Source organism: Scyliorhinus canicula, chromosome 6 (genome assembly GCF_902713615.1).
Source record: "Scyliorhinus canicula chromosome 6, sScyCan1.1, whole genome shotgun sequence".
NCBI classification, from domain to species: domain Eukaryota; kingdom Metazoa; phylum Chordata; class Chondrichthyes; order Carcharhiniformes; family Scyliorhinidae; genus Scyliorhinus; species Scyliorhinus canicula.
In genome coordinates, this window is record NC_052151.1 from 132,855,373 (window position 1) to 132,990,940 (window position 135,568).

Here is a 135,568-nt window from a genome sequence, read left to right on the forward strand (position 1 = left end):
GATGGTGTGGGGGTGAGGATGGTGTGGGGGTGAGGATGGTGTGGGGGTGAGGAAAACAATAGCGTTAGACAGTGTGATGCATGCACCCAAGGTTTGGGTAGCTGGTGGCCTAAGTGGCCAGGGGACCCGGCCGTGGCAGACGGTACGGGTGACGAAATATGGTGCAGGGTGGGGGTTTACCTGTCTTCAGGCTTGGGGGGAACATTTACGGGTGTGAGGGACGGGGGTTGGTGCCAGCGGTACAGTGCTGCCTACTCACCCTGGCCGCCCTGCGGAGGTAGTCCAGTTTTTTACGGCACTACAGGCCGGTCTTGCCGATGTTGCTGATGCCGTTGACCACGTCTGCCACCAGGCACAGCGAACGGAGGAGGCCGGAAGCCTCCTTCCTGGGCCGAGGTACAGGGTGACCTGCCTCTCCTTCACAGCGTGCAGAAGGGTCTCAAGCTCAGCATGCGTGAAAGTGGGTGCCACTGTCCTCGCTGCCATCTTGTTGGCTGGGACGGTGCGTGTGGGGCGTGCAGCGTGTATTTGTAGCTGCAGCTTGTCAGCCTCCTGAGTGTCTATCGCGAATGCGGTGAACCCAGCACCATTTCCCATTGGAATTGATTATGTTCCACATGGTGCCGGTGCTAGCCCCTCCAGGTCAGTGCCAGTGTTGCTGTCGTGCAACTCCACAAATCCTGCCCCAGCGTCAACACTTAGGGCTGAATTCTCCGATTCCCGACGCCAAAATCGCGAAACGCTTCCGACACCAAAATAGTGGTCAGCGCCGGTTTGACACCAAATCGGTATGTTCTGGCACCCCGAAAATGGCATAAATGCATCGCTCGCCCTGTGGGGCTAAAGTACAGTCGGCATATCATTAGCGGACCTGACACCCTGGGATGCCAAAATCGAGTTTGCCAATCGGCCAGAGGATCCCCATTCACGACCAATTCTCAATGCTCCACCCCCTCCAAAGCGGCGTATTCGGAGAGTACACCGCGCAACGTATCAACGTCAGGACATTGTCTGAGGCCCAGCCCCCGATGCTCTGCCTCTGACCGTCCGAGTTCCCGACGGTGTGGGTCTCTCATGCTCTCACCCGTCGGGAACTTGGTGTGGCGGCTGCGGACTGAGACCAGCGCCGCCAGTCAGGAGAGGGCAGATCCGCGGGTACGGAGGACTTAACCAGGGGCTGGGGGCACTGTTGGGGGCTGGTCCGGGGCTCGCAAGCAGGTCAAAGGGGGGCACTATTTCAAAGGCCGGGTCCGCAACAACACACTCCCTACTTAAACTAGAATACCACACCTGAAAAGCAACCACAATATTCTCACCCCTCACTGTCTTTAAGGTCACTAAGCCAATCCCATAGATAGAGTAGTTTTATCCCCCTCGAGCCCCCAATTTGTTATGGGCCAGGGTTTAGAGAACCCCAAAGTGTATCATGGAGTTCACCTGACCCACGACTTTTAATAGATTGTGATATAAGGGAGAACACCGCACACTCTCCAGGGGTGGTACAGCCGAAATGGAAAAGTAAATTTTCGCAAAACAATGTTTATTCTATGAACTCATCTTAACCTTTCTAAAACATACAGTGAACATCTTAATTCAAATACAACCCCCAAAGAATACAACACTAAGTAGTCCTTCAGCTGTTCTTTTAACATCCATAAGACTTTAAAAACAAGTTTCACAGAAGCACATCAGGTTAAAGTCACCACTGAGAGCAGTTATTAGTTTTAAATCACCAAAGGATCAATTTCAATCTTTAGATTACAGAGAGAGAGAGACTAATACCCCTTCTGGCTGTGACTCCAGCTATCCAGCTCTGAAAACGAAACTAAAACACACCCTGCAGAAAGCAGCCTAAAACAAAAGTAAAAAAGCTGACAGACAGCCCAGCTCCACCCACTCTCTGACATCACTGCAGTAGTAAACACCCATTTCTTAAAGGTACTCTCACTGCAGATATTTATATACACACCCATTTATAAACACCCATTCTTAAAGGTACTCTCAAATGACACCATGGACAGTCTGATCCAGATCTGGCAGTGTCAGCCTAGGTGGCACGCATGACCTGCTCCTGCACGTGGATGGACTCCTGCAGGATTTGGATGCCTGCCATCATGCCCGGATCTCTGAGTGTACCTGCACTGTGGCTAGGACTGGATGTTTTGGAAGTCCAGGACCTGTCTGGAAGGCAGCTGGTTCCTGGGGCTGACCTGCCCTCCGACCATCAGGCCCTTCGGCTGCTCCTACCTCCACCTGCTGTACCAAATGCGATGTGTGGTGCGCATCAGATAGTATCCCAGGAACCTCTTCACTAATGTGCCCAACCGAAGTGAGAGTCTCTGAGATGGTGGAGGGTGTAGGAGACAGCTGTGATGGACAGTCCGTGTCCTCCTCCGACCCGAGATCAGGGGTGGGGGGGCTAGTGTTGGGGTAGCTCTCCCCATCAGTGCTCGGCTGTCTGGGGGGCACCGGCTTTGGCACTGGCTGGGGGTGGGGGGCTCTGGTTGGACCAGCTCCATCTACGACAGGTCCTGTAAGACACAAGGCAACATGTATGATTAGACAGCGGGCTGGGTGAGAGGGGTTGGGAGTGTCCACAGTTGTCACGGGGATCCACAACTAAGCAGGGTCTCACTTCCACGCCCGCCCCGAACCGTGGGGGGGCGGGGCGAAGGCCGGGTTACAGGTCTATAAGGTTGGCGGGGTTAGTGTCAGGGGCACAGCACAGCCTACTCACCCTGGCTGCCTGGAGGTCATGGAGTTTCGTCTTGCACTGGATGCCAGTCTGGGTGGCATTGCGTACGGCACTGACCGGGTCTGCCACCTGTGCCCAGGCACGGCAAAGAACAGAGCCTGGCAGCCTTCCTCCCGGGCCAGGGTACAGGATCATCTGCCTCTCCTCCACGGCGTCCATGAGAGTGTCCAGCTCAGCGTCCCTGAACCGTGGCGCTGTCTCCTTGCAGCCATCTTGTTGAATGGGACGGTGTGCGCAGGGGAAGGACCGTTTAAGTGCGGCTGCGGCGTGTGAGCCTCATGTGCGCCAATCATTGACCCGGCAGAACCGGCACCATTTTCCATGGAATTGATTGTGTTCCACGTGGCGATGGTGCGAGCCCATTTAAAGTAGCTGAATTGGTGCAGCTATTGTGCCGTTTTCTCTGTCATAAAACGCCACGGTTCCCACGCTGTCATCAGCACTTAGTCTCACAATCAGAGAATCCAGCCGTCTTTGTTTCATGCACAGGTTGACAATTAGATCCAACATCTATGTATTCACTGAATAAGTTAGAAAACGGTGATCTGAAATGAGTTCCTGGAATAGAATGATGACATATGAAAAGGAGAAAAATAAGAGTCTTTAACTTTATGGCACTGTTGTTCAATCTGTCACATGACATTACATGACCAGTGTTTTGTAACGACAAATTCGCCTTTCTGGCTATGACTTTAAATGCCCTATGGTACCAACAGGCCCTGTCAGGATCCCTTTCAAAGGCCCCATTTAGGTTTTGCACCATTAAGCTTCGAGAAGACAAGCTTTTATTTACTTTTGAATGTTGCCAGAGAAAAATCATAATCCGTGAAATTACTCTTACTCAACCAATCACCCCACAAAACTGAGAATGGCTCACCTGGGATTTCTGCAAAGGCTGAATTGCTTTTAGATCACTTCCAAAACAACATTGGCATGTACAAAAAAAAAAGGATTATGATAAAATTACCCTCAATAAATGAAAATGATTCTCAAACAAAATGCATTTTACATTGACTTGCAAACTTCTTTTTTTAATTCTTAAAATTAGCAGTAACTGGAAGTTCCACATATAACATCCTTCTGCCTTAACTGTTAATGTGAACAAAATCTTCTGCTTTTGCAGAATTGGTGTGCAGAATTGCACCTCCGAAGCCGTCTATTCTACCAGTCTTTAGATCGTTTAACTTATTCAGAATTGCAATAGAATGCATAACACACTGACAAGCCATTCGGCTCAACTGCTTCAAACCAGTGTTTATGCTGCTCATGACTACCATCCACTCCTACTTCAATTCACTCGATCAACTGCACCTACCCCGACCTGTTGCACCGGATGTGATGTGTAGTGCGCAACAGATAGTGTCCTAGGAGCCTACTCACTAATGTACCCAACCAAAGTGATAGTCTCTGAGATGGTGAAGGTGTTGGAGACAGCTGTGACAGAAAGTCAGTGTCCTCCGATCCGAGCTCCGGGGTGACCCGGGTCTGGGGCGGAGGGCTGGTGTCCGGGCAGCTCTCCCAGTCAGTGCTCGGCTGTCTGGGGGGTACCGGCTCTGGCACGGACTGGGGGCGGGGGACACCGGATGGACCGGCCCCATCTCCGGCAGGTCCTGTAAGACACAAGACGACATGTATGATAAGTCAGCGGGCCGGGAGGGGTGGGTTGCGGGGGGCGCCCACGCATGTGTCATGGGCAATAGCAACTCAGCAGGGTGTCACTTGTATGCCCATTACCACACTCCACCTTGTCCACATCCCTTTCCTCTGAGCCACCGGCCACGTTCAGGGCCCTCTTCATGGTCATGGTGAGAGGCCGCAGTTCTGCTGGTCCCCTCGGTCGTCTCCCTCTCACGGAGGTTATGCACGGCCTTCTCGGGGGTGGGGGCAAACACAAACAACAACACCATTAGACGGTCCGACGCATGCAGCCCAGGGGTTGGGTAGATGGCGGCCTCAGTGGCCAAGGCACACGGCCATGGAGGCTGGCATGGGTGCTGGCATGTGGGGCAGGGTGGAGGTTCGGCCATCCCCCGGGGGAGAGGGGGGGGCAGGGGCCAGGTTACGGGTGTGTGGGAGGAGGTGGGTTTAGTGCCTGGGGCCCAGCACAGCCTACTCACCCTGGCTGGCCTGAGGAGGTCACCCTGGCACAGCGCTGACCGTGTCTGTCACCACCAGTGCCCAGGTACGGCAAATGGCGGTCTTCCTCCAAGGGCCGTGGTACAGGGTCGAGGAGGGTGTCCATCTCAGCGTCCCAGAACCGTGGCACTGTTCTCCTTCAGCCACTTTGTTGTGACGGTGTGTGTGTGGGGGAGTGGATCGTTTAAGTGCGGCTGCAGCGTGTGAGCCTCATGTGCGCCAAACACCGACCCGATGAATCCGCCACCGTTTTGCATGGAATTGGTTGTGTTCCACGTGGTGATGGTGCTAGCCCATCTAGAGTAGCTGAATCAGTGCAGCTGTTGCTCCATTATTTCTGTCGGAAAATGCCACAGTTCCCATGCCGGTGTCAACACTCAGCCTCAGAAATAGGGGTGCCCCCCCCCCCCCCCGGGCCGGGTCGGAGAATCCCTGGAGGGGGAGGTGGGGGCGGCGTGAATCCGGCCCCACCACTCCAATGCCAGCTGCCATATTCTCCGGCGGCGGTTATCAGGCGGGGGCAGGGTTTACCCCATGCCAGTCAGGGACCGTTGGCATCGGCCCCCCCCCACCCCCGACAATTCACCGGGCCCCGATGGGTCGAGCGGCCATCAGTTCCTGGCCAGTCCCGCTGGCGTGAAATGGACATGGTCCCATATGGCGGGACCTGGCTGGTAGGCTGTCTAGTGGAGTCCTCGGAGGGGGTGCGGGTGGATCTGGTCCCGGGGGTGGTCCCCACGGTGTCCTGGCCCACGATCGGGGCCCACGATCTGCGGGCGAGCCTGTACTGTGTGGGCCCTCCTTCATTCCGCGCCGGCCTATGTAGGGCTCCTCCATGGTCAGCGCGGAGAAGAACGCCCCTGCGCTTGCACTGGAACACACCGGCGGTTCTGCACATGCACCAACCCGTGCTGGCCCTTCGGCGCAGGTTGGCGCGGCACCAACCCCTCTGGTGCCAGCCTAGCCCCTGGAAGTGCGGAGGATTCCGCAACTTCCGGTTGGCCTGACGCCGGAGTGGTTAGCGCCGTTCTTGGCGCTGGCGTCGGGCCATCCCGCCCAGAGAATCAACCCCATTTGTCTAGTTAGTCTCTTGCTGGATGTTATAATTTTCCTTCACATGTCATGCTGTCTCACAGTGCCAGTGGCAGGCAAAGATGTAATTTAAAACAGAAATATATGCATTTGGAAGAGATCCAAATTAATTTGTATTTCTTGATTTGAAACTTGAATGCAAAGAATATTAACATTTTAATGTGAGTTCTGAATTTTTTTCAACATTCATGGTAAATATTTAAAGAATCTACAAAGTATCCCTCCATTCGTACAATATAAATTTTTGAACAATAAATGTGAATTTATGAAGTAGAAACCCTAAATGAATAGTTTCCTCTGACACAAAAATGAGGTTGAGAGTTCAGGTGGCCTTTTTCAAGACAGCACTTGAAACTGTAAGAGCACTGAGCTCTTACACCTGGGCCAGTCTTGGTGACGTTAGTAAAATGCAAATGATCCTTCCTGTCATAATTGTTGCACATCTCCAATTAATGGCAAAGACTGGGTTCACAATCATGTTGCAAATTCTGTGACTCCAAACTTGAAATCCAGAAACTATGGGCGAGAAAAACGGAGTGAATCCCACTGACAGTGAATGGGATTTCTCACAGAATTTTATGCCTCTTAAAGAAAAGATTTCTCCCCAGGAGAATCACGCCACGTTCTTGGCACCTTCCCTCTGATTCACTCGCCCCGGGAAAACTTAATCACTGCAGCACTGGCAGTGATCTGTCTCTCCCAACTGATGACTCAGTAAGGACGTGCTGCTGCTGGCTGGTCCACCCTCAGCATCAACGCTCAGACCTATCATTGCAACCAGGCTACTCAAATGATGAGGATGCATAGGCTGACAAAGTGTAGAGAGGCAGACCCATCCTAGATGTTAGTCGGAGAGGCCCCAGACCTCGAAGGGGGCTGTTGCAGATGAAAGCTCATCCAGCTTCTCTAAACCCCATGGTAAGCCCTTTTCTTGTCAGGATGAATTCAGCTCTGTCAGGCAGGGGTCAGACATATCGCTGAGGATGAGAGGAGCATCGATCGGTCCTCAATGCAAGTCATCATCGTTCTCCTGCAGTGTCCATCCAATAGCCTTAGAGCCTTGCCCATGGTATCAGGAACCATCACTGAAACGACTGCAGGTTCCACAGATAGCAGTCCCCATGGTTAGATATATCCTCACCCCTATTCCTGTTCATGCCCAAACCTAGAGGCTATGTGGGCGCCCCTACGTTGATGGCCCAAGGGAGTCCTGGCCATTACATAAGGTCCTTCCATCTACTCTACAGGTTGGTGCTCATTGGCCTCCTCAACCTCTTCCTCATCTGAGGAGTTGTGGTGCTCCTCCATCGCCTCTAGGTTCAGGTGGTCTCATCTCTGCAGCGCCAAGTTGTGGAGAGTGCATCAGACCACAATAATGTGGCGCACTCTCTGGGGTGTACTGGTTAGCACTCCCGCCAGACCGGTCCAGCGGTCAGAACCGTATGTTCAGCAGTCCTATCGCCTGCTCGACCAGCATGTACGTTGATGAGACTCTGCCTCAGTTTGTGGCCCCTGTACTGGCATCATCAGCCACCTCCTTATTAAGTACCCCTGGGGCTGGATTCTCCATTATTGGGACTATGTCCCCACGCTGGCATCAAACTGTGGAGCATCATGCCAAAGGGCCACATATTCCTAGCCCTGCAGGAGGCTAATAGGAATCCGGCGTAGATCTAGCAGCTTCCGGGTCAGAGGCTGCACATGCACACGGCGGGGGGCCTCCAGCGGCCGTGCCGTGCTCCATGGTGAACACCCCCCCCAGATCGGCCACGCGCCTGGCCCTCAATGCCCACACAAACATTTCCCGCCCGCTATAAGGCCCCCCTGCCCTCCGATCAGCCCGTGCCCGACTGAATCCGCAGCCGCCTTGCGAGTATTCAGACTGGCTGGACCACATTAGATCCATGCCGTCGGGACTTTGGCTGGTCGGGTGTAGAGAATGGCAGAGCGGGCCTCTGGCAATGGCCCCAGGTAGCTGCTAGACAGGGGCCCGCAGAATCGGGGAGCTGGCGCCAGTCCCGATTCAGTGCGGGGAAAATAGATTCTCCGCCCCCGCGATAGCTGTGATTTCAACGTCGGGTTGCGGAGTGTCCAGACCCTTGTCTCCAAGGAGCCATTTCTCCTGATACTGCTCTGCCTCAAAGATGTCTGGGATCTGCGAGCGCCCCAAGATGTAACTGGCACGGACACTCCCCGGGAAATGGGAACACATCTTCATGATTCTCATGGTGTGGTCACGGGCAATCTGCACGTTGATATAATGGAATCCCTTGTGATTTATAAATGCAGCCTTATGATGCCATGGACATCGCAGGGTGATGTGGGTGCAGATATCAAATCCTGCACTTGGGACATACCTGTTAAACGAACGAAGTCCATGGCCAATACCATCTTGGCTCTTCTAGTCCCAGTCCAAGTTTTTTTTTTTTAAATAATTTTTATTGAATTTTTCAAAATACAAACATTTTAACCCCCCCTACATTTACATTTAAATTATAACAAAACAAAGTCAAACCCCCCTACTTAACAAGAAAAATAAAAAAAAAAAAAAAAAAAAAAAAAATCCCCCCCCCCCCCCCCCCCCCCCCCCCCCCCCCCCCCCCCCCCCCCCCCCGCCGGCGAACCGACAGTCAGACCAACTTATCATTTCTAGCAGCGTCCTCGGGCAGGCCTTGCCCGTGCCACCGCCGCTACCGTACTTCCTTCGTCGTTGTCCCCCCTCCCCCCCCCCCCTCCCCCCCCCCCCCCCCCCCCCCCCCCTCCCGGGTTGCTGCTGTCATGGCCTCAGTTTCTATCTCTGATCCAAGAGGTCTAGGAAGGGTTGCCATCGCCTGGAAAACCCCTGCACCGACCCTCTCAGGGCGAATTTGATCCTTTCCAATTGGATGTAGTTTGCCATGTCGTTTAACCAGGTGTTAACACTCGGAGGCCTTTCGTCCCTCCACTGAATCAGGATCCTCCTCCGAGCCACCAAGGACGCAAAGGCTAATATTCCAGCCTCCCTCGCCTCCTGTACCCCCGGTTCCACCCCAACCCCGAAGATCGCAAGTCCCCATCCTGGCTTGACCCTGGACCCCACCACTCTCGACACCGTCCCTGCCACCCCCTTCCAGAACTCCTCCAGTGCCGGACATGCCCAAAACATATGTGCATGATTCGCAGGGCTTCCCGAACATCTAATACACCTGTCTTCACCCCCGAAAAACCGACTCATCCTTGTCCCCGTCATGTGGGCTCTATGCAGTACCTTAAATTGAATGAGACTTAGTCTCGCACATGACGACGACGAGTTAACCCTCTCCAGGGCGTCTGCCCATGTCCCGTCCTCTATCTGTTCCCCCAGCTCTAACTCCCACTTATCTTTCAGCTCCTCTACTGGTACCTCCTCCACCTCCTGCATAATCTTATAGATGTCCGAGATCTTCCCCTCCCCGACCCAGACCCCTGATAGCACCCTATCACTCACCCCCCTGTCGGGGAGCGCGGGGAACCCCGCTACCTGTCGTCTGGCAAATGCCTTCACTTGGAGGTACCTGAACGTGTTCCCCGGGGGGAGCCCAAATTTCTCCTCCAGCTCTCCCAGGCTCGCAAACCTCCCCTCTATAAACAAGTCCCTCAGTTGTCTAATACCCGCCCTCTGCCAGCTCTGGAATCCCCCTCCTGTGTTTCCCGGCGCAAATCTGTGGTTCCCTCTTAGTGGTGCCCCTATCAGACCTCCCACTTCCCCCCTGTGTCGCCTCCACTGCCCCCAGATCTTGAGGGTGGCCGCCACCACCGGGCTCGTGGTATACCTCGTGGGAGGGAGCGGCCATGGTGCCGTTACCAGTGCCCCTAAGCTTATGTTGCCGCAGGACGCCCTCTCCATGCGCTTCCAGGCTGCCCCCTCCCCTTCCATCATCCACTTTCGTACCATCGATGTATTTGCCGCCCAGTAATATCCTGAAAGGTTGGGTAACGCCAGCCCTCCACTATCCCTACTCCGCTCCAAAAAGACCCTTCTAACTCTCGGGGTGCCATGTGCCCACACATACCCCATGATACTACTCGTTACCTTCTTGAAAAAGGCCCTGGGGAGGAAGATGGGCAGACACTGGAACAAAAACAAGAACCTCGGGAGGACCGTCATTTTAACTGACTGCACCCTCCCTGCTAGCGACAGCGGCACCATGTCCCACCTCTTAAACTCCTCCTCCATCTGCTCCACCAGTCTGGAAAAGTTCAACTTGTGTAGGGTCCCCCAGTTCTTTGCCACCTGCACCCCCAAATACCTAAAACTTTTAACTGCTCTTTTGAAGGGGAGCCTCCCAATTCCCTCCCCTTGGTCTCCCGGGTGTATTACAAAGACCTCACTTTTCCCCAGATTTAATTTATATCCCGAAAAGTCCCCGAACTCCGCTAGTATCCCCATTACCTCCGGCATTCCCCCTCCGGGTCTGCCACATACAACAACAAATCATCCGCATAGAGCGAGACCCGATGTTCCTCCCCTCCCCTTGTCAGTCCTCTCCACCCCCCTGAACCCCTCAGTGCCATCGCCAACGGCTCAATCGCTAATGCAAAGAGTAAGGGAGATAGGGGACATCCCTGCCTAGTACCTCGATGGAGCCCAAAATATTCTGACCTCCTCCCGTTTGTTACCACACTTGCCATCGGAGCTGAATAGAGCAGTTTTACCCCACTTGATAAATCCCTCCCCAAACCCAAACCTTTCCAACGTCTCCCACAAGTATTCCCACTCCACCCTGTCAAATGCCTTCTCCGCGTCCAGCGCTACCACTATCTCCGCCTCCCCTTCCACTGCTGGCATCATAATCACATTTAACAATCTCCGGACATTTGTGTTAAGTTGGCGTCCCTTCACGAACCCCGTCTGGTCTTCATGGACTACCCCTGGCACACAGTCCTCTATCCTGGTTGCCAGGACCTTTGCTAACAGCTTGGCATCTACATTTAAGAGGGAGATAGGCCTGTAGGACCCGCACTGGACCGGGTCCTTGTCCCGCTTCAAAATCAAGGAGATCAGGGCCTGCGACATTGTTGGAGGCAGAACCCCCCCCTCGCGCGCCTCATTGAAGGCTCGCACCAGCACTGGACCCACCAAGTCCACAAATTTCCTGTAAAACTCCACCGGGAACCCATCCGGCCCCGGCGCCTTCCCCGCCTGCATCTGGCCTATCCCTTTAATTAGCTCCTGCAGCTCTATCGGCGCCCCCAACCCTTCCACCAGCTCCTCCTGTACCTTTGGGAACCCCAATTTGTCGAGAAAGTTCTTCATTCCCCCTCTCCTCTTCGGCGGTTCAGACCTATACAATTCCCTATAGAAGTCCCTAAAGACCCTATTCACCTCTTGCCCCTTCTGCACTACATCCCCACCCCTCTCTCTCACTCCCCCAATCTCTCTGGCTGCATCTCGCTTACGAAGCTGGTGTGCCAGCATCCTGCTCGCCTTTTCTCCGTACTCATACGCCGCACCCTGCGCCCTTCTCCACTGCATTTCCGCCTTCCTAGTGGTCAGTAGGTCGAACCTGGCCTGCAAGCTACGCCGCTCCCTTAATAGCCCCTCCTCTGGCGCCGCCGCATATTTCCTATCTACTTCTAGGAGCTCCCCCACCAGCCTCTCCCTTTCCTGCCTCTCCTTCCTCTCTCTGTGTGCCCTTATGGAGATCAGCTCTCCTCTAATCACTGCTTTCAAGGCCTCCCAGACCGTCCCCACCTGCACCTCACCTGTGTCATTCGTACCCAGATAGTTCTCAATGCCCGTTCTCACCCTTCTGCACACCTCTTCGTCCGCCAACAGCCCTACATCCAAGCGCCACAACGGGCGTTGGTCCCGCGCCTCCCCCATGTCCACGTCCACCCAATGTGGTGCATGGTCCGATATCGCAATGGCCGAGTACTCCGTGTCCTGCACTCTCGGTATCAGCCCCCTGTTCAATACGAAAAAATCGATCCTAGAGTACACTCTGTGGACGTGGGAGAAAAAAGAATACGCCCTCGCCCTAGGCCTACCAAATCTCCATGGGTCTACCCCTCCCATCTGCTCCATGAACCCCCTTAACACCTCTGCCGCTGCCGGCCTCCTATTCGTCCTGGAACTCGATCTATCCAGCCCAGGGTCTAACACCGTATTAAAGTCCCCTCCCATGATCAGGCCCCCTGCCTCCAGTCCCGGGATGAGGCCCAGCAGGCGCCTCATAAAACCCGCGTCGTCCCAGTTCGGGGCATACACATTTACCAGTACCACACTCTCTCCCTGCAGCCTACCCCTCACCATCACGTACCTGCCCTCCTTGTCTGCCACCACCTCTGCCGCCACAAACGACACTCTCTTTCCCACCAAAATCGCCACCCCCCGGTTCTTGATATCCAAGCCTGAGTGGAACACCTGTCCCACCCACCCCCTTCTCAGGCGGACCTGATCTGCTACCCTCAAATGAGTCTCCTGCAGCATTGCTACATCAGCCTTCAGTCCCTTCAGGTGTGAGAAGACCCTTGATCTTTTGACCGGCCCATTCAGCCCCCTTACGTTCCACGTGATCAATCGGGTCGCAGAGCGACCCGTCCCTACTCCCTGTCGATTAGCCATGTCTTGTCCCTTGCTCGCCCCGGGTCATCCCTTCTTTTCTGACCCGCTTCCCATAGCGATGGCCTCCCCCCCCCCCCCCCCCCCCCCCCCCCCGGCTCTCCCCTTCTCGTCCCTGGTCTTTCTAGCAGCAACCCGGTGTCCCCCCCCAGTCCCCCCCCCCCCTTCCCCCCCCCCCCCCCCCCCCCCCTGGCTAGGACCCCTCCTAGCCGCGATGTACCCCACATCGTACTCCCGAGAGTCAGCTGGTCTCCGCTGACCCGGCTGCTCCTGCCACATTCCGACTCCTCCCGGTTCACCCCATCTGCGCCCGTGAAAGATCCCCTTAAAACCCCCGAGAAAGACCCGCATAATCAACCCGCTCCCCCCCGTCCCGTCTCCCCAACTTAACGATATAAATACAAATACCCAATGGCAACTAAATACATAAATACTTAACTACATACTTAAATAACAAAATAATTAACTAACTATCAACTAACAGTGTGCCCAACCATCACCCTCCATCAAACAGTATAAATAACCGCAGATAACCATAACCCGAAAAGAAAAAAAAGAACAAAAAACCCCCCCAAGCACCCAAAGAAAAAGGGTAAGAGGGGTAAATACCTAAGGGAAATTGGAAACGGGAAAAAACACCCCATAAGAAGCCAACGACCCACAATAGAGATTTCAACAGTACAAATATACAGAAACACCCAACAACTCGAAACCTTCAAAGTATTCAGAAAAGTCAACCGTTCGAGAAAAAACACCCCAAACACTCCACGAAACTGTTACCCAGTTCCGACCTGGCCTGAAAAAGAAAAGGGCCACTTGCACTATCAAGAGTCCCCCGGCGGCTACGACCGCCGGTGCTCCCAGGTTTTAGTTCGTGTCCAACTTTTCCTCTTGTACAAAGGTCCAGGCCTCCTCTGGGGACTCGAAATAATGATGTTGGTCCTTGTAGGTGACCCACAAGCGCGCCGGTTGCAACATTCCAAATTTGATCTTTTTCGCGTGTAGCACCGCCTTTGTCCGGTTGTACCGGGCCCGCCGCTTTGCCACCTCCGCACTCCAGTCCTGGTACACCCTTACCGTCGAGTTCTGCCACTTGCTGCTTTTCTCCCTTTTAGCCCACCTCAGGACTTTCTCTCGATCACTTAGCCGCTGGAACCGCACCAGCACCGCCCTCGGGGGCTCGTTTGCCCTGGGCCTCCTGGCCATGACCCGGTACGCCTCTTCCAATTCCAGGGGCGCCGGACCGGCCCCTTCCCCCATCAGGGAGCTCAACATCTCCGCCACATATCCCGGGAGATCCGACCCCTCCAGGCCTTCTTCCAGGCCCAGGATCCTCAAATTTTTCCTCCTCATCCGAGTGTCCAGCTCCTCGAAGCGGCTCTGCCACTTCATGTGGAGTGCCTCGTGCACCTCCACCTTTGCCCCGATGACTGTGGCCTCCTCCTCCCTCGCGGCCATCTCCTGCTGCAGATCTTTAATCGACGCCTCTTGGATCGCCTGGGCTCCCACCAACCTGGTGGCCGTCGCGTTCATGGACTCTAAGAGTTCCACTTTCATCTCCGTGAAAAAACGGAGGAGAGCGGCCTGCTGCTCCTCCGCCCATTTCTTCCACTCCTCCGGTGCACCGCCGGCCGCCATTTTGATTTTCTTCCCCCGCTTTTTTTGGGGAGCTGCTGCCGTTTTTCTTGCCGCTCCACTCCGGGTACCGACCATAAAATCGGTCTAGTTCTCCTCAGGGGACCTTCCCCCACCGGGATTCGTTTTTTCAGCGCCGTTGGGGCCCTCCAATTGGCCCAAAAACACCTTTGTTGCAGGAGCTTCCAAATGTGCGGCTTAGCTAGTCATAGCCGCAACCGGAAGTCGTCCCAGTCCAAGTTGATGAAGGTGTGGGCCCTCATATGAAAGGCATCTGTCACCCCCCTAATGAATTTGTGTGCAGTGGACTACTAGATGCCACACAGATCATCGGTGCTGCCCTGAAACAAGCTACTCACAAAGAAGTTCCGAACAGCGACGGCTTTAAGAGCCATGGTAAATTGGTGTCCTCCCATTCCATGTGGTGTCAGCTCTTGCAGGACACGGCAAAGATGGTCCACCATCCTCCAGGACAGACAATGAATACAAATTTCACCATCTGTGGGGTTCAAACCGGGTCCTCAGAGCATTATCCTGGATTAGTACAGTGGTTAGCACTGCCAGGGACCCCGGTTCGATTCCCAGCTTGGGCCTCTGACCGTGCGGAGTCTGCAGTTTCTCCTTGTCTGCGTGGGTTTCCTCCGGGTGCTCTGGTTTCCTCCCACAGTCCAAAAGACATGCCTGTTAGGTGAATTGGACATTCTGAATTCTCCCTCTGTGTACAGGAACATGCGCCGTAGTGTGAAGACGAGGGGATTTTCACAGTAACTTCATTGCAATGTTGTAAGCCTATTGTGACAATAGTAAAGATTATTATTATTACAAGTCTTTTTCGGTACTGTGACACAGATATCTGGATTCTCCACACCCCAACCCCGAAATCGAGGCCGCCACGGTGGCAGAGAATTCACTCATGTGCATGGAATCGGGACTGGCGCCCGTTCCTCCATTCTCCGGACACCGAAAAGCAGCATATCCCCTCCTGCAGCTGTTGCTGAAGGCCCGCCCAGCCATTCTCCGCCCCTGGCCAGCCGACATTCTGACGGTGTATTTCTAATATGATGCTAGCTGAGTTGCGGACTCAGTCTGCGGCCGCCATGGTTGCGGGCGGCGGTCCGGGCCGGGTGCTCGGCCGATCGGGGGCAACTATTTACGAGTTCCAGCTCCGGGGGTCTGAGTCCACCATAGAGCACGCGCGGCCGGAAGTGCGGGAGCCCATATCTGCAGCTGGAGCTGCGAGCTTCATGACGGGTCCCTGCTAGCCCCCTGCAGGGCTGTGAATATGTGGCCTTTTGATGGCAGTTTTTCTGGCGTGAAAGACCACAGTTTTTACGACGGCATGGGGACATAGTCCCTGAAACTGAGAATTCATCCCCGGTTGTCCGACGTCGGGAGACCCTTGGCCGGTATAGTCTCAAACATCGTATGGCACCATTTATGAATCACAACGGATTCCATTCTATCAACGTGCAGATCGCCCGTGACCACACAATGCGAATCGTCCAGGTGTCTGCCCATTTCCTGGGGAGCGTCCATGTTAGGAACTTGTGATGCTTCTCCCTGTACATCTAAGGGCCAAGGCTTCCCCTGCCCATCAGGGTGCTGGACCTGACCACATGCTGCGCCACGTCTCCCTCTCTGCTGCTGCTCTATTGCTAGGAGTAGAAACGACAAATCAACAGGCTCCATGACTCTCCAGAATCATGCACTGAAAAGAGAAGGAAACCAAAGTGAGCAATGAGGGTTCCTGAGCAGGACCTGCCCTCTACTCTGGGATCTCCTCTATGCTCTTCCCACTTAGTGAGTGCCTCTTCACTGAGCCTCACACCCTCCCCTCTAACAACTGGGAAATTCCCACTCCTGTCCCTTTCAGGTCCACCAGGATTATGCACCTGGGCTCTCAAGAGTCTCACTAGAACATTTCTCATGGCCAATCCCCAATCCAACAATTTAGGTGCTGCCTTCTCTGGCACTGTGGTTCTGACATCTGTAGACAGGAAGTCCAACGTCAGAAGACCCTTGGCCGGTACAGCCAAGGTGACAATGGTATTGAGAGGATGTATGGGACCCGAATCTGCATCCTCACAGGTCACCTCAAAGAAACCACCTGTCATGACATGTAATGGGGTGAGTGATGAAACATTTGGAGGGCACTCTCATTCTCCCATTCCACAGCCCTCCACACTCATTCCTGAGAGACAAACTTCTTTCAAGAGAAATTCAATAGAGCTGAACCCCTTGGTACTCAAGAGTTGTGCCTGAATGCGGGGTTCTATGCACAATTCAGTTATGCTTCCCCAAGTGAGAGCGTCTTCATTACTCATGCAAATCATTCCAGAGGCGCACACTCTCCCCTCACAGCCTCGCTTCTCATGGGACCCATCCAGTTACCTCACAGTCCCCACCAGTTATAGTCCCCCCAATGCTGACGCTCATCTCCTCCCACCACAGTCCCCCCCCAATGCTGACGCTCATCTCCTCCCACTACAGCCCCCCCAATGCTGACGCTCATCTCCTCCCACCACAGTCCCCCCCCCAATGCTGATGCTCATCTCCTCCCACCACAGTCCCCCCCCCCATGCTGACGCTCATCTCCTCCCACCACAGTCCCCCCCCCCCATGCTGACGCTCATCTCCTCCCACCTCAGTCCCCCCCAATGCTAACGCTCATCTCCTCCCACCACAGTCCCCCCCCAATGCTGACGCTCATCTCCTCCCACCACAGTCCCCCCCAATGCTGACGCTCATCTCCTCCCACCACAGTCCCCCCCCCCAATGCTAACGCTCATCTCCTCCCACCACAGTCCCCCCCCCAATGCTGACGCAGATCTCCTCCCACCACAGTCCCCCCCCCCCCCCAATGCTGATGCTCATCTCCTCCCACCCACTTTCAAGCTCCCAGTAAGGATGGGCACTCCCTCAACTGAGATTTAGCCAGAAGCTCAAAAAGGAGGACCAAGGAAGTAATGCCTGCATGTCAGCCTGTAGACCCCCTAAAAGCAAGTAGCGCCCCAAAGTGAATGGAAGGCAAGGCCTGCGAGTGACCCTCTCTCCCCGAGAATAAGTGACTGACTCCCAGCCACATCTTGAACTTAGCTGCGCCCCCACATCCTCGCTGGTACATACTGAGCAGTAAAGAACCTGGTGAATCAAGGCTGCCTGAGCGCTCACCCCCGATATCCCCCTTGGAGGTGAGGCCGCCAGGTTCATTCTTTTGCAGACTTGTTGTAAATGACCCCGGTGTACGTCACACCGGCGCCCGGTGAATATTCCGTGAGGGGTCAAGATCTGGAGATATTGCTCGCGAATGACATGCTAATGTATTAAAATGAGGTTCCCGGGCTCCTACGGCGTGATTCACGGGGGCGGTGGGGGGAGAGAAAGAAAGATTCTAAAAGCCTATCATGTCAGAGAGAATCATGTTTTTCCCTTCTCTCTGGATTTTGAGCCTGTGCTCACGGAGAGAGAGCGAGGGCTCAGAATCACCCCGAAAAGGTGTGAAAATCTCTATGTTATCAAGATAGTATGCGGATGAGTGATTCCAGGATGTTGCCCCAGCGACGGTGAAGGAACAGCGATATATTTCCAAGTCAGGGTAGTGAGTGACTTGGAGGGGAACCTCCAGATGGTGGGGTTCCCATGTATCTGCTGTTCTTGTCCTTCTAGATGTAGTGGGTCGTAGGTTTGGACGGTGCTGTCTAAGGAACCTTCTAAGTTACTGCAGTGCATCTTGTGGATGGTACACACGGCTGCCACTGATCGTCGGTGGCGGAGGGTTTGGATGTTGTGGAAGGGGGAGCAATCAAGCGGGCTGGTTTGTTCTGGGTGGTGTTGATCACTAGCTTTCGGAGCACTGCTCCTTCCTCAGGTGAATTAAGAGGTGGGTTCCAGAAACATATATGAAGACAAATTCAAAGATGCAATACGATACTTTGAATGTGAGTCTTTGCAGGTAATTAGGTCTTTACAGGTCTAAATGGAGAAACTGGAAAGAGGGGTAATCCCAGGTTAAAGAGGTGTGAATTGTCTCAAGCCAGGACAGTTGGTATGATTTTGCAAGCCCAGGCCAGATGGTGGGGGTGAATGTAATGCAACATGAATCCCAGATCCCAGTTGAGGCTGCACTCATGTGTGAAGAACTTGGCTATAAGTTGCTGCTCAGTGATTCTGCGTTGTCGCGTGTCCTGAAGGCCGCCTTGGAGAACGCTTACCCGGAGATCAGAGGCTGAATGCCCTTGACTGCTGAAGTGTTCCCAACTGGAAGGGAACATTCCTGCCTGGTGATTGTCGCGTGATGTCCGTTCATCCGTTGTCGCAGCGTCTGCATGATCTCGCCAATTATAGCACTATATACCGTATACTTCACCTGCTGTCTATATTTATGTATTTTCATTATGTATCCTGATGTATTTATCATATGTTCTATGTTTTCTTGTATGGAGTGATCTGCCTGGACTGAACGCAGAACAATACTTTTCACTGTACCTCAGTACACGTGACAATAATAATAACTGTCACAAGTAGGCTTACATTAACACAGCAATGATGTTACTGTGAAATCCCCTGGTTGCCACACTCCAGCGCCTGTTGGGGTACACAGAGGGAGAAATTCAGAATGTCCAAATTACCTAACAGCACGTCTTTCAGGACTTGTGAGAGGAAACAGGTGCACCCGGAGGAAACCCACACAGACACGGGGAGAACGTGCAGACTCCGCCACAGACAGTGACACAAGCCGGGAATCGAACCTGTGAAGCAACAGTGCTAACCACTGTGCTAACGTGCGGCCCATAAACATTTTGAATCACAGCCGCTGCGAGCAGGGTAGAATCTAAATCTAATCTAAGTCTTCAGGACAGTTGCTGGAATATTGTCAGCGCCTTTTCAGTATCTATGACCATCAGAAACTAGTTATGAGGACAACGGGAAAAGATGCTCTGATCACATGACAGAAAATTTCTGATAAAATTTTAAGATATATTCTGGCCAGAGAGGCTGAAACATCTGTGCCAACAATGGGAAAAGTTCTGCCTACAAACACCTGCTTTTAAGCCACATGTAGACAAGGATTCGATTCAGCCTTGAACACCCGACCTGAGGAACTGTACTTGGGTTCCACTATTGCATATTGACTGGCGTCTAATAAGAGAAATCTGCTACTGTGAACATAAAACACATCAAACCTGTCCTTATAAACTCACAGACCTTTTATTGGTGGACAAAAAGGATTACAGGCCTGCATTAGTTCAAGTCTTCAAAGACTCTTGAAATGATGCAACAGGTACGTATGTTAGCTTTATAATCGCAATCTCTTCCTGAGTGTGTATGTGTGTATCTGTGTGAGGGTGAGCCTGGGTTTAGTTGTGTATATGTTTCTACAAATATATAAAAGTTCTACAAATATATAAAACAAAAAAGAGTGGCTAAGGTAAATATTGGTCCTTTAGAGGATGAGAAGGGAGTTTTAATAATGGGAGATGAGGAAATAGCTGAGGAACTGAACAGGTTTTTTGGGTCGGTCTTCACAGTGGCAGACACAAATAACATGCCAGTGACTGATAGAAATGAGGCTATGACAGGTGAGGACCTTGAGAGGATTGTTATCACTAAGGAGGCAGTGATGGGCAAGCTAATGGGGCTAAAGGTAGACAAGTCTCCTGGCCCTGATGGAATGCATCCCAGAGTGCTAAAAGAGATGGCTAGGGAAATTGTAGATGCACTAGTGATAATTTACCAAAATTCACTAGACTCTGGGGTGGTCCCGGTGGATTGGAAATTAGCAAACGTGACACCACTGTTTAAAAAAGGAAGTAGGCAGAGAGCGGGAAATTATAGGCCAGTGAGCTTAACTTCGGTAGTAGGGAAGTGCTGGAATCTATCATCAAGGAAGAAATAGCGAGGCATCTGGATAAAAATTGTCCCATTGGGCAGACGCAGCATGGGTTCATAAAGGGCAGGTCATGCCTAACTAATTTAGCGGAATTTTTTGAGGACATTACCAGTGCAGTAGATAACGGGGAGCCGATGGATGTGGTATATCTGGATTTCCAGAAAGCCTTTGACAAGGTGCCACACAAAAGGTTGCTGCATAAGATAAAGATGTATGGCATTAAGGGTAAAGTAGTAGCATGGATAGAGGATTGGTTAATTAATAGAAAGCAAAGAGTGAGGATTAATGGGTGTTTCTCTGGTTGGCAATCAGTAGCTAGTGGTGTCCCTCAGGGATCCGTGTTGGGCCCACAATTATTCACAATTTACATAGACGATTTGGAGTTGGGAAAAAAGGGCAATGTGTCCAAGTTTGCAGATGACACTAAGATGAGTGGTAAAGTGAAAAGTGCAGAGGATACTGGAAGTCTGCAGAGGGATTTGGATAGGTTAAGTGAATGGGCTAGGGTCTGGCAGATGGAATACAATGTTGACAAATGTGAGGTTATCCATTTTGGTAGGAATAACAGCAAAGGGATTATTATTTAAATGATAAAATATTAAAGCATGTTGCTGTGCAGAGAGACCCGGGTGTGCTAGTGCATGAGTCACAGAAAGTTGGTTTACAGATGCAACAGATGATTAAGAAGGCAAATGGAATTTTGTCCTTCATTGCTAGAGGGATGGAGTTTAAGACTAGGGAGGTTATGCTGCAATTGTATAAGGTGTTAGTGAGGTCACACCTGGAGTATTGTGTTCAGTTTTGGTCTCCTTACTTGAGAAAGGACGTACTGGCACTGGAGGGTGTGCAGAGGAGATTCACTAGATTAATCCCAGAGTTGAAGGGGTTGGATTACGAGGAGAGGTTGAGTAGACTGGGACTGTACTCGTTGGAATTTAGAAGGATGAGGGGGGATCTTATAGAAACATATAAAATTATGAAGGGAATAGATAGGATAGATGCGGGCAGGTTGTTTCCACTGGCGGGTGAAAGCAGAACTAGGGGGCATAGCCTCAAAATAAGGGGAAGTAGATTTAGGACTGAGTTTAGGAGGAACTTCTTCACTCAAAGGGTTGTGAATCTATGGAATTCCTTGCCCAGTGAAGCAGTTGAGGCTCCTTCGTTAAATGTTTTTAAGGTAAAGATGGATAGTTTTTTGAAGAATAAAGAGATTAAGGGTTGTGGTGTTCGGGCCGGAAAGTGGAGCTGAGTCCACAAAAGATCAGCCATGATCTCATTGAATGGTGGAGCAGGCTCGAGGGGCCAGATGGCCTACTCCTGCTCCTAGTTCTTATGTTCTTATGTTCTTATATTCAGCTGGTGAACAATGAACATTTATGTTTATTAGCTAAACCTATCACATACCCGTTCCTGTCAAAGCACCTCAGGAATTAAAACACTATTTTTTCAGATATGCTGTGTTTAGTTACTGGATAGGTGAGAAAGGAAAGCCTTGAGCTGGATTCTCCGGTTGGGTTCGGTGATCGGCCGGAGAATCAAAGTTCCCGACCAATTCGGGGGTGGCGCCACTTTCGCGGATGCTCCGACCCCTCCAAAGCAGCATACAGTGCCATGTATCGACGGCCTCAGGACATTGCCTGAGGCCTGCCCCCCAATGCTCCGCCCCGGCGGGCGAGTTCCCGACGGCGTGGGTCGCGTGTGGTCACATCCGGCAGGAACTCGGCGTGGCGGCTGTGGACTCAGTACAGTGCCGCCACAGTCGGGGGAGAGCTGATCCGTGGGCAGAGGGGACATCACCAGCAGCTGGGGGCACTGTGGGGGCGGGGGGGGGGGGGCTCCGTGGCGCACAAGCCAGCCGAAGGAGGGCACTATTTCGCGGGCCGGGTCCATGAAGCCTCAGGTACCTCGGGAATCTGCACATTAGAGTGATGCTTAGCGCCTGGCTCTAATATGAAGATTTGCCAAAAAGTCATCCCGCCCATTGTGGGCGAGATTCTCCTTGCAACATCTCACGAGATTGCGTTGAATCTCACGAGACATTGTGAGTCGGGTGGATCTCGGGAGCGGGGTATCCCAGCTTGCACCGGCCTTACTGCACTGCAGCGAGATGCTTTTCCAGCACAGCATGGCCGAAACATCGCACCCTACGCTCACCCGCCGGAGGAGAATTGCTACCAATTGACATTACCCCTGGAAATTTATGCATGGCAAGGAATAGAAGGGAATCCCGCTTTCAGGCTGGCATTTTGAGCAGGCGATTTAATGGCAAAGTCCCACAGCTGGCCAGCTCCCTGTCTCACCACGCCGCAAATCAGCCCCCACATTGCAAATCAGACGCCCAACCCCTCCTCCCCACATCGCAAAGCAGCCCTCCACCCCCCATATTTTCTGGGTGCCCCCCCCCCAAGTATGGGGGTGACCCACCTCCCCATCGCCCTGGGACTCCCTAACTAGGGGGAGACACACAGAGACCCCATAACTAGAGGGACTCCCCACAGAGACCTCCTATATAGAGGGATCCCCCTAGGGACCTCCTATATAGAGGGATCCCCCCAGGGACCTCCTTAATCGGAAGAGAGATAAGCGTTACAACAGTAATTTCTGTCACTACACCGTCTGGACTGCTCTCTAGCTTCCAGACAGGGGTCTCGTTTCTGAGGATAAGGGTGGCCCTTGGGTAGATTTTGGGACAACCCCCTTAAGGAGTTTCCCCCTGGCCCACTGCAGGGACCACCACATCAGGTACACGTTTGGTGACAGCTGTGGTGATCCGCGTCCACATGATTCCCAGCGCGGAGCACCAGAGAATCGCAAGGGCCCAGAGAATCTGGTACTGGGCCCACTAAGTGGATGTAAATCCTCCCGCTGGCACGTGGACTCGATCCCACCACCAGTGGAGGGCTGGTGCATCACGGTCGGTTCGGCGCTTGGCATGAACCTTGATTTCGGCTGGAAACCCGTTTCTCAGCCCAATTGCAATCCGCATTGCCGGCATTGCGGGGCAGAGAATCAAGCCCAATATTCCCTTGTATGACCCACAAGTGCATCTGACAATGAAATCTCGCTTTCACTGTGAGTTGACAATAGTGCGAAACAAGATCATTGATCACTAATGCCAGATCAATACATCCGTAACAGCGAGACAACGGTTTGGCTAATTGGAGAACAGGTTTGCGAGTGTAAGCAGGTCTTATCTTAAAATCAGTGTACAACTATGTGACTTTAATCAATGTGTTCTTGCATTAGTTAAACATTTCTCAGTGGAGCTCACGGTGAATAGAATATTGTTAATACACTCAGCAATTATATTAGAAAGCCCAACAATGAAGGCACACACCTTAATTTGGTTTTGAACTTTGCTCACCATTGAGCTATTACACCTTTAGGAATAAGATAAATTTGGATTGGATTTGTTTATTGTTACATGTACCAAGGCACAGTGAAAAGTATTTTTCTGCAAGCAGCTCAACAGATCATTAAGTACATGGGAAGAAAAGGGAATAAAAGAAAATACATAATAGGGCAACCCAAGATATAGAATGTAACTACATAAGCATTGATGTGGAGATGCCGGCGTTGGACTGGGGTGAGCACAGTAAGAAGTCTTACAACACCAGGTTAAAGTCCAACAGGTTTGTTTCAAACACGAGCTTTCGGAGCACGGCTCCTTCTTCAGGTGAATGCTTCTTCAGGATTCACCTGAAGAAGGAGCCGTGCTCCAAAAGCTCGTGTTTGAAACAAACCTGTTGGACTTTAACCTGGTGTTGTAAGACTTCTTACTGTACATAAGCATTGGCATCGGGTGAAGCATAGTAGTGTTAATGAGGTCAGTCCATAAGAGGGTCATTTAGGAGTCTGGTGACAGTGGGGAAGAAGCTGTTTTTCTGTCTGTTCGTGCGTGTTCTCAGACTTCTGTATCTCCTGCCGATGGAAGAAGTTGGAAGAGTGAATAAGCCGGGTGGGAGGGGTCTTTGATTACGCTGTCCGCTTTCCCCCGGCAGCGGGAGGTGTAGATGGAGTCAATGGATGGGAGGCAGGTTCGTGTGATGGACTGATTTGTTACTAATGCATCCAATGATACCATAAAGTATCTTCAGAACTTGTGTACCTCAATCCCATGGCAGAAAATATGTCAGACGTATGCAGATATAATTTAAAAATATTAACATTTTCAGCAAAACAGAAGCTCTGCTTTTCCCTGCAAACAGTTTTGGTCATGACTTTAATCTGATGAAGTTGAAGAATTAAGTAGTTGTATCTACTAGTTACACAGGACAAGTATGTAGTTGATATAGAGTTTATTTGCTCAATGTATTATGATAAATAGTTTAACCCACCTCCAATACTTGATTACCATATTGCAAGATAAAAGACAGCATTAACTCCACTTTTAACTCAGGCGGCAGTCTGATAGGCCAGGACTAACTAAGGCAGACAGGAAACTGTCCCACATTCAGGAGGTCCTGCAGCATGAGGGCTCGGGAAATGTTAACACTTGGGCCTCATCTAAACATGCGCAGATTAGGTGGATTAGCTGTTCTAAATTGCCCCTTCATGTCCAAAAGGTTAGGTGGGTGTTGCTGAGTTACGGGGACAGGGTGGAGTTATGGACTTGAGTAGGGTGCTCTTGCCAAGGGCCAGTGCAGACTTGATGGGCTGAATGGCCTCTTTCTGCACTATTAATTCTATGATTCTATGACCTACATTGGCCCAGTTTGGCTTCTCACCAAAACGGGCAGGATACAGCCTTTCTAATGGTAATATCCTGTTGGGCAATTGGAGGCTGATGACAGGGTCTGAAGGAATGGTCCTTTGCATATGGTTACATTTCCTGGAGGGGGAATTACTCTCCTACTCCAATTCCTAATCACTTAGGAAAATCAAAAACATTTAAAAAAAACAAATCATTTTTTAGTCAATTGTGGTCCATCTCCTCTTCCTGTGTGCTCAGCATTGCAGAAAAAACAGCTTCTGCCAAGCTTATTAAAATTATATCACCTGATCCCGACCTACATATTCAAAGAAAGACTCTGATGATGGGGTGTCATCTAGGTCACTGTGATGCTGACTGTATAGTCAATAAGAATACTTGTCTTTTTAAGCTTCACCTAACTCCCTGTTTCTACCCAATTTGAAAAACACTTTAGCCAAGCAGAACTCACAGTGCAACAAAGGTACTACTGAGGTGGCCTCCCTTTAATGTCCTCATAAATGATGCTTTGGAAACTGGATTAAACCAATTGCACAGTTAACCAGGTACAGCTGAGTCTGACTTAGCTGATTTCTCTTTCACAAATGTAACAAAATTCCACCCAATCAAAAGAGCAGCTTTTAGTTACTAGATTGAAGAACTAACTTAGCTTGAAATTAGTCCTGAAATTCAGTTGAATTCATAGGGCGAAATTCTCCGCCCCCCACGACGGGTGGGAGAATAGCGGGAGGGCCCTCCCGACATTTTTGCCGCCCTCCCGCTATTCTCCCCCCCCCCCCCCCCCCCCGCCGAAGTCCCGACCCGAATCGCTGCCGCCGTTTTTTTACGGCCGGCAGCGATTCTCAGCTGTTAGATGGGCCGAAGTCCCAGCCCTTTCCGCCGTTTTTACGAACGGCAAACACACCTGGTCTTGCCGTTCGTAAAAACGGCGTCACAAACTCGCTATTAATAACCATGGCACCGATTGGCACGGCCGTACCACGGCCGTGCCAAGGGTGCCATGGGCCCGCGATCGGTGGGCACCGATCGCGGACAGCGGGCCCGATGCCCGCGCACTACTTGTCCTTCCGCCGCCCCGCAGTATCCATTCGCGGGGCGGCTGAGGGGCAACCCGGCCCGCGCATGCGCGGGTTTCGCGCAAAAACGCGATGACGTCACCCGCGCATGCGCGGGTTGGAGTCTTCCAAACTGCGCATGCGCGGCTGACGTCATATGACGCGTCAGCCGGCGCTAACTCCGGCAAGCGGGCTTAACGATTTTCGTTAAGCCCGTCTTGCCGGAGCCTACGGCGTCGGGCTGCTAGCCCCGACCGGGCACCAGAATCGGTCCCCGGTCGGGAAGGGGCGCGCTGCCGTAAAACCCGCCCGGGTTTTACGGCAGCTTTACGATTTCTCCCGTTTTGGGAGAATCTCGCCCATAGAATTTGCACTGCAGAAGGAGGTTATTCGGCCCATTGAGTCTGAACCAGCCTGGAAAGAGCAACCTACTTCCACCCTATCCCTGTAACCCAGTAACCCTACCTATCCTTTTTGGACACTAAGGTCAATTTAGCATAACCTACCCTGCACATCATTGAACTGTGGGAGGAAACCGGAGCAAACCCACGCAGACCCTGGAAGAACGTGCAGATTCGCACAGACAGTGACCCAAGCCGGGAATCAAACATGAGGCCCTGGAGGTGTGAATCAACAGTGCTAACCACTGTGCTACCGTGCCGCCCAATTACTACTTACCCCTTACAATTTACCCCTTGAGTTCCTTGTTTCCACCCAACTCCAAAAGCACTCTCATATTGCTAAACAGCATTCACTGTGCCCCTCCAATCTTCTCACAAAAATAGGCTAAAATCAGAGTCTCAGGGAAGCGAGCAACGCCTTTGCTGTTGATTTCTTTGCCAATTTTAACTACCTGCCACCTAATTCCCCCCCACCCTCTCCTTACCATTGAAGCAGGGTTAAAACTACACCCTTTGTGGACTTCTGGCGGCGCTGGGGAGCGGTCGCACACAGAGGAGCTCCGGAGGGGGGGGAACATAGTTGCGTCACGTTCCCCCCACGAAGAACATATGCTCTGGTGCGCGAGCCAGGCCGACTGGGAAGGTGGGAGGGGGGGAAGAGGAGCGAGCAGCAGGGAAGAGGAGCGAGCAGCAGGAGAGGCACGTGGGAGAAGGAGAGGAGGCCGCAGGAAGCCGGAGGGAGGAAATGTATGTGGGAGGAGCCGGGAGCCGGAGACCAGGAAGCGGCCGGAGAGAGCCGCGCCCCCCCACCACCCCAAACGGAGACAGCACAGCGGACCACCGACCGAGCCACCCCCCCACCCCCGCAGCAGAACGCAGGCGGCCTGAGACGTAGCGGGGTCCGAGCCAGCAGGAGGAGCACTGCCCCAATGCCAGACTGGCTCGCATCAGTGGAGATCTTCGTCTCCTTGGCAGGGTCGAAGAATGCCAATACCGGGGCCTTGGTGAGTTTCACCCTGAACTCACGCCACTCTCGCTCATGAGCGGGGAGCCACTGGAAGTCGGTGGTTTTCTTTACAAGATTGCGGAGAGCTGTGGTGTGAGATGCGAGGTTGGGGATAAACTTCCCAAGGAAGTTGACCATCCCCAGGAAGCGGAGGACCGCCTTCCGGTATCTTCATAACATTGATCGCCGACACCTGGGGCGGAATTCTCCGACACCCCGCAGGGTCGGGGAATCGCCCGGGGCCGGCGTAAACACAGCCCCCGCCGGGGCCGGAATTTTCTGCCACCCGGGAATCGGCGGGGGCGGGAATTGCGCCCCGCCAGTTGGCGGGCCCCCGCGGCGATTCTCTGTCCCGCGATGGGCCGAAGTCCGCCGCTGTCAGGCCTCTCCCGCCAACGTGGTTTAAACAACCTCTGTGCCAGCGGGAGCAGGCAATGCGAGTGGGCCACGGGGTCCTGGGGGGGGGGGGGGGGGGGCGCGGGCCGATCGGACCCCGGGGGGTGCCCCCACGGTGGCCTGGCCCGCAATCGGGGCCCACCGATCGGCGGGCGGGCCTTTGCCCTGGGGGCACTCTTCTTCTTCTGCCGCCGCCACGGCCTCAACCATGGCGGAGGCGGAAGAGGACTTCTGCCGGTGCAGGGGAGCGGTCGCACACAGAGGAGCACACACCGCGCATGCATCGGTGGTGACGTCAGCGGCCGCTGACGCTCCGGCTCATACGCGGACTCACGCCGACCAGCGAAGGCCTTTTGGCCAGCCCCGACGCCGGGTAGAGTGGTGCCAAAGGCCATTGGCGACAGTCGGCGGAGTGGGAGCCACTCCGGCGCCGGCCTAGCCCCTAAAGGTATGGAGAATTCCGCACCTTTAGGGGAGGCCCGACGCCGGAGTGGTTGGCGCCACTCCGCTACGCCGGGACCCCCCGGCCCGCCGGGTAGGGGAGAATTTCGCCCCTTATCTGTATCTGGCTGCACACCGAACTGCGAAATATGGTCGCCGAGGAATTTTATTTCTGCTTTACCGAACGAGCATTTGGTTCTGTTGAGTCGGAGGCCATGCTCGTGGATCCTCTGGAACACTCACTTGAGGCGTGGACCAGACAATGATGTCATCAACATACACTCGTACCCCCTCGATGCCCTCCATCATTTGCTCCATTATTCGGTGGAACATCTCCGAGGCGGAGATGATACCAAAGGGCACCCGGTTGTAACAATACCGGCCAAACGGGGTGTTAATAATGCAGAGCTTTTGACTGGATGTGTCAAGTTGTATCTGCCAAAACCCCTTGGAGGCATCCAGTTTTGTGAAAAACTTGGCGTGAGCCATTTCGCAGGTGAGACTTCGCGCTTTGGGATAGGGTAGTGTTCCCTCATGATGTTACGGTTCAAATCTTTGGGTCGATGGAAAACCTGACGGTTTTTTGACACAAACCATGGACCTAACCCAGTCCGTGGGTTCCGTGACCTTAGAAATGACGCTCTGGTCCTGGAGGTCTTGCAGCTGCTGCGGGAGGTGCTCCTTAAGGGGCGCCGGCACCCGACAGGGTGCATGAACCACAGGTGTGGCATTCGGTTTCAAAAGAATCTTGTACGTGTTGGGGAGTGTGCCCATACCCTCAAAGACGCTGTAGTATCGTGCAATGATGTCCCCCTTCCCCACAGTTTCTCAAACATATTTGCCACATACTTTCCTTAATCCATTCAGGCAGCCCCACCATCTGAAGATTCTGCCTCCTGGTGCGATTCTCCAGATCCGCTACCTTCTCCCTCAACGAGCACCATCTCTACCTCCAACGAGGCTAGCCAGTCCTCATGATCCTCCACCTTCTGGACCACCGAACGTGGTGCCTCCAGCCTTTGCTCCACTCTCTCAATAGCTGCCCTGATCGGCTCCGCCACCTTAGCCAAGTCCTCCAAGGCCTCTTGTCTCTGCTGCTGCAACTTGATGTTCAATAAAAAAAATCCACTATTGCTCGGTAGACCACTGGGCAGTCAACAACGCCCCAGAGCCCTCCGCCATATTTCTTTCTGTCGCACTTTGAAAGTCGTACCCGGCAAGACTGCTGCCCCTGCTTGTTACACACTTTGCTCAATAAACCAGCCCCAGGGATTCTCCGTCCTGCCTGCCCCGTTTTCTGGTGCAGCGTGCCCCCACCATCAGCGGGCTGCCCCGTTCCCACAGCTGGCCAATGCGGTTTCCCATTGTGGCCAAGCCCACGCTGTCGGGAAACCCGCGGGCGTATCTGCGTTGCCGGTGAAGCGGAGGATCCCGTCAACGGAGAAATCCGCACTTTGCACCAACAAACACCCCTATATCAGGTGAAAAGGACTAAACAATTCCACCTTGCATGAGAGCCACCAAATGTGCGACCACTCACTCCATGGCCATCACCAGAAGTCAAGACAAGCGTCTCTTCATTGTGATTGCAGGGTAATGGAGGGATGTTTAGTAGAGCCTGAGGAAGGGTTTGTGGAAATGGCTGTCATTACCCTGGTCAATGTGCAGTGTGACCATTCACATGGAGGTATGAATAGGAGGGAGGCCAGTGGCAGACCGAAGCCAGGTACAAGGCTTGGTCTGGCCTTAAAGGATGAGGGATGGAGGAGAAGCTTCAAATAATATGCTGACTAGATGAATCACTGCCATTTGTTCATAGATCACCTCAGGCATTGATGATGCTGACTCTAGGTAACCCTCCCTTCTACTGGCTAGAGTCCAGCCGAGGAGGAAGAAGAACAGGATGGCCCAGAGCCATGAGCGGCAACAGCTGGAGCAGTAAGATGTGGCAATGGCAGAGCCACAAGAAGATCATGATGCTGACAACCAGGGGCCAGTGTGACAGAAAGCATTGAGAAATTATTTATCGCAGGTTCTGCGAGTCAGAGGCAATGCTGGAGGCATCTTAGCATGTTCAGGGATGTGGTAAATCACATATGCCAGTTGTTCCATGAAGACATGTGTCCCCAACGCCTTGGAATGAATGCTATGCTGGTGGCATCAAATTTCTTTGTCAGTGACTCTTTCCAGGGCACCACTGATTCCCTGTGAGGCATATCGCAGTCATTGACACACAACTGTATCCAGGAGGTGACTGATGTCCTTTTCAAGAGAACATATAATTTTGTCAGAATCTGCTCGAATCCCGAGAGGCAGGCGCCCTGAGTGTGGGTTTTGTGACAATCACAGTAGGCCCACAAATGCAAGAGACTATTGGCTGCACGCACGTGGTATTGGGCGCTTCCTGACATCAGCTAGTCACATTCATCAACAGAAAAGGTTTTCACTTTTTGAATGCTCAGCTGATATGTGCTCACATCAGATAAATCGTGCAGATTTGTGCATGGTTCCCAGATAGCTCTCAAAATGCCAACAATCATGTCATAATATCCACTCATGTATATAATGAGATGCAGACAGGCAGTGATTGACGCACAGGATGACTAATCAACTGTACTCTTCACCACCACATTCAGGTCACAAGCACCGTAACATTTAATGCTTGAACCATTATAATCTCTGACATATTTTGTGATTTCTTCCAATCAGCTGAGTTTTTAGATTTTTAAATCAGTCATGCTGATTAAATTGGCTTTGGCACCAGTGTCTAACTTCAATCAGACCATTGTACCGTTCACTTCAAGTGGTAGCAGCCATTTGTCCTCATCAACTGCATTTATTTTAAATGGAGTATCAGTTTGCATTCTTTTAAGTGCTGGAGAATTTTTTGACGTTTACAAAAAATTATTCTTCTCTGTTATTACTCCAACAAATAATGATGTTTCACCACTGGAGATTGTGTCTTCTACTGTACTGATTGATCTGGGGTTGAGCTAAGCATAACAATTCTGAGCAATGTGATTTTTTTTTTCCTTTGCATCTGGAACAAAACTTGCCAAACGCTGGACACTGTCTTAATTTGTGCCTTTGACCACATCTTTTACGCAGAAAGCTCATCAAACGCTCACACTCCATTGAGGTTGCACTCCAGTGCTTGAATTTCTACATTCTAAACAAAGGGACTAGTTGAGTCCAGGTACAGTAAAGACCAGTTCAAACTAGTTCATTTAATTAACTATTTCAGGTGCTGCCAGTGTAGAGCTAGTTTCCTGCTTAGGCCCCTGGATGAGACTTTCAATTTTAGCTACCTGCAATTAAATGTTAAATACAAGCAATATTAGGTTTTTAGAAAGCTATTTAAGTTTCCCTCAGCTCTGCCTCATGAAGCCAAGGACCCGGGTTCGATCCCGGCTCCGGTCATCAAATAATGCGCCCATACCTTTGAATGAACCTGCACTGTTAAATACTTCAAGCTTTTAAAAATAAAATGACAAACTGTCTTTTTGCCTAGGTTCATCCTTTCGCCTCGCCTTCATTTTTCTACTTTTTTGCTGCCACATTTATAGTATTCCTTCATATTGCTAAAGAAACTGATCTTGATTTTAGGCAGCTGATAAAGTCTCTGAAAGAGCAGGCGTTTGCAAAGTCAATCCCATGTTTTTATCAGGTTCTAGCTCTGCAGAAATGGGATTCATCCTTTACCTAGAAGCTGTGATTCTGATCATGGATTTCAAATAACACTCACGCTACACTCCCCTTGCCCATTCCCCCCTCACACTCTCCCTCGCCCAACCCCCTCACACATTCTCGCTCCCGGCTGCTACACCTCTTCTTCACTTCAGGCTGGATCTCAATTGCACGTGCCTGCTGCCAACCGTCACCTTCCTTCTCGCTCGTTGCTTCTCATCCAATCAGAATCACAAGGGCACAACATTTGCTACCCTCCAATATTCAGACACCTCTCCTCTGGCTGTCGATGATTTAAATATCTCAGCTAGGGGGCGGGCAAGTTCCCCCCTAGCCTCCCACAACGTCATGGGTTACATCTCATAAGGTCCTGGAGATTTGTCTATCTTGATGCACTTTAATACCTCCAGTACCTCCTTCTCTGTAATATGTACACTCCTCAAATATCACTTTTTATTTCCCCAATTTCCCTAACATTCGTGCCTTTCGCAACAGTAAATACTGATGAGAAATATTCATTTAGGACCTCACCCATCCCTTGTGGATCTGCACATAGATGGCCTTGTTTATCCTTAAGAGGCCCTACCCTCTCCCTAGTCACTCTTTTGCTCTTTATGTATCTGTAAAAGCTTTTTGGATTTTCCTTTGCCTTATCTGTCAAGGCAATCTCATGTCCCCTTTTTGCCCTCCTGATTTCTCTTTTAACTCTACTCCAACAAGCCCTACACACATCAAGGGATCCACTTGATCCCAGCTGCCTATCCATGTCATATGCCTCCTTCTTCCTTTTGACCATGGCCTCAATATCCTGAGTCATCCAGGGTTTCCTCCTTCTACCAGCCTTACCCTTCACTCTAAAAGGAATGTGCTCACACTGGACCCTAGTTAACATACTTTTGAAAGACTCCCACTCACCAGCTGTCCCTTTGCCTGCAAATAGGCACCCCCAATCAACTTTTGAAAGTTCCTGCCTAATACCCTCGAAATTGGCCTTGCCCCAATTTAGAATTTTACTTTTGGGCCAGAACTATCATTCTCCAATAGCTATCTTAAAACTAATGGAATTATGGTCACTGGTCTCAAAGTGATCCCTCAATAACACTTCCATCTCCTGCCCTTCCTTATTCCCCAAGAGGAGGTCAGGTTTTTCCCCCTCTCTGGTCGGGCCACCCACATACTGAATGAGGAATTCTTCCTGAATACACTCAACAAATTTCTCTCCATCCAAACCCCTAGTGCTATGGTTTTCCCAGTTAATGTTGGGAAAGTTAAAGTCCCCTACTATTACCGCCCTATTTTTCCGGCAGCTATCTTTAATCTCCTTACATATTTGCTTCTCGATTTCCCGCTGACTAATTGGGGACCGATAGTACATCATGATGGTGCATCCTCTGAGGATTCTAAGCATCATCACCAGCGGTGGTGGAGGAGGGGCTCAGGATGGAACTAGGGATAGTCTGCCTCCTCCTCGTCTGCTTAGCCTGCTTGCTGGTACCTGGAATGGAGGAGAGAAAGATTTAGCTGATGCTTCAGCAAACCTACTTAACAAAACAATGACTCACTCTGTTGGTGCATCTGATAACTGCAGATTGGGGCACCTTCACCATTTTCCTCTGACAGTCCTGTCTCACCATCACCGCAGGCAGGGTCCTAGTCTTCCCCAGCTAATTCTCTCAAATAGGGTTGGGATTCAAGTATACAGCAGTTCACTGTCAGTCCAGACCCACTCCCTCCTGCGGCGTGCGTTTTTGTCCTGCAGACAGACAGAAAGATTGATTATCATCCCAATGGGTGCATGAGCAGTTTAAGAGCATACATGCCTATGGCAGTGTTTGAGCACTCCCCGGCAGGTAATTAATAAGCAGCATATCCTGCAACTGATGGAACATTGAGAGCATGAAGCGGCTGCTACACATTCAGTGCTCATATCCCATCTGCTGCTGACTCCTGCAACCCAAACTCCTGTCTGACTTCACTGTGCACGCGCACACATACACTGTCTGATGCCCGTAATAGTGTCACTTTGCGGGCAGCACGGTGATGCAGTGGTTAGCACTGCTGCCTCACGGCGCCGATGTCCCAGGTTCGATCCTGGCTCTGGGTTACTGTCCGTGTGGAGTTTGCACATTCTCCCCGTTTTTGCATGGGTTTCGCCCCCACAACCAAAAAGATGTGCAGGCTAGGTGGATTGGCCTCGCTAAATTGCCCCTTAATTGGAAAAAATGAATTGGGTGCTCTACATTTATTTATTTTTAAAAAGACCATAGGGGCTGGTTTAGCACAGGGCTAAAGTGCTGGCTTTTAAAGCAGACCAAGGCAGGCCAGCAGCACCGTTCAATTCCTGTACCAGCCTCTCCTAACAGGCACGGGAATGTGGTGAGTAGGGGCTTTTCACAGTAACTTCATTTGAAGCCTACTTGTGACAGTAAGCGATTTTCATTTCATTTCACTTAACCTGGCGAAGACAGCAGATCATTCATCAATTTTCCACACTAGAGCCAGGATAGTTTTATGTCCGATGATGTAAGGGTCCTTCCTGCTGATTCTCTTATCTCCACTATCTTTATTTTGGCTGAAATCATTTCAATTCATGGATGCTTAATGGACATGTATCTTTATGTCAAGCAGCAGAGAGAATGAGGAATTCATGGAATTGCGACATAGCATATGGTGCTTTGGACAGCAAGACCCAGACTTTTCGGCACCCAAGAGATGTGGTGGGACGCGTTTCGATTGATTTGCTGGTGGCCAAGGAATTGGCCAAAAGGCCATATTCTGCTCTGCACCAGCCCTCCAAACGAGCACTCTACCTAGGCACACACTCCCATCCTATTGCCATAACCCCTTATCCCAACTTAACATTTGGCCACTAGGGGCCAATTTTAGCATGGCCAATCCAACACACCCGAGCATCCGAAGGAAATCCACGCAGACATGGAGAGAATGTGCAAACTCTACACCTAAGGCCGAAATTGAGCCTGGAGCTATGGGGCAGCAGTGCTAACCACCGTGCACCATGCCAGCCACTTCTTTCACTCTCTCTCTGGAAAGGCTCTGAGTTTCTGAATCTGCAGAGACCTGAATGACTCTGAGTGAAACCATTACTGGCTGCAACCAGGGACCTGGATCTGAATAGGCTGCCATCATAAGACAAGAGCACCTCTTGTCATCCCTGGGGGCAGGGTAACCTTTCCAGGAGGACCGGGAAGAGAACCTGCAGGGAGGTGTCACTGAACTGTGGGGCAACATGTTGACTTCTGCATCATCACTCTTTGCAGCAGGGTGTGAGTACCATAATAACACTGATACTGCTGGCTTGCAGTGTGTGAATGGCTGTCCAGGAGCCTTTTAAATATGCCTTCTGGACCTTCGACCCCTCCCCTGAGGTAAGGACAGGCGTAACAACTTCCTGCCCACCCCGCTGTGAGCTTTGTCATACTGCTTGCACATGTAGCTATAATGAGCTAACCAGTGCATGCCACCAGCAACCCTGACCTGTCCCGAGCAGAATTCACTCTCATTTCCTACCTCCCAATTTATACTCCTGAGCGGAGATAGCACTCCAAGAAACTCCTGAAGAGAACAATTTTGGAAAATAGTGCTGCAGATGTCTTTAGATCTATTTTTACATCTGCAGAATAGAATCGCACCATTGAAATCAAACACTATTATAGTGCTTTGTAGAAATTTGATACATTTTAGAAATAACCAATCGAACTATTGAAGATTGAAACGTATACATTTCAAAGGCTGTGTTCAGGTTCATAACCGCAGATTAAAGGTGTTGCCAACAACAATGTTTATTTCACTGTTAGAAAATTACTTCCTTTTAGAGATACAGAGACTGAGAGGTAAATATCATTACATCATTGTTCTTTGGCCTCTGGTGTACAATTTATTCAATTCAAGGGTGTGACCTTGATGTGCTAATACATACAGAGCCACCTTACCTCAATGAAGAGGAGACAAAAAAGATTGCAGAATGCTGCTGCATATGCCACAAAGTCTACATACATTACATTACAATGGGGGCATTTTCTACCCGCCGTTACTGAATGTGAAATATACAACATGTACCTGGGAAACACAATTGTGGTTTCACAATTGGCACAGGGAAAACTAATTGGCAGAGTGAGTCACAACGTACTTTAAAGTTCCAATTAAGAGCACTTTTAGGTCTTGTGCAAGAATGTAGCAGTCTTGAGAGTGATCCATGCAAAGGAAACATGCCTGGTTTTTCAGTAAAATATCTGATCCCATGGGAGAGAGAAAGATCTGCGTCTCATCATGACTATTGTTGGGTGCTGATGGAAAACTGCCAAAATAAGACAGTTAAAAGAAAAGGAGCAGGGCAGATCTATCAAATTACTGGTTTTCATTATGAGCTTGAAATGTCCAATGCCAAAGAACCTCCTCAAACGTACAGGGCTCAATTCAGCAGACTTAAAACTAAGGGCAGCACGGTAGCACAGTTGCTCCACAGCTCCAGGGTTCCACCTTCGATTCCCAGCTTGGGTCACTGTCTGTGCGGTGTCTGCACGTTCTCCCCGTGTCTGCGTGGGTTTCCTCCCGGTGCTCCGGTTTCCTCCCACAGTCAAACAATGTGCAGGTTAGGTGGATTGGCCATGCTAAATTGCCCTTAGTATCCAAAATGGTGTCCAAATACTGTGTTACGGAGATGGGGTGGAGGCATGAGCTTAAGTGGGGTGCTCTTTCCAAGGGCCGGTGCAGACTCGATGGGCTGAATAGCCTCCTTCTACAATGTAAATTCTATGATCTATATGGTTTGGCGGGGTGATTCTCTTCTACTGGAGCCCACCCCCCCCCCCCCCCCCCCCCCACCCCCACCCCCCCTCCCACCCATTTAGGCCACACTCGTTTTCTGCACCCTCTGCATTCCCCAAACTTCCCGAGGCCCCTGGGAACCTCCATTACCCTCAACCCTCCAATTGACAAGGCCCCATAGACCCAACCCCTGGCAGCGCCAACCTGGAACCAGGATGGCACTGCCAATGCAAAGGTTCCTAGGTGTCAGGGGGGAGTGCCAGGGTACCACCCTGCCCTGTCCCCAACCACCTGGGGTCTCCAATGGCCTGCAAGACTCTCCTCCCGAGGTGCCATTATGCATGTTCCATGTTTGTGTGGACCAGTATTCAACAGCACCTCGATGAAGTCTCACAGACACGATCATTGAGTCCTGGGCACCGGTGAATCCGACATCTGGACATTTAAATGAGCCATTAGGCGAATTTAAATATGCAGATCTGGATCTCACTCAGTGAGGGCAAGATCCAGATTGTGCCAAGCGGAGTGAGTTGGGTGACTCGTGATTGACTTGGTGCTTGGCCCGGAGTCTGATTTGCGGCCTTGCATAATTCACCATTGTAGCCGGGTCTGTGCTAAGCGCAATGGGGTCGCTGAATTGTGCCCATAATCTCTGATCTTGACTATCCTGGTGCAGAAGGATTTTCTTGTTTTTTGTAATATTTTGCATCGTACAGCAAGGGTATTGTGTGTAAGGCCTAAGTTTAAGGCACCTTAAGCACAACAGGGGTGTGTCACAGGTGACTTTATTTCCATTCATTACTTTGCGTTATCTGTTAGGTTTGACACATTTGTCATGCTGTATGTTAATTCACAGAAACATTTTCCTTAATTCAATGGGCTTGGTTGGCTGCATGTTCTGTATATTGGTCAGATATTGCATAGGCGTGTAAAATGAGGGCTTTGTGTGGTGCTGGTGTTCTGTGTTGGGTTCTTGAAGAAAATTTTATTGTTACTGAGGCATTGCCATTGTATGGCCTCCATGCTGAAGGTTTGCTGGATCAATGCGTCCCTCATGTCCCTGGCTCCTGAATGTTCATGTCATCCACCTTGAAGTCCTCACCTTCTGCGATCTCAGACTCATCCTCAGACCCAACACTAGAGTTATCCTCACTGTGGGCCCGCCTTGCTCTCCTCAGCCTTCACCACCCACCTCCACCAAACCCCCGCACTGCCGCTACAATATACACGTTCATAAAGTGATATTTTTTCCTGCTGATGAAAGCTAACAGCGCTACTGGTGGTGCCCTGATAGCCACAGCCATAGTATATAATTGCAGCCATTTCAGCAGCAGCTGCGGGAATCACAAATGTACCCGCTGATGCACTATCAATTACGATGAGACGAGAGTAGAGTGTAATCGAGGCTTTATTACGCAGAGATGTGTAGCCTCCTGCAGCTGCCGCCGAAATGGCTGCAGCTCGGAGAGCCCACACATTTATACTCTGCCTACTGGGCGGAGCCAGCAGGCAGGGATCTACCCCCGTACCTATAGTACAGGAGCCTTACAGTAATACACCTCATATGTGATATATATACAACAGTGGTGACCACCACACCCGCCAACCTAGAAATCACGCATGCACAAAGACGCCAGGAAACACTCCCGCCGTCTTCTCCGGAGATTTTAAGCACTTCCACATCAGGTGCACGACCGGCCCAGACATGTAAAATTCTGGCCACTGAATGTGGAGCGATGCATTTTGAAAGAATGTTGATGAGGAAAGAATGAGGATCTCTAAACTAAATGGTGCATTTCAAAGAGACTGCAGGAAAAGAAAGACATGGGGGTTCACATGTACAAATATGGCAGGATAAGTTGTTAATCGTGTTACAAAAAAGAACACAGGATCCTTAACCTTGTAATGTTAATTAGTTAATTCGTTAGCCTGAGTTAATTAGCTATTTAACTATCAAGGGATGGTCATTTCACCATCAATCTTTGGTACTGGTGCTGGACTATTTTACTGCTTCTGCCTATTTTAATCTAAGTTTCTATGCTTTCCTGTATTTTTCTCTTCAAATATTTATTTGATACTCTTGATGTATTTCTGCTTCTTTGGTTGTGTTGGCATCATAGGCTACCATCCATATTCCATCAATATATATATGATTAACACTAGTTATTCCAGACATGACCTGCCGATATGGTGGTCCTGATAATGAAAATCTTAGAAATGGAAATAATCTAGAAATGGGTCTTGAAGATTTCAAATAGTGAGGTTGTAATTATGTTCTTTGGCAGCTTGTTCCATTGTGGGATTGTCCTTGGGAAGAAAGATTGTACGTGATATTTTACAAGCTAGCACAAGGTTTTCTTTTCACGGGCTGGGAGTCCGTGATTGAGGTAGTCATAAATTGTGGAAAGGACAGCTTTAATGGGGCCACAAGGACTCTTCACACTCTGCATGGTCTTATTTATCTTTAAGGAAAGCGGAAAGCACTGAGCATTTCACATTGACCAGGTATATCTAGCCAATTCTCTTCTTTTTTCCTGATTTTGGCTCTTCACAGCTTCACTCCACAGGATTCTAACTGTAGTCTAGTGAACTAAAGATGAAATTTTTACTTAACTGACCCACATGGGATGGATTGGTCAGAAACTCATGGGAAACCTACACATTGTATAGTTTTAACACCACACTGTTTCACTGACATCATCAAATGGTTCCCCACCCAGGGCACAGCCTGATTGACAGGCTGGGCCTCCAATCAGGTGGGGAGCTGGTTGGTGAAGGCCACAAGACAAGGTGAGCCCATAGCGGACGTAGGGGTGACAATGTTCATGGTGGGGGTGACTGGGAGGGGATGGGGAGTGGGTAGTTGCCAACTGGTATTTCGATTCTGAGGCAGATCATGGGTCTGGGGGTGGGAGGTGGAAATTGGAGTTGGGAGGAGAGGATGGGATTATTGGTCAAACAGAAGCCTCGTTTTGAAAGAATAAATCGGGGGCCTGCTGGTGGAAGGGGTGTGTCTCGAGGTAATGGTCGAATCTGGGTCATGTGTTAGGAATAGAGGCCTCAGTGGGGGTGGATGGGTGATGGGGGAGGCCTAGTCATTGAGATTCCTCAGCCAGGTACCCAGATCAAGGAGCCAGGTGTAAAAACCACTCACTCCCTGAATCCATCAAGTTCTTGACTCGGTGAAGCTGACAGATTTCCCAATGCTCAGGGAAGTCTGTGACTGAGGTAGTCATAAATAGTGGAAAGGACAGCGTTATTGCGGCCATGAAGACTATTCACATTCAGTGTAATCTTATTCACCTTTAAGTGGGAAAGCCTCACAATTGACCAGACTTGAAGTTGACAACCTTATTGGCAATGCGGCTAGCAGCCCAATGTCTGTCCTCAGTTAATGTAAGAAATGGGATGTGTGGAAGAGGAGAGTCAGCCAATAGATTTTTCATACTTTGCCCCACTCCACCACCCAACTCAAACTCACCCATTATCACCACTCAGACAATAATCTGCCTTCCTGTTTTTGCTACCAAAGTGGATAACCTCCTTCACATTTCTCCACATTACTCTGCATCTTCCATGCTTTTGCCCACTTACTCAGCCTGTCCAAATCACACTGAAGTATCTCTACATCCTCCTCTCAGCTCACCCTCCCACCCAGCTTTGTGTCATCTGCAAATTTGGAGATACTACATTTATTTCCCTCATCTAAATCATTGATACATATTGTGAATAGTTAGGTCCTAGCACTGATCCCAGCTGTACCCTACAAGTCATTTCCTGCCATTCATAATAAGATCCATATATTCATACTCTTTACTTCCAGTCTGCCAACTATTTATTTAATCCATCTCAATACACTACCCCCAATCTCGTGCCCTTTAATTTTATTAGGGACCTTAAAATCAAGAGCAAGAAGGATCAAGAAAGTCTTCTCAAAGTGCGAATAAACTGCATCCACTGGCTCCCGCTCATCGACTCTACTAGTTCCATCCTCGAGTAATTCCAATAGATTTATCAAGCGTGATTTTCCTTCATAAATCCCTGCTGACTCGGTTCAATTCTGTCACTGTTTTCCAAATATTCTCTATGAAATCTTTTATAACAAACTCTAGCAATTTCTCCACTGCTGACGTAAAGTCGACTTATTCTCTCTCCCTTTTTAAATAGTGGGGGTACATTAGCTACTTTCCTATTTGTAGGAACAGTTCCAGAATCTTTAGAATCTTGGAAGGGGACCAGCAATGCATCCATCATTTCCAGGGCCACTTCCTTAAGTACTCTGGGATGTAGATTATCAGGTCCTAGGGAATTATTGGCCTTTAATCCCATCAATTTCCCCAACACCATTTTCCTATTATGCAGGTTTCCTTCAGTTCCTCCCTTTCACTAAACCCTAGTGTTCCCCAACATCTCTGGTATGTTATTTGTGTCATCTTTTGTGAAGAAAGAACCAAAGTATGTATTTGGTTAGTCAGCCATTTCTTTGTTCCCCATTATAAATGTGCCTGTTTCTGACTGTGAGGGTCCCACATTTCTCTTCACCAATCTTTTTCTCTTCACATACGTATTATGATACCCTGGACAAGGGCGCGGTCAATTCTAGCCCCACTTGTTCCGCAGTCACAACGCAAGTGTATTAACCAATAATTCTTATGAAAATTTACAAGAGCTTTGGCCCTTGGTTGTCAAATAATTGGTCACCAGGATTGTAAGGTTAAGCACCATTACTGTTTATTTATAATCAGAATAAATCTAGAATATGAATTAAAACTACTAGCTAACGATGAGCAAGTCCCTGACTCCCCTGTTAATTGCCCACCCTCTACCCACACAAAAGATAGACAAACACAGGGAAAGGATGGGAAATAACAAGGAAGGTCAAAAAATGAGTCTTTCCTTCAGATGATGGATCTAATTGTAGTTTTGTTCAATCCTGTCTTCAGTTCAAAGTCTCTGCTTTACAATTGGCAATGGTCTTCCATGTTGGTCAGAAAATTTAATATTTACAGGCAGGAGACTTTCCAGACTTTATTTCTGATCAAGCTAAGCCTTCACTCTAGGTTTGACCCCAGACCTCTGTCCTCCCAGAACTCAGCCTTCTGGTGAGAATTAGTAAATTCTGAACCTTTTCTGCATGGCCTGTAATCATTCTCCTGTAAACAGACTTACCGGAGGAATGCAGAGTGGGAAAAGAGAAATTATCTCTCTTAGCTGCCTAATGTGAAACTAAAACACAAGCTTTGACTCTGCAATATATAGCAGGGGGATCATCCAATCACCACCTGCTACCCGACTGAGCACCGCCCCCCCAGGCCAAGTCATTGACCTCCAGCTAAATCAATCACAATGAGTCATCACTCATGCCTTCCTGCTGCTGCAGTCCTCTATTCGAATTAAAGACACACACCACTTACAAGCTGTTTTGCCTTAAAGTCACAGGTCCATTAATTCTCCATGGATCAAAAACGTAAGAGCAAAAGGGGGAAAAGGACAACAAACAGGAAACAAACAGGAGGGACCTTTACACTATATACACCTTTAGTCAGTTTTTATGTTCCTCACAAGCTCACTCTCGTACTCAATTTCCCCCTTCTTAATCAACCCTTTTTCCTCCTTTGCTGAATTCTCAACTGCTCCCAATCCTCAGGTATATTCTTTCTTCTGACCAATTTATATGCTCCTTCCTTGGATCTCATACTATCTCTGATTTTCCTTGTAAGCAATGGTTTGGCTACCTTTCCTGTATTACTTGTGCGCCAGATAGGAATAAGCAATTGTTGGAGTTCACCCATGCACTCTTTGAATGTTTACCATGCCTATTCCCAGTCTTCCTTTAAGTAACATTTCCCAATCTATCATACCCAACTCACACCCCATACCATTGTAGTTTCCTTTATTACGATTCAGGACGCTAATCTCAGGATCAACTATGTTACTCTCCACCTTGATGAAGAACTTTTTCATATTATATTTGCTCATCCCAAGGGACTTTGCACAACAAAATTGGCAACTATCTCTTTCTCATTACACAAACCCAGTCGAGGATGGCCTGTTTCTAGTTGGTTCCTCAACATATTGTTCCAAAAATTCATCCCATATACACTCCAGGATCACCTCCTCTACGGTATTGTTACTAATTTGATTTTCCCAAGCTATATGCAGATTAAAGTGACCCGTAATTACAGATGTTCCTTTACCACATGATCCTCTAATTTCTTGTTTAATGCAATTCCCAACATCACCATTACAGTTTGGGTGTCTATACGCAACCTCCACTAACCATTTTGTCCTTTAGTGTTTCTCAGCTCTACCCATACAGATTTCTTTTTTTTTTAGAACAGTACAGCACAGAACAGGCCCTTCGGCCCTCGATGTTGTGCCAAGCAATGATCAATTTCACATCGTCAAAGCTAATATCTTTCCTCGCTATTGCTTTAATTTCCTCTTTAACCACCAATACAACTCCACCGTCTTTTCCTTTTTGACTGTCCTTCCTAAATACTGAATACACCTGGATGTTGAGTTTCCTGCAGCCATGACTCCATAATCCCGACTATATCATACCCATTGACATCTATTTGTGTGATTAATTAATCTATGTTATTGCAAATGCTCCACGTGTTGAAGCACAAAGCCTTAAGGCTTATCTTTTTAACATTCCTTGTCCCATTCCCACTACGGCCCTCATGTGGGATAGTTTTATATTTGGTTAAATGCCCTGTGTCAAGCCTCTGCAATTAACCAGTAAACCAAATCTGGCTCAGTAATATTACCCAACATGCTTTAGCCTGACGTGTTATTTTTCAACTTCTGCGAGAGAGTAGCATATGATCACAAGATGCCCATTTAATATGTTGTCCAGAGATTGATACATCATGATGAGAGAACTTAGGGAATCAATGTCAAGAACCACACCCTCCCTCCCTACCACCACCCCTACCTCTATATAGTGAGCCTGACATGGAAAAATTCTCACAAAATACAAACATAATTTGAGAAATTAGAAACACTTCATCAGTTTGGAGGAACACCTACTCCAAGCTAAAAGTGAAATTACACAGTCAGCCCATTATGTTGCAATGGCAGCTACCAAAATCACTTGCTGTATGCATGTTCCGAGCCTCTCATAATCACAATTGATGTTGTGCTTATAAAGCAGTAAACATTCTACAATGTTACCAAGATGGACACGTTGCCCTTCAAAAGCCTGATCTTATTTTGCCAGCAATTGGCACAATTGATGTCACTGTTTATACTATACACTACTTCCAGACTGCCCTACTTTAGCTATCCTTAATAATATGAAACTCTTCCCTCAAATTCTTCATTGATTCCAAAAAGCTCATTAAATTAAAAGGCTATAAAGTCTCAGTCACAAGTTAACAATGAAAGGATAGGGGAAACTCAGTAGTAAATAAATATTACCTGCAACTGTAAATAAACTTTAAATAAATCAGCAGAATTGAAGAGGTCGGGATTGTAACTCAAAATCTACAAACTTAACCCTATAGACGTTCTCAATATTTAAATTTTAGAGCTCACGTTACGTGGACTGTATCACCTTCATAAAGTAGTGGACAACAATTAGTCTGTCAGTGTTCTTTTATTGTTTGTGATATATAGAAATAGTACAGTTAATAAATAGAAAGCATTAATGAAAGTTCCAGACAAAGTTTAACATTCATGAAAAGAATCCAGACTTATACCAAGTCACAAAAACCATATTCAACCAAATATTTTGACATCGAGCCTTTTTGCTCGGAATAAATGATTCTAAACTAAGATTAACCACTAGTTCTATCATACAAAAATAATTATATTTGGTTTATTCTTTGTTAATATTAGAAAATGTAGATCTTAAACTGCAGAGTTGTCAAGTTGTGATTAGAACTTAAATTTACAGAATTTTAATCATCTCTTGAGAATGGCAGTAATTCAAAAACAGCAAGAGGCGTACACATTTGTCTCCTTTAAACAGCCATTGGTTCACAAATTCATAAGAGCTTTAAATTGTTAGATTTTTAAAAATATAAATCAGGAATGCAATATGCTTATTGTAGTTTGTAGAAACTGCAGCGGCTGAGAAAGAAAGAACCACATCACCACGTCTGGTTGAAATCAAGTTCAGCTTTTACGCAATGTATTTATACAACAAGGTGCAAGACATTTTACTTTGGACTACGCAGGTCACATTCAGTAGGTGACTCCATTTCATTTGTGGAGCTTAGAATGACTCAATATAAGCATTTTAAATAGACCCCATGAGATTAGGTGGAGGAATTGTGCTTTATTCGCAGTAAAAAACAGAAGTATATCTGAGAAAGTTCAATTTTATTTAATTAAGTTAGATGAAAAAAATGAAAATCGCTTATTGTCACGAGTAGGCGTCAATGAAGTTACTGTGAAAAGCCCCTAGTCGCCACATTCTGGCGCCTGTCCGGGGAGGCTGGTACGGGAATCGAACCGTGCTGCTGGCCTGCTTGGTCTGCTTTAAAAGCCAGCGATTTAGCCTGGTGAGCTAAACCAGCCCCCCTAAACCAGATCATCAACCGAACTGAAGGTCAAGGAAAACAAAAACTATTTGTCTGTGCAAAAAAAGTGGGATTGGGGAGAACACTGAAGTTTACTTAATTTTTCACAAACTCAAGAGGCCCAGCTCTTTAAAGGAGTAGATCAGGTGCTTCAATGACTGGTTACAGTATAAAAGCACATTAACTAAAAGAAACAGGCTGAAAGCTTCAGGACCAAAAATATATTTAACTCATGAAACAGCCTACACCGCCCTTCCATTTTGATCAATTAATATATTTCAAAAGGACACATTTCACCAATCAATCCTTCAATTGCCATAAAACTGAAGGAATGGTTGAACTTAGTGAATCTTTTAAAAAAAATGAAATGCATCTTTTTCTATGAACTGCATAACACAACACAAAAATAAAAAAAATTATATGGCCAAGTGCAACGGGAATCTCTAATGTCAACCTATATTATTAGGTACACAAAATCAGCTTTTGTACAATTTGAAATCACAATAGTAAAAGATTCCATGACCCTTTCCATCCCTCCCATTTGCTTAATACTTTCAGAATATAGAAATTTACAGGTTTAGGCAGTTTGTGGCTTTACAATATTGTATCGTACATTCCCAAATGGGTCTCCTTTCTCATTTAAAAATAAACCTAACTATTTTACCCCACCATTTCAGAAGGCAGTTATCCTCTGCAGTATAAACATTGTAGTGAAAATTTAACCAAGTCTCCTCACTCATGAAGCCAAATGGCAAATATTACACAAACATGTCACTTCTGTCTGTCTCAGAACTGTCAAAAGTACAATCGTCATGGCAATAGAGTCAGACTGGCATTTTTTCCGATTCACTTTCTAACCCAGGCAAGAAAAAGAAAAGAAAGTGTTCACTTTGCATCAAAGATTGATAAAGGACCTTAAAAAATACATTTATGCATAGAATTCCTCTTGACTTTGTGGTTTTTGATAGGCTACATTTGGCTGCTTGGATTCATCCAACGTATAACTTCCTTCGTCCTTTTTCTTCATTCGATACACCACCACCACCACCAGCAGAACAGCAAGCACTAGTCCCACAAATCCAGCAGCAACAGTAGCTAAAACAATGGAACAAGGCAAAATCAAACATCTCAAAGAGCATTAATAGTTACATTTAATGTGATTTCTATATTGGTTAAAAAAATGTCTAAGTTCTAATCGCCTCAGAACTTGTTAAATCACGAAAGAAACACAATGAGATTAAACTGCAAATGCAAATATATATCTATCGGATCCATCACCTCACAACAATCCTTAATGTTTCTTGTTCTCCTTTTTCACAGAATTTGTTTCATGAGGAAGAAAGCAGAAAGACAATAACCACACAAACAATTTAGCTTTGTGAACTGGGATTGAAAGTGTCTTCAAACAAGGCTATTTATTGGTAAGAATGCATATGGAGAGTCCGTTTGAAATAGCAAATAAAAATTTAAAAATCGTTGCCTTCCTTTCCAATACCTTCATCTCTTTCAGCATTTCAATTTTCTTTTAAGGATAAGAGGCATAGGTTTTGCTTCTTAGGAATCACACAAAGACTTTCTCACATCATTCCTTACTTGACCCACCAGCCTGCACTCCTCCCCATTTGAATGACCATTTCAAAAGGGCCATCTAAACCATCAGGTGTTTGGGACTGTAATATAAGAGTGCATGTGTTGAACCTTTCTGCCAGATATTCATATTGAACCTTCTGGAGTTTTTTTTTTCATTGCATATAAGTTACAAATAAGTCTAGCAGTTCTCACAAATTGCCCAAATTGAAAATGTTGAAATTTTGAAGCGTGATATCAGCTGGCACATTTTCCTTGTTCATTTATCTGTTCATTTGTCAATTGCAGCGAAATAGAATTTGTTTCAATTGTCCTGTGTCGCACAACACATCAGACAATTTGCCAATTATAAAGCCAAATTGTACAATCGCAGAACAGCAAATTTCAATTGAACGGGGACGGAAATCAATATATGCATGACATGAAATCAGTTTTCTAATTCAGTTAAAATAAACTATATTTAACAGTACATTTTTTCTACAAGGCCTTCAAGTGACCTGCCAATTCAGATCTTGCAAAGGCAAAAACTAACACTAAATTCCAATGAAAAAATTCCAGATTATGATCTTCACGACATCTTTTATTTTCCACCTGCTACTTTAATTGCACTTGTTTAAATCAAGCTACCTTTATATATATTGATGTCAGTTGTTCAAATCTAAAACAATGTGCAGAGTTTAATCTCACCAAAATAGGTCCTGGCAGGGGTGGCATCACCCTTTGTGGCGGAAGGGGCCGGTTGAAGGCAATTTCAAGTAGCCAGCCAATTAACAAGGTGGCAGTGTGGGGCCTGGTCATTCAAATGCTTGGGTGAGAAGGAAACTGCGGTAGCGATCCCTGTTCCAGATGATGTGAGGGCAGGTGCTGGCAGCATTTTAAAACAGCAGCCAGACCTCCTGCAGAGTGAATAAGACTCCAGTATTGCAAAGGGAGCCATTGAGAGATCTGACCTTGTGGCACCTTGTTTCCTTATATTCTGCCCCTGAGACTGCTTTGCCTCTGTGCTGTTCCAAATGAATAACCAACCATTAGCAGAACACAAACATGAGGCGACCCTTTTTGATGCAAAAGGATTGCCTCATGTTTCAACAATGCCTCCCTCAGGTTTTCTTCTGATGGCAAGAGGCACTGTTTTCTCGAGGTGGGAAGAGACCATTCTGTCAGACCGAGGAAGCCTGGATGGAAGTCAGCAACATTGGGCTTCACCATCATACATGTCTGCAAGTGGGTCAATGGCCTCCACGCTCAGGGTGAGTGTAACTAAACGCTCAGAACATCCCATTGCTTTCATGTGGACAAGATGCAATGTGTCTGAAAATGTGGGAAGGATCAGCAAGGCGGGCAAAGGTGTGGCAGTACCAGTTGCGTCAGGAGGAATAGCTCATCGTGGGTGACAGGTATCTTCCCACCTTCCAAGTCTGTGAGAGTGAACATATTGATGCACAGGCCCCCATCATATGTCAGTGGGACACCAGATGATTAGGGGATCAGCAGATTAGTGTTTGGAGATTAGCCTTCCCCTTCTCCCTGGAAAGGGCACAAGATACAAAAGAGAGGGTAAAGATGGGTGGAGGTGTGATAGGCATCCCAACCCCTGACACCTGTTGAGGTGGGAGGCTCTTGATCTGCCCTGAGAGCACAACAGCCAAGCAACAGCACCTGGCAAGATCAGAGTATGGTGCAAAGCAAATGAGGAGGCCTCAAGCTTGGTGCTCACCTTGGGAAGAAAATTAATGTCCATTAGGCATGGATGGGAAGTGGAAATGGAAAAACATTTTCCCTAATTGTTTGTGTTCTCCCATGCAGGTTTTTGCACTCTGGAGGGATGGGCTGCTTTAAGGAGGATGACGATTTTTCAGATGGATCTAGCGTCATATCCCCCTCACCATGCACCAGTGCTAATCTATTCATGTTGGCGACTCTGTGTTCATGGCTCGATCTGGTGCCACAAACCGGAACACGCAACCTGTTGGAGATTCAGTGACAAGCAGGGTAACATCTGGTGGCGTAAAGGATGTGGATACACGTGGACGATGAAAGAGTCCATCCAGGCCTTCAGTGCTGCCATCAAGTATGTGAGTGCATGGTTTCCTCCATCGAGAAGTTGGTGACCCTCATGGAAAGCCACATACAGCAGAGTATCCTTTGGCTGCCAGGTATGTGCACAGACCTGCACACTGTTGCTCTGGTCTTTATTTGAAGGCTACAGTGGCCAGGCAAGAAGGTTTGAGCCTCCAGGACTCTCTTACTGGTGCCCCTTAATCTCTGGTAGACAGCAAGGAGCCATTGTGTACCAAGAGGGAGGAGAAATGGCAGCCAACCACAACTGCGGACTCCTCTCAAGGCACTCCAAGGGTGGACAGGTCTCCTAAGTTATTTTGCCAGAGACCCGATCGCCTCCAGTCACTGCAGCTAGTGGAGGTAGCTGCACCTATGCAGAAACCCTCGCAGCATGTTGGAGCCCTTCAGGCTAACTGCTGTGCCACCGTGCCATCCGATGGGTAGATGTGCATTGATTTCTGCATCACTTGTGCAGTGAATGTTGTCTTCTCACTTCAATATGAACCTATGCACCTTCATCTGCATACCTGTAGTAGGGAAGGTGGACTCTGTCCCTCTGCATGATTGGGGCAATGTAAATGGAGAGGTTGGACACTGGTAAGTACTAAACATGATGACATATAATGGCCATGTGAGTTGATGGTCTGATGCAACATGAGGGCATCTTGCCTGCTGGATGCAGGTATGAATGAGGCTATCATGAGCCTCCTTTCCACATTCTCCGTGGCTCTTGCCTTCGATGCAGGCAGGCACCTTATATTGCTGTCCTGGTTGTTCTGCCTCAACCTCCATGTCAGAAGATGAGTGAGGATCATGCATGCCATCTGCCTGCAAGGTCTTCCTTCTCTGCTGTACTTGGTTATGCAGAGCACAGCAGCTGAGCCACATTGCAATGCTCCACTGGAAAGGTCTGGCCAATGGAATCTCACCTTCAGCTGGCCAGTCATCAGCTCAATTGTGGGCCAGGTCAGCTCATGGCAGACAATCTATTGTTGCTCAGCTGTAGTGTGAGTGTACCTTGCTAACGTCATCAGCCCTGTCATGAGGGGTACCCCTGTCACTGAGGATCCAACCCGAACATGTCCATGGGGTTGGAACTTCTGTTGCATCTGGAAGTGTTAGAGTTCATAGCTGTCATGAGTGCTCTCTGGAAGAGGCACAAATGTGGAAGACTGGCTTCCAATGGTTGCAGATAACTCAAACGTGAATTGAGTGGAATTCCTTCCTGCTTATGACGGCCACAGGCTGTACAAGAGAGTTTTGATGGCCATTGGATGCAATTTATTACACCCTACTAAATTGAAACCTGGGCTGGGGTTTTCTGGCCCTTTTCGCTGGCAGGATAGTCCGGTCCCACCGAAGGCAATTCCCCCTGTAACAGGTTCTCCAGGAGCCGGAAAATCCTTGCTATGAAATGAGCGGATTGTTTTATGAGGATAGCTTTGACCGACTCGGCTGGGTTACACTGGAGTTTAGTGGAGTGAGGGGTGACTTGACTGACGTATATAAGATCTTGAATGGTATTAACAAGGCAGACGTGGATAGCATGATTCCGCTTGTGGATGAGTCCAGGACCAGGGAGAACTGTTTTAAAATTAGGGGTTGCCCTTTTAGTACAGAGATGAAGAGAATTTATTTTGTCTCAGAGGGTTGTGCAACTTTGGGCTCTCTGCCTCAGAAAGGTATTGAATATTTTCAAGGCAGAAGTAGACAGATTTTTGGTGGGCAAGAACTGTTCTTGGGGAATGAGATTAGAATGTGGAAATCAACACAAACCGATCAGCCATGATCTTAATGCATGCCGGAGTAGGCTCAAGGGGCCGAAAAGCCTACTTCTGCTCCTATTTCATATGTGGAAATCCTGCTATACCCCTGAAGCTATTAGAACTCTCAGCCTGGCTATCAAGGTCAGTACTGTAATATGCAAACTCTCTGGCCCTTTTGAACAGAGATTTGGTGATCTCCTTAATGCAGTGATGAACAACTCGGTGGCTAACCCACACATGTCTCCGATGGATATCTGGAAGGAACTAGTAATATAGAAGTTCAACATAATGGTGACCTTCAGCACTACTCAAATTGAGTTTCCGACAATTGCAGTATTGTGTACAGGTCACCGATTATCGCCCTTCACAGCCAGTGTCTTGGTTCACACTGCTTTACTACCCTTGGAGGTAGTTCGTGCAAGTCTGGAAAGTTCTGAGGATGAGTCTTACACCTGAGGATTCACTCCTGTTGCCATTTTTTGGTGTCTGTCTGCAACTTGTCTGAACTATCCCTCAACTCTCTGAACTACCCCTCAACTCTCTGAACTACCCCTCAGCTCTCTGAACTACCCCTCAACTCTCTGAACTACCCCCTCAGCTCTGAACTACCCCTCAACTCTCTGAACTAAACCCTCAACTCTCTGAACTATCCCTCAACTCTCTGAACTAAACCCTCAACTCTCTGAACTAAACCCTCAACTCTCTGAACTACCCCTCAGCTCTCTGAACTACCCCTCAACTCTCTGAACTACCCATCAACTCTCTGAACTACCCCTCACCTCCTCTGACCTACCCCTCAACTCTCTGAACTACCCCTCAACTCTCTGAACTACCCCTCAGCTCCTCTGACCTACCTCTTAACTCTCAGAACTACCCCTCAGCTCTCTGAACTACCCCTCAACTCTCAGAACTACCCCTCAACTCTCTGAACTACCCTTCAACTCTCTGAACTACCCCTCAACTCTCAGAACTACCCCTCAGCTCCTCTGAACTACCCCTCAGCTCCTCTGAACTACCCCTTAACTCTCTGAACTACCCGTCAACTCTCTAAACTACCCCTCACCTCCTCTGAACTACCCCTCAACTCTCTGAACTACCCCTCAACTCTCAGAACTACCCCTCAGCTCCTCTGAACTACCCCTCAGCTCCTCTGAAGTACCCCTTAACTCTCTGAACTACCCCTCAGCTCCTCTGAACTACCCTTCAACTCTCTGAATACCCCTCAACTCTCAGAACTACCCCTCAACTCTCTGAATTACCCCTCACCTCCTCTGAACTACCCCTTAACTCTCTGAACTATCCCTCAGCTCCTCTGAACTAAACCCTCAACTCTCTGAACTACCCCTCAACTCTCTGAACTACCCCTCAGCTCTTCTGAACTACCCCATAACTCTCAGAACTACTCCATAACTCTCTGAACTACCCATCAACTCCTCTGAACTAAACCCTCAACTCTCTGAACTACCCCTCAGCTCTTCTGAACTACACCATAACTCTCAGAACTACCCCATAACTCTCTGAACTACCCATCAACTCCTCTGAACTACCCTTCAACTCTCTAAACTACCCCTCAGCCCCTCTGAACTACCCCTTAACTCTCTGAACTACCCCTCAGCTCCTCTGAACTACCCTTCAACTCTCTGAACTAGCCCTCAACTCTCAGAACTACCCCTCAGCTCTCTGAACTACCCCTTAACTCTCAGAACTACCCCTCAACTCTCTGAACTACCCCTCAGCTCCTCTGAACTACCCCTTAACTCTCAGAACTACCCCTCAACTCTCTGAACTACCCCTCAGCTCCTCTGAACTACCCCTTAACTCTCTGAACTACCCTTCAGCTCTCTGAACTACCCCTCAACTCTCTGAACTACCCCTCAACTCTCTGAATACCCCTCAACTCTCTGAACTACCCCTTAATTCTCTGAACTACCCATCAACTCTCTAAACTACCCATCAACTCTCTGAACTACCCCTCAACTCTCTGAACTACCCCTCAACTCTCTGAATACCCCTCAACTCTCTGAACTACCCCTTAACTCTCTGAACTACCCATCAACTCTCTAAACTACCCCTCACCTCCTCTGAACTACCCCTCAGCTCTTCTGAACTACCCCTCAACTCTCAGAACTACCCCTTAACTCTCTGAACTACCCCTCAGCTCCTCTGAACTACCCCTTAACTCTCAGAACTACCCCTCAACTCTCTGAACTACCCCTCAGCTCCTCTGAACTACCCCTTAACTCTCAGAACTACCCCTCAACTCTCTGAACTACCCCTCAGCTCCTCTGAACTACCCCTTAACTCGCAGAACTACCCGTCAACTCTCTGAACTACCCCTCAGCTCCTCTGAACTACCCCTTAACTCTCTGAACTACCCATCAACTCTCTGAACTACCCCTCAACTCTCTGAACTACCCCTCAACTCTCTGAATAACCCTCAATTCTCTGAACTACCCCTTAACTCTCTGAACTACCCATCAACTCTCTAAACTACCCATCAACTCTCTGAACTACCCCTCAACTCTCTGAACTACCCCTCAACTCTCTGAATACCCCTCAACTCTCTGAACTACCCCTTAACTCTCTGAACTACCCATCAACTCTCTAAACTAAACCCTCACCTCCTCTGAACTACCCCTCAGCTCTTCTGAACTACCCCTCAACTCTCAGAACTACCCCTTAACTCTCTGAACTACCCCTCAGCTCCTCTGAACTACCCCTTAACTCTCAGAACTACCCCTCAACTCTCTGAACTACCCCTCAGCTCCTCTGAACTACCCCTTAACTCTCAGAACTACCCCTCAACTCTCTGAACTACCCCTCAGCTCCTCTGAACTACCCCTTAACTCTCAGAGCTACCCCTCAACTCTCTGAACTACCCCTTAACTCTCTGAACTACCCCTCAGCTCCTCTGAACTACCCCTTAACTCTCTGAACTACCCGTCACCTCCTCTGAACTACCCCTCAGCTCCTCTGAACTACCCTTTAACTCTCTGAATACCCCTCAACTCTCAGAACTACCCCTCAGCTCCTCTGAACTACCCCTCAACTCTCTGAATTACCCCTCAACTCCTCTGAACTACCCCTTAACTCTCAGAACTACCCCATAACCCTCTGAACTACCCATCAACTCTCTAAACTACCCCTCAGCTCCTCTGAACTACCCCTCAACTCTCTGAACTATCCCTCAGCTCCTCTGAACTACCATTCAACCTTCTGAATACCCCTCAACTCTCAGAACTACCCCTCAGCTCCTCTGAACTACCCCTTAACTCTCTGAACTACCCCTCAACTCTCTGAACTATCCCTCAGCTCCTCTGAACTACCATTCAACTCTCTGAATTACCCCTCAGCTCCTCTGAACTACCCCTTAACTCTCTGAACTACCCGTCAACTCTCTAAACTACCCCTCACCTCCTCTGAACTACCCCTCAACTCTCTGAACTACCCCTCAGCTCCTCTGAACTACCCCTTAACTCTCTGAACTACCCATCAACTCTCTAAACTACCCCTCAGCTCCTCTGAACTACCCCTGAACTCTCTGAACTACCCCTCAGCTCCTCTGAACTACCCCTTAACTCTCTGAACTACCCATCAACTCTCTAAACTACCCCTCAGCTCCTCTGAACTACCCCTTAACTCTCATAACTACCCCTCAACTCTCTGAACTATCCCTCAGCTCCTCTGAACTACCCTTCAACTCTCTGAACTACCCCTCAGCTCCTCTGAAGTACCCCTTAACTCTCTGAACTACCCCTCAACTCTCTGAATTATCCTTCAGCTCCTCTGAACTACCCTTCAACTCTCTGAATTACCCCTCAGCTCCTCTGAACTACCCCTTAACTCTCTGAACTACCCCTCAACTCTCTGAACTATCCCATAGCTCCTGTGAACTACTCCTCAACTCTCTGAACTACCCCATAGCTCCTCTGAACTACCTGTCAACCCTCTGAACTACCGCTCAACACTGAACTACCCCTCAGCTCCTCTGAACTGTCCCACAGACCCTCTGAACTACCCCTCAGATCCTCTGAACTGTCCCACAGATCCTCTGAACTACCCCTCAGATCCTCTGAGCCGCCCCTTAGCTTAGTGATGGTCTACTTCTACCCCCTTTTGGCATACGTTTCCACTTCAATGGAAGGCAGATCCACAATGGTTGACCCTCCTCTCAGAATACAAAGCTTACTTGGCACTGAACCAACTGGCATGATCGATGAACCTGAACTGCTGTGTCAGGTATGTTATTTTGACTGGAGGTGTCTCTCATCGTTCAGAGGTTGGCGCTAACGCTTGTCGCTGAGTGATTATGTTTACCAGCTCAACTTCAGTACAACTCTCCCGCGACCATTAATAATTGTGAAACTCATGGATGGTTGTAATCTGCGGCCTGCCCTCACTCTGGCCTCAGTTTGCCGCTATTCCGCACCACCATGTTAGCTTGGCGCAGCTCTCCCGATTCACGCACCCCTACACCCCTCTTAAGACCGAGACTCCCGCATCCCCATCAAAACATTCAGACGCTCACCGAATGGCTCATATGATGAGCCTTCCGATGCATTAAGAGGAATTCTTCCTGCAACTTAGTTAAGTGCCATTTTTGATTGACCGGCACCTCCCCATTCCTGGAACATGCCAGAAAACAGAAATTCTTTTGTACTTTAATCTTTGGATTCATGAAAGAACCCCTCCCGTGGAAATCTTTGCTAAATTAATAGTTGTGTTACTATATGTGCAGAAATGCTAGACACTAATTAAACACACTAAGAGTTGTTGAGATGTATTTTTAAAGCAGAGATTTTAAAAAAACACAGGAATGCCAGAAACACACAGTAGGTTTGTCAGCATTCAAAAGGAGAACAGGTTTACATTTGCAGTGCCGACCCCTCAGCAGAATTATTCTGGTCAGAGGGTGACATATGAAAGCGCAAAGGTATTGGCCACGACACATTTTCCACTGGCACTTGCGTCCTGTCATTGGCCGCCGGCAGAAACTGCCAGCCTCACCAAAGTCTACGGCGTTTTGAACAGCTCACCTACACAGAGGGTGGGTGCGGGGGCGGGTGGGGGGGTCACCATGAGGGGGACTGGAAAATCCTGCCAGCAGAAAAGGCCGGAAAATCTGGCCCATTGTTTTTTCTCTTTACATATGTGAGGCACCCTCAATTACGACGCGAGAGCGAGGTCGGTAATCAAAAGGCTTTAATCTACAGAGAACAGGACAGCATCCGAGAGAAGTGTGCTCACCACATGGAGCCTTATCCTATATACCGTTTCCTGGGGGCGTAGCCAGAGGCGGAGTCCCCCAGGGTTCCAAGCCGCTTAAAGGGGCAAGGTATTAAAGGTCAGGTACCGTTTACGGTAGTTATTAATACCGTTCATCACAATATGCTGATAAAATAATATGTATCTGCAGCAGTTTAAGTACTCATGCATTGCATAAAAGATAATGGCTGTATAAAAAGCAACATGCGTACCTGCCAATAATTCCTTTCTTTCCAGAAAACTCCCAGATGCAGAATATGTTTCCTCTGGTATTTCATCTGAAGTTCTCAAATCTGGAATTTGATTCTGATTCACAGAAGTTTTACTTTCTACTGTCTCAATGAGGTAGATGTCAGTGTCATTATCCCCCATCTCCAGATCCTAAATGAACCAGGTAAGATTTTTAAGAATGGTCAACAGTTTTATTCAATCCAAGTTATTTCATATACTACTAAAGCACTTCAACATAAAAGGCTCCGCAAGGAAATTTTAGTATTTACTAGGTGTATTTGAGTATACTGAATGCAAAGATCCATACACGATAATTGTTGCATTCAGATTTCACCACCTGCAGTGGCAGGATTTGAACCCAGGTCCCCCAAGTATTACTCTTGGTCCCTGGTTTAATAATTCAGTGATGTTACTGCATCTCCCCCAAACATTGGTTAAAAAAGGGATGAGGTCCTAAAAGCAGAATATAGGGAGATGCGAAGAAAGTTGAGAAATCAGAACTCAAAGATAGTGGTCATAGACTTTATAGTGCAGAATGAGGTCATTCAGCCCATTGAGTCTGCACCAGCCCCTGGATGGACATCCTACTTAAGTCCACACCTCTGCCTCCACCCTATCCCCGTAACTCCACTCAAACTTTCAGACACTAAGGGGCAATTTAGCATGGCCAATCCACCTAGGCTGCAAATCTTTGAACTGTGGGAGGAAACTGGAGCACCCGAAGGAAACCCACACAAACACATGTAGACTCCGCACAGACAGTGACCCAAGGCCGGAATTGAACCCGGGTCCCTGGAGCTGTGAAGCAGCAGTGCTTACCACTGTGCTGCCCACTCAGGAGTACTACCAGTGCAACGTGCTAGTCAGAGTAGAAATAGCAAGATATATCGGATGAATATGTGGCTGAAGAGATGGTGTAAGGGGGAAGAGTTTCAGATTCCTGGGACATTGGGACCAGTTCTGGGGGAAGTGGGACCAGTACAAAGTGAACTGGTTACACCTTGGCAGCACCAAGGCTGATATCCTAGGATGAGTATTTGCTAGAGTGGTTGGGGAGGGTTTAAACTAAAATAGCAGAGGGAAGGGAACCTATGCAAGGCATCAGAGGAGGAGAAACAAGGACAAAAACAAAAGTCAGAAAGGGGCTCTAGTTTGTACTGGTCCCACTTCCCCCAGAACTGGTCCCAATGTCCCAGGAATCCAAAACTCTCCCCCTTACACCATCTCTTCAGCCACATATTCATCCGATATATCTTGCTATTTCTACTCTGACTAGCACGTTGCACTGGTAGTACTCTTGAGTGGGCAGCACGGTGGCACAGTGGTAAGCACTACTGCTTCACAGCTCCAGGGACCCGGGTTCAATTCCGGCCTTGGGTCATTTGGGATAGGACCAAGGGTCAGATTCAAAAAGGACCACAGTGAAAAATATTGGGAACGAGACAAATAATCTTAAAAAGCCAAGCTTAAAGGTTTTGTGCCTTAACGCACAGAGCATTCGGACTAAAGCTGATGAACTAATCGCGTAAAAAGACGTAAACGGGTATGATATAATCGGGATTACGGAGACATGGCTGCAGGGTGACCAGGGATGAGAACTTAATGTCCAGGAGTATTCAGTATTTCGGGAGGACAGACAAAAAGGAAAAGGCAGTGGGGTTGCATTGCTGGTTAAAAAGGAAATTGACGCAATGGTGAGGAAGGATATTAGCTCTGACAATGTGGTATCTGTATGGATAGAGCTGAGAAACACCAAGAGGGGAAAAAACATTAATCGGTGTTGCACAGATTGATCGCCCTCTGGCTGAAGAAATTCCTCCTCATCTCTGTTTTAAAGGATTGTCCCTTGAGTCTGAGGCTGTGCCCTCTGGACCTAGTTTCTTCTATAGTGAAAACATCCTCTCTACTTCCAGTCTTTCTCGGCCCCTTAATATTCTGTAAGTTTCAATAAGATCTTCCCTCATCCTTCTAAACTCCATCAAGTACAGACCCAGAATCCTCAACCATTCCTCATATGACAAATCCTTCATTCCAGGGATCATTCTTGTGAACCTCCTGTGAACCTTTTCCAAGGCCAGTACATCCTTCCTTAGATACAGGTCTCAAAACTGCTCACAATTTTCCAAATGGGGTCTGACCAGCACCTTAAACAGCATCAGTACAACTCATCCCTGTTCTTGTATTTTAGCCCTCTCGACATGAATGATAACATTGCATTTGCCTTCATGACTGCCAACTGAACCTGCATGTTAACCTTAAAGAAATCCTGAACTAGGACTCCTAAGTCCCTTTGTGCTTCTGATTTCTGAAGTCTTTTCCCATTTAGAAAATAGTCTATGCCTCTATTCTTCCTACCAAAGTGCATCACCGAACACTTTTCCACATTGTACTCCATCTGCCATTTCTTTGCCCACTCTCCTAGTCTGTCCAGATTCTTCTGCATCCTCCCTGCTTCCTCAAAACTACCTGTCTCTCTACATATCTTTGTAACATCTGCAATCTTAGCAACAATACCTTTGGTTCATTCTTCCAGATCATTAATGTACACCGTGAATAGTTATGGTACCAACACTGACAACTAGTCATCGACTGCCATCCTGAAAAAGACCCTTTTATACCCACTCTTTGCCTTCTGCCAGTCAGCCAATCCTCTAGCCATGCCAATTCCTTGCTCCTAACTCCATGGGCTCTTATCCTGCTTAGCAGCTTCCTGTACAACTCTTGATTAAGGTGTTGTGGAAATCCAAATAGATGACATCCACTGGTTCTCCTTTGTCTAGCTTCCTCGTTACCTCCTCAAAGAATTCTAACAGGTTTGTCAGGCATGTCTTCTCCTTGATGAAGCCATTCTGACTCTGTCTTATTTTACCATGCACTTCCAAGTACTCCGCAATCTCATCCTTAAAAATCAACTTTAAAATCTCACCAACAACCAAAGTCACACTAACCGGCCTATAATTTCCCATCTTCTGCTTCCCTCCCTTCTTCAACCTCTGGGAACCTCTGTGCCTCCAGTGATTCCTGAAAGATCAGCACCAATGCCTCCACAATCTCCTCAGCTATCTCCTTCTGAACCCTGGGGCGTACTCCATCCGGTCCAGGTAATTTATCCACCTTCAGAACCTTCTCCTTAGAGATGGCCACTAGATTCACCACTGCCCCCTAACTCTCTTAAAGTTCTGTTATGTCCCTGGTATCTTCCACTGTGAAGACTGATGCAAAGTACCGATTGAGTTCCTCTGCCATTTCTTTGTTCCCTATTACGACTTCTCCAACCTCATTTTTCAGTGGTTCAATGTCCATTCTTGCTTCTCTCTTACCTTTTATGTAACATGAAGAGGTTGTTCCCATTGGTTAGGGAATCTAAAAAAGAGGGGTACAGTCTTAAGATCAAGGGACAATCATTTAGGATTAAGATGAGGAAATGTTTCTTCACGCAAAGGATTGTGAATCTTTGGAATATTCTACTCCACTGAGTTGTGGAGTTGATGGCACCCCATCATTGAATACATTTATGGCTTAGATACAGACAGATTTCCAGTTTCTCAGGGAATCATGGAATATGGAGAGCTGGTGAGAAAGTGGTGTTGACGCATAAGATCAGTAAGGATCACACTGAATGATGGAGCAGGATTGATGGGCTGTATAGGCTTACTTCTGGTCCTATCTCTTATGTTCTTATATTGCTTGATTTAAGCACTGACTTCACAGTAAGAATGTGAGACTTCTTTTTTTTAAACTCACCTCATCAATTGATTTTTCAATCGCGATGGTCATCATTTCATTTTCTGCAACTACTCCTGAGACAGCTAAGGATTCATCGTTGGTAATAGTAACCGCATGGTCAGGAAATGTGGTATGAACATTAGGGCTCGCACTGGTCCCTTCAGTAAAATCATGTTTGGGACCAAAAGCACGTGGCTGCGAATGAACAGTTTTGTCTTTAGGAACAATGGGAATATCAGTGTCTTTTGAAATGATGGTGGCAGATACGGGTCTGGTCACAGCGGCTTCAGTAGTTGTATTAACAACTGGCAAATCATGATGCACTGGTATGATGTGCACATATTGTGCTGTGGTCATTTCACTTGTGGTCATTTCACTTGTGCCCATTTCGCTTGTGGTCATTTCACTTGTGCCCATTTCGCTTGTGGTCATTTCACTTGTGGTCTTAGCCATGGTCACACGGCTTGATGAATGCAGATTATTTGGAACTGTTGAAGGAAGCGTGTGATAAGTTGTATGCTGTTCATCGTAATAGCTCAGCCTGATGTCATCTAAAAGCAAATAAAAATGGGACAGTTAGACTAATGGCAATTTCTGATGCAAAATTGTAAAACTGATTCATTCAATATTAGATTATAGTCTTTACCATTCCCCAAAGAATCGCTATAAATAAAGATATTGCTATTATCCCATAGATGGAAACTAATTAGAACAATGAAAGATTGATGCTGTGATCAAATCAGCAAACCTTGCCCAACTTCTTAAAAATTCTTTCAGACGATATGGGGGTGACAGGCTTGGCCACCATTTGCTGCCCTTGCCCAAATGCTTTTGAGAAGGTGGTGGTGAGCCACCTACTTGAATTGCTACAGTCCGTGTGTTGCATGTAGATACATCCAAAGGGCTGATAAGGAGGAAATTCCAGAAGCAACAATGGTCTCTGGCTTGGAGGGGAACCTGAAGGTGATGGTGTTCCCATGCATCTGCTACCTTTGAACTTTGAGGTTCTAGCTTGTGGATTTGGAAGGTGATGTCGAAGAAGCCCTAGTGAGTTCCTGCAGTGCATCTTATAGAGGGTACACACTACTGCCAGTATGCATTGGTGGTGGAGGGAGTAAATGCTTGTGGATGGGTGTCAATCAATTGGATTATTTTGTTCTGGATGGTGTTGAGCTTCTTGATTGTTGTTGGACCTGCACTCACCCAGGCAAATGGAGAGTTAGCCATCACACTCCTGACTTGAAGGTAGAGGACAGGCTTTGGAGAGCACAAGGTGAGTTACTCGTCACAGAATTCCCAACCTCTGACCTGCTCTTGTAGATACAGTGTTTGTATGGCTAGTCCAGTTCAGTTTCTGGTCAAAGGCAACTCATAGGATGTTGATTGTGGAGGATTCAATGTTGGTAATGCTATTGAATATTAAGGGGCGATTGTTCGATCCTCTATTTGTTGGAGATGGTCATTGCCTGGAACTTGTGTTGCATAAATGTTACTTGCCACTTGTCTTGTTGCAAAAAGGACATGGACTGCTTCATTATGTGAGGAGTCATGAATGATACTGAACATTAAGCAATCACGAGTAAACATCCTCTTTTATGACTTTATGATGGAGGGAAGGTCATTGATGAAGCAGCTGATGACGCTTAGGCCTGGGATATTACCCTGAAGAACCTCTGCAGCAATGTCCTGTGACTGAGATAACTGGCCATCAACCACCACAACTATCTTTTTTTGTGCTAGGATGACTCCAACAAGTGGATAGTTATCCCCTGATTCCCATTTAATTTTGCTAGGACTCCTTCATGACATAAATGTTACCCTGGTGTCTAGGGCAGCCACTCTCACCTCACCTCTTGAGTTCAGCTCTTTAGTCTATGTTTCGACCAAGACTGTAATGAGGTCAGAAGCTGAGTGGACCTGGCAGAACACAAACTGAGCATTTTCAGGTTAATGCTGTGTAGGTATCCTTAATAGTGCTATCGACAAGACCTTCCATCACTTTGGCGATAATGGAGAGTAGATTGATAGGACGGTAATTGGCTGGGTTTGATTTGTCCTACCTTTTGTGGACTTGACATACCTGGGCAATTTTCCATATTGTCGGGTAGTTGCCAATATTGGAGCTGTACTAGAACAGTTTGATTAGGGGCGTGACAAGCTCTGGAGCATATGTCTTCAGTACTACACCTGGAATGATGTCAGGACCCATCACCTTTATATTGTCTACTGTGTTCAGCCATTTCATGATATCATGTGGGCAGCACGGTAGCATTGTGGATAGCACAATTGCTTCACAGCTCCAGGGTCCCAGGTTCGATTCCGGCTTGGGCCGCTGTCTGTGCGGAGTCTGCACATCCTCCCCGTGTGTGTGTGGGTTTCCTCTGGGTGCTCCGGTTTCTTCCCACAGTCCAAAGATGTGCAGGTTAGGTGGATTGGCCATGCTAAATTGCCCTTAGCGTCCAAAATTGCCCTTAGTGTTGGGTGGGGTTACTGGGTTATGGGGATAGGGTGGAGGTAGGGATCTTGGTTAGGGTGCTCTTTCCAAGAGCCAGTGCAGACTCGATGGGCCGAATGGCTTCCTTCTGCACTGTAAATTCTATGAAATTGTATTAACTGAAGACTGATTTGGGGACCTCAGGTGGTGGCCAAGATGAATCATCCAGTCAGCACTTCTGGCTGAAGAAGCTTTAGCCTTGTCTTTTGCACTGATGTGCTGGGTTCCTCCATCATTGAGGATTTGGATATTTATAGAGCCTCCTCCTGCAGTGAAATGTTCAATTGTCCACAACCATTCATGATTGAATGTGGCAGAACTGTAAAACTGTAGAACTTCGATCTGATTTGTTGCTTGTGGGATCGCTTAGCTCTATCACATATTGCTTCCACTGTTTGACATGCAAGTAGTCCTGAGTTGTAGCATCGCCAGGTTGATAACTCCTTTTCAGGTGTGCATAGTATTGCTCCTGGTATGTGCCCCGACATCCTTCATTGAACAAGGGTTGATCCCCTAGTTTTATGGTAATGATAGAGTGACGGATATGCTGGGCCATCAGTTAACAGACTGTAGTTGAATTCAATTCTGCTGCTGATGGCCCACAGCACCTCATGGATCCCATTTTGAGTTACTAAATCCGTTCAAAATCTATCCCAATTAGTAGAGTGGTAATGCCACACTAAACAAAGGAGGGTATTCTCAACATAAATAAACCTGGTCTACCACCAGTGCAAATTCCACAAATTCCAATCATCTGATGGTTTAGAGCAGGGGTGGGCAAACTACGGCCCGCGGGCCGCATGCGGCCCGCCAAAGGTATTTCTGCGGCCCACCAAGTCATTAAAAAAAAAAAAAAAAAATTTTTTTTTAAAAATTTTTTTTTTTTTTTTTTTAAATTTTTTTTTAAAGGTTAATGGGTGGGGGGGCTGTTGGGTTACTTACTGGTATAGGGTGGATACGTTGACTTGAGTAGGGTGATCATTGCTTGGCACAACGTCGAGGGCCGAAGGGCCTGTTCTGTGCTGTACTGTTCTATGTTCTATATGAGGCGCCCACAATCATAACCGGGTGAAGTAATTATTTTACTTAATATACTATGCGGCCCTTTGTGAATTGTGAATTTCTGAATGCGGCCCTTGCACGGAAAAGTTTGCCCACCCCTGGTTTAGAGGTTAGGATTAAGTTATCACGATTGAACATTTCAAACGCCAACTTTCTATCATGAATTCTATCATCACAGAACTCCACCCAAATTCTGAATCCATGTGGCAGCAAATCAATCTGGGCGGACCATTCATACTCAAACTTCAACCAGTGTGTGGTAAGAGGCCCTGTTTCCAAGTGTTTTGACTCCTATTTGGTCAAAGTATGAGCACATTTAACTGCACTCGATCTACAACTTGGTGACATTTTTTGAACAGGAAAGATTTCCGAAGTTTAGGGCACTAATAAACACCTATCTGGCATGAATGTCATCACAGCCGTGCAAATATTTGTTGGCACATAACCTTCTTCATACTCCAGTCAAAGTGGTAACAGAAATTATGCAAACATTTGACAATATATATCCATTACACCAAATATAGTGCTCCAGTGTATTCTTCAAGGGTCTGGAAGTGCATGCCATCTGGAGAGTCAGCGAGGTGCACATCCACTCAAAGTCTGACAGGCCCACTGCCATTTCACACTCTGATGAATGTAGCTCAACAGCAGGTGGGAATTCCATCCATACTTGGAAGCAAGTCCTGCCTTGGAGGGCTGATGGGCAATCAGGTTGGCCGACAGCTTTCCAGCCCACCCAGACACAACGTTGCGGTGGCCGAAAGAGGTACTGCAGCGCTGTGTCTGAGACAAAATGCAGGAAGCTGTTGTCAAGGTAAGTGGCACGGTGGGGAGGGGATGCCAAGAGTGGGCATGAGGATGATGATGTCAATGCCGAGCAATAGGCTAGGTGGGAGGGAGGTCTGGAGATCTCCATTCTTGAGGTGAGGGCGATGCAAGTCAGAAGAGTCCTTCCAATGGATGTGACTCTCCCCTTCCGGCCCAAGTTTGAGGATGAGAACTTTTTCTATTTCCCACCCTCAGTCATTGGGCACTTCCAGCCTGAAAATTGAGGCTCAGTGGGAAAAGGTCCTTAAGAGTCTTAATAGTGGCAAGGGTGAATTTCCCATCTAAGGCCATGCCCGCCCCACTGTTAAATCACACCCAGTCCAGGGTGGGCGACATCCTGGAGTGAATCCTGTCAATGCGATTTCACGCTTGCCCCTGCATCAAAACTCGCCGGAAGGAGTGTATAAATTCAGGCCAAGGAAAGCAATTAAAGTCTGAACCCAGGCCAAGTCTTGGACTGGAAGAAAGAACATGTGGGCTAAGCTTCATCACTGCTAATGAACGTAATTTCTCAGTTGGACATAAAAATTTCAGTCGCGAGAACATGAAAGGGGAGAGAAAGGGGGGAAAAGATGTAGCATGTTCTATGACAGGCCAAATTAGTTAAGATCACTGAATGAGAAGATCCCACAGGAAAATCCTTTTCTGTAAATCATTTAATTTCTGTACTTTTTCTTTCCTACTCCTTACAGGAAGTCTCAATGCAATGCATTTTCTTGGTGTACTCTCCATCTGTTGGTGGCCCAGTCATAGAACTGTACAAAGGATGTAATACACATGCAAACAGGCAGTTTCCTACTTCCTTGCAGCAGCAGTTATGCTCTGGAAAGGATCCAGGCTTTTTGTCTTGGCGGTGGCAGGAGGGGAGGGGGTGCCGGAGAGAAGATGACAATGGAAAACTATTTCCTGTCATTCTGTGGTCGGTAGCATGGAATCTTATTTTGCCCCACTCTACGATGGTAATGATTTTAAAAAGGAATTGATTGTGGCTGAACATCATCTGCAACTGAATTTATAATTGTATATCAACCATCTAGAACTATTATTTGACACAATAAAGAAGACTCACCACCAGAACCAGAACCGGAATAAATGTCATCGTCTTCAGTATCTGTGCCAGACCCATCCAGTTCATATTCAGTCAGGCCTACAGGCAGCTTTGTTGGAGTAATAGCCTGTTTCAAAAAGTATTAATATTGTGGATTTAAAAAGAAAGGGAACATTTCATTTTTTTATTTGAATATTAGTCTCACAGTTTTTCTCATGTTACTGCATACACGTGTGCTTGGAATTTGTCTACTATTTCAGAGTAAAGAAGATGAAGAATGTAACAAAGGAGCAGTTGTCCAAAACCGTTTGGATTTTTTTGTATTCTTCGCCCTCTTAAAGCATTACTTACCAATGAAAAACAAGTTTTATGGATGTTAGGAAAACAAAGATAGTTTTAAGGGGGTGAGATTGTATTGGTAAACATTAGAAATAAGATATAGTTTTAAGTGTGTTGAATTTAATGTTTCTGTGCCTGGAAGGGTAAAACCTATAGTTAGAATCATAGAATTTACAAAGCAGAAGGTGACCATTTGGCCCATCGAGTCTGCACCAGCCCTTGGAAAGAGCACCCCACCTAACTCCACACTACCCCGTAACCCAGTAACCCCACCTAACCTTATTGGATACTAAGAGCAATTTACCATGGCCAATCCACCAAACGCACTTGGACTGTGGGAGGAAACCCACGCAGACACGGGGAGGAAGTGCAAACTCCGCTCAGACAGTGACCCAAGCCGGGAGTCGAAGCTGGGTCTCTGGAGCTGTGAAGCAACTGTGCTAACCACTGTGCTACCGTGCCCCCCCCTAATTGAGTTTGACTCATGCAAGACAAAGGTTTTTGTATGGATGGGGGTTAGTTAAGTTACAAATGTGTTTCTATTTGTGTTTAGAGAGGGCAACAGCATGAAGAGTAAATAGAAGTAAGTCGGTGCTTAGCAACAGGAGGCCAGAGGGGAGGGCTTTCCTTGTTCTTAGTTTTAACTGGAATGCAAATCACTAAAGGAAAGCATTATTTTGAGAGAAGATTTTAAAGCATGTTTTTTTGGAGTGGAGTTTGGAAACTCTCATGTGACAACCATCTAGGGGGATTCTGAGGAGTAATCCCAGACACTAACTTGGGTTCAGAGTGGAGTGCGTGTATTTGACCACAGTCACCTTGTGCTCTTAAAAGGAACTTTTTGTGTTAATGAAACAATTATAGTTTAAGATCCACTTTGTAATCCATGTTAAACTTTAAATCAGTGTACATTTGTTGAAATAAAGAGGAAGTGAAGGAGATTGTATAATAATCCAACTTTTCATGTTTAAGAAATGTTTTGTTTCTTGGTGTTAAAAATAATTAACGGTCCTGTGACTCTTCTTCCACATTTTATTAAAAAAAGTCAAAGTTACATTCTTTTGAGCCAGGGTTCCATTCTGGAATCTGCCCGTCCAGTTATAACATCAAACAACAGTTTACTGCAGAAAATCCCAATATCCTCCCAATTCTAATAAGGTAAGGGACTTGAAGTCGTTAAATCTCCTTTGAGGTTTCACATCAGAACAAGCATAAATGAAGTACAACAGTATTCACCACCATTCAGTTGCAGACATTAAATAAGCCAGTTCAGACAAAGTACTGGTAATTAAAATCATACTGACTAAGCATGCAATGTATGTGGTTTCATTTCAAAACTAGTACTTTCCTGTTTATTGAATCATTTTCCCTTCCCCCACCAAAATACACAAGAAACTGCGTTGGCTGATCACATTTTGGGGGGTTTGCGCAGAAGAGAGAGAAAACAGTTAGTCTGATATTGATTAGTCCTTACTTCGTTTGATGTATGATCCTTCAGAACAGAATCCAAAACAGCTTTTGAAAAGGAAGTGGACAATTACTTGAAATAGGTTACTGGGAAAGGAAAGTGGACCAAGTGGACAGCTTTCAGATGTAATGGGCATGAGTGCTGGGAAACTGACAAAAGCTTCCACTTTTGGCATCAGTCAGCATCAAGCCATTTCAAGTCAAATACAACTGCAGAATATGGCTTCCACTATTCTATACCAGCCCCAGCCACGTAGTAACATTGAACATCCTGATTAGTCCTCTTTCCCTACACCATTTTAACCAATCAGCCTTATTGGAAATTTTATGGAAATAATAAGATGGTTTACAATATGCTTACATGCGGCATCGAGGGGGCGAGTTAGCCTATACCCAGCCGTATGCTCCCATGTATACAATACAAACTTTAGTTTTAATAAAAATTATTAATTTATTTAAGACTCAAAACATTTTTGACCCACTTGGCTTCAAAGCACAGCATATTTGCAAATAGTAATCTGTATAACAAACAGACCCATGAAGTACACTTTCAAGCTTCATCTGTGTGCACAAGCAATCTGACTGTCAGCAATGTGTTTCGACAACACAGGAAGGAAATTTCATAATATTTTGCCACCTTCACCCAAAGTTTCAAAAATATGTCAGCAAATCTATTTTAGAAGTTGATATGCTGACATCAGTGCTTGTAGAAATCATGATATTAGAAGTTTCTTAATATTCCAAAAAAAACAAGCTTTAAAAAAAACCTTTATTTTGTTATTTAGCAGATTAATTTGTTTTTGTGAGGGGAGAGGAGCAAGATAATACAATTTGAAGCGTTTTTGAGAAGGTAACATTCCTTGAAAAGCCTGGACAGAAAACTCACAGGACAACAGTACATTGAGCAAAATACTTCTCTATTACAGTGTGATTAACAGAAATTACAATTATTTGGCTGCAGTTTAAGAGGCTTTCATTTCTATTGGAAAGATGCTATTGGAATCAACTAGTAACCTGTACAAATCATACTTAATAGTAAGAATAGGAAGCTGACTATCTCTCTCTAGATCATCTCCAAGAATGTCAGGATGTCATGTCGCAAAACTGAAAATTCATCTTTTGTATTCTTATTTGTAATCAAATATGTTTCCTGGAGGCTGCCAGGCATCTATGATGCAGTAGATGAGGTGAAATTGTACATTATTACCCAGAGTACTAAGGTCAACTACAACACTATTATCATGGTTAACACAGCAAAACCCAGACACTGAACTTGGCAGCTTTCTAATCTGTGAAACCCAGCTCTAGAACAGATTGTACACTTATCTGCTAAACCAATCCAGGAGCAACATTTCTAGTTATCGAATGGCATTAAATGTCATCACCTGTTAAATGTTACAATCAAATTGCAGGCAGAATTACATGGACTTTGAACCGTTTTAATACCACTTCATAGCCATATCTCTGTTTTGCTCTGCGCAGAATAGGTATTACAGCCAACATATTGTTACTGATAGAAACCATCTTTTCCACTTATGGATATTGGGAAAAGCGTGCAATTATGAAGCAGCATTTATATATATAGAGCAACAAACATATAGATATTTTGTGCATTAAATATCAAATGTGGAGGACAATACATTATAGACTACTACCAGGCAAGGATTAGGCATGAATTACAATGCTTGTGTGCTGTATGTAGAGTAGGGGAGGGGGGGGGGGGGGGGGGGACTTTGATTCCTAAACAAGCTCAGTAACTACCCAGGGCAGATTATAAAAAGAGCACACATTTTTTTACCACCTTTCAAGAACTTGGGATGTCCCAAAGCACTCCACAGCCAATGAATTGTTTTGAAAGGCGCTCTCTGTTTTGGTGTGGGAATGTGGCAATCATTTTGCACGCAGCAAAGCCTCGTAAACAGTAATGAGACAATGACTAGATAACTTATATATTTAGTGGTGTTCGTTCTTCAGACATTCAACATAGACCCCCAGAATTCAAAACTGTAAACCAAAAAGCAATCACGAAAATGAAACTAGATGGCCACAGTAAGAGAACTCAATCTTCTGCAAGCATTAAATTGCAACACATCTGACACACTGCGACAATATAATTTATACCATTTAACAATAAATAAACTTTGTACTCCAAACATTTTCTCCTTCTGTAAACACAATCAGTGTAGGCGAATGGTAAATTAATTGTGCCAAGCAAGGAGTGGCAATGGACTTCAGACTAAAGATTAAGGGCACGATTATCCGGAAAGATTTCTAAGTGTGGTAGTGAGCGTGAACTGCCTCGAGCTTCCCGGCGCTCGGCCCGGTGACACTGGGAACGCTATTCAATTTTAATTGGTTCACTTAATGAGGCCCCACAGACTTCATGCCGCAAATGAAGGCTCGTAAGCCGATTTGCTGGGACTGCACTCGCCAGCCCCCCGCTAACAAAAGTCAAGCAGCATTTAAACAGCACTTGCACAGTCAGCCCCACTCAGCTCGCAGCCATGGCGCTGAGAAGACCGGCCCCAAGATTTGGGACGCAGACCTGGGGAGTCTCCTCGATGCGGTGGTGGCCAGGAGGGATGTCCTGGTCCCAGAGAGTGAGCCGCAGGGCAGCCAGGGACGAAGTGGCAGCAGCTGTCAGCTCGGAGAATGTGAGCAGGGGGACTGGCATCCAGTGCCCCAAGAAGGTCAATGACCTACACCGGTCAGCCCGGTGAGTTGACACTGACATCCCCTCCACTCTTCCGAGACCTCTCTGCTCCCATGGGAGCATCCTCCCATCCATGCGGCCCCCAACCCTCCCTTCACCTCCCTAACCCTTCCTTCACACCCCTCTCCCCCCGCACCCCCCCGCCCCCCCCCCCCTAACGATGCCCTCTCTGTGTCTCCGCAGGAGGAGCTCTCCCATAATCGCTGGGAGAGGGCCCAGACTGGCGGAGGGGTGCGGGACATAAGAATCATCACCACCTTTGAGGTATGGGCCCTGGAGATGACTGGTGTGGCTGAGGACAGAGCGGGCACCAATGAAGTTGGCACACGCCGTAGGGGTGAGGATACACCGGGCCCATCCGGAGGACCTGTGAATCTTTGCATTGCCTTACTAACTGACCCATTCCCCCCACTGTCCACATGTCCATTCTCCCGCAGGTCTTCCGACTGGCCCATCTAGTGTGGCTCCCTCCCCTGCCTCCCATGAGACCACCTTGGAGGATGCCACGATTGTCGCGTCAGAGCTGTCATCGCCACCCTCCACCAGCACAGAGACACACATCTCGGTGGGAAACGGTAAGTGGTCAGGCTTCTGGGGCACAATCTGGAGAACACCACATAGTTGCTGATGTACATCATGTGGAGGCAGAAACCCCCAGGCAAGACAGCAGTGGGAGGTCTGCTGGGTCCCAGTCTGATGCTGAGCATATGGAACAGGCATACCCAGAGCTGATGGAAACATTGAGGAGCAGCTTCGATATTCAGACAGAGATGTCAGCGACACTCCAGCAGGTCCATAGCCATTTGGACGAGTGCCAGAGGCTACGGGTGCAGGAGATGTTATCGGCAATGTGTGGCACCGAGGCCAACACTGCTAGGGTGGCAAACGCAGTGGAGAGCCTGGTGCATGACGTCGGCAGCTTTAGTGGAGGTGTCCAAGGTGTGGCGCAGTTGGTGACGACCATTTTAAATTGAGGCACTGTTTGGTTGGCTGCTAATGCAGGTTAGCGAAATTGGGATGGCCAAATTGAGAGTTAACAAAACAAGGAGAAGCAGAGTTCACGTTTCAGGTCAAGATGACCTTTCATCAGAACAGTTCTGCTGAAAAGTCATCTCAACCTGAAACGACTCTTTCTCTCCAGAGATGCTGCCTGACTTAAGTATTTGCAAAATCTGAACATAATGACATAAAACCATAAAACAAAACAACCAACCAAATGACATTTGAAAAGAGATTTTTGTTAGCGATCACATTTACATTGCTGGAAGTGCAAGATGTAGTCGACAAGGAGCTGAATCAAAACTATTATGGAAGGAGTCATAGAATCATTGATTGATTGCAAGACTGATGGAGGCCATTTAGCCCATTTAGGTCCATGTCTATAGAGCAATCCAGTCATATCCCATTCCCCTGCTCTATCCCTGTAGGTTTCGTTCCCTCAAGTGCCCATCTAATTTCATTTTCAAATCGTTGATTGTCTCCATATAAACTGGAGAAGCAAGCTCCAAGTCATTATCAATCGCAACGTAAAAAAGTTCTTTCCCTTGCACCTTTTCTTAAAAATATTTTAAAAATAATTTTTTAATGGATATAAAAACAAACCATAAAACAAAACAACCAACCAAAAGCAATAGCATCAATGCCCCCTCCCCCTTAACAGCTGCCAGTGTCTATCTCTTTAAAGAACACAATAAAAGACCGGCATCTTTTGCACCCTTAATGTGTATATAACTTTCTCAAGATACAAAAACTACCAGCAACACCAAGGCATTGGGTGGAGAAGCCGACCTTCACTCCAACAGAACTCGCCTGCGAACGATCTACGAGGTAAAGGCTGAGACATCTGCCCCCGCTCTCGTCTGACACCCCAAATATGGCCACGAGGGGACCGGGCTCCAAATCCATCTGTAAAATCTCTGACATGGTGCTGGAGAAGACCCAAAATCTCAAAAGCTCAGGCCACAACCAGAAAATATGCACGTGGTTATGCATATGGCCCTTCCCACCATACTCTCACTTATTTTCCATCCCCTGAAACAACCAACTCAACCTAGCCCTAGTTAAGTGCATCCTATGTTCCACCTTCAGCTGTATCACCCCAGTCTCACGCATGAAGAAGTGGTGTACTGGCACTGGAGGGGTTGCAGAGGAGATTCACTAGGTTGATTCTGGAGTTGAGAGGACTAAGTAGACTGGGACAGCACTCACTGGAATTTAGAAGAATTGGGCGGGGGGGGGGGGATCGCATAAAAACATATTAAATTATGAAGGGATTAGATTGGATAGAAGCAAGGAGGTTGTTTCCACTAGCAGGTGAAAATAGAACTAGGGGGTATAGCCTCAAAATAAGGGGGAGCAGATTTAGGACTGAGTTGAGGAGGAACTTCTTCACCCAAAGGGTTGTGAATCTGTGGAATTCCCTGCACAGTGAAGCAGTTGAAACTACCTCACTAAATGTTTTTAAAGCAAAGATAGGTAGATTTTTGAACAGTAAAGGAGCAAAAGGTTAAGGTTAGCGGACGGGTAAGTGTAGCTGAGTCCACAAAAAGATCAGTCATGATCTTATTGAATGGCGGAGCAGGCTCGAGGGGCCAGATGGCCTACCCCTGCTCCTAGTTCTTATGTTAGGGCAGCACGGTAGCATGGTGGTTAGCATAATTGCTTCACAGCTCCAGGGTCCCAGGTTCGATTCCCGGCTGGGTCACTGTCTGTGCGGAGTCTGCACGTCCTCCCCGTGTGTGCGTGGGTTTCCTCCGGGTGCTCCGGTTTCCTCCCACAGTCCAAAGATGTGCGAGTTAGGTGGATTGGCTATGCTAAATTGCCCTTAGTGTCCTAAAAAATAAGGTTAATGGGGGGGGGGGGGGGGGGGTTGTTGGGTTACTGGTATAGGGTGGATATGTTGACTTGAGTGGGGTGATCATTGCTCGGCACAACATCGAGGGCCGAAGGGCCTGTTCTGTGCTGTACTGTTCTATGTTCACACTTTGCAAGGCCTCCACCATACCCCCTCCTCCAATTGCACCTCCAACTCCTCCTCCCATGTGGCCTTAACCCCATCCAGGGGTGCAGCACCTCCCCCATTTTCTGCCCGTAAATTCCTGAAGTACTCCTCTCTTCCATCCCCATGAAACCCTTTCCAACAGTGAGGATGGTGGCACTGCTGGAAAGGATGGGAAAGCCCTCCTAGCAAAGTCCCTCACCTGAAGATACCTAAAGCTTTCCGCCTGTGAAAGCCCAAACCTCTTTGATAGCTCCTCCAGGTTCGCGAACCGCTCCTCCAGAAACAAGTTCCCCAAGCCCTCAACCCCCTTATCCACTCAGCCTCAATACCCGGAATCCAGTCTTGCCGGCTCAAACATAGGATTGTCACAAATTGGTGGCCGCTTCAACATTACACCCAATTTAAAATGCTGCCAAAATTGAAGCCAAATTTTCAATGTCGCGACCACACCTGGGTTACCTGAATACTTCTCCAAAGAGAATGGCAGTAAGGCCTTTGCCAGTGCCCGCAGCCTGTCCTCCTACAGGAGCCCAACTCCATCCTCACCCATACTGCCTCTGGACCCCCCCAAGTCAACCCAATACCTTCTCTGTGTTTGCCGCCAAATAACAGTATACCAAGCTTGGCCCCTGGGTAGGGCCTTTGGCATATTTATTATCCACCTCTGAATTTAAACCACCAACCGCTGGCATTCCTCCCTGACCTCCCTATCCATCTGTATCTTCTGTGCAATTATCTCTCCTCGCACCACCGCCTTCAATGCCTCCCAAAACACGGATGGTGAGACCTCCCCATTCCTATTAAACACAACATACTCATCAATTGCCTTTGCTAGCCTGACACAAAACACTGAATCTGCTAACAACCCTGCATCTAAGCTCCAGGCTGGCCATCAGTCTGGTCCCCACTCCAGCTCCACATCTACCAGGGGCGGGCATGATCTAAAATAACAATTACAGAATATCCTCATGTACCTCTTGCCCAAAACCTTAAATCTGTGTTCCCTAGTCCTTATACCATCCAATAATGGAAACAGTCTTTCTTTGTCTATCTTATCATAACCTGTTATAACAATGTACCCTTCTATCAAATCTCCCCTCAATCTCCTTTGTGCCAAGAGGAACAGTGCCAGTTTCTCCAATATAAGAAGGTTGGAAATATAATTTTTGTTGCCCATTTTTTGGATACTATTTCTTCTCAATCCACTGACATAGGCTGTTTCAATTTTGCTAATGCACTCCCGTATTTAAAAAAAACCCAAATCCTTTAGGTTGGTTAAAATTTAAACAAAAGCTGTATTCCAAGTTCACTTCCGTGGATTCGTCACAGTTATTTGCAAGGTCAACATGCTTAGTGAACCATAATTTATGTGAAAAAGGATACTGCAATTCCTTGACAAAATTACTGAGCAGTCCAATAAAAACTGAGGTCAGAATAAAGCGGAAGTAAATCAACATAAGCACCTCAAATATAAATCCAGGCTGTGAAATTGAATATGCCCAATAGGTTAGTTAATGTCCAAGAGATGTACAGATAATATCCAGTAGACAACACAAGCTGTACCCAAAATATTAGCGCATCTCTTTCATCTGCTTCATGACCCACTGAGTAACCAAAGCTTTGTTTCACTTCATGAGTAATCATGCTATTCCATTGTAGAAACTTTGTAACATCAAACAATGTAAAACTCCATGAAAAAGTTAAAAAGCAGGGAAAAAAGTTGGCAGAAAAATTACATGATCCAACCAAATGTCAACTTACACTTTGGACCCGACATTTTTCAGCTTCATTATTCTACCCAGAGTTCAGCTTTAATAGACTGTATTGAATTCATCAGATAATAAAACAACCTTATGTTTACTCTATAAAGAAACATGAACGGAAATTTCTCTTTATAGAGCCCTGTGTGGATTCAAGGTGACATTAGTGAAGTAAAAATGTTCAATACTTTATAGTGGCTTTCAAGTATTTTGCAAGATATTCAAATATAACTTTAACTGGTTTAAGGCAAAACCAAGTCAATGAAGAACAAAATTGTAGAATGCTCAGTTGTCATCCAAGTTACTTGGTTTAATGTCAAATTGACCAACTACATTCCAATTTAGTTCCATACCGATTTGCCAGCTCTCGTCATCATACACTATAATATATGTGGTTAAACCAATTAATTCAACCTTTCTTTTATTCATTCATGGAATCTGAGTGTTATTGACAAGGTCAGCATTTCTTACCCATTCCCAATTATTCTTGAGAAGATGGGGATGGGCCGCCTTCTTGAATCACTGCAGCCCATGTGGTTTGGGTATATCTACAGGATCATTAGGGAAGCAGTTTCAAGTTATTGAGCCAGCAACGGTGAAGGAAGAGTAATATAGTTTGAAGTCAGGATGGTGTGTGACTTGGAGCAGGACATGCAGATGGTGGTGTTCCCAAGCATTAGCTCTTGTGTCCTTCCAGGTGGTAGAAGTTGTAGATTTGGAATATGCTGTAAAGGCAGCTTGGCGAGTGGCTGCAGTGCATCTTGTAAATGGTACACATGACTGCCGCTGCAGGGAGTGGATGACTAATGTGTTGTATGGGATGACAAGTGGGCTGCTTTGTCCTGGGTGCCGTCCATCTTCTTAAATGTTGCTGGAGCTTCACTCGTACAGGCAAGTAGAGAATATTTACACACCTGACGAGAGTTTTTGGGGAGTGAAGAGGTCATTTACTCGCCACGGGACTCCCAACCTCTGACCTGCTCTTGTAGGTTTATGTGGCTGGTCCACAGTTACATTTCAGGACAACAGTAACCCCTGAAATAATATCAGTCAAATATTAAAATGGAGACAGAAAAAGAAAACATCTTACTATCATAATGGACATTAAATCTGTTATTATCAAGTTAACAAGAAATCACAGAAAATTTGGGATAAAAACCAACAGGGAAGTCAGTAGGAAAGAGCAAGAAAGCAATAGGGAAGCATAAAAAAGGAGCTAAGTGGAACAGTAGTTTTAATGGAGGTGTACACTTCAGCAGTGATACTGGCGCAAGCCAGGAGTGTGGTAGAATACTCTCCATTTACCTGGAGGAGTGCAGCTCCACCAGCAGTCAAGAAGCTCAACACAATTCAGGACAAAACAACTTGCTTGATTTGCACCCTATTCAATCCCTTTACCACCAATGCATAGGGACAGCAGTGTGAGCCATCTGCAAGATGCACTGCAGCAACTCACTGAAGGTCTTTCGGCAGCACCTTCCAAATCTGTGATCTCTATCACCTATAAGGACAGGTGCTGCAGATGCATTGGAACACAACCACCTGCAAGTTGCCCTCTAAGTCACACACCATCTTGACTTGAAACTATATTGCCATTCCTTCACTGTCGCAAGATCAGACCCATGGATCGCCTTCCCTAACTGCACTGTAGGTTCCTAGAACACATGGACTGTGATGATTCAAGAAGGCAGCACACCACCAACTTCTCAAGGGCAATTAGGGATGGGCAATAACCCACATCCCACGAATGAATAAAGAAAATCCAGAAAACAGATTAGATTTAAAACCAGTCCCTGTTGCTGCGCGTACTGTATTCCCTATCAATATAACTGAAATGTCTCTAAATACTTTCTATCCACCAGGGCTGCAGACGAAGATAGATGGTCAAATGAGAAATCTATCTTTCTACGACTTTTTTTCCAAACTCAAATATTAGGCTTGAATTTCAGAGAATTAACCAGAATTTCAAATACGCTGTTTCTCCTTTTCTTCTCTGCCTGAAGGCAGGTCCACAACGCCACAATCTCCACCATGGGTAGATCAAGGAGGCAGGTCCAGAATCCATTCCCACCAGAATGGACATCAAACATCATGCTGTTGGCACCACTCTGATCCACACCAACCATCCAAAGAATCTAAGTTCATGGAAGTTCATAGAATCCCTACAGTACTGAAGGAGGCCATTTGGCCCATCGAGTCTACACCAACCCTCTGAAAGGGCACTCAACCCAAGCGCACTCCACCACCTTATCCCAATAACGCCTTAATCTAACCTGCACATCTTTGGACACTAAAGGGCAATTTAGCATGGTCAATCCATCTAACCTGCACATCTTTGGACACTAAAGGGCAATTTAGCATGGTCAATCCATCTAACCTGCACATCTTTGGACACTAAAGGGCAATTTAGCATGGTCAATCCATCTAACCTGCACATCTTTGGACTCTGGGTAGAAACCATAGCACCCGGATAAAAACCCACAGAGACACGGGGAGAACGTGCAAACGCCACACAGTCACCTGAGTCTCTGGTGCTGTGAGGCAGCAGTGCTAAGCACTTTGCCACCATGCTGTCCGTTACTGTGACAACATGCACTTTTGCATACACCTCATAGCTTGGAGCTATGGGTATGCATGGTAGAGCCTCCAATTTTCTTTCCGTCACTGGCTGACCAGAAATCTCTATGCTGCTGCTAAGGAAGTGCATGGAATGCAGCCTTCATTGTCATTTTTGCTTTCTGTCCTATTTAGAATTTTTCAAAGGGGGACATATGTTATTTCTTTAATTTTGGTAATTCAATGTTCAGGAGGTGTATTCATTAATTTCTTCCACGCAGAGTTCTGGTTTCCTGACATAAAGCAATGTTTGCCGATCATTATCGATCCTCCTCAATACAATCATCTTGTCTTTGTTCACTAGGAGAAATCTCCAAACAGGGTAACCACTTTCCAGGCTGCAATCCAGACACTAAAAACATAAAAACTAGGGGTAGGAGTAGGCCATCTGGCCCCTCGAGCCTGCTCTGCCATTCAATGAGATCATGGCTGATCTTTTGTGGACTCAGCTCCACTTTCTGGCCCAAACACATTAACCTTTAATCCCTTTATTCTTCGAAAAAACTATCTCTCTTTATCTTAAAAACATTTAATGAAGGAGCCTCACCTGCTTCACTAGGCAAAGAATTCCATAGATTCACAACACTTTGGGTGAAGAAGTTCCTCCTAAACTCAGTCCTAAATCTACTTCACCTTATTTTGAGGCTATGCCCCCTAGTTCTGCTTTCACCCACCAGTGGAAGCAACCTGCCCGCATCTATCCTATCTATTCCCTTCATAATTTTATATGTTTCTATAAGATCCCCTCTCATCCTTCTAAATTCCAACGAGTACAGTCCCAGTCTACTCAACCTCTCCTCATAATCCAACCCCTTCAGCTCTGGGATTAACCTTGTGAATCTCCTCTGCACACCCTCCAGCACCTGTACATCCTTTCTCAGGTAAGGAGACCAAAGCTGAACACAATACTCCAGGTGTGGCCTCACTAACACCTTATACAATTGCAGCATAACCTCCCTAGTCTTAAACTCCATCCCTCTAGCAATGGAGGACAAAATTCCATTTGCTTTCTTAATCACCTGTTGCACCTGTAAACCAACTTTTTGCGACTCATGCACTAGCACACCCAGGTCTCTCTGCACAGCAGCATGTTTTAATATTTTATCATTTAAATAATAATCCCTTTTGCTGTTATTCCTACCAAAATGGATAACCTCCCATTTGTCAACATTGTATTCCATCTGCCAGACCCTAGCCCATTCACTTAACCTATCCAAATCCCTCTGCAGACTTCCAGTATACTCTGCACTTTTTGCTTTACCACTCATCTTAGTGTCGTCTGCAAACTTGGTCACATGCCTTGGTCCCCAACTCCAAATCATCTATGTAAATTGTGAACAATTGTGGGCCCAACACTGATCCCTGAGGGAGACCACTAGCTACTGATTGCCAACCAGAGAAATACCCATTGATCCCCACTCTTTGCTCTCTATTAATTAACCAATCCTCTATCCATGCTACTACTTTACCCTTAATGCCATGCATCTTTATCTGATGCAGCAACCTTTTGTGTGGCACCTTGTCAAAGGCTTTCTGGAAATCCAGATATACCACATCCATTGGCTCCCTGTTACCTACCGCGTCGGTAATGTCCTCAAAAAATTCCACTAAATTAGTTAGGCACGACCTGCCCTTTATGAACCCATGCTGCGTCTGCCCAATGGGACAATTTCCATCCAGATGCCTCGCTATTTCTTCCTTGATGATAGATTCCAGCATCTTCCCAACTACTGAAGTTAAGTTCACTGGCCTATAATTACCCACTTTCTGCCAAACTCCTTTTTTAAACAGTGGTGTCACCTTTGCTAATTTCCAATCCGCCGGGACCATCCCAGAGTCTGGTGAATTTTGGTAAATTATCACTAGTGCATTTGCAATTTCCCTGGCCATCTCTTTTAGTGCTCTGGGATGCATTCCATCAGGGTCAGGAGACTTGTCTACCTTTAGCCCCATTAGCTTGCCCATCACTACTTCCTTAGTGATAACAATCCTCTCAAGGTCCTCAGCTGTCATAGCCTCATTTCTATCAGTCACTGGCATGTTATTTGTGTCTGCCACTGTGAAGATCGACCCAAAAAACCTGTTCAGTTCCTCAGCCATTTCCTCATCTCCCATTATTAAATCTCCCTTCTCATCCTCTAAAGGACCAATATTTACCTTAGTTTTATATTTTATGTATTTGTAGAAACAGCCACTCTTTTTTGTTTTATATATTTGTAGAAAAAGGTATTCAGATCTAGAAAGTTATTTGTTGCCCAGCTAATTTCATGGAACCACATTCTTATAAACAGAAACATAAATAGTGGCCGCAATTCAGCTGACTCAAGTTAAAGTCCGCTGAATGGCACAATTAGTGGGTGTTTCTCGGCACCTGCAGCACAGAAACCCCACTATCCAACGGCACTTTGCCGTTTTTTTGGCGTTGGGGCTACACTTCGAGGGAATCCCTGCGGGTGAGTTGCTCTGCGTAGATCAGGGTGCCATTTTGGAATGCTGCCCTGACCTTCCCCCCATCTTTCAGCCCCCCTCCATCCAATGGCCTGGAAGACCCCGCCCAGGTGCCATCATAATTGATCCACTTTGCTTGGAACAGTACTAAACGGCAGACTGGCAATGTGTCCCAGGCACTGGCGGGCAATCCCGGGCAGCAGGTGAAAATATTCAGATCTGGATCTCACCCAGTAGCTCAGTTGGCTGGACGGCTGGTTTATGATGCGGAACGACACCAACAGAATGGGTTTAATTCCGGTACAGGCTGAGGTTATTCATGAAGGCCCTGCCTTCTCAACCTTGCCCCTCACCTGGTTAAATCACCACCTGCCAGCTCTCAAAGGGGAGAGCAACCTATGGTCCTCTGGGAATGTGGTGACATTACATTTTATTGAAAAGAAAAGTGAATGGCAGTTATCCGTTGTTTATCACGTGTAACCAAATTGTAAACTCATTTAAGAACAGATTTACAATGTTGCTACTTATAGCACAGGTTGGAACTTTCACCTCTTTCTCTCCCTCCTCAAACATTTGCTGGTATTTTGCAGCCACATTTCCTGTGTGAGACCAAAAACAAGAATCTCGCTGGCGAGATATTGTGATGTGATCATCCTTGCCCCCATCATCGACAGGAAGGTCAGGAGCCTCATTTAAATACATCTTAATATCCCCTAGATTTGGATTTCCTCCCTTAGCGATATGAGATCACATCGACAGGGTTTACAACAGGTCTGGAGCAACGTGAACCAGACAAAGGGAACTTGCCAGGGGTGTACAGGAAAGTAGAACCCCCGGTTCTACTTTCAGGCAGTCCCTGGCAGTACCGTGGCACGGCCCCGATGACGGGGGGCTTCTTCTGGAGAGCTCATTGGGTGGGGGGGGGGGGGGGGGGGGGGGAGGTGGTATCTCCGTATTCATCGGGGTTCTTAAAGTGCATGATCGGCTTCCCTGTGTGTGTGTGGATTGGGGTTCCCTGTGTGATGGGGGGAAGCATTCCCAGTGTGTGTGTGTTGGGGAGGCTTCCCCTTGTGTATGGAGGGGGTTTCCCCCTGTGTGTGTCGGGGGAGATACCCTGTCTTTCAACCTTGTGTGTGTGTGTTTGTTTAAATTTTTATTTCTGTAAGATCAGGACATTCCAATCTATGGAAAGCCGATGTTGCTGACAGCATGGACTCACTGATGGAAGATATGTTGTGAAAAGCTGACTGTGCAGCCATTTTGCCGCACAACACTTTTCATGCCTGAGCCAGCACTGTGTGTGTGTGTGTGTGTGGGGGGGGGGGGGGGGGGGGGGGGGGGGGGGGGTGGAATTCTGCCCATTGATTCTATGACACTTTAAAACCTAAAAACCGGCCTTTAAAAAGTAATGCTTTTCAGTTCAAGATTATTTTCTTAGTGACTTGGTATTAAGGGGCCATGGGTAATCAAGTAATACAATTCCAATATCTCATCATTAAAGAGACATTCTTAGAAGTCAGGGAATTGACGCTATAGCAATTGTCTAAAAGTTTTATGTCCCCTCTGTGCTCAGTCAGGTTGATTACACACTATATGAACACATTAAATTCCGTGCTCAAAGCCAGATCGAGAAACTCTGAAATCTTCTCCTACATACTTTCAAAGTGTTCTATGTGGTTTCAGAAATGGTACATTTGAAGTTATATTATGACATTATCACAGGAATAGCTTCCATTTATATAGCAGCTTTACATGGTAAAACATCCCGAGGCACTTCACAAGAATAATATTACTAATCCAACAATTGCCCAAATTGAGGCACTGGAATCGTACTGGGATTGCAGCAACACTGAAAAGCAGGGCGAACTGCACTAACTGGTTAGTGTGTAGAGGACAGTGAATCAATTGCAATTCAAGATTGAAAAGATTATTTAGTGAGCTCCCACATCATACCAATGGTAAAAGGAGGATGCAAACATTGCTGCCTTTGGTCAAATCATCGCTTATGTAACTTTCCTTTCCTTGAGGTAAGGAGGGTCTGTATCTATAGTGAACTAATTTCCCCTAAAACAAAGAACTATTTCACTCCCCCCCCCAAACTGCTTGGCTATGTCAAAACTTTGGTGATTGTATTACCATACACATCAACATTTATTTATATTATTGTAGCAATAACAGTAGCTTTGAAGCCAAAATATTTTATTCAAGTTGCAAGCAGAGCCAAGGTAGTTAACATGACATCTGTAGGGCAAGTAACTTCATTCGGAGTCTAGATTTATCCCAAACCACTCTCCCCCCCACCCCCCCCCCCCCCCCCCCCCCCCCCACCCCCCCAACTCCCCATACACTTAGATCTTCATAATGCAATTAGTCCAAATTCCAGTAACATGCAACTATTGAATCAGAACTGTCCATCTGCACTACCTTAGAGTTAAATGTAATGATTTGATTATAAAGTAACACCATTAGCTCCTCTGTATTACCAAAAACCAATGAACATTTTGAAAAGGAGCAGAAGTACACGATAGATTGCTTTGAACCTGTTGTCCCATTCAGTAAGATCATGGATGAACGTCTCCACCAATTCCATTTTCCCACCCAATTCTTCAATTCACTTCGTGCCCAGAAATCTATCAACCTTGGTCTTGAACATACTCATTGCCTGAGTATCTGCAGCCCTCATGGGTACAAGATTCTGAAGTTTCACAGCTTTGAGAGAAGAGTGTCTCTTCATTTCAATCCTAAATGAACATGTTCTTAGTTTGAGATTATGACACCTAGATTCTACAGAAAGGAAAAGCAGCTTCCAGAATCTATCGAATCAAGCCTTCTGCGATGTATTTCAATGAGACCACCTCTTATTCTTCTAAATTCTAGAGAATATAGATCCATTCTACACAATCTCTCCTCATAACAACATCATCTCGTCCTAGGAATTAGCTTAGGAATCATATAAATGATTTGGAGGAAAATGTAACTGTTCTGATTAGTATGTTTGCAGATGACACAAAGGTTGGTGGAATTGCGGATAGAGATGAGGACTGTAAGAGGATACAGCAGGATTTAGATTGTCTGGAGACTTGGGCGGAGAGATGGCAGAAGGAATTCAAGCTGGACAAATGTGAGGTTATGTATTTTGGAAGGTTTAATACAGGTAGGGAATGTACAGTGAATGGTAGAAACCTCAAGAGTATTGACAGTCAGAGAGGTCTAGATGTATATTTCACAGGTCACTGAAAGGGGCAACACAGATGGAGGAGGTAGTCAAGAAAGCATACGGCATGCTTGCCTTCATTGGCCGGGGCATTGAGTATAAAAATTGGCAAGTCTTTTTGCATCTGTATAGAACCTTAGTTAGGCCACACTTGGAGTATAGTGTTCAATTCTGGTCATCACACTACCAGAAGGATGTGGAGGCTTTAGAGAGGGTGCAGTAGAGATTTACCAGGACTTTGCTTGGTATGGAGGGCATTAGCTATGAGGAGAGGTTGAATAAACTCAGTTTGTTCTCACTGGAACAACGGAGCTGAGGGGAGACTTGATAGAGTTCTACAAAATTATGAGAGGCATAGACAAGATGGATAGTCAGAGACTTTTTCCCAGGGTAGAGGGGTCAATTACTAAGGGGCATAGGTTTAAGGTGCGAGGAGCAAGGTTTAAAGGAGATTTACGAGGCAAGTTTTTTTACACAGAGTGTAATGTAGTTTTTTTACACAGAGGGTGCCTGGAACTCGCTGCCGGAGAAGGTGGTGGAAGCAGGGACGAGTATGGTGTTTAAGGGGCATCTTGACAAATACATGAATAGGATGGGAATAAAGGGATACGGACCCCGGAAGTGTAGAAGATTTTAGTTTAGTCGGGCAGCATGGTCGGTCCAGGCTTGGCGGGCCGAAGGACCTGTTCCTGTGCTGTACTTTTCTTTGTTCTTTGGTGCACTCTAAGGTACTTAAATCCGTCTTTAGGAAAGGAGACCAAAACGGTATACATTGCTCTAGTTGTGGTCTCACCAAAGCCTTGTATAATTATAACGAGCACCGTAAATTCCAATGCAGACCAATTACTTGTATAAGTGTTACTTTTCATACCCACAAGTGAAAGTTTGACTTTGTCAAGAACTGGAGTGGCCTAGACTTTCCAAAACCTTCCCTGCTATTCCACTGGCTCTGGGGTGGACGGAGCAGAAAAATCAATCGGTTATGTATTCCTTGAGTCTTCATCTTCCGCTTTCCGGGAGGGTGTGCCTAGCAGCAAAGTCATATGCACACGTATATGGGGCAGTCAATGTAAAATTACTCATTCATGTGGTGCAGGCAATGTAAAATTACTCACTCATGTGGTGCAGGCAATGTAAAATTACTCACTCAGATGGGACAGACAATATAAAATGTTGAAATGAGGAAAACACAGCCTGGGCCACATTTCTCATGATTTGAACATTAGATGTCCAGGCTTCAAATGCTTTACAATCCAATATTCAATCAGTGAAGATATCCACTGAAGTTTATTCCCAGAGATGTTCTGCAATCAATCTGAAGGCGGTTGTGTCCTGTCAGCTGAAGGTATAGAAACATTATGGAAGAAAACTATCTTTTTAATGCTGTTTTCTTCCTCACACTGTGGCATTTCATTGACACCCCCATCCACCACCTTCAGCACTCACTCCCTCTGCCAGCAGTGCACAATGTTAGTCGTGTGTACCATCTGCAAGATGTACTGCAACAATTCGCCTGGGCTCCTTTGGCAGCCAAACCGATTATATCTGGCAACTACAAAAAACAAGGGCAGCGACCTGGAGCATGATCGCTGTTCCTTCACTGTCGCTGCCTCAAAATGCAGGAACTCATACCCTATTAGCACTGTGAGTGTACCTATGTCACATGGACTGCAGGGGTTCAAGAAGGCAGCTCAACACCACCTTCTTTGTGGCAATTAGGGATTTGCAATAAATGCTAAGCTTGCACATTGTAAGCATCACTCACATCCTAAGAATTAATTTTTAAAATCATATCCTTTGCTGAAAGTTCATCGTCAGATTCAGGGTCAGGATGAATAATCAGCAGTATTGCGATCAAAAATTGAGATACCTGCGGTTCACTGAAGATACATTACTCACCAAGGTATCAAAACATTTGTTTAAAGAAGGCTTATAAACATAACTAATCAAATTTTCATGCAATTATCTGCATGGCTATAAATGAATGTTTTCAATTTGTAAAATAAAAGCTCTTAGTGTATTGTTAATTTTTACTCCTGCACATTATTCAAGAAGGACCATTTCAAAAGATTTGCAGAATTGCTTTCATTACTGCATAAAACCTGAATGTATTTATTCATACAAATAAGGAACAGTTACAATATTTCTAAAAGCAATTACAAATGCAAAATCTCAATCTAAGCTTACTGTACTTGGTTTGCTCCTTAAAATCTTAGCTTGCTCCAGATTCTCAACTTTTACTTAAATGTGTCTTTTGCTTTGTATTCAAAGAATAACTTTTAAGCACAAGTCATACTTATTCAATGACCAAAATGACAGTTCAGCAAACAGGCAAACCACACATCCTTTGTACAAGCCAGCTATGTCGAATTCTATTTATTCTTTCATGGGATGTGGATGTCACTGGCAAGGCCTGCATTTGGTGCCTATCCCTAAAGGCCCTTGAGCAGGTAGTGGTGAACTGAGTCATGTTCTTGAACCGCCGCAATCCATGAAGTAGATACACTCATAGCACTGTTAGGAAAAGCACCCGCCGATTCTTTGAAGTCTTCAAAATTTACAAAATTCATTCTCCAATACAGTAACACTCAGATACGTTGCATTGAGAAATAATTGGAAATATAAAGAGAAGCCGGAATATGACAAAAAACAAAGGCTTTAAATGACATCTTCCCATTTACATCATACTTGCTTTTCATCTTGGAGGACAGAATTATTAAGTTTCACATAGTTACCACTCAACCAATGCCACTCAACGGTTTGGGTTTTTGACATGACATAACAAGGATTCTGTAGCATGAGGCTGGCTACGTTGACTAAAGACAGCTCTGCTGCTGTCTTTTTCCTCAGCAGCTGTCTGCTTGAAAGTTAGAGAAATATGCTCAGGAGAATCAAATACTGAAATTAAACATCGTCCTTTCAGGAAGAAAATGAATAATTTTAACACACAGAAAATGTGTGTTAAAAAAGCTAACTTGGTGTTTAATTTTTTTTAAATTTTAGAGTACCCAATTAATTTTTCCAAATTAAGGGGCAATTTAGTGTGGCCAATCCACCTACCCTACACATCTTTTGGGTTGTGGGGGTGAAATCCACGCAAACATGGGGAGAATGTGCAAACTCCACACAGACAGTGACCCAGGGTTACTTATTTTTCACATCTGAACAATAGAACATAATCATAAAGCATTTCAATAAGATGCACTCAACTTAATACCAACATCCATATTTTCTTTGTCATGCACACCCCAATTTCTAATCAAATGTTCAGATTGGCTGCCTCTATTTTTCTTCACCAATGGCAGCTGTGCCTTCAGCCATGAGGTTCCAAACTCTGAAATTTCCTTTTGTAATAGTGTTACCTCTCCATTAAGACATCAAAGTATTGTCTTGCATCTTTGACTTTGTCTATGTCTATGTTTCTGGAACCTACCTCTTCATTCACCTGAGGAAGGAGCAGTGCTCCAAAAGTTAGTGATTGGAAACAAACCTGTTGGACTTTAACCTGGTGTTGTAAGACTTCTTACTGTCCATTAAGACCCACCACCTATTTTTTTGTCTCCTTATCCCTCTCTCTGGCTCAATGTCCATTTGTCCTTCGCACTTCAGAACAATCTGGAGTATGTTAGGCAATGTTAAAGGCATCATTGCAGAATATTATTACTGAATGTCACATTATAATTAAAATTACAGTCTACCGCTCTTATTTCAACTTAGAGCACAGTAATCTATCCCAATTGGTCTGTGCTGGTTTTAATTCCCTGCACAAACCTCCTCCTACTTTATACTTCACCTCACAATATCAACATAGTGGGCAGGAACGTCCAGCCTTCCAGTAGTGTGTTTCTTGGCAGTGGGAGGCGATGCACCGTTTGCTGGAAATGGGATTCTTTGCTCCCACTGCTGTCAATGGGAATTGCTATTGAAGCCACCCCATGCCGCCAGGAAACCCGCAGGCGGAGGTGCGCTGCCGATGGGACCAGAGAATCCCCCGCCAGAGAACACCGGAGAATTCTGACCATTATTGCATTCCCTTCTCCCTCATGTATTTATCTGGCTTGCCCTTAATTAGTAAATCATTGAAGGTCAGAGGTTGCGTATTCTGCAGCAATCAATCCTCCTCCTGATTCTCCAAAATTTCTCTACCTCTTGAAACACAAGTCAGGAGTGTGATAGAATTCTGTCCATGTACTTTGCAGTGTGAAGTTCCAACAACGTTCAAGAATCTCCACATCATTCTGGAAAAAAATGGCTTGCTTGATAGGCACCCCACCGGCCACCCCACTGGTCACTCTCTCCACCGTCAGCAGATCTGTAGCTTGCATTGCCGCAGTTACCAAACCCCTGACTCCAGTATTAGGATAAGCTAATTGTCATCGCTTGATCATTTTAGATCAAAAATAGTTCTGCTCTTGTTGTGTCGCATTTTGAGTCGACGGGCTGAAACGTTCTAATTAGGATTTGTGTTTAATTAAAAATGCACATAAACAATATATGCAAGTTCATTTCACTGACTGTTGTAAAAACATTATTGAAGCAAGATCAACCATAACTTCACCGAACACCATTATGCTCACCTAATTACAGGGTACACAAGATCATGCAGTCTCGAAATCTGTCTTAGGGTGACTTATGAAGATGCCAAGCCCAGTACCTCCACTGTCATATAACCTAGTTACTTCTCATATTGCAAAGATTCGAGAAACAATCGCACTTTATGTATGCATGATTACATTTTACCGCAAAAATTCAGGGCATGCTGCTGCAAGTGGGTTAGGCCCTACCAATGGTTACTTGACGTTCCTGTTAATGCACCATATTTGCACCCTAAATGCACCTGCCCTTAGAATGAAAATACACGCACAAGCCAGGGCCTGTTACAATATTCACTGTTCTTCAGGTTGCTTGGCAACATTAGTAACATGGAAATCTTGCTGCTGACTAACATTCTGATAGTCAAACAATTAGAATGGGTGGATTGTTATTACAGCACTTTCTAGCCTACAAAGAGTCATTTCTGTTTCACAATAACACTTCAGCTGCCACCACCCAGAGGCTAGAAAACCCATGTTCTGACTTGCAAAAGCTTAGATACACTTGTGTCACTTCCTCCAGCATTAGTCAGACAGTAGTGTTCTCTTAACCCCATTAAACCCCTGAATAATGAATGCTTGACAAGGAAACACTTCCATGTGCTATCGCCTATTCTTCTTTCATCAGCTGGTAACATGGAAATATATTCAAAGCAAGCATGTTTAGGCAGAGTAACCACTGCAGCCCAATAGAAACCTACACTGCAGGCCCAAATTCCTTGAAACTGCACAACCAGCAAGTCACTTGAAATTCCAGAGTGCGAGTTACATCAAAATGTCACAAAAATTGCATGAGTACAAGGTGGAACATTTAAAAACTGGTGCAAATCAAGCGGAAATCAGTGTAAACAAATGGTGCCAAAGAATAATATGCCATTAGTGCAAAACTTATGCCATATTCCTTCTTCATGTCTCTCATTATGTATGAAAATTAAAGTCCACAGTCATCAAACTATCATTTATAGGCACCAGGCACAGAAAATATAACTGTGGAAGCTTTGCCATCTTTTGATGCAGGCCTTTTGATGTCATAAAGATGCAGTTACAGGAAATATAGTTGTGGTCTCTGAGAAAATATGAGTTTGAATCCTTCTGCCCATTCAAAACTGGCATAAATTCAGGAATTTCTTGTTTAGCATCTGGTGTTCAAAGCAGTCAAGACAATGTTTCCTGAGTGGCAAAGGATTTCAATAGAAAGTCCACAGATTCAGACAGAAGATCGAATAAATATGGGCATGCTGTAACAGCATGTGTAAGTGATTTACACATGTATTTTCCCAGCCTTTTCTGATCAGAATTGGGCATTGGACCATCTTTTGGTGCCAACTTACAGGAAATTCTGAACCCACCAAATGCAGAGTTTCTGTTGGCTCAATATTAACTGCAGATTGTCTCCTTGCTGACACAACACAGTTCTGCAAAGTCCACAGAGCTCTGAGGAAGAGTCATATCTGAATAGAAACATAAACTCGGTTTCTCTCTCCACAGATGCTACCAGACCTGCTGAGTTCTTCCAGCATTTTTTGTTCATATTTCATATCCCAAGCATCCCCACTATTTTGCCATAGAGCAGAAGTGCCAATTGGAACAGCATACTCAAATATTCCCTATTCCCAAAAATAACCAATTGAAATTGTACCGTTTGATGGAGCGGATCACTCTTTTCCAAGCTAACTGTTCAACTTTAGCCTAGAGGAATCTGAGAGGAAGCATTCCAGATCCCAGTGACAATTCTCTCTGGGTTCTACTTCAGCAGAAGGTTAATAATTAAAAATGCCTAAAACTTTGCAGACTTGCTAATTTCAGACTTTGTTCCTAATTTTCATAATCATGCAGGTCATCTTGGAGTCATTGAAACCCAAATGGATGCCAGCAGGTTGTGCTTGAGAATAATCCCATACTGCTTGCTAAATTGAGAGGTTTAGGTTTAAACACCCATGTGAGAGTGCTAGCTCTAAAATAGGTGCACACTGTCACCATCCAAATTGCCAAGAAACTGAACGGACTAACTGCAATTCCTACTGATCACAAGAAATTTTAGAACCAGCGGAATGAGTCGCCGAGAATAATTAAATCTGGTGCCTCCAACCAGAATGCCACAATCTACAAAATGCATTTAACTTTTAAAAATGGGGCAATTTTCAAATTCAGAAGGTTGATAAACTGGATTGGTCACACATAATACAGCCTGCCTAATAAGACACTGCCAATTTTCTGCTCTTGAATTTGAATTCATCTTACTTCAGCTGGAGGAAATCTGAGGGTCACATTCTGCACTTTCCAAAAGTCACGACAGCAGGATTGGTACAGTAATAACATCAAACTTTGTAAGAGACTGAAGACAGTATAGTGCAAAAGTTGTTACAATTCATGCTGACTTGGGGGGTACATCAGATTTAACAGGTGTGACAGATGTTAGATTGATATTACAAGTGAGAACCATGCTCAATATAGAAAGTTCAGAGGGAATGTGAATAAAGAAACATGCGAAGTAAAGGAGAAATATTAGGACAGCTGGCTACACTTAAAGTTTATAAGTTACGAAGACCAGGTGAGATGTTTGGGGCAGGACGGTGGCACAGTGGTTAGCACTGCTGCCTCACAGCTCCAGGGTCCCGGGTTCAATTCCGGCCTCGGGTGGCTGTCTGTGTGGAGTTTGCACTTTCTCCTCATGCCTGCGTGGGTTTCCTCCGGGTGCTCCGGTTTCCTCCCACAGTCCAAAGACGTGCGGGTTAGGTGAATTGGCCATGCTAAATTGCCCCTGTGTCCAAAAAGGTTAGGTGGGGTTACTGGTTTACGGGGATAGGGTGGAGGTATGTGCTTAAGTGGGATGCTCTTTCCAAGGGCTGGTGCAGACTCGATGGGCCGAATGGCCTCCTTCTGCACTGTAAATTCTATGATATACTATGACTATGGTATCCTCAGGAACCTAATGGTGGAAACTGCAGAGGCCCTGACCACAATCTTGGATTATGGTAAAGTGGCACAGTGGTTAGCACTGCTGCCTTTCAGCGCCAGGGTCCACAGTTCGATTTCGACCTTGTTACATTCTTATTCAAAAAATATTGTTAGACCCAGTATATAAGTTAGACCTTAGAGGTGGGAAAGTTTTTAGACATTTTTTAAAAGTCTAAGCCAAAATTAACAGTCAGTTGGACAAATATGGATTAATGAAGATTTTTTTAAGGGCAAATCTTGTTTAACCAACACCTCAGTGTATCTGGCAGCATCTGGAGTCAGAAACAAAGTTAATGGGCAGGATTCTCAGGTCCTGCTAGCAGCGGTAGTGGCCGGACTCGCAATGGAGAATCCCAGCCAATGTTTTGAGTCCGCATGACTTTCCTTTAGAACGAGAAACTGGATACACTGGCTGGATACTCTGCCGGCGGGATGCTCCATTTTGCCATCAGCCCCGGGGCTTTCCCGACGGCATGGGGCTGCCCCACAATGGGAAATCCCATTGACCAGCCAGTGTAACGGAGCATCCCACCGGCAGGGTGAAACCGAAATGTGGCGCAGCGGGCCAGAGAATCCATCCCCTTAACTCTGTTTCTCATTTCAAAGATGCTGCCATCCTGCTGAGTTTTTCTGGTATTTTCCGTTTTTATTTCAGATTTCCGGTATCGGCAGTATTTACTTTAATTTCATGTTTAACCAAACTTGATTGAGATTTTTAAAGAGGTAACATGGACGGTTGTTGAGGATAATATAGTGGGCTGGATTCTCCGATTCTGAGACTAAGTGCTGATGTCGGCTGGTGGGGGGCTAGCAGGCACCCGGCTAAGCTGCTGATATGGCCAGAGGATTGCCGGGTCTGTGGCTGCGCATGCGCACGGCGGCGGCCTGCAGTGGCCACGCCATGCAACATGGCGCTGCCGGATCGAGCCTGCCAAATTGTGCCCCCTTTGGCTAGGCTCGCCACCCCCAGACCACCCCCCACCAGTGCCCCCAGCCCCTGGCAAAACCCCCTCTGTGCGCGGATCGGCTCTCCCCAGATTGTGGCGGCGTGGGCTGAGTCCGCAGCCACCACGCCGAGTTCCCGACAAAGAAATAGCATGAGAGACCCACGCCATCGGGAACTCGGCCCATCGGGGGCGGAGCCTCGGGGGGAGGTCCTTAGGTAATGTTCTGAGGCCGTCCATACGGCGTGCGCCGCACTCTGCAAGTACACTGTTTTGGAGGGGGCGGAGTACCGCAAAAGCACCGCCGCCCCCGATTTTGGCACCAACATGGATTCTCTGGCCAATCGCCGAACGCGATTTCGGCGTCAGAGACTGGAAAATCCCGCCCAGTGTACATGGGCTTCTAGTCAATAAAGTACCCCATAACAGACTTGTCATAAAAGTTAACGCCCATGGAATAAAAGGGAGAATGGAAACATGGATATGAAGTTGGCTAAGTGACAAGAATCAGAAACTAGAGGTGGAGGGTTGTTTTTCTAGAGGAAGGTATTTGGTGAGTTCCCCAGGAGTTCGTATGAAGCCATGGCTTTTCTTGACATGTAATTATGACTTAGGCTTGGGTGTGGAAGGCACAATTTCAAAATTTGCGAATGACACAAAATTTGGATGTATTGAGAATTGTAACAAAGATAGTGATGGACTTCAAGAGAACATAGGCAGACTGGCGGAATGCATGGGCACATGGCAGATGAAATTCATTGCAGTACAGTGAGAAGTTGTACATTTCAGCAGAAAGTATAAAGTGAGGCAATGTAAAGTAAATATTACAATTCTGAAGTGGGTGCAGGGGCAGAGTAACCTGGTGTCATTGAAGATGGCAGGGCAGATTGAGAAAGCAGTTAATAAGGCATACAGGATCCTGGGCTTCAAAAGAAAGGCGTAGAGTACAAAAGCAAGGACAGTTATGGTTTATTAAACACCTCAACTGGAGTATTGTTCTGGACAGCATGCTTTAGGAAGAATGAGAAGGAATTCAAGAGGGTGCAGAAAAGATCTATGAAAATAGTTCCAGGGATGAGGATTTCAGTTGCACGAATAAATTGGAGAAGTTGGGGCCACTCTCCTTAGAGAATAGCAGGTGGAGAGGAGATTTGATAGAGGCTGTTAAACTCATAAAGAGACTGGACAGAGTTGATAGGGAGAAACTGTTCATATTGGCAGAAAGGTCGAGTACCAGAAGGCACAGAATTAAGGTGACTGGCAAAAGAACCAAAGGTGACTTGGGGGAAACTGTTATTACGTAGCAGGTGTTTAGGATCTGGAATGCAGTCCCTGAGTGTGAGATGGAAACAGTTTCAATTGTGGCTTTCAACAGGGAATTGGATAATTATCTAAAGAGAAGACATTTGCAATGCAAGGAAAAGGTGGGGAGGGCAGGTTTAGCTGAATTACACTTCAAGTCTGGAAGGACACAATGGGCCAAATGGCCTCCTTCGGTGCTGTATTCTATTATTAATTTCAAAAATTGTATTGTTGGTTCATAGTGACATCAATGCCAACCCTCATCTACGAATGTGCAATATGCATATTAAAAAAAAAACTTTTACAGAGGGTTGTGGTAATCATAGAAAGTTCAATAGCTGTGAATCAATTCCCCATTAACGACTGGCGCTCCAGCCAAGGATTGGTAAAATGAAAGATTGTAAAATTGTTGCACTGTGATGTAGGAAATGTGATGCAAGATCAGGTTTAACTTCACCCCATACGTAAAACTGCTGATGCAGCACTTTAATACAAATTGCATCATTGAACAGGTAAAACTGCATTATAGAGCCTTAAGGCAACACATCTGCTCTGTGAATCTGTGATTTTAAAAAACCCAAATGCAATACAGCACATGACAAACACACAAAACAAAAATTAAGGTGTAGTCCTCCAAAGATTCGGAGAACAAAGAAAATTAAATTAAATGCTTTTAAACTCTGAATGAAGGATAATTGTTGTCTCTGGTCCAGTTTTTCACATTTTAATTTGGAGTGCCTGCCTATATTGGCATGCACACACTCTTCTGTATGTATTTCTACTAACTGACATGTTTAGATTACTTAAGGTCAACTTTTAGGGCTGTGACGACTGGAAGATTTTAGGAATATTGGATCATATATGTATTGGGCAATTTAAGGGTTAAAAGCCTGGGGTTAGAGTGTGAATGACTGCAGTGGTCCTGTTTAAAATAAAACTGTTTTGTAGATGCTGGGAGCTTTTAGCAGCCAGAAGGTGAAAATGACAGAGGAATATGTTTTTCAGTCTGGGCTAATGCACTATGATTTGACTGGGGACAGTCTCTTGGGAGTTAATGTGCTTTCAGTCTCTTGAAAGTTAATTTGTTTGTCAGCTTGTCGAGATGATGTTGGTGCTGGGTGGAGCTAAGGGTTGGAGAGAGACATTTTTTGAGAAAGCTTTAAAGAGAGTTGAAGTCTGATCTGGCAACTCTCATTGTGACCACAAGTAAAGACAGTTTTCTCTCACAGCAGGATAGTTAAAATAAAAGTAGACCAGTCTTGTCTGAGGACAAGTAAGAAGCTGAAACATGCCAGGTGAACCAGCTTTTTGAAGATATTCAGCCAGAATCTGAAGGGTTTCTAACAAGAGCCAAATCTATTCTGCGAAGCATGTATTACTCTATGCCATGCTTATTTTAAGCTGAATTGAGAGTTGTATGTTTTTACTCTTGTTGTTTAATACAAAATTGTGTAGTAGTGCTTAAGAAGTCATTGTGAGCTGTTCTTTTCAGGTGTGAAGTTAAAGAGTTGAGTATTGTATTCATAATAAAGTTTTGTTTTTAAAATACCAAATTCCTATTTTTTCATGCAATCACTCCGAGGGCAAATCACAATACTAAAACATTAGGGTTTCGGTCCAGTATCCTATCCACTGTTGGGGTTTGGTCTGGGATCATAATAGGGCTCAAATGATAGCTGGCTCCTTAGTATGATTGAAAAGCATTCCTTTTTTAAATAAGTTCCAACTTTTTTGGTCCTTCTGGATAGAAACTTACAGACTGAACTATCAAAAGGATAGCTGCCATAAACAACCAAACTGCAATATTTCCAGAATTGTATGACCTATGCTGATCTGAATATCCAAAAATGCAAAGACTGAAAAACTAATTTACCTTCCTGAATAACTATTATAGACAACAGGAATATGGGTAATACTTTTACATGTTAACCTGCATTTTCCAAATTTATTTTTTGTGCAATCACTGGAGTCAGTCCATAATTACTAATTACAATGGGAAGGAGCCAGCTCTCAATGATGAGGCACTCGTTGAGGAATCTGGAGATAAGACTTAAAAATACAAACATGTTCTATGAACAGACAGAACTCACAAATTATACTTATCCCCACCATTTTGCTTCATTGAACTATTGCTTTTCAGAGTTGTGCAGTTCCAACTAAATGGTGTTTATGAATGCGCCACAATTCTAGTAATACATGGAAATATACAGTGGACAATAATTCAAACAAACGATGTGGATCAACATTTCTGGAACTAATCCTTCTATCTCACACTCTCCAAACATAAGCTGACGCAATTTATCCTCCTCCATTCCTGTCTAAAAAACACCAGCACCCACAAAGCATGGAAGGAAAGTTGACGGCCGAGAAATCTGAACCCAGTAACCTTTTGGTATGTCGGCTGGAGAAGGCGGAGAGAAGAAAGAAAAACCATTTTGCAAAAGCAATTTTATCATCTATGCATTCCGAAGCTTAAAAAACAGACTTAGCTAACAATGATTTACCATGTCCCTGTACACAATAATAAGTTTGATAAAAGCAAGATACTGCTAATGCTGAAAATCTGAAATAAAAAAAGAAAATATTGGAAAATCTCAGCCGGTCTGGCAGCATCTGTGGAGAGTGAAACAGCTTTTTCCATCATTTCCTGTTTTCATTTCACATTAACAAATTTCTTGCATTGTATTCCTCCTCAAAGACCATTTTATCATCTAGAGTTGAGCACTCTATCTTTTTGCAACAAAGGATTATAAATGTTAATTTTAATCCAATTATTTCCAGTATTAAAAGTTGTTTGTTTTTTGCAGTGGGGTGGAGTTTAACCTAGAAACTTGGGGGGATAAAGTATTCACACTGGTGATCAAGCTCCGAGTCAAGAAGGACAATTGTCAGCTGGCAGTACTGAAATTGAATATTGCAGGAAAAACAGGCAGCTGTCAAAGCTATTGCGCTCATCAGAACTGATGCAAGAATGCCAAATTTCAAAGAGGACAACCATTTATATTTCATGAGAAAAGGGGTGTCAAATGGTCGGCAAGTTGGCTCTAATTGGTCAAGATACTGTCATGGCGAATACACCAGGAACGATTGTCCCCTATGCTTTTGTTTATTCAAAAAAGGTGCAATGCCTGGACATGTGACTTTTGCCTGCAGAGGACAGGCCCCTGCCTATGAATATATAGCTTCAATAAAATGCCTCTTCTTCAACAATACTCAAAGACACTTAAATGAATCCCTGGTCCAAACTTTGCAGTCAGCGGTAAAACAACTGCATCGCTGCTGACCATTAAGAGAAAAGTTCCAGTGATCCATGTGGCTTGGTTTTCCCCTTTCCCAATGGCAATTTAAATCTGGTACCAAGTAAAGAGTACCTTGACATGCAGCAGCAGTGATGGCAGCAATCAGTAAAGCGGCAATCACTTGGAAGTATTCAACTGCTGTCTCTGCAGTGACCCTCGCTTCCACTAACCCATCATGGAATTTGAAATTGCATAAATAAAACAGAATAGCTTCTCATGGCCAGTGAAAATGTTTAACAGTAATTATGAAATTAGAGAGTCATTAACTCAGTTACACTTCATTCGACTAAGGTGGAATCTTTTTAAGAGTTTTTACAGTAAGATCAATAGCCTAAAAAGTCTTGATAAATGATAAGATTGCCAATTTATTGTAGTCTTGGACTGCCTCAACATCGTCTGGAGAATCATTGAAACCTGTCTTTCTCTCCAAGCATGGTTGCTGTCAGTTCAGTGGAGTAAGCACTGGTGGTTTCACCATAATTACCACCACAAAATCTGGGCCATTATATAGGTGCAGCTGTAACACTTGCCCTTCAAAAAGTGGTTGATACCTGAATTAATATCTGAACAAGTTAAACACTGGAGGTAAACCATCCTTTGATGCAGTTAGAGGTTGCTTGGAACAGAAGGCCTAATATTTTACAATGAAAGCAACCAGGGCTCTGTTCAAATGGCACTATTTTTGGGCATGATTTATTTTTGGTCCCTCCTCTCCTAGGCTGAATGTGTCTGTAAAGGTTGTGCAACTTGTTGTGGCTCTCAAATGTCTGAAGCTCTAAGGTTCAGATGGTTTTCTCATGCCTGGTCTATGGTAATTGACGATTCCCGTTCTGCTGCAAATGCTGTCTGGTCAGGTTTGAAAACAGCATTATAGATTTTAAATTTACATTAATAATGTGCTGGAATCCTGATTGAGTTGTTTTGGAAGTAGTAAAAAGGAAGGAAATAGATTTATTTTAATTTCACCAACAATTATTCGCTTCCTTTAAATAAATTGGATACACTCCACAATTATGTGAAATTGGAAAGAACAAGATAACTTGAATGGATCTTATTCTTTCACGTTTTAACATGAGTGTGCCTAAAAACATTGCTCAAACGTAGCAGGTTTGATGCAACCAACTGAGGAAGTTGATATAACATTTTATTTGTTCTCTCTGGAATTAAATGGTTAAACAATCTCACCTTTAGAACAGTACAGCACAGAACAGGCCCTTCGGCCCTCAATGTTGTGCCGAGCCACGATCACCCTACTCAAACCCACATATCCACCCTATACCCGTAACCCAACAACCCCCCCCCCCCCCCTTAACCTTACTTTTATTAGGACACTACGGGCAATTTAGCATGGCCAATCCACCTAACCCGCACATCTTTGGACTGTGGGAGGAAACCGGAGCACCCGGAGGAAACCCACGCACACAGGGGGAGGACGTGCAGACTCCACACAGACAGTGACCCAGCCGGGAATCGAACCTGGGACCCTGGAGCTGTGAAGCATTTATGCTAACCACCATGCTACCCTGCTTCCCCTCTATGTAAAGAATATTAAAATTTGGCATGCATCGGCAATCTAGCAGGTAGGAGAAATAAAAGAGAAACAAGATCTCTGATAGGATTGAATTAACTTAAGGATGGTAAACCTCTCATTGGAAAATTACATTGGAATGAACCCTTTGTGGCAGATTCAGTGATGAACGGCCTGACACAGTCAAGTATACAGAACTCCAGACAGTAGACTTTTTGACTAGCTAACCTACTTCATTGCTAAGACCTTGCAATGATTAGACCTGGTCCAGACAACTTAGGACCTTCCCATGCAGCTCTGGATAATCTTGCAAGTATAAAAAGCAATGGAATAACCTGAGAAAATAACAGGAAGTGGGCAAGCTGTATGTTTTTTTAATGGCATGATTGCCAAAAGCACCTCTGCGCACAATTGGCAAGATTACAATTATGTGACATGATAAATGAGGTTGGTTAGCTGTATACAGACATTGTTAAATAGGGATGTGATAAGAGTAGCAATAATGGAGATCAGGGGAGAAAGACAGGGATGCAATGTTGCAAGGTGAACCAGGCCATGGCTATTAGATCCCTTTCTTAAAGCTTACATTAAAACAGACAACTGTATGTACATGGAAGACAATACATTACTGACAAATACAAATAGAAACATTCTAATGAATCGTAGAATTGTTGGGACAAGTTTAGATTAGCCTCATTTGATCTCCCTGTGGTCCAGTTTACTCTTCCTGTTTATCATTCTAGTATCTTGATTTTAAGTCAACTAATTAGGACTAATTTTACTTGTAGCAATGAAATAAATAATTATCTGATCGATAATCTGATTTTAATGCATATTAACCACTACACCCTTCGAGAGGATTGAAGAATGTTGAGGTGCCTCCAGCAATCTTTAACAATAAACAGTTTGAAATATAAGCATTAACTTAAATTGCTTTATTTATCAATGATGGCTAGCAAATGATGTGGAGATGCCGGCGTTGGACTGGAGTGAGCACAGTAAAAAGTCTACAACACCAGGTTAAAGTCCAAAAGGTTTCTTTGGAATCACCAGCTTTCGGAGCGCAGCTACCTTATCAGGTGAGTCACTCACCTGAGGAAGGAGCAGCGCTCCGAAAGCTAGTGATTCCAAACAAACCTGTTGGACTTTAAGCTGGTGTTGGAGACTTCTTACTGGGCTAATAAATTAATTGATCAGCTATTTTAAAGCCAAAATATACATCTCCTTTTCCACCAAGACAAAGTGTATGGACGGTTTTTTAACATTGTGAACATGACTTGATGCAACAGCTGAATACAAATATTAATTTACGAGCAGAAGATAGAATCAAAAGCATTTTTTCACTAAGGATGTGTTTAGCTTTCTGATCCAATAGAAGCCAAACTTCGTTGAAAATAATGGGCAGCAAGGAAGTACTGGAATCTGAAATTAGTGAACAGATAACGTTCTCCCCCACCCCCCGCCCTGAACACACACAACTGGCTTCAACAATATTAAAGATGCTGATGTTTATCACAAGGTCTGCCACCTAGTGGTCGGTTTACAAAATCACTTTATCTTTTTCCCATAAGGGTGCCCTTCCTTTGAGATTATTGCTTCATTGCTCATTAAATGCTAGATAATGTAAAATCTATTCAAAGCTACTCCCCATCACACCTCAGCTAGCAAACCCCCCCCCCCCCCCCTTACCCCACAAACATCAGCAACATCAAACTTTATTTCATTACATGGTAACAGATGTCAATTGGCTAATAATAATCAACTGCATCTAAAAGTAATTGTACAATAGCAAAATATTGCAAGAGTGATAATGGCATCTAAAAACACAAAGTATGGAACAAGGAATAAAATATCAACCAGAGAATCGGGGAGGGGGGGGGCAGCTCACTACCACCTTCCACCTTCTCAGTGGCATTTAAAAAAAAAATTATAATCTTTAATGTCACAAGTAGGCTTACATTAACACTGCAATGAAATTACTGTCGGGATGGGCAAAGAATGTTGGCACAGCCAGTGATGTCCACGTCCGGTGAACAAATCAAAGAAGGTAAATAACTTTGTTGATTATTGAGGTTCAGATTCAAAGCATCTCCCTCTTAAGTTTTCAGTAAGTGAACAATGTGAGAAATCTCTACTTAAACATTCTTCACCTATGCTGATGTTGTTGGTTTATATTACAGATCACAGTATATAGTAGTGATAATAACAATCAATTGACTGGATCTTTTAGTGTTAATGGCAGTTGGATAGTAGTAAAAAGGCAACAGTGTGGGTGGCATGGTGCCACAGTGGTTAGCACTGCTGCCTCACAGCTCCAGCGTTCCTGGTTCAATTCCGACCACGGATGGCTGTCTGTGTGGAGTTTGCACTTTCTCCTCATGTCTGCGTGGGTTTCCTCCGGGTGCACAGGTTTCCTCCCACAGTCCAAACATTTGCAGGTGGCTTGGCTATGCTAAATTGCACCTTAGTATCCAAAAGGGTAGATGGGGCTACTAGGTTATAGGGATAGGGTGGAGGCGTGAGCTTAAGTAGGGTGCTCTTTGCAAGGGCCGGTGCAGACTTGATGGGGCGAATGGCCTCCTTCTGCACTGTAAATTCTATGGGTGCGATTCTCCACAAATGCGGCGAGTCGTGAAGGCTGCCGTGAAACTGGCCGTGTTTCACGGCAGCCTCCGCGCCCCCTCCCGGGACCCGATTCTCCCCCCCCCGGTCGGGGCTTGCAGCGGGGCCCCGTGAACCACGGCATCGCAGGCTTAGCGAACTTCACTAAGCCCGCGCGCCAAGGGTAACGGCGGCTGACGCGCACGATGACGTCAGCCGCGCATGCGCGGATTGGACGGCTCCAACCCGCGCATCACGTCATCACGCATATGCGTGAAACGCGCATGCGTGGGCCGTTATGCCCCTCAGCCGCCCCACGGACTGATCCAGCGGGGCGGAGGAGGAACAAAGAGTGCGCGGGGTTCGGACCCGCTGCCCGCGATCGGTGCCCACCAATCGCGGGCCCATGCCACCATTGGCATGGCCGTGCCAATCGATGCCATGGTTCTCGAGAACGGCACTTTGCGGCCGTTTTCACGAACGGTGAGAGCAGGTGTGTTGGAGTTCGTGAAAACGGCCGTAAAGGCCTGGGAACTCAGCCCATCGGATAGGGGAGAATCGCTGCTCGCCGTAAAAAAACAGCGAGCAGCGATTCGTGCGTGGGGCGGCCGTGGGGGGGGGGGGGGGGGAGAATAGCGGGAGGTCGGGAAAAATGTCGGGAAGGCCCTCCCGCTATTCTCCGGCCCATCGTGGGGTTGGAAATCGCACCCTATGAATCTATGAATTTATGTACTGAGATGCAGTGGTGTTACGCAGCAGTTGCTATCGGATTTGTTACAGCGTACAACTTTATAAAGGGTTAGAAAAGTTCCATATTTAAGTTAATGCATACACAACTTCCTAGTTTGTATCTCCCAGTTCAGTAATCTATGCTGAGGATGCATTTAAACAGGTCTCTTGTTGGTGCGACAAAATTTCCTGAGCTGAGTCCAGGTGGACTTCATACTGCAAAATTAGTGGTGATTTCGATGTCACAACTCTAAGTCCACCCTGAATCATTTTGGTTGCGAAACTGCTTTTTTTTTACATTAAAGATTTCTGATATATTTGAGGAACTAAATCATGTGGTAACCTTTGAATAGAAAAGTTGAAATTTATTGAGAAAAAAATAATTTTAACGTATTCTCAATCCTCCTGATAGTTTATTGGGGACTGTGCAGATGGTTCTCAGTGCCTTTTCCAGGCGTGTATTTTCATACGTTCCCATGTGGAAGGTACTAGGAATTCAATTCTTCAAAACATGTTATCCCACTTCCTTCCATCCAGGTTTCAAGGTTATAATATTGTTGCCACAACAGGTGCTGTTGAACAAGCTCTAGGCGAGTATGAACAGGCAGTTCAGGTTCGTTTAAACACTCACCATTTAAACAAAATGGTTACCAAGATACTGCACAAGAAAACCAGAAACACTAGATTCTGTACACTCAGCAACTGATGTCAGGTTTAAGGACACTCCACAGTCAGACAAAAGGAAAAACACCCTCTAACTGTTCTGCCAGCTGCCCTGAATACAGAACATCCCCAACTGTCCATTCCCTTCACCTTATCTTTGGGCTTTCATAAGTATTGTACTTGAGCCGAAAATTTGGATTAAGGTTGTTCATACTCCATTATGTTCCTTACACATAACAGAAAATAAGGAAACCAAGAAGTGTTGATGTATTAGTCAGAGATAGAGGGAGATGTTTCAACCACTGAACCTTCCAATCCTCCAATATAGATATATTTTTGTTTGATAGTTATATCCAACAGTACCAATTTGAATGGGTACAGCGCCTTTAATAAAGTAGCTGGAAGTAATAATTTAAGGATAAAGGGACAGCAACTGTTCACAATTTATATAAGTGACTTGGATGAATGGATTGAAAGGGATGGTTGTAAAATTTGCTGATGACACAAAGATAGGTAAGAAAGTAAGTTGTGAAGAAGACATGAGAGCTACAAAAATATATAGTTAGGTTAAGTGAGTGGGCAAAGATCTGTCAAACATGAAACTGTGAAGTTGTCCATTTTGGCAGGACGAATAAAAAAGAAGCATATTATCTAAATGGTTAGAGATTGGAGGACTTTAAAGTGCAGAGTGATCTGGTGTCCTTGTACATAGAATTTATCATAGAATTTACAGTGCAGAAGGAGGCCATTCAGCCCATCCAGTCTGCACCGGCTCTTGGAAAGAGCACCCTACCCAAGGTCAACACCTCCACCCTATCCCCATAACCCAATAACCCCACCCAACACTAAGGGCAATTTTGGAAACTAAGGGCAATTTATCATGGCCAATCTACCTAACTTGCACATCTTTGGACTGTGGGAGGAAACCGGAGCACCCAAAGGAACCCCACGCAAACACGGGGAGGATGTGCAGACTCCGCACAGACAGTGACCCAAGCCGGAATCGAACCTGGGACCCTGGAGCTGTGAAGCAATTGTGCTTTCCACAATGCTACTGTGCTGCCCTGAATCACAAAAAGCTAGTATACAGGTACAGCCAGTTATTAGGAAAGCTAATAGAATGTTATCATTTATTGCAAGGGGAATTGAATACAAAAGTAGGGAGGTTATGATTTGGTTGTACAGGGCATTAGTGAGGCTACATTTGGGGTGCTGTATAAAATATTGGTCACCTTATTAAGAAAGATGCAAATTTGCTGGAAGCAGTTCAGAGAAGGTTTACTGGACTAATACCTGGAATGAGTAGATTATCTTATGAGGAAAGGTTGGACAGGCTAGGCTTGTATCTACTGGATTTCAGAAGAATAAGAGGCGACTTGATTCAAACATATAAGATTCTGAGGGGTCTTGGCAGGGTGGATGTGGAGAGGATGTGCCAGTTATGGAAGAATCTAAAACTAGCGGCCACTATTTTAAAATAAAGGGTTGCTCATTTAAAACAGAAATGAGGCAAAAAAACATTTTCACTCAGAGGGTCATGAGTCTTTGGAACTCTCTTCCTGAAAAGGCAGCGAAAGCAGAGTCTTTGAATATTTTTAAGGGGAGGTGGACAGATTCTTTGTCAGCAAAGGGGTGAAATGTTATCAGGAAGAGGTGAAGTGCAGATTTGAGGTTACCATCAGAGCAGCTATTATCATGTTAAATGGTGGAGCAGGCTCGAGGGGCTGAATGGCCTACTCCTGCTCCTTGTTCGTTTGTTCGTATTTGGCAGGTCCTCAAGACAAATTAAAACATTCTGTAGAGTAAGACATGTCTGAACTTTATATATTTTAGAACAGTTAGGACATGTATGCCCTCATTACCTGTACATGATTTCACAAAACAATACTTTGGCTTCTTCCAGAATTGCAGTGCTCCTGTTCAAGTGAAGGGCTGGGCATTGAGTGTTACACAAAAATAGCTATACAGCACGCAGTGACAGAGACAGACAAATCTATACAATTACTTACCCTACACCTCTCATTCTATCTCCTTCAATCATTTTGAGGCCAGTAATGTGGCTTTGGAGGAACTCCTTCATTTTGCTCTTGCTTCCCTGTGTTATACCACCTGGTTCAGCCTGCAAGTCTCCGCAGTTCCCAGGTGCACACCTTCAGACCCGACCTTTCAGCATTCCGCATATCCCAGCTCAGTCTACCTCCTGACAAGTTGAGTTTGATCCCTCGACCTCCTCACGCCAGTCTTACCCAGTATAGCAAACAAAAGCTCTGCCAGTGCCCAATGTCGAAAATGGGGGATCCAGAACATTTGCACATGGTCAATTTGTGGCTGCACACACAATTTCCATCACATCAACTGTTGATGTAATGTCTTACTGAAGTTGTCTTTGGAAATGCTGAACCACCCCTCCATAGATTCCATTGAGTCCTTACAGTGCTGGAGGCCATATAGCTGATTGTTTGCATCGACCCTCTGAAAGAGCACTCTACTTAGGCCAATGCCCCCCCCCCCCCCTCCCCCCCCACCATCTCCGCAGCCCTACCAAACCTGCACACCTTTGGACACTAAGGGGCAATTTAGCCTGGCCAATCCAGCGAACCAGCACAACTTTGTTTTTTTTATAAATTTAGAGTACCGAATTATTATTTTTTTCCAATGAAGGGGCAATTTAGCGTGGCCAATCCACCTAACCTGTACATCTTTGGGTTCTGGGGGCAAAACCCACGCAGACACGGGGAGAATGTGCAAACTCCACACGGACAGTGAACCAGGGCCGGGATTCGAACCCGGGTCCTCAGTGCCATAGTCCCAGTGCTAACCACTGAGCTATGTGCCGCCTATAACCAGCACAAATTTGGACTGTCGGAGGAAACTGGAGCACCTGCAGGCATGGGGAGAACGAGTAAAACACAGGTCCCTGCCGCTGTGAGGCAACAGTGCTGACCACTGTGATACCATGCCCCCTAAAAGAAACGTTTGATGCTACTGGGATATTAGAGGAATTTTAAACTATTACTAAATGAAAATCAAATTAAATGTTTGATTTATTTATTTTCTTATTAGAAGACATTTCTTTATCAGCTTTGTATGACCACTGGCCAACTGACGTCATAGGAGGGTCCCATTCAGAATAAAACGTGGGCCACATTTATTGTTCCAGGTGAGATTCAAGTTGTGTCTCTCACAGGTTACATTCACCGGTCTATGATTCCATAGAAAGTCGAGTTTAGGTGTGTGATACTCAAGGCTTATGGCAGCATTCAATCGATTTGAGAACATCAAAGCAAGATGTATTCTTCAGTGAGAGATTGGACACTTTCGATTGGCACAATATATTAACTGTACGAGACGGATTCTAGAAATTAGAAAGTTGCAATATGCTGATAATAGGGCATTAGTCTTGAATTTAAAATGAGCTCATTGTCTGTGCGTTCTCTTGCCTCTAGCTGTGCATCCATGTGTCTCTGGTTCGGTGTCTCCAGCTATGTGTGGTTCTCTCGCTTCTCCGCCTGTGCAAAGTAAACTTCCCGCTGCGCTTTCCAACCCCGTCTTGCAATCTGCAGGTAACTATCAGCCGCGGGGAACTCCGCGATCCTCCGTCAAGAACATGCTGGGGAATAATGCTTTTAGAGGCAAAAACTGGAATCAGACTGAACTCCGCGCCTATTTGTCGGATATTCCGCAAGGGGATTACAGCTCAAGGTTGCGAAACGAGACACTACTTTTGAAAGTTAAAACGCTCTCTTTCCCCCATTCACACCCGATCTCCAGGCGAAATCATTCACGTGTGAGCCCTTCCTATTGGAGTTTAATCACTTTCGATCTAATTTCAATCTTATACAAACACTTCAATAAAATACAAAACTTACCAGCAGGACGAAAGGAAATCCCATGGTCAAAAGAAATCTGAGACTGAATTGTGGCGTCATCTTGGTTTATTTTGTCTTCAGTCGCGGCAAATGGTAACCCCTCTGAACAATTAGTGAAGCTGCTCCAACTGAAGTGATCTGACTGAACTGCGACTAATGTAAGTTCCCGGCTGGCGTCACCGGGAACACTCCACCACCCACACTATGAGGTAAAGTACTAGCCTCCAGCAAACCTGACAGTGTATTAGTCACCTGGGGAGGAAATGCAACGCCTGCGTTCTTTTTTTTTAAACTCCACTCATCAATTTGCATTATTCAAATAAATCAAATGGCAAAATAACGCATCGCGTGGACTAGAATCCCTACACGGCCACTCGGCCCATCGAGTCTGCACCGACACTCCGAAAATGCACCCCATCTAGACCCCGCCCATTCCCTGTAACCCCACCCAACGGATGGACACTAGAGGGGCTTTCTAGCCTGACCAATCCACCTAGCCTACACATCTTTGGACCGTGGGGGGAACCCGGAAGATACCCAAGCACGGGGAGAAAGTACAAACTCCACACAGTCACCCGAGGTCAGAATCAAACCCGGGTCCCTGGTGCTGTGAGGCACCACTGTGTTAACCACTGTGCTACCGTGCCACCCATAGACTAGCGTACATAGAGACTACTAGTAATGTGGCATTATTTAAGTTTATGATTTTCCTTTGTTTTCTGTTTCGTGCCCATATTTGTCTGTATGTTGCAGAAAAGGCACTCACTCTGCTAAAGCCAACACAGGAATGATAAAGTACAACAGTGTAACTTTACCTAGAGCCAAATTCACTGGCAACTTTATCGCTGTTGTTCAAAGGTTGAAGGATAAGCAATACAGTAGTATTTGCATCCTATAGGCTGTAGATACATGAATCATATCACTAAACTGTTCTGCCATAGTATTACCCATGCCACAGAGGAGACACATTGGGGATAGTAGGGTTCACTGAAATTACTGCTTTGTAGATAAAAAAAATAGAACAATTTGGAAATACTCAACTAGTCAGGTAGCCGGCTGCATTCATGTTTCTGAGGCTAAGTGTTAGCGCCGGGGCAGGATTTGAGGACTTCTATGGCAGCAAAGCTGATACCACACCTGGACCAATTCAGCGACGGTTGAGGGGCTAGAACCGGCACCATGTGGAACACAATCGATTCCAATGAGAAACAGTGCCGGATTCGCCTGATTCGCGATTGACAATCATCAGGCTGACAAGCCGCAGCCGCATATACATATTTCACTCCCCACACACACCATCCCAGCCAATAAGATGGTAGCATGGAAAGCGGCCCCAAGATTCACTGACTTCGAGTTTGAGACATTGCTGGATGCTGTTGAGGAGGGCGACAATGTACCCCGGCCCAGAAAGGAGGTCGCCAGCCGCTGCCATTCACCATGCCTGGGTGCAGGTGACAGAGACGGTCAGCACCATGGGCAACACCATCAGGACTGGCCAGCAGTGCTGGAAAAAAAATGCAGAACCTCCTCAGGATGGCCAGGGTGAATAGGCAGCACAGTGCCCCTGGCAGCAACCCCCGTTCCACTCACCCGTAACCCTTTCCCCCCCCCCCCCAACCAGGAGGGCATCCAAACCCTAACCATCACATGCTGGTGCCTGTACTGGCTGCCATGGCCGAGTGCCCTGGCCAATGAAGCCACCAGCTACCCACCCCCTGGGCTACATGTGCGGATTGTCTAACACTGTGTGTTTTCTGTTCCCCCCCCACCGCCCCCCCCCCCCCCCACCCCATTCCCCAGAGAAGGCTGCCCATAACCACCGGGAGCAGGAAAAGACTGTCAGGGAACTGTCAGACCTGCGGTCCCTCACCACGTCAGAGCATGGTCGGTGGGCCTGAGAAAGGAGCAGTCACCAGGGTGGAGGTCAGCGCCAGGTGAGGAAGTGAGGCCCCGCTGAGTTGCAATTCCCAGTGACACATGTGTCAACCTACCCCCAACACCACCCCTACACCCACACCACCCTCACCCCACACCAACCTCACACCACCCTCATCCCCACACCACCCTCACAAAACTCCCACTGTCATAATTTGCATAAGCAACTCTGTATGCTAACATGTCAGATCACCAACCAGCTTGTGGCAGTAGAGATGCACCATGTGATACTGCAGCCTCAAGGAGTCTGGGGTTAGGAGTCGTTGTGGATAGCCATGTTTTGTATTAGCTCTCATATTATTATTAACAGCTCATAGTTTAGTAGCATTAGTATTGTTTTCCTTCCCACATTACTGTAATTTAATACAATACAATCTGACGCAATCATTGCAACGCACTAGAGCATAACATAGTGTTGCTCGTTCTGGGTGAGTGTGCTTTACACTCAATTTGGCTCTGTTTTATTCCTTAGCTCTAGAGTCTCCAGGTATCGTTAAGATACCACCACAAGTTTCAAGTTCAAGTTCAGACCAATAACCCAATACACCAGTTAGTAAGTTCAAACAAGACACGTTTATTATAATACAGTTATCTACTACTTATGCATATAAAACTACAAGACTAGGCTAATCCTACCACTAACAGGCCAATACTTATCTGGAATAAGGGAACTGCCGGATCAGGGAACAATGGCCTCTTGCTTTGTCCTGGATCCGCAGGCTTCCAGTCGGCGTGGACTAAAGGGGTCAGGAGTGTCTACTCTCGTAGCGTGTGTTGTATAACACTTACTTAATGGCGGCTGCTGACCAGGCCTCTCCTTCTCAAGGTTAGAACATAGAACATAGAACAGTACAGCACAGAACATGCCCTTCGGCCCTCAATGTTGTGCCGAGCCATGATCACCCTACTCAAACCCACGTATCCACCCTATACCCATAACCCAACAACCCCCCCCCCCCCCCCTTAACCTTACTTTTATTAGGACACTACTGGCAATTTAGCATGGCCAATCCACCTAACCCGCACATCTTTGGACTGTGGGAGGAAACCGGAGCACCCGGAGGAAACCCACGCACACAGGGGGAGGACGTGCAGACTCCACACAGACAGTGACCCAGCCGGGAATCGAACCTGGGACCCTGGAGCTGTGAAGCATTTATGCTAACCATCATGCTACCCTGCTGCCCTGGTTCTTCGAGAGTTGCTAAGATGTTCTGCTGGGAGGACCGGCTAAGAGCGCTGGTCAAGAGAGCGAATCAGTCCTGGAACCTGACTTTTATAGGTCCCAGGGGCTTTGCATCCTTCTGAGCGGACCCTCTATAAACCTGCAATCGATTGGGTCTCTTCCCAATCGATTGATTTGAATTTCCCCAATAACGGGGCCGTTCCTCGATCACCGGACGGTTCCTTACACCTTATTGGTGTCCTTTGTCTTAGACTCCACTGGCGCCGGAATATCTGACCTTCCATAGAATGTTTCAATTGCAGTTAACTGTTGTGTCCATTGTACCTGGGAATCACCGTAAATCGCTTCATTAATATGCGCAGCTCATTAGTTACAATTCTGTCGGGTTTCTGTGGCAGCTAGAATACAGGGGATTCTGCAGACTGCTTGTTTCTTTGCCAATGTCCATTTTACCCTGTAACCTTTGCGTTCTTCCATTTTGTGTGAGGAAGTGGCCAACCCAGGTGGCTACAATGGTACCAGAAGTGGTGATCTACAGATTGAAGATCTAAAGTGAAGAAATAGGAAACAGTACTACTAAAGGACAATCTACTAACAAATGAAGAGCATCAAAAGAACACATCTAAATGCTCAACTGGATGCCGAAGCAAAAGATGGATAGTTTGAAAACACCACAAAGTCTTCATTTCACTGGTAACGTAGGTGCAAATTGGTGTGCTTTGAAGCAGCAGTTTACCTTATATGTAGCGGCTCTAGGTTTACAGCCACAACCTGATGAGCGAAAAATAGCATTGCTGTTCACGATAGCTTGTCCACAGGCAATCAAAATATTTAATACATTTGTATTCGAAAGAGAGAAAGATAGAGAAAACTTTAATGCCACTGTTAAAAAGTTTGATAAGCATTGTACTCCGAAGAAGAACAAAAGCTTTGAAGGTACATTTTCAGAACGCGCTCACAGCAAGCAGTTGATAGTTTTCTGATTTAAAATTAATGGCTCAGACTTGTAATTTTGCCACAATACTATTATCAATGATCAGGGATCAAACTTTGAGATAAAATGAGCTCCAGCCCGAAGACGCAATAAAAATTTGCCATACCGGTGAGTCAGCTGCGCAGCACATCAACACATTAAACATGTGAAGTTTAGGCGCGAAAATCGTGAATGAAACTGATGCCATAGATGTTGTGATGCACCCTAAAGGAAATTGTGGTCTCAACTGCGGCAGCCGTTTTAAGTGATTGCCAGACACCACCATTTTGTGTAAACGGTGTGGAAATAGGCATTGCAGAGGTAATGTCCTGCCTTTGGGAAAATGTGCGCGCAGTGTAAAGGCACCCACCACTTTACTGAGCAGTGTTTTTCTAGCGTGAAAATCGAAGTGCAAAATTCTATAAATGTTATTGACAAAATTAATTTAGAAGATATATTCTTCATAGATGCGGTTTCCAATGAAGACAGGCCCAACGTAGCCAAGCAAAATAAAATGTCTTCACCGAAAATCAGAAGCGATGATAATGAAGTTTCGATTATAAATAAAGACACCTGGACATTTTCTTCACTAATCAATCAAACGTGGATAAAAGTCAAACTCAACACAGGTGTGAGAGCCAATCTTATCAGTATCTCAGATATTGAAGCAATGAGAATCAAACCCAAGATTTTGATCAGACCGGTATTTTTAAAAGATTACAATGGTCAACAAATTAATACTCTAGTAGTGTATGAGCTTGAAGTTCAAGTCAAAGATAGAATTTTCAATTGTAGCCACAGATTGTGAATCATTACTAGCTGTGGAAGCTTGTGAAACACTTGAATTAGTTAAAAAATGTTCAAGGTTTCGGTGTCTTGCCATTTACTTATCGAATTCAACTGAAGGATAATGCACAACCCGTAATACATGCTCCAAGGTGAGTACCAGCACCATTAAGGATCAGCAGAAAGCTGAACTTGATAGAATGACGAATCTGGGGCTGATTAAGAAAATTGAAGAAACAACAGATTGGGTAAATTCAACGGTGTGCTTGAAAAAACGAGTTAAGAATCTGCATGGACCCTAAAGACCTCAATGCCAACATCAAGCGAGAACACTATCCAATACCAAAATGTGAAGAAATTACAAGTGAAATATTAGGTGCGACATGCTTTATTCAGCTGGATGCTCCTCCTTGGCCTGTTGGGCGGCCGGCTCGCCACCCTCAACAGCCGCCTCCTGTTCCTCTGGGGTAAGCTGCACTGCTGCACACTCCGCTGCTGCAGCTTCCTCCTCATTGAGCAGCTCCTGCTCGTACAGCCGCAGTGCATTGTGAGGAGGCAGTGGCGTAGTGCTATTGTTGCTGGACTAGTAATCCAGAGACCAGAGTCATGCTCTGGGGACCTGGGATTGAATTCCGCCATGCAGATGGTTAAATTTGCACTGAATAAAAATCTGGAATTAAAAGTCTAATGGTGACCACAAAACCATTGTCGATTGTCGTAAAAATAAAACTGGTTCACCAATGTCCTTTAGGGAAAGAAATCTGTCATCCTTACCTGGTCTGGCCTATATGTGACTCCCAGATCCACAGCAATGTGGTTGACTCTTAAATGCCCCAAGGGGATGGGCAATGATTGCAGGCCCAGCCAGCGATGCCCACATCCCGTGAATTAATAAAGAAAAAAAAAATTCCTCAGGGTTGCGCCAACTAGGAGAAAGGCCACCATTGCAGGTTGTATTCCAATGTACATTGTCTGCAGGTCCTGCAGGGTGAAAGGCTGACATGCCCAACCATGTCCAACGGGCTAAACGGTGGCCCCAGTTGGCACTGCGGACCTTTCTCCGGCAGATCCCCCTCCCCCCCCCCCATCACCGCATCCCAGGCCCCTTCAGTGCCAGCCTCCATGGGAGCTTCTGGCCCAGGTGCCCATCCGTCCTGCCAGGGGAGACTGTGGGTGTTGCTCTTGGGTGGGCCAAGTGATGCCTTGCTGGTGGGTGGCAGCCAGTTGGGTGTTGGGGTGTGGTATGGTGCAGGGTGGGGTGTGCGGGTGGTGGGGTGGAGGGTGGGGGCTGGGGTAACGAGGTGGAGGGTGGGGCACCCATACAGGTAGTGTCATTCTACAGAACCAGGGTCCAAGGTGGGTGGTCAGTGGCGTGCGCAGCAAGATGGCTGCCTGGCAGGCCATGGCAATGGCGGTCAGTGCCCGGCCACCCTGGCCCCACAGCCCATCCCCTGGTCACACCTGCCCCTGTGGCCCTGGCAGGGCCACATGCTCCCCAGCCCGCAGCCCACAGAAGCGCCTCTCTGTGTCCAACCTCATCTCTCCCCTTTAGCAGCCACGCTGCTGTTTCTTGATTTTTAAAAGCACAAGTGAAACTCGCCATCGGGAATTCCTCCCAATGGGGGCGGAGAATCGTGGAGGCCCTTGAGAATGCCGGGTCAGGCCCACTAATGATATGCCAATGTCATTGACTGTGCATGCAGAGTGGAAGGCATTGACGAGGCACCGGAGAATTGCGATTTGGAATGAAACCAGTGCCTGCCAGAATTCTGGCGTCAAAGCCAATTCTCCGCCCAATCCCGTTTCCCGGTTCCTGTGTCGGCTGATGGAGAATCCCAACAAGCATCTATGGAGAGTTAATGCTTCAAATCTATCACATTTAATCAAAACATATCTGAAACATTTACATTATTTTTAAACGTAAGACAATGGGAGAATCTGCTTTGGGGAGGCTGGTAAACCTAAAGTAAATCCAATTCAAAGGGAAGTCTGTGTTTATTTAATTCATCCATGTTCAAATGCAGCAGGACCTGGACAATATCCAGTCTTGGGCTGACAAGTGGAAATTAGCATTTGCACCACACAAGGGCCAGGCAATGGCCATCTCCAACAAGAGAGAATCCAACGATTTCCCCTTGACATTCAATGGCATTACCATTGCTGAATCCCTCATTATCAACATCCTTTGTTGACTTCTTTATTTCCATGTAAACCACAAGCTGTTTCTTATATTAACCAGATGACCACACAACCAGTGTATTAGTTCAAAAGACAGTTTATTAATAAACACAAGACTTATTTCTATATGTAATGATACACGCGGCTACGCACCAAACTATACCTAATTAACAAGATGACCTTCACTTAACTTCGGGGTGACCGGCTCTGTTCGGGAGATAAGGCCTTTATCTGTGTCCACGTGGGTCAGTTGGAAGTCGTCAGGTTCGTCTCGGCTGGGCTCATCCTTCAGGTAGCGATCGCGGGTTCTCAAACTTGGCTGGTTGATATGCTGAAATTGTTCACACACAGGCCGGTCCAAAAGAGGTCAATCCCTAGTTGCGCAGGGCTTCTTATCCTGCTCCCCTTTCGCGTCCTTTTGGGCGGTGCTATCTCAGGATCCAATGGATCAATAGTATCTTGATCACCCTAATCGATTCTGGCCAATTAGGGGCGGGTACCTCGATGGCTGAGCGGGTGCTAGCTATCATTGTCCCAGGCACGTATGTCTTTCCAAATAAGGGAAAGTGGCGCCGGTTAATCTGCTACTGTTGCCGTTCCTTGATTCAAGTTCTATTGTCCTGGGGAAAATGGTGATTGACCTTTAATAGGTGCAAGTTTCTATCAGGTCTGGCTTCTTTGCACAATACACAGAGGCTGTGAACTTGCCTGTACCCCAAGTTGACCACAATTCCCATGGCCCTTTGCAGGTGGCCATTTTAAATGGCTACACCTTGGTGTTACCATTGATCAGAAACTGAACTGGACTAGCCATATAAATATTGTGGCTACAAGAGCAGGTCAAAGTCTCAGAATCCTACAACAAGTAACTCACCTTCTGACTCCCCAAAGCCTGTCTAAAACGCACAAGTCAGGAGTGTGATGCGATTTCCTCCCCTTACCTGGAGTAATGTGACTCCAACAACACTCAAGAAATTCAACACCATCCAGGACAAAACAACCCGCTATTGGCACCCCATCCACAAACATTCACTCCCTCCACATCTGATGCACAGGAGCAACCGTGTGTACTATCTACAAGATGCACTGCAGTAACTCACCAAGGTTCCTTAAACAGCACCTTCCAAACCCACGACCATCACTATCTAGAAGGACAAGTATCGAGTAGACACACGGCAACACCACCACCTGCAATGTTTCCCTCCAAGCAACTCACCATCCTGACTTGGAAATATTTAATCACTCCTTTATTGTCAATGGGTCAAAATCTTGGAATTCTCTCCCTAACAGCACTGTGGGTGTACCTACACCACCTGGAATGCAGAATTCAAGAAGGCAGCTCACCGCCACCTTCTCAACGGCAATTAGAAACAGGCAATAAATGCTGGCCTAGCCAGCGATGCCCATGAATGAATAATAAAGAAAATAAGGTCAGAGTTTGGTAATACAGCATTCAAGCATTGTGGAAAAGAGAGACAAGTGGGCAGCACGGTAGCATTGTGGATAGCACAATCGCTTCACAGCTCCAGGGTCCCAGGTTCGATTCCGGCTTGGGTCACTGTCTGTGCGGAGTCTGCACATCCTCTGCGTGGGTTTCCTCCGGGTGCTCCGGTTTCCTCCCACAGTCCAAAGATGTACAGGTTAGGTGGATTGGCCATGATAAATTGCCCTTAGTGTCCAAAATTGCCCTTAGTGTTGGGTGGGGTTACTGGGCTATGGGGATAGGGTGGAGGTGTTGACCTTGGGTAGGGTGCTCTTTCCAAGAGCCGGTGCAGACTCGATGGGCCGAGTGGCCTCCTTCTGCACTGTAAATTCTATGTAAGTTCTATGTAAGTTGCTGTCCTGCATTTATCAGGACAAATACATGAATTTCAAATGATCACAATTTACACTACCGGAGAAAAGAATGTTGATTGGTTACCAGAGCCAACTTGCTGACCAACTTGCACCCTTTTTCCCCGTAGTATAAACACTTGTGATTGTCCTGATGAGTGCAAGATGAAAAGTTTGGCAATTTTCAAGGTTGAGAGTTGGTGTCCCAGGTGTACCGCATTGCCATGGGGATAGATTGCAGACGGCACTCTTTTGTTTATCTGTGTGATCTTTCCCAGAAAACAGGCAGTTTACATCTGGAGCTGGAGCAGGCCCAGAGGGAAAGCTAAAAGCAAATTACTGCGGATGCTGGAATCTGAAACAAAAACAGAAAATGCTGGACAATCTCGGCAGGTCTGACTGCATCTGTGGAGAGAAAAGGGAGCTAACGTTGAGTCTGGATGACTCTTTGTCAAAAGCTTCACTGGGCTGGGAATTCCACAGATTTACAACGCTTTGGGTGACTAAGTTCCTCCCCAACTCAGTCCTAAATATGCCCCTCCTTTTTTTGAGGCTGTGCCCACTAGTTCTAGTTTCATCCGCCAATGGAAACACCCTCCCAGCTTCTATCTTATCAATTCCCTTCATAATTTTATATGTTTATATAGGATCTGCCTCTCATTCTTCTAAATTCCAGTGAGTATAGTCCCAAAAGCTTTTGACAAAGGGTGGCACAGTAGCACAGTGGTTAGCACAGTTGCTTCACAGCTCCAGGGTCCCAGGTTCGATTCCGGATTGGGTCACTGTCTGTGCGGAGTCAGCACATTCTCCCTGTGTCTGCGTGGGTTTCATCTACAGCTCCGGTTTCCTCCCACAGTCCAAAGATGTGCAGGTAGGTAGATTGGCCATGCAAAATTGCCCTTAGTGTCCATAAAGGCTAGGTGGGGTTACTGGGTTATGGAGATAGGGTGAACAAAGAACAAAGAAAAGTACAGCACAGGAAAAAGCCCTTCGGCCCTCCAAGCCTGCGCTGACCATGCTGCCCGTCTAAACTAAAATCTTCTACAGTTCCGGGGTCCGTATCCCTCTATTCCCATCCTATTCATGTGTTTACATGGGTGGAGGTGTGGGATTAAGTAGGGTGCTCTTTCCAAGGGCCGGTGCAAACTCGATATGCCAAATGGCCTCCTTCTGCACTGTAAATTCTATGATATAAAGGAATCAACCAGACTCAAAACGTTAACTCCCTTTCCTCTCCACAGAAGCTGTCAGACGTACTGATAGAGAGAAAGCTGCTGGCAATCGGAGTTGGAGCCTCAGCAGGGAAAGAAATTTGCCAGGAGTTGTAGACGAGTAGCAAAAGGGTGATCAGGGGAACATAAGAACTAAGAATAAGAGTCGGCCATCTGGCCCCTCGAGCCTGTTCCGCCATTCAATAAGATCATGGCTGATCTTTTTGTGGACTCAGCTCCACTTACGCCGCCTCACCATAAACCTTAAATCCTTTACTGTTCAAAATCTATCTATCTTTACTTTGAAAACATTTAATGAGGTAGCCTCAACTGCTTCACTGGGCAGAGAATTCCATAGATTCACAACCTTTTGAATGAAGAAGTTCCTCCTCAACTACCTGTATTAGGGGATGTAAGGTAGGACCTACACTACAGGTTCGCCGGTAGCCCCTGCCGGCTAGCTCTGCCCACAAGCAGCCGTATAAATATGCGTGTTCTCCTTCTGGTCAGCCATTTCGCCAGCTGCAGTAGGAGGCCACGCATCTGACTGTAATAAAGCCACATGTGTACCAATCTGAGTCTTTCGTGCAATTGATTGTGCATCAATTTATTAGTCAGAGTTACTAAGAGATGGATATCAGAATCAAACCAGATCGCCTGCAGCTGGATCCGCACTCGCCCGACGCCAGAAAGGACTTTGATCACTGGCTGGCTTGTTTTGAGGCCTACATCAACGCTGCGAACCCCACGCCGACGGAAATTCAGAAGATTCAGGTCTTATACTCCAGGTTGAGCTCCAACGTGTTCCCCGTTGATCCAGGATGCCCCGAATTAGCACACTGGGCTAAATCGCTGGCTTTTAAAGCAGACCAAGGCAGGCCAGCAGCACGGTTCAATTCCCGTACCAGCCTCCCTGAACAGATGCCGGAATGTGGCGACTAGGGGCTTTTCACAGTAACTTCATTGAAGCCTACTCGTGACAATAAGCGATTTTCATTTCATTTTTTTTCATTTCATTACGCGGAAGCGATGGCACTCCTAAAAGAGAACTACGCACAGAAAGCAAACACGCTCTTCACCAGGCATGTACTCGCCACTCGCTCTCAACTCCCTGGTGAGTCTATCGAAGACTTCTGACGGGCCCTAATACCACTCGTACGGGACTGTAACTTTCAGGCCGTTACGGCCACCGAACATTCCAATCTCCTCATGCGTGACGCGTTCGTAACGGGGATTGCGTCGGACCCCATCCGACAACGACTGCTGGAAGGGGCCACACTTGACCTAACGGAGACAAAAGCTTTAGTGCTCTACATGACGGTCGCATCTCGAAACGTCCAGACCTACCCCGCTCGCCGCACATCCCACCCGTCCTACCCCTCCTACCCCTCCTACCCCTCCTGGACCCTGCAAACGACCCCCCCCCCCCCCCGGCTGGGGCCCTGCCGACTAAATATGCCTGTGCCGCCCACCAATCCGCGCACCCCGGGGGTCCCCGCTGCTACTTCTGTGGTCAGCAAAAGCACACCCACCAACGCTGCCTGACCCGCGCCGCCACTTGCAAGTCCTGCAGTAAAAAGGGCCACTTTGCAGCTGTGTGCCAGGCCCGCGCAGTCGCCACTATCGCGCCCGCAATCGCCCCCTCCCCCCTGCCGAACGCACAATGGGCGCCACCAGCTTCTCCTCTCGGGTCCACGTGCGACCAGTGGGCGCTGCCATCTTCTCCTCCCAGGGCCAGGTGCGGCCAGTGGGCGCCGCCATCCCCCCCCTCAGTCCACGTGCAGCCCATGGGCGCCGCCATCTTGCCCCGCCCCCGCAACGTGTGCTCCATGGGCTCCACCATTTTATTTCCCACAGGACCCCCGGATGCCGCCATTTTGTCTCCCCCATGTAGCTGGAACGCCAGATCTGGGTCGCCGACGCTCTACATCTGAATCCTCGGACGGCCACCCTCAGCTCGCCTCGATGACACTGGACCAGTCTCGTCCTCACAACCTGGCCACCGCTTCGACGACGGTGAAAATCAACGGCCACGTGTCCTCTTGCCTGCTGGACTCCGGGAGCAGCGAAAGCTTCATACACCCAGACACGGTAAGGCGCTGCTCCCTCGCGGTCCACCCTGCCAACCAACGGATCTCCCTGGCCTCCGGATCCCACTCTGTCCCGATCCGAGGTTTCTATGTGGTCAATCTCACTGTCCAGGGCGTAGACTTCAGCGGGTTCCACCTCTATGTCCTCCCCAACCTCTGCGCTGCACTGTTGCTGGGCCTGGATTTTCAGTGCAACCTCCAGAGCCTCACCCTCAAATTCGGCGGGTCCCTACCCCCACGCACCGTTTGCGGCCTCGCGACCCTCAAGGTTGACCCCCCCCCTCTGTCTTTGCCAATCTAACTGCGGATTGCAAGCCCGTCGCCACCAGGAGCAGACGGTACAGCACCCAGGACAAGACCTTCATCAGGTCCGAAGTCCAGCGGCTGCTTCGGGAGGGTATTATCGAGGCCAGCAACAGCCCCTGGAGAGCTCAAGTGGTAGTAGTAAAAATGGGGGAGAAACACAGAATGGTCGTGGATTACAGCCAGACCATCAATCGGTACACGCAGCTCGACGCGTACCCCTCCCACGCATATCTGAGATGGTCAACCAGATTGCGCAGTACCGGGTCTTCTCAACAATTGACCGGAAATCTGCCTACCACCAGCTCCCCATCCGTAAATCGGACCGTCCATACACTGCCTTTGAGGTGGCCGGTCGGCTCTATCAATTCCTTAGGGTTCCCTTCGGCGTCACTAACGGCGTCTCAGTCTTCCAAAGGGAGATGGACCGAATGGTCAACCGGTATGGTTTGCGGGCCACGTTTCTGTACCTAGACAATGTTGGATTGGATTGGATTTGTTTATTGTCACGTGTACCGAGGTACAGTGAAAAGTATTTTTCTGCAAGCAACTCAACAGATCATTCAGTACATGGAAGAAAAGGGAATTGAACAAAATTCAAGAAAATACAAGAAAATACATGAGAATACATAATAGGGCAACACAAGATATACAATGTAACTACATAAGCATTGGCATCGGATGAAGCAGACACGGGTGTAGTGTTAATGAGGTCAGTCCATAAGAGGATCATTTAGGAGTCTGGTGACAGTGGGGAAGAAGCTGTTTTTGAGTCTGTTCGTCCGTGTTCTCAGTCTTCTGTATCTCCTGCCCCATGGAAGAAGTTGGAAAAGTGAGTAAGCCGGGTGGGAGGGATATTTGATTATGCTGCCCACTTTCCCCCGGCAGCGGGAGGTGTAGATGGAGTCCATGGATGGGAGGCAGGTTCGTGTGATGGACTGGCGGTATTCACGACTCTCTGAAGTTCCTTGCGGTCCTGGGCCGAGCAGTTGCCATACCAGGCTGTGATGCAGCCCGAGAGGATGCTCTCTATAGTGCATCTGTAAAAGTTGGTAAGGGTTAATGTGGACATGCCAAATTTCCTTAGTTTCCTGAGGAAGTATAGGCGCTGTTGTGCTTTCTTGGTGATAGCGTCGATGTGAGTGGACCAGGACAGATTTTTGGTGATGTGCACCCCATGGAATTTGAAACTGCTAACCATCTCCACCTCGGCCCCGTTGATGCTGACAGGGGTGTGTACAGTACTTTGCTTCCTGAAGTCGATGACCAGCTCTTTAGTTTTGCTGGCATTGAGGGAGAGATTGTTGTCGTTACACCACTCCACTAGGTTCTCTATCTCCCTCCTGTATTCGGACTCGTCGTTATTCGAGATCCGGCCCACTATGGTCGTATCGTCAGCAAACTTGTAGATGGAGTTGGAACCAAGTTTTGCCACGCAGTCGTGTGTGTACAGGGAGTAGAGTAGGGGGCTAAGTACGCAGCCTTGCGGGGCACCGGTATTGAGGACTATTGTGGAGGAGGTGTTGGTGTTCATTCTTACTGACTGGTCTGTTTGTCAGAAAGTCAAAGATCCAGTTGCAGAGTGGAGAGCCAAGTCCTAGGTTTTGGAGCTTTGATATGAGCTTGGCTGGGATTATGGTGTTGAAGGCGGAGCTGTAGTCAATAAATAGGAGTCTGATGTAGGAGTCCTTGTTTTCGAGATGCTCTAAGGATGAGTTTGGAGCCAGGGAAATGGCGTCTGATGTGGACCGGTTGCGACGTAATGCGAATTGAAGTGGGTCAAGGTGTTCCGGGAGTATGGAGGTAATGCGCTTCATGATCAGCCTCACGAAGCACTTCATTACAACTGACGTCAAGGGCCACCGGGCGGTAGTCATTGAGGCATGTTGCCTGGTTCTTCTTTGGTACCGGTATGATGGTGGTCTTCTTGAAGCAGGTGGGGACCTCGGAGTGGAGTAGGGACAGGTTAAAGATGTCTGTGAATACCTCTGCCAGCTGGTATGCGCAGGCTCTGAGTGCACGACCAGGGATCCCGTCCGGGCCCATCGCCTTCCGTAGGTTCACTTTCAGGAAGGCCGATCTGACTTCGGAAACTGTGATGGTGGGTATGGGTGAATTATGGGCTGCTGGGGCACTCGACAGCAGATTGTTGGTTACCTGCTCAAACCGAGCATAGAATGCATTAAGTTCATCGGGGAGGGGTGCGCTGCTGCCAGAGATACTGCTCGGCTTCGCTTTGTAGCCCGTTATGTTGTTTAGTCCTTGCCACAAACGCCGAGAGTCTGTCTGACTCTAGCTTAGTTTGATATTCTCTCTTGGCATCTCGGATGGTTTTGCGGAGGTCGTACCTGGATTTCTTGTATAGGACAGGGTCGTCTGCCTTGAACGCCTCAGATCTGTCCTTCAGTAGGGAGTCAATCTTGCGGTTGAGCCATGGTTTCTGGTTGGGGAACATACGTACTGCTTTCTTTGGCACGCAGTCGTCCACACATTTGCTGATGAAGTCTGTGACGGTGGTGGCCTACTCATTTAAGTTAGTCGCTGAGTTCTTAAATATGGACCAGTCCACTGTCTCTAAGCAGTCACGTAAGAGCTCTTCTGTCTCCTCAGACCAGCACTGCACAACCTTCTTAGCTGGATTCTCCCGCTTGAGTTTCTGCTTGTAAGCCGGGAGAAGGAGCACAGCCTTATGGTCTGATTTCCCAAAATGCGGTCGGGGGATGGAACGGTAGGCGCCCTTGATTTTTGAGTAGCAGTGGTCAAGAGTGTTGTCGCCAGGGCCGGCCCAAGGTACCGGCAACACGGGCAGTCGCCCGGGGCGCCATGTGCTAGGGGGCGCCAGAGACTCGGATCCCGCGCATGCGCAGTTGGGCCGGTGCCAACCAGCGCATGCGCGGTGGCCGCCCTCCCCCAGGGCGGCCCATCCGCCCCCCCTCCGACCTCCGTCCGCCGCCCCCCGTCCGTCCGCCCCCCCGGCCCCGCCCCCGGCCCCCTCGGCCCGCCCCCCCCTCGGCCCGCCCCCCTCCTCGGCCCGCCCCCCCTCCTCGGCCCGCCCCCCTAGGCCTCGGCCCCGCCCCCCCTCGGCCTCCCCCCCCCCCTCTCAGCCCCCCCCCTCTCGGCCCCCCCCTCGGCCCGCCCCCCCTCGGCCTCGGCCCCGCCCCCCCCTCGGCCCCGGGCTCGGCCCCCCCTCGGCCCCACCCCCCCTTGGCCCCCCCCCCCCGGCCCCGCCCCCTCGCCCCCCCCCCGAAGGGCAGCGAAGTTCAGCTTGCCCGGGGCGCCAGCTACCCTAGGGCCGGCGCTGGTTGTCGCCCCTGGTGGGACAGGAGATGTGTTGGTGGAATTTTGGCAGTACACTCTTGAGGTTGGCTTTGTTGAAGTCTCCGGCCACAATGAACAAGGCCTCCGGGTGTTCTGTTTCATAGTTGTTTATGACTGTCTACAGTTCATCCAGTGCCTTCCTCACTTCTGCCTGGGGTGGGATGTCGACCGCTGTGATAATGGCTGAAGTGAACTCACGTGGAAGATAGTATGGGCAGCACTTTACGGTCAAGTATTCCAGGTCTGGGGAGCAGTAGGTCACCAGGGTCACCACATCCAAGCACCAGGAGGAGTTGATGAGGAGGCAACTCATCACCCTCCACCCTTCGCTTTGCCTGAAGATGCCGTGCGGTCCGCCCGGTGAATACAGAAGCATTCAGGTTGTATGGCACAGTCCGGTGAGGTGGGGGTGAGCCATGTCTCTGTGAAACAGAGCACACAGCAGTCTCTTACTTCCCTCTGAGAGGTAAGTCTGGCGTTAAGTTCATCCAGCTTGTTTTCAATCTGCCAGGAGTATGCTGGGGAGAGAGCTCTTCTGTCTCCTCGGACCAGCACTGCACAACCATGTCACCATCTGCGGCCATGACCAGCAGGACCACAACGCCAACCTCGCTAAATTTCTCCGCACCGCCATTCTCCTCAACCTTACGTACAACAGGAAGAAGTGCGTGTTCCGCACGACTCACCTAGTCATCCTCGGCTATGTAGGCCAAAACGGACTTCTGGGGCCCGATCCCGACCGCATGCGCCCCCTCATGGAGCTTTCCCTCCCCCACTGCCCCAAGGCCCTCAAATGCTGCCTGGGGTTCTTCTCCTACTACGCCCAGTGGGTCCCAAACTATGCGGACAAGGCCCGCCCACTCATACAGTCCACTCAATTCCCCCTTGCGGCCGAGGCACAACAGGCCTTCGCCCGTATCAGAGCAGACATAGCCAGGGCCAGGATGCATGCAGTAGACGAGGCACTCCCCTTTCAAGTTGAAAGCGACGCTTCAGATGTCGCCCTTGCCGCCACTCTAAACCAGGCAGGCAGACCAGTGGTATTCTTTTCCCGCACCATTCATGCCTCTGAAATTCGGCATTCATCCGTCGGAAAAGTGGCCCAAGCGATCATTGAAGCTGTGCGGCATTGGAGGCATTACCTGGCCGGCAGGAGATTCACTCTCCTCACTGACCAACGGTCGGTAGCCTTCATGTTCAATACCACACAGCGGGGCAAGATCAAAAATGATAAAATCTTGCTGTGGAGAATCGAGCTCTCCATCTATAATTACAAGATTTTGTATCACCCCGGCAAGCTCAACGAGCCCCCGATGCCCTTTCCCGAGGTACATGTGCCAGCGCACAAGTAGACCGACTCCAGGCCCTGCACGACAGCCTTTGTCACCCGGGGGTCACACGACTGTACCACCTCGTCAAAGCTCGCAACCTGCCCTACTCCGTCGAGAAAGTACGGACGGTCACCAGAGACTGCCAGGTCTGTGCAGAGTGCAAGCCGCACTTCTACCGGCCAGACCGCGCACTCCTGGTGAAAGCCTCCCGCCCCTTTAAACGCCTCAGCGTGGATTTCAAAGGGCCCCTCCCCTCCACCGACCGCAACACATATATCCTCAGTGTGGTCGATGAATACTCCAGGTTCCCCTTCACCATCCCATGCCCCGATATGATGTCTGCCACCGTCATCAAGGCCCTCAACACAATCTTCGCTCTGTTCGGATTCGCCGCCTACATCCACAGTGACAGGGGATCCTCATTCATGAGTGATGAGCTGTGTCAGTTCCTGCTCAGCAGGGGTATCGCCTCCAGCAGGACGACCAGCTACAACCCCCGGGGAAACGGGTAGGTAGAGAGGGAGAACGGGAAGGTTTGGAGGGCAGTCCAGCTGGCCCGACGGTCCAGGAGCCTCCCAGCCTCTCGCTGGCAGCAGGTCCTCCCTGATGCACTACACTCCATCCGGTCACTACTGTGCACCGCTACTAACAGTACACCCCATGAACGTGTTTTTACCTTCCCTTGGAAGTCCACATCCGGGGTGTCACTCCCGACTTGGCTCGCAGCTCCAGGACCGGTCCTTCTCCGTAGGCACGTCCGACTCCACAAGACGGACCCGTTGGTGGACCGGGTACACTTGCTCCACGCCAACCCCCAGTATGCCTATGTGGAGTTCCCCGACGGCCGCCAAGATACTGTCTCCCTCAGGGACCTGGCTCCTTCAGGTTCCACTCCAACACACTCCCCCACCCACGCACCACCCTCTCCTCCCCCGGCGCTCCCAACATTAGCCCCACCAGATCCATCCCTCCTTCCCCTGCCCACGCAAGAGGACGAGGAAGATTTTGGCATGCTCCCGGAGTAATCTGACTACTGGCTAGCACCAACACTGCCAGCACCGACCTCGGCGACACCAGCACCGCCATTGTTACGTCGCTCCCAGCGAACCTCCAAAGTACCGGATCCACTTAACCTCTGACGGGCACCGGACTATCAAAATGGACATTTTTTTCCCCCTCCCCACTGTAAATTATTTGTAAAACTGTATATAGTTCCCCGCCAGACTCGTTTTTAACAGGGGGTGAATGTGGTGAACCACTGTGTACATGCCAGCAGTGGGGGAGGAAAAGAGGCAGGAACTGAAAGCACAATTGGGATGGGGGAGATTATGGAGTGCATCAACTCCATGCAGCCAATGAAGGCACTGGGACCAGATGGGTTCCTGGCCGGCTTCTATAAGAAATTTGTAGCAGCACTGGCCCTGCACCTGTGGGAGATGTTCAATGACTCACCGTCAAGAGGGGTCCTGTTGCCCACGCTAGCACAGACTTCGATATCATTGATCCCAAAAAGCAGCAAGGATCCGACGGAGTGTGCATTATACAGACCCATCTCACTCCTGAACACTGACGCCAAAGTCTTGGCGAAGGCACTGGCGAGGTGACTGGAGAATTGTGTGCCAGAAGTAATCGCGGATGATCAGACCAGGTTTGTCAAGGGCAGACAGCTAATGGCACCTGCTGAATGTGATTATGACCCCTCCCGGGAGGAGACACAAGAAGTGATCATCTCCCTGGACGCAAAGAAGGCCTTCGAATGGAGGTACCTCGTGGAGGTGATGGAACGGTTTGGGTTTTGGCCAGGGTTCACCTCGTGGCTGAAACTGCTGTACAGCGCTCCCATGGTGAATGTATGGGATGAACGCCACCAGCTCTGGCTACTTCTGACTGCACAGAGGCAGGAATGCCCATTGCCCCCTCTGCTGTTCACGCTGGCAATCGAGCCAGTGGTGATCGGTCTCAGGTCAGCAAAAGGGTGGAGAGGCACCCAGAGGGGTGACAGGGCGCACTGAGTCTCATTCAAGGCAGGTGACCAGCTCCTCTACATCTCAAACCTCCTAGCCAGCATGGGAAAGATAATGAAACTCCGATGGAAGTTCAGAGATATTTCGCGATTCAAACTTAACCTGCACAAGAGCAAAATCTTCCCGGTGAACTCCAAGGAGGGAGAAGCAGAGCTGGGAATTGTGCTGTTCAAACTGGCCCAAACCAAGTTCCAATACCTGGGGATCCAGATAGCCCACAACTGGACACGGCTCCATAATTGGAACCTATCTAGCCTAATGGAGGAGGTAAAGAGAGACCTGTGGAGGTGGGACTCACTCTCACTCTCCTTGGCGGGAAGGAGTGCAGACAATAAAAATGAAGCTGCTGCAGAGGCTCCTCTTCCTATTCAGATCCCTCCTGATCTTCATCCCCAAAGTCTTCTTTGCCAAGATGAGTTAATCCATGGTGTTTGTGTGGGCTGCAAAGAACCTTAGGATCTGCCAAAGCGTCCTACAAAAAAGCTGGAACCTGGAGGGCTTGGCTCTGCTGATTCTCTGATACTACCACTGGGCAGCAAATGCAGAAAGGGTGCGGGTGTGGCTGGGAGAGCTGGAGGCGGAATGGGTGCAGATGGAGACGACCCCCTGCATTGGGACTTCCCTCCGAGCACTGGCTAATGCCCCACTCCCATCCCCCCCCCCCCCCCCCCCCAATCAAGCTCTCAAGAAGACTGGTGGTAGCCATGCTAAGGACTTGAAACCAGCTCAGACAACTTCAAACTTGATGATATGCTGTGGCCCCACATCTGCAGAAAGCTTAGATTTGCCCCGACGAAAATAGATGACACCTAAAAAAAAATAGAAGAAAGGATGAAGGGTGCTGACAGTAAGAGGCCTGAATGTAGACGGTACAATAGTGACCCTGCGGAGACTAGTGGAGAAGCTCCCAAAAGGAACGTGCTCCGATACTTACAACTGCAGAACATTCCTCCAGTTATCTGGACACACCCTACTCGACAGACTGTCAGCAGTGAACGAGTTAGGGGGCGGTAAATGCGGCGACATTTATGGAAGAATGAGGTAAGGGCTTCACTGGACGAGACAGGAAAATGATTGGAGGACGAACTGGGCATGGCGACAGGGCAGGAATCTGGATCGAGGCACTTAATAGGGTGAACTCCACCTCCTCATGCTCAGGGCACACCTGACCAGGTCACGCATGGGCAGGTTCTTCCCGGAAAGGCAGGATAAATGCAAACGGGGCCAGGGAGGTCTGTTAAAGTAATGTCTGCCTCTATTAACAATTCTTTTTGTATGGCTGTGTCGGTAACACCACAGACTAGCCTGACTCTAAACATGTTGTTGAGTGCAATGCTGAGCCACTTGTTTTAAATGTGCCATGAACGCCGTCATCGACTCCCCTAGGGTTCTTGTCATCAAATTAAATTTGTATCATTGCAATATCACCGAGGGCTTCGGGTGATACTGTTCCTTGACTAGTTCCACAAGTTCCTCACAGATTTTAGATGTGGGGAATCTGGAGAAGTCAGACTCTTAATCAGGTTATAGGTCAGGGCCTGCAGGCTGTTAATGGGATTACCCATTGCTTCTCTTCACCCCAAATCTCATTGGCCTAAAGAAATCGTGCAGGTGTTCGACATAGAACATACAGTGCAGAAGGAGGCCATTCTGCCTATCGAGTCTGCACTGACCCACATTAAGTTCTCACTTCCACCCTATCCCCATAACCCATCCCACCCTTTTTGGACACTAAGGACAATTTATCATGGCCAATCCACCTAACCTGCACATCTTTGGACTGTGGGAGGAAACTGGAGCACCCGGAGGAAACCTACACAGAGACGGGGAGAACATGCAGGCTCTGCACAGACAGTGACCCAGCAGGGAATCGAACCTGCGACCCTGACATATAGCACCCACTGCTCCATATTACGATCAAATGGCTCAGGTTTCCCAAAACAAAGGGCATTTTGACACTCACAGACTGCTGAACATGTTTGCTTCAAAGGAAAGGCTTCCACATGAGGTCTGCTCTCCTGATTTCTGAAACAGTCGGAAGGTACTCTGATTGATCCTCGTAGCCAAAGGGAGTATCTTGAAAGACTGACGACCACCAAGTAGAATAATTAATAAACGGTTTATTAAGGCAATTAACTGTTTATTAACTAATTAACAGAGAGATAAAGGCTTTCATACTCCACGACTCTAAACTCCGAGCTCCTAAATCTGTGCTCAGGACGTCCGGTGAGTGAGATGTGGTGAGCGGACGCAGGGAAGGTGGCGCTCCCCTGGGAAATCAGGAAAACGGCATTTTTGCACATAAGTAGCCTGCCAAACCTGTTGAATTTGCCACCCTCTCACAAGACAGCCACAACTATTGAGAAGTGCCCGGCAATAATTCCAGGGCCTGAAAGGATGGCAAGGCCAGAAAAAAGCCTGGATAGGAGGAACAGAACGACGGCGAGCACAGGGAGTGACTCAGAGCTGGCCACACCCGAGGGGGTGGGCTCGCCGGGACCCAAACCAAACTATCCACTGAAAAGTGAATGGATGGACCTCACGACTCAGCGTCTCCTGATGCCATCAAAGTGGAAATGATGGTGGCAGTGAAGGCGGAGGTCAGAGGCGCCCTGGCCCCATTTCAGGTGGCATTGGGGAAGACAGAGAGACGACTGGACGCACAGGGGACAACAATCAGGGACTGAGAGGCCGAATCACCGCTCTGGAAATAGAAGTAGCAAGGTTGGTGGCGATGCAAGGGGCAATGAAGGGGAAGGTGGAGGACCAGGACAAATGGTAGCGCCGCCAGAACCTCCATATCATGGGCCTGCCAGAGGGCATTAAGCGTAGGAACCCCAAGGAATATGTAGCCCAGATGCTGGATAACCTGGTCTGAAGGGAGAGCTTTCCCAAACTCCTGGAGATAGACAGAGCTCACTCTGGCCAAAACCTAAAGCAGGGGAGTAGCCAAAGGTTGTATTAGTGAAGCTGCACCAATACCAGGATCGGGAGAATACCAGGTCCTGCCAGTGGGAGGGCCATTCAATCCAAGTTTACCAGGGCATTGGGGCAGACATGGTCAAGCACCGCACTGAGTCTAGCACAGTCAAGGCGGCCCTGTACAAGAGTGGGGTGTGGTTCGGTACGATGTACCTGATCAAACTGTGGGTAACCTTCCAGGGGAAGGAATTCTAAGCGGATGACTATCTCCTCTACATCTCAAACCCCTGGAGCAGCATTGAAGGGATAATGAAACTCCTAAAGGGGTTTGGAATCTTCTCAGGTTACAAACCTAACCTGAGCAAGAGTGAGACCTTCCCTGTGAACCCGCAGAGAGAAGGGACAAAGCTGGGGGGCTGCCGATCAAACAGGCCCAGACCAAATTCTGCTACTTGGGGATCCGAATAGCCCATGACTGGACACAGAGCGACAAATGGAACCTGACAAGTCTTGTGGAGGAAATCAAAGAAAGGTTGGACCACCCCCATTCATCCTCACAGGGAGAATACAAATCATCAAAATGAACGTGCTGCTAAGGTTCCTCTTCCTGTTCAGATCCCTCCCGATCTACATCCTCAACGCCTTTTTCAACACGGTTAACAAACTAATCATGTCATTTGTGTGCAGGGTGTGGGAAGAGCCTGGGAATCAAAATCGACCCCGACTTTGAAAATGCCTGGGTTAAAGAATCAGGAGCAGAGTGGGTGAAGATGGAAGACAGGTCCTGCACAGCGACATCCCTCCAAGTCAGAGCCACAACTGCTCTTCCACCCCCTGTCAAATACTCGAGGAACCCAGTGGTAGTGGCCACGCTCCGAACGTGGGACCAAATGAGGCAACACTTCAGCCTAACCGAAACGTCCACCACGGTCACCATCTGCAACAACCACAGGTTCACTCCCCCAACAATGGAAGCCACCGTCAAAGTTTGGAGAGAGGACGAGGGGACTCTGATGGTTAGGGACACGATAGATTAGCAGCATGGCATGATTGAAAGCGCAGACGTCTGAGCTTTAAGAAAATAGAAACATAGAAAATAGCAGCAGCAGTAGGCCATTCGGCCCTTCGAGCCTGCTGCGCTATTCATTATGATCATGGCTGATCATCCAATGGGTGGCAAGGTGGCACAGTGGTTAGCACTGCTGCCTCACAGCATCAGGAATTCAGGTTTGATTCCAACCTTGGGAGACTGTGTGGAGTTTGCACTTTCTCCCTGTGTCTGCGTTGGTTTTGCCAGGGTGCTCCGGTTTCCTCCCACAGTCCAAGGTGGATTGGCCATGCTAAATTGTTCCTTGGTGTCTACATTATACTGCATCTGCCATGATTGTCCAAATCACACTGAATCATCTCTATATCCGCCTCACAGCTCACCCTCCCACCCAACTTTGTGTCATCTGCAAATTTGGAGTTATTACATTTAAATCATATTACATCTAAATCATTAAGAACTAGCGTCCCAGAACTGGTCACTGCCTGCCATTCGGAAAAAGGTCCATTTATTCTTGCTCTTTGTTTCCTGTCTGCCAACAAGTTTTCTATCCGTCTCAGTGCACCACCCCCAATCCCATGCGATTTAATTTTACACACTAATTTCTGATGTGGGACTTTGTCGAAAGCCTTCTGAAAGTCCAAATAAGTAACATCTATTGGCTCCCTCTCATCAACTCTACTAGTTATATCATCGAAGAATTCCAGTACATTTGTCAAGCATGATTTGCCTTTTGTAAATCCATGCTCTGTTCAATTCTGCCACTACAGTATTTTCCAAATGCTCTGCTATTAAATCTTTGGACTCTCACATTTTCCCTATTACTGATACCAGGCTGACTGGCCTATAATTCTGATTCCTCTCTGCCTCCCTTTGTAAATGGTGGAGGTACATTAGCTGCCATCCAATCTGTAGGAAATGTTCCAGAGTCTTTAGAATCTTGGAAGATGACCACCAATGTCGACACTATTTCTGGGGCAAGTACTCTGGGATATAGATTATCAGGCCCTAGGGATTTATCGGTTTTCAATCCCATCAATTTCCCCAACATTTCCCTCCAAACATCAATTCATTTCAGTTCATCCCTCTCACTAAACCCTGTGTTTCCCAACATTTCTGGTATGTTATTTGTGTAGACAGACCAAAGAATGTATTTAGTTTGTCAGCCATTTTTGTTCCCCATTATAAATGCCCCCATTTCTGACTGCAAGGGACCTACATTTGTCTTCGCCTATCTTTTTCGTTTCACATACCTATAGAAGATTTTACAGTCCGTTTTTATGTTCCCCGCAAGCTAATTTGGGAAGGCAGTGACATTGTGGTATTGTCACTGGACTAGTAAACCAGATACATGGGTAATGCTCTGGGGACCTGGGTTCAAAACCCACCACTGCAGATGGTGAAATCTGAATTCAATAAAAATCTGGACTTAAAAGTCTAATGTTGAGCATGAAACTATTGTCAATTGTCATAAAACCCCAACTGGTTCACTAATGTCCTTTAGAGAAGGAAATCTGCCATCCTTACCTGGTCTGGCTTACATATGACTCCAGACCCACAGCAATGTGGCTGAGTCTTAACTGACCCTCAAAGGCAAGTAGGGATAGACAATAAAGGCTCATTCAGATGAGCATTAAATGCTCATATAGATGCCAGCGACATCTACATCCATGAACAACTAAAAGAAATACTCTCGTACTCCATTTTCCTCTCCTTAATCAATCCCTTTGTACTCCTTTGCTGAATGCTAAACTGCTCCCAATCTTCAGGTCTGTTATTTTTTTCTGGCCAATTTATATGCCTCTTGATCTAATATTATCTCTAATTTCTCTTGCAAGCCATGGGGCTGGATTCTCCGTCCTGCCGTGCTATATTTCAGGTTTACCCCGTCGGCAGGTTGCTCCATTAGGCTGGCCAGTCAATGGGGTTTCCCATTGTGGGGCATCCCTACGCCATCAGGAGATCCCGGGGCTGCCTGCAAAATGGAGCATCCCGCCGGCGGAGAATCTAGCCCATGGTTTGGCCAATTTTTCTGTTTCAATTTTGTGCCAGACAATTGTTGCCATTCACCCATGTGCTCTTTGAATATTTGCCATTGCCTATCCACCATCATTTCTTCAGGTAACACTTCCCAACTCATCATAGCTAACATGCGCCTCATAAAATCGTAGTTTTCTTTAGTAAAATTCAAGACCCTCATTTCAGAATCAACTGCATCACTCTCCTTCTTGATAAAGAGTTCTATCATATTATGATTGCTCATTCCCAAGGGGCTGGGGTACTTGATATTTTAGCCTCAAACATCCAGACAGGTGCTCTTATGAAGTATTTCAGATTGTTAAGAAGATGGAAACAGCCAGAGTATTAATTTAAACTGAATAAGAAGAATAAAACAATAGGATATGTGTTTAAACTAGTGGAAGTCTATTTTAGGAATAAAATCAAGAGTGATCTCACTGAATAGACTTCCAAATAAAGTAATGAAAGTAAAGAGCATGGAATCAATTAAGAAACAAGTGAATTAAAGCAATATATGACGGATGCTGGAAATCTGAAATAAAAAGAAAATGCTGGATAAACTCAGCAGGTCTGGCAGCATCTGTGGAGAGAGAAATAGAGTTAATGTTTTGAGTCCAAATGAACTTTATGCACAATCAAATAGATGCTGTCAATAAGAACAGCTGGATCTTTCTAGAGGGATGGATCCAGATGGGACAAATGGTTTTCCTCATGCATAGTTCTCCTGTGAACTAGTCTCAGATTAGTTGATTTCATTTGATTTGAATTATTATTGTCACATGTTTACAGTGAAACGTATTTTTCCTTGCATGCAAGGCAAACTGGGAGGCTGGAGTTGATTCGTGCCATGACTAACCTTTCGAAGCAATTCATAATGATGGATGTCAGAGCCACTGGACGATAGTCATTAAGGCACACTGCTTGGCTTTTCTTTGGTACAGGGATGATGGTAGTCTTCTTGAAGCAGTTAGGGACCTCAGATTGTTGTAAAGAGAGGTTAAAGATGTCTGCGAATACCCCCGCCAGCTGATCCGCGCAAGACCTGAGTGCTCGTCCGGGTACCCCATCCGGGCCAGTGGCTTTCCGTAGGTTGACCTTCGAGAAGGCTGCTCTGACATCTGCACTGTTGACCTTGGATACAAGTTCATCCGAGGCTTCCAGGGTGGAGGCGCGCTCTCGCTGACCTCTTGCTCAAAGCAGGCGTAGAATAGTTGGCGGGGGTCCGTGTGGCCAGCCTGGGACTCGAGCTTGGTCTGTACTGTCTTTTAGCATATTTGATAGATTTCTTTAGATCATATCGGCTTTCTTGTATAGGTCAGGGTCGCCTGACTTAAACGCCTCAGACCTGGACTTCAGCTAGCAGTGAATATCCCTGTTCATCCTTGGTTTCCGGTGGGGAAACACTCGGATTTGCTTCTTTTGCACACAGTGTTCTAGACACTTACTAATGAAGTCGGTTACCATAGTGACATACTTGTTCAGGCTGACACAGAGATTTTAAATACTGACCAGTCCACTGATCAGGGTGGCATTTTAGCGTCAGGTATTCTCGGTCTGGGGAGCAGAAACTTGCCAGTGTTGCGACCTCTAGGCACCAGGAGGTGTTGATTAGGATGCAGACCCCACCTGCCCTTGCCGTACCCGAGGCCACTGTATTGACTATTCGGTGGATTGAGAAGCCCTCTGGGCAGAGTCCGGTGAAGCAGGAGTGAGCCGTGTCTCCGTGAAACAGCACACAGGTCTCTTTGAAAAGTCAGTCTGGCTTTAAGTTCGTCTCGCATTTTTCCAGAGATTGGATATTTGCTAGGAGTAAGCTAGGCAGAGCAGCTTTGGGGCCGCGTTATTTCACTCTCACCTGCAGGCCTGCACGTTTGCCACACTTCCGGGAGTGGCTGCTTCTTTTCGAACCTGGGAGACTGTGAGAGTCTGTGGTGTTAAGGGTACAATTGTGTCCAATGAGGTTATTCACTCTGGTCAACGTGTGGATGGAGGATTTGTTGCCTTGCTTGCGGTTCCTGCGTCGGTAGACGGGTCCGTGCGGTCGAGTGTTCCGGGTCGCTGTCGGGCTGCGGTTTGGCTTCACTTGTTGGTGGATGTCCAGACCACGCTCCGGCGTCGATGAGTCGAAGGCCGGTAAATGGATGGCGTCTATGAGGTTACGGTTGCGGATGAGGCGATGGCCGGGTCCGTGTGTTGGTGTCCACAGGGTCCTTTCCAGAACGCGGTCTTCCTTCAGAGGATGGAGGACCTCTAGCCCTGCAAGTGAATTAAAAAGAGCTGTATTCGTGATTGTTAGGCTGTGGGAGTTGATTTTTAGGAGTGTGGGGCGACTGTAGAAGAGGGGGGGGGGGGGGGTGGAGGGAGTGCTTGGGGCCTGCAAGAGGTCGCAGATCTCCGGGTCAGAGGGGTTGGGAGCTGGGGGGGAGGGGGGGGGGGCGCGGAGGGGAGAGGGCTCCAGCTGCTGGGATGCTAGTCTGGTCATTAGAGAGCAGCAGAGTGTATAAATGCAACACTAAAAATAATGTAAGTCAGCACTGACACAATCTCCCTCGTGCACAGACACTTAACAATTTGACGTCAGCAATTATTCAGTGCCATTCTGGCTCATAAGAACATAAGAAATAGGAGGGGACGAAGCCATTCAACCCCTTGAGCCTGCTCCATTATTCAATAAGATTACAGCTGATTTTCACCTTGACCTCACTGACCCGACCAATTTCCATACCTCTTGATTCTCTTAAGAGTCCCAAAATTGGTTAATCTCAGCCTTGAATATATTTATGACTCACCAGGCAAAGCCCCCAAGAATTGAGTATTCCAAAGATTCTCAAATTTGGACATGAAGCGAATAAGCCTGTCGTAATACTGAGGGATGCAGGGATGAGTCAGACTCTACTGGGAAAAGGCATGACCCATCAATGAGTGCAATAATTGGATTTGTTTATTGTCGCGTGTACTGAGGAACAGTGAAAAATGTTTTTCTGCAAGCAGCTCAAACACTTCATTTTGTGCAAAAAAAAAGAAAAGAAAAAGAAAATACATAATAGGTACACAATGTAAATACATAGACACCGGCATTGTCAGTCCATAAGCGGGTAATTTAGGCGCCTGGTCATGCGCGTTTGTATCTCCTACCCGATGGAAGAGGTTTGAAGAGTGAGTAAGCCGGGAGGGAGGGGTCTTTGATTAGGCTGCCCACATTCGGAAGCGGGAAGTGTAGACGGGTTGTTTTCTCTGGAGCAGAGAAGACTGAGGGACAACCTGATTGAGGTGTACAAGATTATGAGGGGCATGGGCAGGGTGGATAGGAAGCAGCTGTTTTCCTCAGTTGAAGAGTCAGTCACGAGGGAACACAAGTTTAACGTGAGGGGCAAGAGGTTGAAGGGGTTGGGAGGAAAAATCTTTTCACCCAGAGGGTCGTGATGGGCTGGACTGCGCTGCCTGGGAAGGTGGCCGAGGTGGACTGCCTCACATCCTTTAAAAATTCCCTGGATGAGCACATTCAAGGCTATGGGGTCAATTGCTGGCAAATGGGATTAGGTAGGTAGTTTAAGCTTTTGTCATGTGTGAGTGGAGATTCAATCGGCCGAAGGGTTTCTTCCACACTGTAATATTCTGTGATTCTGTCTCCAGTCGGAATATTCATAGGAGGGTAAAAGCCACTGGCCTGTGGGTTTCTGTCTATCGGTCTGTGCGTGCTGTGAGAAATAGCAGCTGGAAGTTTACCATACTGAAGCTGTTACAGTAACCGAGAAAGGGTCGCTGCAAAACCGCCATCTTTTACAGGAATGTCTAAAACTCTCTCTCTGACTGTGCAAGTCCATTAGCCGGGAAAAAAACTGAAGTCTCTCTGCCAGCCACCGAACACCCAAATTGAAGAATAAACCATTTGCCAGCAAAAGTCAACTACTGGAATCAATATGTACCAACCACAACCCTCATCATCTATTCCTCGCAACTCATGGGCTGCTCTAGATATTTTTTTTATATTTACTTACTAATAGACTCAATTCTGACTTCTAATCCATATGAATGTCAATGCATGTTTTATCATTTCTCCTTACCTTTTAGTAATAATATAATAATAATAATCTTTATTGTCACAGTAGGCTTACATTAACATGGTAATGAAGTTACTGTGAAAATTCCCTAGTCGACACATTACGGCGCCTGTTCGGGTACACTGAGGGAGAATTCAGAATATCCAATTTACCAAACAGCACCCAAAAGTCTTTTAGGACTTGTGGGAGGAAACCCACACAGACACAGGGAGAACGTGCAGACTCCACACAGACAGTGACCCAACCCGGGAATCGAACCTGGGACCCTGATGCTGTGAAGAGACAGTGCTATCCATTGTACTACAGTGCCACCTGTAGGTAATAAACTTACTCTATCTTAACTCAAGAAAGGTTGATTAAATTGGCCCCTTTTCTAACATAATAATAATCTTTATTGTCACAAGTAGGCTTACATTAACACATGGTAGCACGAGCAGCACGGTAGAACAGTGGTTAGCACTGTTGCTTCACAGCTCCAGGGTCCCAGGTTCAATTCTCGGCTTGGGTCACTGTCTGTGCGGAGTCTGCACGTTCTCCCAGTGTGTGCGTGGGTTTCCTCCGGGTGCCCTGGTTTCTTCCCACAGTCCAAAGATGTGCAGGTTAGGTGGATTGGTCATGATAAATTGCCCTTCGTGTCCAAAAAAAGATTAGATGGGGTGATGGGGATAGGGTGGAGGTGTGGGCTTAGGTTGGGTGCTCTTTCCAAGGACCAGTGCAGACTCGGTGGGCCTAATGGTCTCCTTCTGCACTATAAAATCTAAAATCTATGAATGCAATGAAGTTACTGAGAAAAGCCCCAAACTATTGGTTCTGGAAAAGGTTTCTGAGGGAAATGGAACCTTGTTAGATCAAACTCGCTGTTGCTATCAACAGAGCGTAGGGCAAGTAAAGATACAAAGGCAGTCATCCCTTTTCAGGTTTGTCACAATTTGGCATTATCCCAGCTGGCTGATACAAATCGAAAGGCCTCGCCCGGACCAAGAAATTGTGGAGAATCTCACCTGGGGCTTGTCATAACATTATATACTGTCATACCTTTTAGTCTAATTGCACAATCTACCTTAACTAATTCACTGCCCATACCTATGCAATTGATGTTATAATTTACGTTTAATGCTCCAGCTATGAACACTTC

General features: G+C 47.0%; 1 protein-coding gene across 2 annotated transcripts; it reads right to left on the reverse strand.

Moving 5' to 3' along the window:
* Positions 1–44,157: 44,157 nt before the first annotated feature.
* Positions 44,158–105,445, reverse strand: LOC119967507 (syndecan-1-like). 2 transcript variants are annotated; one of them, XM_038800163.1, is made up of 6 exons: positions 105,216–105,445; positions 65,194–65,299; positions 60,173–60,291; positions 59,759–60,142; positions 55,996–56,164; positions 44,158–46,199 (listed from the first exon to the last, which is right to left on the reverse strand). In XM_038800163.1, the coding sequence occupies exons 1-6, from the start codon at positions 105,273–105,275 to the stop codon at positions 46,033–46,035; spliced, it is 1,005 nt and encodes a 334-aa protein (XP_038656091.1). In that variant the 5' UTR covers positions 105,276–105,445; the 3' UTR covers positions 44,158–46,032. The 2 variants fall into 2 exon arrangements, with proteins under 2 accessions (XP_038656091.1, XP_038656090.1); XM_038800162.1 differs by having other exon boundaries at positions 59,759–60,291; positions 105,216–105,443.
* Positions 105,446–135,568: the final 30,123 nt, after the last annotated feature.

Bases quoted from the DNA above. Each gene is read 5' to 3' on its own strand.
- LOC119967507 (XM_038800162.1), bottom strand. From the start codon at position 105,275: ATGACGCCACAATTCAGTCTCAGATTTCTTTTGACCATGGGATTTCCT. The intron at 60,292-65,193 runs GTGAGTCTTCTT...ATTTGCTTTTAG, and splicing joins TTCCGGTTCTGGTTCTGGTG to ATGACATCAGGCTGAGCTAT. The intron at 46,200-55,995 runs GTACGCATGTTG...CCATTGTTTTAG, and splicing joins AAGAAAGGAATTATTGGCAG to CTACTGTTGCTGCTGGATTT.